We start from the raw sequence: 144,179 nt of genomic DNA, 5'->3' as shown, positions 1-144,179 counted from the left end.
TCTGAAGAAGTGGGTTTTGAGATGTTTCTTGAACGTAGGGAGGGAGAGTGAATGCCGAAGGTTCGGTGGAAGTAAGTTCCAGAGATATGGGGCAGCCAGAATGAAGTCTTGTAGACAGGAAAAGGAAGAGGTGATAAGTGAGGAGGAGAGCCTTAACCCATGGGAAGAACGTAAGGATCGCGTAGGGGAGTATTTGTTTACGAGGGCAGAAATGTATGGAGGAGCAGTGTTATGGAGGGCCTTATATGTTAGTACCAGGATTTTAAATTAAATTTGTAAGGTAATAGGGAGCCAGTGGAGGATTTCACAGGGTGGGGAAGCAGAAGAGCAGCAGCATGCAAGGAAGATAAGCCTAGCAGCAGCATTTAGGAAAGACTGCAGATGAGACAGTGGAACGACAACCAGAAGAGTGTTGCAGTAGTCAAGACGGAAAATAAGTGAATGAACCAGAGTTTTTGTGGATTCACGGGTAAGGAATGGGCGGATATGTTTTTAAGGTGCAAGCGGCACGATGTGGCGAGGGGCTGAATGTGAGGGATGAAGGAGAGGTTTGGGGGTCAAGGATGACCCCAAGGCATCGGGCCTGGTTAGTAGGAGAGATAGTGGTGATAGAGAATTCAGGGAGTGGAGATGGGAGGAGGGAAGGTAACAAGTTCAGTTATAGAAAGATTACGTTTCAGGTAGCGTTGTGACATCGATGAAAAATAGACAAGCAGTTGGTAATAAGAGATGGAGAGAGATCAGGAGAAGACAGGTAGATTTGGGTATCATCTGCATATAGATGATACTGGAGGCCAAATGAGTTGATTAGTTTGCCAAGAGATTAAGTATAGAGTAAAAGAACAGCAGAGGGCCAAGGACTGAACCTTGGGGGACACCAACCTAAAATGGAAGGGGTGATGATGTCTTGCCAAAGAAGCTGACAGAGAAGGAACAGTTAGACAGATCTGACGAGATCCAAGAGAGAGCTGAATCTCGAATCCCTGTAGGAGCAAGTGAGTCTAGAAGAAGGTGGTGATCAACAGTATCAAAAGCAGAAGAGAGATCCAGGAGTATTAAAAGGGAGACGTGACCTTTTGCTTGGGCAGAGAGCAAGTCATCGGAGACTTTTAGAGCTGTTTCAGTAGAGTGAAGGGGATTTGACACCAGAGTCTAGAGCAGGCGTCAGCAACCCCTGGCAGGTGTGCCACTCGTGGCATGTGGGGTGCAAATGAGCGTCACGCGGGGCTTCCGACTGCTCACCCAATTGAAATGCCGTTTTTTGGGGAGGGGGGGTTGCAGCCCGGAGGAAGGGCTTAACGCGGAGGAGAGAGCTGAAAACTCAGTAAGTTTTCAGCAACCAAATGGCGCCCCTCACTCTCCTCCGCAAGGCTTCTGTCTTCAGTGTCTTCGTCGGGAAGAGAGGGGGTAGATAATAAGAAGGAGGGGGAGAGAAGGGGGTAGATAGTAAGAAGGAGGGGGAGAAGCGGGAGATAGTAAGAAGGAGGGGGAGAAAAGAGGGTAATAAGAATATTGAAATAAAGTCAGAATGAGTGAGAGAATGAACAAATTAATTTGTGTATGAATTGTGTAAATGAGTTGGAGAATTAATTGTGTGGAAGAATTGTGTGAATGAGTGAAAGAACTAATGAATTTGTGAGAATGCATTCATAAATATATGTACCTAAATTGTGTGAAAGAGTGAGAGAATTAATGATTGTGTGAATTAGTGAGTGACTGTAAAAGCGTCTGTGTGTGTATTATAGATGTAATAATAATTGATTTTTGGAAAGGCAAAGATGGCATGGGCAGGATGTTTGTGGGATAAAAGGTGGCACAGGTAGCGTGTTTTTGGGACAAAGATGGCACAGGGTGGGCTGTTTGGGGACAAAGATTGCAAATCCTATGTGTGTTATCTGCGTGCTGGTCAGGTTCTATGTGGCCAGTGTGGAAGCCATGGCTGGCTTTGGGGTGTGCAACCTGTGATCTATGCCTGAAATTCAGGGAGTTTTATCTATACCTTTAATGCGGAGATTTTGTGTGAATTCCAATTGATCTATACCTGCAAAGCTGGGATTTTGTGTTATTCTGTTGATCTATATCGGCTATGCTATGTTTCCATACATTATTTATGTATATCTGCAAATACGGGGCATGTTTGTCTTATTCATTATTTTTTTTGAGGGGATAGGTAGGAGGTTGGTTCCAGTGTATATAAAGAAAAAATGCACCCAAACAGAATTTCCACCTTAGCAGTGTGGCGGTTTTCTGAGAAAGAAAAGCCGTTTTCATGATGTTCCTTTTTTGTTTAAGGAACATAATTTGTTTTCAAATATTTATTTTCTCAACCATTTGCTCCTCTTTGAAATTATTGCCGGCACACCAAAGGATTTGAAGGTTTTTGCCTACCCCTGCTCTAGAGAGTCAAGGAGGGAGGAGAGGAATTAGTAAGTCGATAGTACACAATACGTTCAAGCAACTTAGAGGTAAAAGGAAGCAGAGAGACGGTAGTTATTGCCATTAAGAATTAATTTAATCTAGTTTGACCAGGGAAAAACACATGACTGATAACAATGGCAGCCTCCAGGTCCAGTTCAATCAAAATTCCCTATCATCTATTATTAGATGAAAAATATAAATACAATTTTGTTTGCGTACCTGGTTGTATGTAAGTGATCTTGTTTTTTGACAGCTGTAGGTATATCAGGCTGGTCAGATTGTTGAATGCTCCATCCTCAAAGCTGCTTAACTGATTACTGTCCAGGTACAAATAGTGAATACTCGTCACCTCCACGAAGGCATCCGACTGTATGGTGCTAATGTTACAGTTGCTGAGATGGAGGCTTCTAAGCTGAGGCAAGTCCTGTATAAATCTGGGATGAAGTACCACAAAATGGTTGTGTTGGAGGTGAAGTTCAACTGTGTTGTTGTTCAGCTGAGATGGTGGTGATGTGAGGCTAGCATTGGAGCAAAAGATGTGTTGCTGGGGCAAGAGGCAGGTACAGCTGTCAGGGCACTGGGCCATAGTATTCACCTTTCTGGCGATCATCATCAGTAGCACCAGCATCAAGCATCCCATATTGAAATGCCTGAAAAAATTGTGCACTATATTTAAAGTGAATCATTTAACATGCTCACACAATAACAACATTCTTGGATATTGTTTAACTACTGAATTAATTTCATGGATTATGATTATAAAACATGTCTTTATGTACAAGAAGGCAGCAGGGCATCAGTAACACATTTTTGATCTTACAGGGAAACTAACTACAGCAATACATGACAGAGGCAAAAAAAGAACCTGATAAATAAAGAATGGTTTTCTTTAACAAATTGTACAATCCTACTATTGAAAAGCAGAAGTATCAATATTTTCCAGAAAGAAGTTAGTACTTATAGCACTTACCATTTCAGTATCACCATCTCTTACGTCTGGAAACCTAGCCTTGTGTGTTTTGTATCATGTGGGATCTGCAGATCACAGAACTCACTGATTTTTCCTTCCTGCCAAGCGCTTTCATAAACCCAAAGGAGGTGTGGAAAGGTCCAGATATATTTCCTGCTATTTCCTGCTATTGTTAATGGCCTCTTTAGTGAAGGGAAACGGCAGGAAAGAAATAGTTTGCTTAACTTATTTTCCTGTCCATCAGCCAAGTGTACTATTATGATTTGTCATTCCTTGAATATAACAAAACTTTTTAGAGTTTCCTACAATATTTGCATCAAAATTCCTAATTACTGTAATGCATTTTTCTACTTTTAAAATGTTTGCCAAATTTTACACCTTGAGCTTCTTCTGCAATATGGTTGGGTTTTATGATCCTATGTAGGCAGCAAAACATGGGGGCAATTTCCAGGCTAAGATAAATCTCACAGTACTTAGTTACCAGAAATGGGTTTGGCCCTCAGACTACCCCAACAAGACCACAGACTAGTAAATTATTGCGTCTATTGGCCTATATTTCTCCAAACAAAGTAAAGTCACCTCTCTTGCAAGGTAGACTATAAGTGTAATCAATTCTCTGTTTATTGCACAAGTAGGTAATAAGATACAGAAGTGTCTTACAAGATGTGTAAGACAAAAAAGTTGTAATAACAATCAATCCATGATAACAATAACAGCGTATTCATGTAAGTTACAGGAGGTATTTTCGCATATTACCAAAGGTAAGTGTGAGCCTTTTGTACATCACAGAGAGAGAACAATTCCACAATATAAGCAGGCCAAGGTATTTAATGTGTTTGTTGCACCATTTAAATGGCAACTTAGTCTGTATCTGCAGAATCATAACAGCCGGGAGGAAGAAAACCATGATCTCTGACTTTGATAAATTAATTTTGTAATTTAAGAAAGCGTGGAAACGGTCGAATTCAGCCATCACCTGGGAAATAGGCCGGAGGGGATTGGCAAGGGTCAGCAAAATGTCATCTGTGAGACTGCGAGCCAATTTTTATACCCATAATCTCTGGATTAGAGCGGATAGCATTCGCAAGAGGTTCTGTTACCAGAATGAATAATAAGGGAGATAAAGGGCATCCCTGCCTTGCGGTAGAATATAAGTGTAGTATTTTCATGTTGGCATAGAGTTTATTCCCAATTTGCCATTTCAAAGACAAGGCACCAGCTATTAATCTGTGTCCAGGACACTATGAATGTTCCATGCATGCTGAGGTTAATCTTAACGGTCTCGGAAAGGCAATGATGTTTACTCAAGAAAGTGGGGGTTTGTAGGAGGGTTGTACCTACAGCTTGCAGGACTCACTTTCCATTATGATGTACCAACATCATTGAGCTTCTTCTCCAAGAAGGACTTGATGAGCCCTGTATTATGTAATGTTAATCACTGACATTTCTTGAAAGCAGGCTTAGCAACTGAACTGTGTATCATGCAATAGACTAATTCAATGCATCTAGTCTGCCACTTTTTTCGAATGTACACTATTTTTTAATTTGCCATAAACTTCTGTTTACATATTAATTTCAATATATATCAAATATTAAAATAGAAATAATTGATTAAAGTGTAAAAATAAAGCAAAGCTGTCTCCCTGTGACCCAGCTATAGCTTAAAGCAAGGCCACTACTTCTACTGTAACTGCCTGCGACCTTCTTTGCTGGAGCACCGTGGAACAATGAGACTATATTTCATTTGTACCCGTCACAGGGAAAATGTGTTTTATTGTTCTAGCTGTTTTCCTTTGCAGAGCATACTTCCTGTACATGGTCATTTTAAAAATATAGAAAAATATATAATGCTGATTGATGCTGCTGCTTAACAAGGCACACAACACTATAGTGTGGCAGATTGCATTCATCTGAATTCTAGGGGTAGTTTGTCCAGTAATTTAGGTTTGATGAAAATTTGACTTTTATAGATCAAAATATATACCAAAGTTTAATAAATATAGATAATTGTAAGGTTGTTTGAGCAGGGCCCCCCTTACCTGTTGTTTTTGTAAGTGAAAATTGTTATGCTACGCATTATTTGTCATTACCCATTGTACAACCCTTCAGAGTATGATATAGCTTCATGAATCAATAAATAATAATCCTTAACTCTTTTAGATCTGATTAACACATAAATCACTCAGTCTTGTTGTCTGACATAAGGAAACGAAGAGCCCCAGAATTCCGCAGTTGCCAAGCGTTGTGGCAAACTCTTTTCATTGGGCTGGCAAGGGGAAAGACATCCACAAACATGAAAACTGTAACGTATATTTTAAGAAAAACAGCTCCTAGGCAAAAGGACAGCACAAGTTTGAGCTGTATTCATCTGGACCTGTCACGTTCATTAGGTCTATAGGTATACAGGTATTTTAGATCTGATTAACACATACACAGGTATACAGGTGTACATGAGCATATCAGCCATTGGCCAGTTCGGTCCTGGTTGAGGCTTAAGATGAAGGGTGATGAAGAACATGGAGGAATGAAGATAGGGTTGTTGTGCATTATACATAGAAAATAGTGAAGGGAGATGCATGTATGGAAACAGGTCATGGATTACCAATCAAGCGAGGCTACAAATTGTGTTATAACTACAGAATCACTCCATAAGGTTAGGTATGATACCTATGATTTCACAGTATATATTAAGACTTAAAATGTCCCACGCAAATCTATATGTATGAAAAAGATGACCATTTTACTCCTCTTTCTGTTGGATCTACTTCAGATTGAGTCCATTCCTCATCAGGCCAATCTAGCATGTTACTGTAACCAGACAGTTAAGTTATTGTTTAGTAATGGTGAATATAGTCTGGTAGGGCAATTTTGTGGAAACTAGGCGACATGGAAAAAAAACAAGTTCCTGAAATAAAGGTGTGAATTAAAGTGGTGGAATAAAAATGTCCCTTTTTGGCTTTGTCCTATGCTTAGAAAAATGTATGTGGAAGCAAAGTTTGGTCACCTTCAAGAACCGTTTGCAAGCGTTTTTCCCAGCAGACATCTGATTGCAACAATCTGGCTTAAATCATCAATGAGGAATGCCACGGGAGCGAGCAGAATTGTATTAAAATAGCATGTCAGCAAAAAAAGGAGGAAAACAAACAAAAGGAGGAAAGATGCAAAATGTTCAGTGTATTTCAGAAGAAAGTATAGTGACTCAGCAAATGAGATGAGAACAGAAAAACACTTTACTGTGCGACATGAACCACTAATCACCACAAAATGCAAAGCATTCACAATTAAACATCTGTCGAGTAATTGCAAAAGTAAATACGACTGTTATTCCCCACTTTGTGTTGTGAACACGTACAACAATACAAATGGTACGGTTTCACCTACACTCGTATACATTTAAAGCTTTCATAACTAAGCATTAGAACATCATTCCTTGTACTGTTGAATCCCCAAACTTTTCCAGAAATAATCATGTACATTTTGCTTCATTTATACTTTTTCAGAGACCGCCTAATTGCCATAAGACATATAAACATTTTATAGTCTCATATGTTTGTTAGAAGATAAATGCATTTTGGTAGATCTGGTTTCCACCCAAAACCTTGAGAATCCCCTCCATGACAAACTTTGGTTCTAAATTTGGTCTTCTGTTGAACATTGTATTTTATTCTAAAACAGACTAGGCACATTTTATAAAATCATAACACAAAATATCTTTGCATATTTGAAAGCAGAAGTTTGGAAGGGGATGGATCATTGTCCATCAATTAGAGACCCAAACCTAAATAAGATTATAGTTTCCATGGCCATTGGACATAATGACACTCAAGCAACATGTAAACTGTTCATGGGATCAAAAACAATATGGTTTACTGGTGTAGAGTATGGCATTGAGGCTCTATTTCATAGCACCAACACTAAACAAAATAATCAAGTCCCTGGTAGGGAGGCACAAGCAGAGTCATGCGACAGAATATTGTCAGATGGTGGGTTAATCTTTATTAAAAATATCCTGTATGGAATTTCAGAGAGCATTTAAATAAAAATATTGTGTAGTACCCTCACAAATCACAATATTTGAAACAATAATCCTTGACTAATATTCATCATATCATGCTATAGTATACTATAAGAAAATAGCCTGTTTAATGTGCTTACCCTGTATGTTCCCCAATCGCTGCTTGTTGTCCAAAGCCATTGTCCTGTCTTAGCCACTGTGAGAACCTATTTAAACATCTCTTAAAATGTCAAGCCACAACGGACTTCTTTATTCTTATTTTTATTTAAACCCAGTTAATCAACAGCCATGTATTGAGAACATGCCATAAAAGGCATTAAAGAACATCCCAGGATGGCTAAAAAGCCAGTCTTTTTTGGGAAAGGGCCTTCAGGATGTATAATTTTATCTGTTTGCTACGTTCTCCAAATGCTTTTGAGGCACTCATACAAAATTATCTTCAGAGAAGACCTAAACGGATTTTTAATATTTGCATTTTATTTTGATAGGACATTCAGTTGTTTATCTCCCTGTGTAACCAAAGCTGTAATGGTTAGGTAATAAAATCTAGAAGTAGAAATGAGTCATTTAAACAACAACATTATCATCAGAGACATATGCATACAGAAGGGGAATTGTCCTTTCAAGAGGTTTTGCTTTATTTACCCTGTTTGAAATAAAAATAATAGATTTCCCTTTTAGGCAGGTAATTTCTGGAGTGTTTCACAAATTTTTTGCCAAATACAATTTGAGTTCTCCATAGGGTTTCCCCACCATAATGCATGTTAAGGTCTATTAGAAGTAACATTGGATGTACAATGGACTAGGCCTGTAATCACGGGTGATTGTATAGCCACACTGATGCTGCAAAAAGCTAATATTTCTAGCTATAGATTGCTTTTTCCTTATCTGTAGATCACACCTTAATATTCCGTATACAGGGTTTTTTTTTTTTTTTTTTAAAGAAATACTGACTGATCTGCTTACGAACGAGGGAAAATATTTCACAGCCTTCTGGTCCTTGAATGTTCTGCTCACATAAGGTTATGGAAGAATGTGGCTAATGCAGCAAAGGCTGAGTCAATTCACATGCCTTCGATGACAGGCATTGCGTGATGTATTAAAAAGAAGAATGAGGAAAATTCACTTTAACAGCCCAAAAGGCATTGTGGTTCATTCGTGAAAGATATGTGCAGAGGAGGTAGGAAAAGTGTTAACCAAAACAAACTCTTCATAACTCTCTCAAAATATATACTATACATATATAATCTATTATATACACACACAGCTATAGTGTTTTCAGTAGGACTTTATGGTTATTAAACACCTATTCTTTTTTTTTGGGGGGGCGTGGCTTGGCAGCACACAAGATGGACGCATAAGTCCTGAGCTCCGGCGCATCGGGCCCTAAAATACGCTCCAGACTCGTTCTTTCACTCACCATGGGCAAGCACACCAAGGCTCCCAACACCCCGAGGCCATCGGGTTCCAAGGAGAAAGGATCTCTTACCTCTGTCCGCTCGTTTTTCCAGTCCTCTTCGGATCAGGACTCCCGGGATTCTTTTCAAAGGCCGCCATCTCCTTCGTTAAGCGTGGCGAGTGACGCGGCGGAGGACGTATCCCAGGCGCCTGGTCTGGTTTCTCCAGCCCCTGCTCCTCGCTCCTGGAAAGAGAAACTGGATTCGTTACCCACCAAGGCGGACATCGCGGATATCGTGGACAGGGCTACGCAGGGCATTCGCTCCAGCCTCGCGGACATTCAGTCTGATATCCGCCATATTGGAGACCGTGTGGCGGCTTTAGAGGATGACCAACCGCGGATCCACAATGCTGTGGATTCCCTGACTTCCCAACTTCGCCTCCAATCCCACTTGGTGACTCACTTGTCACGCAAACTTGAAGACCTAGACAACCGGGGGCGCAGAAATAACATTCGGGTTCGCGGCCTGCCTGAGTCAGTGGCGCACTCGGACCTTCCCGCCACTCTGCAATCAATTTTCAACAAGGTCCTGAGCAGGCCCCTAGATGATGTTATTCGCTTTGATCGTGCCCACAGGGCCCTCCGTCAGCGGCCTCCGGACAACTTACCTCCACGCGACGTGATTTGTTGCTTCCAGGATTTCCTCCTTAAGGAAGAGGTCTTACGGGCATTCAGGGATCGCCCTTCTTTCTCATGGGACTCCCACGTACTCTCTGTCTACCAAGACTTATCCCCGGTCACGTTACAGAACCGGCGCCTACTGCAGCCAGTCACGCACGCCCTCAGGGAGGCTCGCATCCCCTACCAGTGGGGATTCCCCTTCGCTTTGATTGTGCGCAGGGGCTCGGACACCCATATCATCCGGCAACACAGCGATGTACCTGGTTTTACAGAGGCGCTGGGCCTCCCGCGCTGTAAAGTTGCCGATTGGGAGCATTCCTTTACGCCGCCCGCCAGCCTCTTGGATCCCTCGAAGATGTGGTCACCCAGGCCGCAAAGAACCAAACGCCAGAAGATACGGATTGACCCCTCGGAGTGATGTTGTTTTTGACTTTTCCCCACGCCGTCCTGTCATGCTCGCCGCTTCCTTGTCGTCGCTGCCTCGAGACATCACTTGGGACCAGGGACGTTTTCATCGTTGCGGTGCTGTCTCTGCGACACCGGGTCTTCTCCTGTACCGCGCTACTGGTTGCCGGACTGCTGCGATCGTTGGACTTACCCTGTCCTGAGTTACCTCCTGATACCAGGACACCGGTATTTTCCTTATTTTCCGCTATTTCGTTTTTTCCTTTTTATTTTATTGTGGTCTCGCGTCAGGTACTTGTCGGTGGGGTTGCCCGTTTGCTTATCGCTACGGGCTGTGCCTACCCTAATTGCCTGCCACTGCGGTGTTTCTAGATGCACACATATCTCCACTTCATTTACACCGCGGTGAACATCGGTTCCCTAGCTTCTCAGCTGTTGGCGGGTTGCACCATTGTTCACGTTGCGGGGCCCCATGCCCTTATTTGCTCTTTTGCTTTTTCTTTCCCTTACCCCTTTTCTCCTCACATTAGGGCGCTCTATGGTTTTTGTGTATTGGTTACCATTGGGCCTGATGTACGCCGTGCTCGTCGTTTCATTTTTGATTCCTTTGTTAGTTTTTTTTTTCTTTTTTGCACACCACATACTACATTACTGTGTACACGGATGTCCTCTTGTGACTTCCCTTCCACATACACCCCCCGGAGCTTTCCGACCCTCTCCCTACCCGGGGGAACGGTATTGGTTCTGGACCTACGGTTAGGTCCCGTTGCTCACTATTTGATGCCTTGGCATCCAGGGTCCTCGGCGCTCCCACTCGAGTGCGCAGGGGCCTTTTTGTCTTTGTTTTTGTTTCTATTTTGTTCTTATTGTTGCCTTTGTTTTATAATGTTATTTACCTGCTGCTGCTCTGCTGTCGGTTCCGCGGGTCTCTCCAGACATCCTCTCGATGATACCTGACATAGTTAAGTTCACCTCTCTAAACGTGAGAGGTCTGAACAAACCCCAGAAGAGGTCTCAATTATTACATGTTCTAAACTCCTTTAAGACTCACGTTGCGTTCCTTCAAGAGACGCACTTTAAATTGCCAAAAGAATTTAAACTCACTAATCATCTTTACACCCAAGCATTTTTCTCTAGCTCCCCAGATTCCAAGACTAAAGGAGTGGCAATCCTTATTCATAAAATGCTTCCATTCCAAACGATGGAGGTCTGGAGGGACCCGGAGGGCAGGGCCATTTTTCTAAAGGGGTTTTTGTTTAATCAAAAGATTACACTCGCAAATGTTTATGCTCCCAACCATGGCCAGCCTCTCTTTCTCAGCCGCTTACTGTCTAGACTTGGGGACTTTCAGGAAGGTCTTACTATTTTTGGTGGAGATCTCAACATGACGCTAGATCCGCTCAGGGATTCTTCCGCCAGATACTCTCATATTCCATACGCCCATATTAAGAGAGTTAGGAGAGCGTTGCACCTTAATCAGCTGGTTGATGTTTGGAGGGCTCAGCACCCGACTGTCAATGACTATACCTTCTATTCCCCACCGCACGACCGTTACACTAGAATTGATGTGTTTTTTCTGTCCCATCACCACCTTTTGCAACTACACTCCTCTAGCATTGGCATTCAGTCACTGAGCGACCATGCACCCATACACTTTTCCCTCAGGATGTCGCAGCCCCAGCCCAGGCGTTGGAGCTGGCGCCTTAACGACAATCTCATTGACGATCCCGCTGCCCTCTCTGACCTGTCGGACCATTTGAAGAACTATTTTGCGGAAAATGTTTCCGATGACCTTCCCTTTCCCACTGTCTGGGAGGCTCACAAGGCTGTAATAAGGGGGCACTTGATTCGGTTGGGCTCTACTATTAAAAAGCTGAAAATGGCTACAATGTTATCGCTTACGAAGCAACTGTATCGTTTAGAACAATCCCATAAAGCATCATTAGACCCCTCCGTGCTGTCGCAATTGCAGACTCTACGGACCCAACTGGCCTCCCTCCTGGATGAGCGGGCAAAACGTTCCTTTCTCCTGGCCAGGAAACCCTTCTACGAGCTCGGAGACAAGCCGGGCAAACTTCTTGCCAGGGCGCTTCGTGCACGCAGATCCGCCGTTTATATCCCTAAGATTCGGGATCGTGCCGGTTCGCTCGTGCATGACTCCCCGGGGATTGCGAAATGTTTTCACGCTTATTACAGGTCCCTCTATAATCTCCCCTCCTTGGCGCAAACTGATCCCACGTATTTAGCTTCAATTAAAGCGTATATCGCGAAACACCTTTCTCGACGCCTGGGGGACACGGCTGTGGCGGCTTTACATGCCCCCATTACGTGTGATGAAATCAAGACAGCCCTGAAATTAACCCCTAAGGGTAAGTGCCCGGGTCCCGACGGGTTCACCACTCACTACTATGCCCGTTTCTTCCCGGTCCTCGGGCCCCACCTGGCCACGCTCTTCAACTCCTTTGCGACGGGTCTCGTTCCTGATCCCCAGACCAATCTGGCGCATATAACGGTCATCCCCAAACCGGGCAGGGATGTGGAGCTTTGCTCTAATTACCGCCCCATTTCATTAATCAACACAGACCTCAAACTCCTCGCTAAAGTAATGGCCCTCCGTCTGCAGCTTCACATTCCGTCTTTGATTCACGGGGATCAGGTTGGCTTCGTTCCTGGGAGGGAGGCCAGGGATAATACCATCCGGGTTCTTAGCTTGATGGCGTTTGCCCACGGTCGTTGCCTCCCCTACACCCTTCTCTCTCTCGACGCCGAGAAGGCGTTCGACAGGGTGGCCTGGCCCTTTCTTTTCCAGACGTTGGAGTCGCTGGGTATGGAAGGCAACTTCCTTAATCAAGTTCGAGCGCTGTATTCCAATCCCTCTGCCCAAATCAAAATCAATGGCATCCTTTCCGAGAATCTCGCCATCACCAATGGTACTCGGCAGGGTTGCCCCCTTTCACCCTTACTGTTTTTGCTGGTGATGGAACCCCTCGCGGCCGCTATTAGGTGTAATGCTCAGATTACAGGGCTTACCTTGGGAGGTCACACGCATAAAATCGCTGTTTACGCGGACGATATGCTCTGTCTGGTTACAGATCCTATGAGCTCTCTGCCGCATCTCGTAAATGAATTAGACTCCTTTAATGCCCTCTCAAACTATAAAATTAATCTTCAGAAATCTGAGATTTTAGGGGTCAATATCTCCCCTGCCCTTAAAACTGCTATAATGGGCTCCTTTCCCTTCAGGTGGTCTGAGTCGGCCATTAAATATCTGGGGGTCTGGATCCCGGCGGATCTTTCGCAACTTGCGCGTCTTAATTACGACGCTTTGCTCTCCGCAGTGGTCACGGATCTGCGTCGGTGGTCCACCCCCCACATTTCGTGGTTCGGCCGTGTGGGAGTGTTGAAGATGACTGTTTTGCCCAAATTTCTCTATTTATTGCAGTGCCTACCCATTTTCTTGCCCCGTTCTTATTTTAAATCCTGCCACAGGGCCTTTTTGAAGTTTATTTGGAATGAGCGCCATCCGCGATTGTCCTTCATGCATCTCACCAGACACAAGTCCAGAGGGGGTTTAGGGGTCCCTAATATTGAATGGTACTGGCAGGCGTCGCATATGCGTCGTGTGGTGGAGTGGTCGGTCGGATCCCCGAAATTATGGGTGGCTTTGGAGAACTCTTTTTTTGTGCATGACGTTTCGTCGGCTCCCTGGTTACCGGACCGTTATAGGGGCCTGACGTTGCGTGTGCACCCTACGATCCCCGCCACGTTGCGGGTCTTGAAACGATTGTCGGTTCGTGGCCTGCTTACCACGACCCCTAGCCCCTTACTGCCCCTCACACATAACCCCGATCTTGCCCCATCTATCCGTCAGGGGCTTCGGGATTTTCTTCAACCCATGAACATTACCCAGATGAGGTTTTATCATATCATGCAGGGCCCTGGGTTTAGGTCCTTGAAGGACCTTCTCCGGCAGGCCTCCCCCACTTTTTCTTTTTCCTTTTTATATCATCAAATTAAGCACTACGCCAATTCCCTTCTACCTGACGCTAACTTGACGAGAGACCTGACGGGTTTTGAACGTTTGTGTGTCATGTCTAGTGAGCCGGCCCATCTTCTGTCTCAGATTTATGCCCTTCTCCTTGCTGAGCACAGTCAATCCAAGCCGTTTTACTTTAGCCTCTGGGAGCGTGATCTGGGTCTCCAGCTCGTCGACTCGGACTGGGACAAGATCCTTTCCCTTACACATAAGGGTGTCATTTCCAGCAGGGCACAAGAATGCTCTTTTAAATTGCTGTCCAGGTGGTACAGGGTCCCACTGTCAGTGCACCACTACCTCCCCCAGGTGTCTCCGCTATGCTGGAGATGTGGCCTCGCTGATGGTTCTTACCTGCACTTGTGGTGGGAGTGTAGGGACGTGCGTCCCTTCTGGGATGTGGTTGTTAAGGTGATAAAGGAGGTCACAGATCCTGATTTTGAGGCTTCCCCTGGAGCCCTTTTATTACACCACACCCAATCCTCATATTCTTCATATAAGCGCTCTCTCACTATCCATATGGTCCAAGCCGCCAAAGCTGTCATACCGAGGTTTTGGAGAACTCGTGGTCCCCCCCCTATTACGGCTTGGTTGTCTCGAATGAACCTCATTTCCCATATGGAGGATCTAGTGGCCGCCTCGATGGGCCGCGAATATAAAAATGGCCTCAAATGGTTGCCCTGGTCGCTCTTTACGTCCTCGACACGTCTTCTTGACCTGTGTTTTCCACCGGCGGTTGGAGCCTCTCGGACTCCTTGACTTTGCCTTATGGGTTTCTGATGGGCTGTTCATGTGTGTATGATTCTCCCCTGCCTCCCCTCTGCCTTCCTTTCCTCCTCGTCGCCCCAGGTCTTTTGTCCTCCTCTGCCTCTTTTGGTTTTTTTATTGATGATGGCCCTGCGCAGCAGCACTTTTTTCGGTTTCAGTTATGTTTTCTGTTTTCCATAACATTGCACTGGTCTTCTCCTTCTCCCGACATTTCCTTATTTGCCGACACTATGTGGGATGTATGATACCTGTACAGGTGACTCTGTGATGTCAAATATGTATGGTCATGTGCTGTTTGGATAATATCTTGTATATTGCTCTGTTCTTGATCTACCTGTCACATTTGCCTACTACCATTGTACTTGCTGTTTCGTGCTGTGACGCACGATGTACTGTACTTCATCCCTGTACTCGCATTCTTTATTTTATGGAAATAAACGGAGATTTGATTAAACACCTATTCTTTTTTTGTTTTGTTTTTTTACAAAACTTCCCTTCAGATAAACTCCCTGTGGAACAAGACAACAAAGTAATGAAAAAAGTTGAATCCATGACAAAAAATGCTGTTATCTTCCTCCACTTGGTCCTCCATTTCTTGTATCACACCATTTTACATTCATATTGGAGTGTTACTCCAAAGCAAGGGCGTATTAATAGTAGACTAATTTTGGGAACTCTTGGCAGTAGAACATGGAATAGAAAAGTGCATTTTGGAGTTCAGTAAGGCTCTAGAAGTCAGTACGGCAAGACTTGGAGCACAAGGGTGACAACTGTCATCCATCAATGTCCCAGCTGAAAAGGTGATGTTTTACCAACATATCTTGTACCCCTTCCTTTAACGGTCTCTTCTCTTTGTCCTGGAAAAATACAAAACAGTTGTGGATGCAGCGATTAGTCATTCATAACCAAGTAAACAGGGAAATATTAAACCTGTATATCATTATGTGATCATATTATATCGTTCCATTTATATGCTAATTATAAGCATTACAATTTACAATTTATTTAGATGCCTAGCATTTCATCATCAATTAGTGTTTGATTTAATAACATCAAGGCACAACATTTTATAGTGAACATTCACCATACTGTATACTCTCTGAGGTTGATTTACTAAGTTAGGCTTATGGCAGATGAGGTGAAAAGTGCAGCTCTTATGAAGGGTCAATCTTTGTTTGGCTCTGTATGATGGGTAAATTGGGATTTCCTAAAAGTTGAATGACGTAGGGTCATTGCATTACATAGGGTCATCTCATCTATTCTTGGAGAAACTTGCCAGGGCCGACCCTTCATAATGCATAAAGAAGTCAGTGATTTGAAACTGCAACTCTCAAGCAAACTCATGCTTTAGTGACCATGTCTTACAATAGCCTAATCAGTTCCATTGACCTTTATTTACACATACCTCTTTTTTCACAGGAAGCTCCCAATCTGGAGATAAACTAAAGGCAAATTTTGAAAGAACCCTAGGGAAATAAGAAAATTATTAGTTTTACCCTTCACATAGATTTCACTTTTAGATAAAATTTGACTCACCTCCACTCTAAACAGTCAGAAGTTGTAATACATCCCTCCCCCCCATCACATTTAACATACTTCTCCTCCCATACCCCAAATATATTGACATTTATATAACAATTACCATGAAACACCACTCTTTACATATAAACATGGCAATGGTAAACAGACTCCCTACTGTTGCCGATCTCCCACATAAACGTGTAGACCTTACTACTGACCAGTGGTGGAACTACGGGGGTCGTGACTGCGACCGGGCCCTGGAGTTCTGCCAGTCAGGGGGGCCCAAGGGGTGCCGAGCGGTCGTTTTCAGCAACCGCTCGGCGCCCTTCTGTCTCCTCTGCTCCCTGCCACCGCCTGCCTCAGCGCTGCCCCGACTGCAGCGGTGGGAGCGTGAGGCGTTTGTCTCGGGTGCCGGCACTTCACGCTGAGCGCCGGCTTATGACGTCATATGAAGCTGTGTGCACCGCGGCAGAGCAGCGAGACAGAGGCCTCGCGCCCCCACCACAGGACTGCATGGTAAGTGACCTACAAAGGGGGGTAAGGGAGAGGGTAGATAGTGAGAAGGGGGGAAGGGAGAGGGTAGATAGTGAGAAGGGGGGGTAGGGAGAGGGTAGATAGTGAGAAGGGGGGGAGAGGGGGTAGATAGCCTGAGAATGGGGGGAGAGGGGGCCCTTAACAGATTCTCGCACCGGGGCCCTGAGGCTTCTAGTTAAGCCCCTGCTACTGACTGTATTTGCCTCTAAATATGTCTACTCCAGGACTCCAGATACTTTTGCCCGGGCCATATGGCACTGATGCCCACATAGAATGATGAGGCTTGCATACCTTAGCTCACACTTGATCTGAACCCAACCCGGACTCCTGAGGAAAGACCAGGGCTGGTACCACTTCTCCACCGTCTGTAAGCTGGAACATAGAACTTCAAGCCACAAGTGGATCACCTGTTCACTATATCAAGACAAAAGTTTTGACACTAAGAAGGTAAAAAAAATATATATATATAAAATGAAGAGCTGGATATGTGCTAAAACAACTAAAATACTGAACTTCCACTCCTCCACACTTCTTGAGCTGAGGCAAAAGTTATGCATTTCCAGCTATAGCAGAGCTGCTATTATGTGAAAACTTAGAGAGCCTTAGATTGTTCAGTGCTGAGTGAAAAGTAATGATATTATGGAGTGCACTTACTTGAGTCCAATGCAAATGAGCGAACGCAGTTTGACATCCATTTGTGCATGTGCGGTATCATGACTGACATTCACAGACTGAACCCCCTAACAAGGATAGAATTAGAAGAATCAAACAATGCAGCAAAGCATACATTAATAATAAAATAAAAAAGCAGCATCTGTATAATTGGGAAACCAAGTGATACTTATGATGTCATTATACAAGCCTTATTACTTCAAATGAAGGTCCATCAGGTCTGTTAACAAAAGAACATGGGTGTTCTCAGTAGCACTATATGAAGCCATACCCAAAGACTGCATTTTTGTTTTTCAGCGACCCAGCTCACCCTCTTTCCTGCTCCCTCCTCAGTTACCCCTGTAGTAGCTTCCTGTCCTACATCCATGACATCAAAGTAGGGACTACAAATGCTGACATATTGTTATGACATAGAAAGATTATCAAAGGCGAAAAACAAGTAAAAAGAGTGTTGTTTCTTTAACGATCAAAGACTGATAAAGGTATACCTACTCGATACAATAACTCCTCTGGAGTCAACACTTTGCCATCCTCATCTAACCTGCAAGAGACAAAATATAAAAGGTTTACAAGGCAGAGGCTCACCAGGAGTTCTTAGATGAGCTGTTGTAAAGGGTTAATTTCCTGTCCATTTTTTATGCTTTGCCACAGATGGATTAAATTACTTTTCAAGACATGTCCTAGAATATACAGACAAGACAGGGCAGCAATAAAGAATTTACAAGTTACTTCCTTATAATGCAGCATATAAAATATTGTTTCAATATATATAAAGATGTGCCAGCAAACGTGAACGAGAAGTTGGAATCCTACCAACCAGACCATGATTATTCCAGCCCTGCTTAAAGGATTCCACAGCCTCGGTTACAGGCTTCAATGAAAAGCCACAATGCACCTCAGTTTCCCTGTGTGTGCTACTGAAAGTGCAGACCAAGACAAAGGATCGCATTGTTGCTTTAAAAGCATAGCAGCTACTATTCAGGTAAAATGGCACGGCAGCTGGTCTCCATTGACCCTTTACGTTCTGGTTACTCTTATAGTCCTACATTCACACAGCAAGGTGATATTTGGTTTACCAAATAATGACGAAAAGAAAAAAATGGCAGCATATCATGTGAATAAGCCAAGACTTATTTGAGCATTTTCTTTATTTTTTTTTTATCTATAATCTTCTATAACCTACCCAGTGCTTGTTCATCATTTAACATGTTAATACATTTCCTAACTGCACTCCTTGATTTGGCCTAAATGCATTAAGTTACTGACAGATCGTGCCTTCTTGTTGTTCTAGGGCACACATTCTTCCTGATTTGAACAAAGACTGATAATCACTGTTTTGAAAGACCCTCTCACATGATCAAAAGCAACTCACTTACATAATACATTAAATATTTATCCACGTGTTTACTAAATTGCCATACTTAACATTGGTTAAATTAAAATGACTAAAGATGTTTCCACGCTTCTGCTTCGTTTGGGGGATATCTGGGTGAAAAAGGTATTCTGAATCCTGACTAACTAACCTCCAACTAACCTGCATCATGAAACTTCTATGCACTTCCACACTAAGCATGGACAAAATATCCAGACTGAACATTATGAAAACCGTCACGATAATGAGCCATTGGCAAGCAGCTAGTGGCCCACATGTGGAGGCTACCTTATAAAGTCTATGGCATTGCTCTCAGATCACAATAGAACTTTTGAAAAGTCCAGTCTCTACTCATTAACATTTTTATTATATATATTATATATATAGCAGCATCATATTCTGCAGCCCTGTACAATGGGTTCCATAGAGAAAAGGCTGTAAACTTTAGTTAAGTAACCCATAATTATTACTATTATAGGATGTAGAACACCTTGTCCAAATATCTGTAAGAAACATGTTTACATCCTGCTTACGGTTGCCAAAACATAATCCATTTGTAAGACATGTAAAACTTGTATGTGATACCTGTAGGTCTTGCACAAGACAAGGCGTGAATACACAGAGTCAAAGTCTCTCTCCACTTCACGACTAGCAGCCTACGAAAAAGAAAAGAAATAGTAAGAAGGGCTAATTTTCGGCAGAAGAATCTGCTATGCAGTTCACTGCACGGACATTAGTTAGGGCAAATTAGTTTATTTTTACACATACTACAGTGTTTAAAGTTCCTTTTCCACCTACTCTGCTGAATTTAATTTATTACTATTAAGGCAGCATAAGAAACATCAATTGATGGAACAGTCAAATTTTGTCATGTGAAATGTTGCTGTATTCATATTTTTGATAGGTTGTTACTATGGAAACTGATGATAAAGAAGTAAGATATGCAATGGCAGTATATTGTCTTTTTTGGCCTAAGGGTTATGATGGCATAGGCTGTTACTGCACATCTCCCATTCTGGGAAATATGTTGCAAGCAAAACACAAAAATAAAGGACCTGCATTACATAGGGAAAAAAAGGAAAAGGTAAAAAAAACACGGGTGGATGGAAAATAATATTTCATATATAAAAAAAAACCCCAAAACTAAACTTTTCTATTTTTGTTTTCAGGTATGGTATTGTCAAGCCGATGAATGTGTTAATCTCTCATGATCAAGATTGCTAAAGACCTTACAAATGACTCTAGCAATGTTCTCTGGAAACCTGGCCAGACCCATTACCAAAACGATTGCCCAAGCAGGATAGCTTTAAAGGGGGCCGGATATCCTGCCTCCGGGGCCATAGAGCTGCACAGAGGACACAGTGCGTTCACCGCTCTATCATAAACATGCTTATTTCATACTTATTTTCATACTATACATGCATACGTATAAAATAAACGCGTTTCTCGGGCTGACAGTGTGAGCTTCGTACAGCCACATACAATTAATAAACTTTATTGCCACATCTTAATATAAAATTAAGAAAGTAGTTTAGTAATGTGCATCTCCTTACCATATCAGGTATAGAAAAGGGTTTACAATGTAAATCATTAATGTGCCATCATTCCATCGGACGTTTTTTACTCAAATTAAATATCATTTAATAGGTTCTGTCTTTGGGCTCTAAACTGAGCTCACAGCAGTTTCTATACCGTGCTCACAACAGGGCTGCACAACTACCATCCTTGAGGAAACAAGTAGGCCCCAATTTTTGGATATCATGGCATATGGACAGGCCGCTCATTCAAAAGTTAATTAAACTGAGGAAAAGATTACACAGGGCCTGTTTGTGACCCCGTGGACTGGAGTTGTGGACCTCTGGCTTGCAGTTGACTTTTTATTATACTAATAGTCCAGGGGCTCCTAAACTCTCTTTTAGTGCATTAAAGACCCTGATGGTTGGTAGCCATAAACCCCTTCATAGCCACATCCTAGCCTGGAGACTGGCCACTCTCACATGGATGTTAAATTCTCTGAGAATTATGGATCTGATAAAGTTAAACTTAATGCAGAGACATGTCCCTATGTGTGCCTAATTTTTTTTTGTTTAAAGGCTGTGGGGTGTATTCACTCAATGTTTTTTCCCCATGTGAGCCAAGATGTTGCTGCATGAGCTATCTTGGAGAGTCCTGTTAGGGACTACATTTAAAAAGCATATTGCTTTAATAAGAAATGTTTAAAATAATAAAATGTTCACTTGCTGGTGGTTGAAGGAATACAAGAGTCCCCATTGTCCTTGTGAGAACAATTTGCTCTCTCAACCTTCCCTACTTATTACAAGTAACTGGGGAAAAGCAGTGAGGTAAAGAGGAGGAAGCACCAGATGTAGCCACTAGCTTATATGGTGCACACAAACATACATACACATTTATACAAAAAAACAAACCACATGCATGAAGGAGTCCATGCCTCTGATAGCATCCCTTCAGGCAGAACAAAAAAGCAACAAATAGAACTAAATAACTAAGGGTTTGCCACCAGATTTACAATGAGGTATCTGTCAATGCAAATGTTGGCACCAACACAAATCAGCGGCCCTTCTTCATCATAACAAATCAGTCTAGTTATCCTGCTTCGCAAACAGTTGCCCATCTAGTGAACCACAACTAACACAACTCAATGAAACTGGCATGCTACACGTTGGTTTAACATCAAGTATTACTTGGAGGTATATGGACAGAGATCTTACCTCCTCTATAAATAACCACGGGTGGCAAGGTCCTCCTAACAGGGATGGCTTCTTCAGGCCGTGTTCAAAGATTGCCTTGATGCTAGGACACAACGTTCCCCTGACCAGATCGGTAATACCTTCAGTAACTGAGTCATCCCCAGCAACTGAATACTGTTTAAAGAACATAGTCAACATTTAATGTCAAATATGTGGAATAATGACATTCTAAGCTTTTACAAGACCCTGACATTCATTAGGTTTACACAAAGTGAAACTTTCAGCTTTATGAACTGTTGGCATAATTAAATTTTTTCTGTCAATGGCTGGATGGCCTTCAAAGTTGTTTTACCACTGGAAGTACTGCATTTTTTTTTGTTAAAATGCTTTAAAACATATCTTACCTCTTTACTCCTTTCATCAAGAATCTCAACAAACTTAGCAGGAAACCAACCTGAAAAGCAAAACAAACACAGGACATGTATATTAAAAAAATAAAGGCATGTGTTATTTGGGACAAGGTAAGTTAGTCATAGATATCTAGTCTAAGACAAACTGCACATCTGATCATATGACAGAGGTAAAAATATCCCAAAGCCCCTAAAAACATTTGCTTTTTCAATATTTACCATTACGAAACAAATAGTAAAAATAAAGAAAAATTAATAATTTTCTAAAAGCCCCACCCCTATTTATTTAGCATATACATAGACTGCAAATGGAGCCAATGCCGGTCATACTACAATAACACCTGATTTTCTGCTTGGTAGTAGGGTCTGATCTCAGCAGATCAGCTGGAAGCACACTGGCACCTTCACTTCTCTCCCGTTTAATGGAATCTAGTGCATTTAATATTAAACATGCAGCTCAGGAACAAATTGGCAGGCTCCCCTATACTACAAAGATGTTTTTCTGGAGATGTATGAAAGTAATGGCTGGCTCCTGGGGTTTCGGTTTAATATTTTATTAGACTTTATAGTTGTACTCCTTCCTTGCTCTTCAAACAATCAAAAAAGGTCCTATCTGTCTGGCTCCCATGTTCTGCAAAGATTTTCATGCCCCAAGGCACACCCAAATAATACAATCACAGCAGAATGCATTGTTCCCATATTCTAAAGTGAAATGTGGAGGATTTGCGGGAGTAAACATGGACAAAGCAGTAGGTCGCTGCCAGCTATAGTTTATAAGAATAGTTTGCCACCTTGGCAGGAGAAACCAGAATTATTATTTTTTTGTTTGCCAGCTTGTATTTGATATGGTCTGTTTAATACATGACAAGTTAAACACAAAGCTGGGGTACTTCCTAATTGGTAGACTAATCTCCAGAGCAGGGTAACAGAAAGAGGACAGAGGAGGGAGACAAGATGAGCTCAGGAGCCAGAGAAAAAGAGTAGCAGAAGTAAATAAGTAGAAAATGACTCAGAGTATTTGTTCATCTCATTTCATGTCTTACCTCGGAGTCCATTCAGTTCCCCCACCCAGCAGTGTTCATCTTTCTGGGAAATGATCTAAAGGAAAACAAAGCAAAAAACAAAATTATGTTCAAGGGAAACTAACACCATTCTGTTATATAATTTTGTTATTTATCTATGTTTGTAAGGAATATGTAATTTGACCCAAAAAGTCAGAGAAATAGTAATTTTATAATGTATTTTATGTTTCTTGCAACAAATCGCCTATTTAAGAAGCTAGTTCTGGAGACTCTTGGAGATCGGAGCACAGCACATGATTGCATCACACGCAACACAGGGCGTGCCGTAATTGCGCAAACATTGACACACACACACAAATATATAAATCTGTATCAACTATCATTAAGCATATATTGTGGCAAAAATAGTAAAATGCGCCTCTTTGCTGCAGTATTCTGGCTTCAGGTATGGTATTGGAATGTCAGCTCAAGATAGTACTCAGTGTCTCAAGTCAGGCAAGGAAGGGCAACACAAAACTATAGCAAACAATGGATTTCCTGTAAATCGCTCTGGGAAAACAGAAACTAATGAACAAACTTGTGTACATGGACCAAAAACGATTTGGACACATTTTTTGTTTCCTGCCCTTCTGGTTCAGACATAATTCGGAGAATTTAAAAACGGAATTTGATGTCCCTCACTCTCATTCTTACTCTCCCACACTCACTCTCATGGCCTCTCCCAAACACTCCCTACCTTCTCCTCTGATTACATTTGTGTCCCGGTCTCCTTTTCCACAGCTCAGCTTCTTCTCCTGTCTATTTTCTTCATCCACTTCTTCCCAGTATCAGGAGTAACCAGGCCTCCCGAAACGCTTCCAGGAAAGGGCAGAGAAAGAGAGGTGCCGAAACGCCCCAGGAGGCCTGGTTAATGGAGCTCATACCGGGTAGAAGTGGATGAAGAAAGAAGACAGAAGAGCAAGAAGAGGCAAGACAAGAAGCAGAGCTTTGGAAAAGGAGACAGGTACACGGTTGGAGAAGGTAGCAAGACTTATGGACAATGTGAGAGTGAGAGCAACAGAATACAAATTAAAATTTGCAGCTCTCTGCTTTGTTTTCATTTGTTTCATTGGGGGGTCTCTCTTCTTTTTTTAGACATTTGTACAAATAAACATGGAGTTTTCCCGTTTGGGAAGGCTGCATTCAGTTACTGGCCTCATGAAAAACTACCGTCCTCAAACGTATAGCTAGATGTTACCGTTATTATATCATTCTTTCGGAATCCAAGCTCATCGTCATCGTGCCGCTCGAAGTCCAGCAATGCTTTAGCCCTTCGGCGCCTGCTTCTAGAGCAGGAAACATAGTTCTCATGGTCTCGTTGATGGCTCTCCATAGAGTAATCAGGAGTCATGTCCTGAAAGTAAAGATAAAGATTCAAAAAATCTACATGCGTAAAGCTATGACAACAACAGTTAACCTTTAAAATTAAGGAAAAACTAGATTGTATGAGTGAGAAATTGTTGTAATTTATTGCACTGGCCTGAACAGAGGCCCCTTCAACTGAGAAATAAAGCTATGATTTGCAGTTTGTGAAAACCTTATAATTACAACAGTTTCATTCAAAAGTGATATGTTTGAGAACAGTGGGTCTTATAGTCAGACCAATGCAGCAACTGAGGGATCTACCACACAAAAGACAAATAGAAGGGTTTTATTCCGACTCACGATGCTGCAGTTCTTGGGGTCGGTGCACTGAAAATGTCGAGCAACCTGCAGGATGGCCTCACGCAGATCTGCTACCAGTGCGGTCTGCTTGATGTTCTTGGACTTCAGGGCCTCAAACTCATCATCACCTGCAAAAGACAAGCATGTTTAAGAACATTCACAGTTGGAAGTAATGAGATAATCCCATGAAGTCAGATAATGTGAATAACACCCTTTACTGCTGTTCAACTGCCCCTCTCTCTCTCTTGCTCAAACATGGCCAGAGACGTGTATTTCTGGCTTTGACTACACCATGTTTTAGAGCATGACCCAAGACAGTGGCAGCATATCTCGGGGGGGGGGCAGTGGCAGCATATCTCGGGGGGGGACAGTGGCAGCATATCTCGAGGGGGGGGGAGGACAGTGGTAGCATATCTCGGGGAGGGAGGACAGTGGCAGCATATCTCGGGGGGGGGGGACAGAGTGGCAGCATGTTTTTTTTTGGTGCTTTTTTAAAGAAAAAAACTTTCTTTCAAAAAGCACCAAACGTTTAGGGTGCGGCCTATATACGGGGGCGGCCTATATCTGAGCCAATACGGTATTATTGTGTATAAAAAGATCCTCAAACATTGGTGAGTCAATCATTTCAAGAATGAACCATCACTTACCAAATAATAACGTGGTGATCCCAGATTTCCTGCGCTGACTCTGTCTCCTCATAATCTAATAAACAAAATAATAAAAAAAGCGTTTTTTTCCCCTGGCACACAAAAGAGCAATATTAAGCGCTTTAACATAAGATTAGGTACTATTAAAAATAAGAATTATTTGTTGGTAAGCAGTATTGTTTTCCAAAAAGACTAGATACATTGCATTTTATCCAACTGATGTAGCACTCAGACAATCTTGTCTTACTGGTTCTGCATTGAAAGACAAGTGAATGGAGGTGCTCTAATTAAGATACCCTCTATCAATTTAGGCCAAAATCGAGCTCATCAAAACAGGAGCTGTGTCTGCCAACATTCTCCAGACAAGCAGTGACGCTCACTCAATGGTAGCAACTGGTAACTTCTAACCAAAATACTCTCACAATTAGTGGTGCTTCTTAAAAATATATTTTTTTTTATTCTTTATGGTAGCACTTTGAATTAGATGTAGCATCTGGAATGGAAGAGAAAACTATTTCTAATTCTTTTTAAAGCAATAAGTGTTTTTGGCATGGCACATCAATGACAAATAACTGGTCAAACAGAACAACATGTGTTCCAGAGATATACTATATGTATACATCCCTAATTTTATGTTGGCACACATTTATCTATTTTAATATTGAACATGGGAAGAATTGTCCAAGGTACACGTGCATAAATTCTTAACAAATCTGCACATTTCCACAACATTGTTTTCTAAATAATACATGCAGAACCCAAACATGGCTTATACTGTTGAAAGAGTCCGATGGAAACTCCTAAAGTTTAAAAATCCCAACCACCCCATGCAAGCAAGAAAGCATCAATAAACCATACAATCCTCAAACAAGCAAGGGAATCCAAAACTAGTTTCTATGCATTTGTATGGTAAAAAACCATCAACAATCCGCTACAAATGTGCACTTCCCCAAAAAAACTGAATTAAAATACAACTAAATTGTTATTCTCCAGCTAACATCATCCAATCTGCCCTGAGACAGGCAATTACACAAGTCACAAATATAGCTGAACTGCTTGCCCTGGGCAAATGGATACTATATACGCGCGGATGCGCATATCCGACTCATGTCCCTATGTTAGGATGCTTGTGACTACAGTCTCTGGTATAGGCCTGACAATGTAGGGATAACACAGTATGACGAACAACCTGTCCCATTGTACCGCCTGTTTGTTCTGTTTCTGTCTTTGTCTTTAAAAGACCAGTGCCGAACAAGTTATCTGGGTTGCAACCTTTTAAGTGCAAACATCTTTGGGGAACAAATATGTATTCATTTCACTTTGTTTTAACAGTGTAAACATACATCCTACATTTACTGTGTGATTAATGGTGTTGCGTAAGAAAAGAGAATGCAGGCTTAGAAATCTTAGCAAGAGAATTAAAAAAAGGAAAAAAACATTAATCGTACCGGTTAGCTATGAGACGGAACATTCTAACACACTCGCCGTGGAGTATTACTCACCTTTGAAAGATTAGTTACAGCAGCAGTCGTGTTTAGCAGCTGCCCCTGATCTGCAATGAGGTACGCCAGGTGTTTGCGTCTCTGGGCCTCAATCATGACCTCTGTAAGAGTCCCCGATATCATCATGGCCTCTCTCAGGAGAATATCTGGCTCTTCTATCTGAGATGGGATGTCTGAGAGAGTGTTAAAGATAGAAGCAGAGTTCTCAGACTGAATTAGCTCTTCCTCCTGCAGGGAAGAAAATAGGGTAAAATTACAAACATTGCCAAGATGAACAGTTCTACCTGCATTGGTCTTATTCTAAAAGTTTTCTGAAACCTTTATGATAGTGAGTTACTGTTAGACATTATTATTAGAGGGTAATGGTCACTTAGCACTACTGCTCACATAGGGATATAAACGGAGATCCCCTTAGGCATGTGTATCAAGTTGAAAATACTACAGTCTTTGGGGATGTCCCGATTACCTTCATTTTCAGCATGCCCAGGGTGGTTTGGAAGAGGACCAGAGAGCCTTGATAGAAGAACACATCCCAGATCCTTAACAGGAGCTTAATATGAACAACACTGGCAAATGCAGTGAGGAACCAGTGTAGCGTTATGAGAGACAGTTCTACATGTATGGGAGACAGAAAACCTCATAAGTGACCAATGAGATGCAGAAAGCAGAAACAAAATGGCAAAAGAATCATGGTGGGAATATGACAATAATGCAAATAAATGCAACTTCTGCACAAGCCAAATGCCAGAGGTGACCAATCTGTTTTATGGAACAGGTGCTGAATACATAAAGGAGAATCTCACCAATATCATGTTCTTGTAGTAGCTTATCCAGACGTGGGAGATACTGTACAATAAGGTGCCTCAATACCCGCTGGTCTGTTTGCACACCAAGTAGTGTGGTGCTAAAGTAAGAGGCTGGCACCAAGTCCTCTACAATGGCACTCATCATCCAGAATGCATCCTCTTCTTCTAAGAAGAGCAGCAAGCAAGCAGCCACCTGCCAAAGGGGCAACAGAAAAACAGGCTGAGAAACAGAACAAAATGAATAACCAAAAGATGCTCGGTGATCGCTCATTCATTTTGACAGACTTACCATGCCAGTGCCTTGGCAATACCCAATATCTGGATACAACCATGCCAGTCCACGCAAGACTCTCCTGAGTCTAGGAACACCTACACTTTGTAGGTTAGAGAAACAGGCATTGCTGGGCATAGTCCGAAGCAAATCCTTCTCAATCTTGAAGCAAAAGATATGTTAAATTAAAAACAAAACAAAAAAACACCTTAGCGGCCATTGGCCCCAATCACAATATGACTGAATCAACTATGTATTTTAGAGACAGTAGCAGGTTACAGCCTCTAAGAGCAAGAGTACCTGTTTAGCTGCCAGAGTCTCATCGTTGGAACTGTTCCTCACAATGTCTCTGTACGTCATTTCAGAATTCCTCTTTTTCTGCAGGGCACCTGAAAGTCTCATCCACAGCTGTGAAAGAAATTGGAGCAATTACCAAAGTAAGGTTTTCTTTTGTTTCTCTAAGTAAAATGCAGTAAATCAAACATGCATGATGTGGCTGTGGGCAGCTGAATTCCATCACCCTCTTAATGGCGGATCAATTTTCAGCATCATCGTACAAGTAAAAAGTAAAAGGATATTTTCTCATCTTGGAGAACAACGTCTAAGTATCTCATCTCTGGGTCCAGCATATTTTTATTCACAACATTAACATGGGCATTAAAAAATGTGTACTTAAAGTATGCTGAGTACAGAAAATACTAGGAATTTACAGAATATATACCTGTGGCCTCATACTGTGGGGGATTCCTGCCAGGACAAGTAATCGCAGCTTGTCCGAATGTGGGAGTGTGACATCAATCTTGTCCCAAGTTAGGTCTCCCACATCGTGATTGTGCGTGAACTCCAAGTGGGCCTGCCACTTCAGCCTTTGTTGAGGATCCTCAGTGAGTGGAATACCCAACAGCTTACTGGAATTAGGCTCTGCACCATCTATAACAATGAGTTAAAACACTTTAGAAGTACTATAACTGATGGATGAAGAGAGTGGGTAATGAAGTGAGGAAGAAAGGGGGGTGTAGTAGTGAACGTTTTTAAGAAGAACTACCAAAAAACCCGATATCCATTATGCTTACCTTCCTTATCCACTCGGAAGCCAAACTCGTCATATCGGAATTCAGGCTGTTCCACGGTTTTCTCCTTCTGCAAAAATGAATTAGAAGTTTGCGAGGACTCTCTGCACAGATGGATACTTTACATATAAGCTGTAAGAAGTCTAACTTTCTATCTCAAAACAGTTGAAGTTTATTCAATTAAGGCAAGTGAATCTGTAGTAAAGTGTGACAGGAGGCCATTGATGGGTTTACATCTCAAGAGCACCTACGCATAACTATGACAGGGGCCACCAGCCATCCCATTCAAAAGTGAAATATTGTATGTACATGGAAAAAGGAAGACTGGGATGGCAATCCATAAACATACGGTGATGCATAGGTGTGGGGGCATCCCTGGCAGCATAATAACTGCTTCAAATCAACAAAGAGAAATCAAAACAGTCTCCAACACGATGCAGTGCAAGTACCAGAAGTTTTTGTGCAGGTTATTACCTGGGTGTACTTGGCAAGTATGTCCTGTGGCCACATACTGGCCGTGAGGGCAGAGAATGGACCTCCAGGAGATGGAGTATAGCTCCCTGAATAGAAGGGGGAAGAAAAAGCAAAAAGGTTTTAAAAAACACAGGTAAAATTTGAACTGCTCATGCAAATGCAAATGGTTTTAGGTCATATTAATTATTTTTAAAAGTAAAGGCTGTGTCAACAGCCACCGAGCGCATGTAATCGCATAACATACACCTACTTCCACCACTGGCAACTGGCCACCATGGCCTTTGAAACAAAAACGTTATATATCTTGTTTGTAGCACACTAATGAACACACGATACTGATATGCCACTTCCAGAATTAATGCATTAATCTTTAGATTTAGTCAGTTTGTAAAAAGTTGGTTCTCTTTCATATTTATTGATCACATTACATACAATGGTGCCTTTAATAATTACTAACACATACACCACACATACATATGGTGATAAACAGAGATAGAGAATTGACTCTACATCGTGTTTAATGGTAGCAGGAGAAGAACTGAAATTATATTTGACATTTCCCTTCTAATCTTTCGAATTTGATCTTAACACAGTTCTCTGGCAAACATTGACTCCCTCTGTGCTCCTGATGAACTCTCATGGTGCTTAGTCTGAGGCTCCACACCAGCCTCACAGGATAGCTTCATCTCAGCCCTGAAACCCCATGGTGCGCATTGCTTCTCTCATTAAGGCTCAAACTGTTACAGATGAACTATATGTGCAAACTTAACACGTAACAAGAGCCTTACCAGACATGGTGCCAGTCGGAACGCTGATAGCTCAGGATGAATATCTCTTGGTGTGATCAGCAAGCAGTACAGGTGAGCGTTTCAGGAGGCTGTCCCAACCTCAGGAGAAATACTGGAGGTGAACATGAGGCGTGGAGCTGGCATGAATATCTATCAAACAGTTGTACATAGAAGCAGGACCTGTGGGGGAACACAAACCTTTTAACGTTGATGAATGCTCATAAATTTGCAATCCTACCAGCTCTGTTGTGGTTTTATTGTATATCACCCTTAGGACTGTTTCTCTTGGGAGAGCTCGCTCATTGCAATGCGGCTCTACGTTAAGAACTGCTCGGTAATACAGTACCTGGAAAACATCGCCTCATACAGCTGAAATTAATCTTGACAATGATCTTTACAATTTTATTCAAGCTTACATTTCAATAAAAAACTCAATTATCCAAGTCAGCTGCAGGCATTACACTGCTAGAATGTGAGCTTTAATGGCAAGGATGGACAGTTTTAAAGCTTTACATACATTCGGGGTGATTTACTAAAGTGATTCTGGCACAAAATTTAAAAGCTATCTTGTCATAGCAACCAAGAGAAACTGCTCCTTAGTTTTTATGGTGCGAAGGCCTCAGATCACATCTAAGATAAAACCAGAACTGACTACTAAAATGTACCCATCACGTGTTACTATTTTTGTTTTTAAGTAATTTTGCCAGGTCTGGAATCACATTTGCCTTCAACAAATGCACAAACAAGCATTGTATTTTCCCCGGATCCCTTTTTGACGACTTTGTCTAAACAACAGTTTAGGGTAAATCAAATTTTATTGTCTTTAACATTTTCAGGGAATGGTACAGAAAGGAAAAAATGGGGGGGGGTAATCACAGTAAATTACAGAAGTAGCTTGCAACATATCAGTGTGCAGGAGAAAAGGCAATGATAATCCATGAGAATAAACATTCGGTAAAAACGGATCATGGGGCTAGGCATAGGTCCGACAGATAAAAAAAACGTGTGGTAAATGAGGAATCCTAAGGTACATAGGAGAGAAAATATACACACGAAAACAGCAGATCTTGTCGATACCATGTAGCAGTTTAACCTGATAAACAACAGTTTATGTTTGATAGTTTGGTCTAATCAGTGCAGACATGGTTACATTTCCACCACACTCCCAGAAAAGGAGAAAGTCTAAGAAACACAACACAGTCACCGTGGTATGGCCAACAGTAAAGACACACATCATGTTTACATGATAGGATCAATTCTGATTGGGTGATGTTCAGCTGCCTCGCATATCTATTATAGGCAAACGGCTACTTTGCCACAAAAAAATCCCCTGGTATCATCCTACCTCCTTTCTGCAGAGAGAACATTACACTCCAATTTTCTAATAAATTACCTAGCATTTGTTCCGTATTTAAACAATTCGGCTCAAGTGAGATTTTGCTTCATACACCCCCCCGAAGGGTGAGGTTTAAGAAAAGTGGGCTGATTATTTTAAGCCACTACCAAAGTAAGCTGATCTGGTCTCTTACACGAACAGGTACAGCCGGTTCATACCTAATCTCAGTCAAGATGCCACTAAAGCCTGCAGCATGAACCTTCTCCCAGGTGCAGGACCCTGAAGCCGTCTTGGGGGAATGGACAGGCTGACATAACGGCAAAATCTCAAACCTCGTTTGGTTTTTGATCAGTGTGCATAAAGGGAAATGCCTCTTTGCTGTAGAAAGTAAAGTACATCTTTGTAGATACCTAGTTGATATACACACGGTATAGACGTAAAACTGATCATTACAATATTTAAGGGGCACCCCAGCCATCATATGCACTTTAATGCACGTGATAGCTGCGTGGTCCCTTTAAATATTTTCTCTCTCTAAATGCATAGGGAGGAGTTCTACAGATTCCTCTCAAACGCATTTACCCCTTTTCCATCTAAATGCAAGCAGGCGATGCATTCGGCTGAATGCTTTGATCCCACTGCGCATGTGTAAAAATCTCCTATGGATCCCAATGGGAGCACTTTCCTGCTGCTGATTGACAGCTTCATTTAGTGGCAAGATTTGTCATGGAGAAAGAAAGCTTTTGCAGCATAGATGCATGTTGTGTTTCAGTTAAGCTCTTTATTTTCTTTTTTTCAGTTTGGAAGAATACATATTAAAGTACTCACATAGTACTTTAATATACATTCTTCTAAAATGGACTACCCCTTTAATTTAGGGAGATCAGTGAAATTAACTCACATCATCAGTGACAATAAGTAAAGCAAGTTAGCCAAAGCGAAACAATGTATGTTTACTTAAAAATCACAAAAAAGCAAGGTCAGTTCCATTTTCCCAAGACAAGACGTCCTCGTTATTTTTGTAGCGTGTTCCCTGCATTACTTTACTCTGTACAAAGAGTGTCTGCACTATGATATGCATTAGGCAGAGATCCTCACTTGAACAAGCCAAGCCGGCCTTGCGTATTTCATTTTGAACGACGGTATCGTTTTATTTTACTTCAGCTGCTACCTTCATGTATTTTCACATAAAACCGAACCTTTTTAATCAGTAACTTACTTCTTAAAAAGTATTTCACAATAATGTAAAAACCGATTCCATGTCCTCCTTAGAACAAGACTTGACTGATCCCAGGATCAGCAGCTTTGTATTCTTCTGCTGTACATTGATCTCTAAGAGAGTTTCTCTGTTGCTCTTTCCTCCCTCTATTCAGACCCCAGTGCCCATGCACAGCGCTCCCATGGATTTTAGTTTGGGATGCTTTCCTGCCACCGACTATGGCAACTGCAAGGCTGCAGCTTCTACCTCAGGCAGGCATTAAGATTTCCTTTGAAGTTGCAGCCTAAAAGGCGGAAATGGTGATGGCCAAGCACTACCATACAAAAGAGCTTGGTATTTAATGCTTCCCCCATACGATTTTAAGAAGCTTCATAGTAGTAGAGCAAATAGAAAGTGTACCATGGCTGCTTATTATATCTCACTTTCTAGGTGCCTATTTACATAGAAAGCCTGTAGCATTTTAACCCACGTAATGGACATTCTCTAAGCTGCTGAGTAAAGAGTGGCTCATCCATGCCAGTATACGTTGGTTCAATCTGTGCTGAAGAATATGATGGTTCTTTATGGACTAGTAGTGTATTATGGCACGTGTGTAACAGACTCTGCTTCCCAGCTTTACTTGCTTGCGCACACTGCAGCAGAGATCATATGCCATTAAAAACCCTCCGGGAATCGCAGACATAAAGGCGCTCTGAATAATGTTTCTATAGTTCATAGTACTTTTGGCAACAATGGAGGTTTTGTGCTCCTTCTGTAACCTATTGTAGACTTAATAACAGTATTATAGACTGCATTATTACTAGAATAACACAGAAGGGGAGTAAAACTACACGCTGCATGTTATCCTGTGTGTACTATTGGGGCAATTCATTCTTCACTTTGCAATGTACCACAAAAAGTGTAATCGCTTTGGTTGGCTTTAGAACACCTATCTTTCAGTAACACAATGTTCTGAGGCAGCTTGGGTTGAAAATCCGGGACAGTTGGGAGATATGAAAAAGGGGCCAGGAGCATCCCGTACATTGTCTATTTCTGGAACCTAAAAAATAATAGCAGCTGCTGAACCGGCCCCATAAAGAGGTAAAATAGGAGAGCTAAAGTACTTATTGCAAAATAGAGTGTTTGGTAGGGAATGGGTTAAAAAACAATACAATAAAGCTAGAAAACCCAGCTATGAAGGGGTCAAACTGGTTTTTCTTGATGGCCCGCAATCTCCTTAGAAACATGCTTGTAAGCAGACAGGGAAGGAGGTGTAGGAGATATAAACCAGAAGCTAATCAGCCCACGTTTATCTCCTGTCCTGTGGCTTGTACCAGCGAAGCTTTAGCCATGATTACAAACAAGAAAAATATACCATGGTAGCTCATAGCGGAACAAATCAACAACAGGGGGGGGGGTACAAAATATTTTTCAGGATGATATAATGTTAAAAAAGGCAAAAAAAAACCAAAAGCAGCGCAGTAACTTTTTGAAAATCCCCAAAGCCCACTCAAATAAATCTCCCAAATATGTATGTTTTTACATACATGGTACACAACATATGAAGGGGTAGGCACACAAAGGGTTTATTTGCCACAATATTACCAAAAAAAAACCAAACAATCTGAAAGCCATTTCCTTATGCCTTATTAGTGTGCCTCCTTTGGAGGATTACAACCTGGTGATCGTCAACATCATTCTGGCCAAGAGCTCAGGTGCCTTTTTTCTTAAAAGTATATATTTATAAAAGTTGTGTTTGCCTAGAGATAGATCACCGACTGGGATACAGGCACTCTTTTAAAGTAACCATAGAAACCAAACGTACCATTAATAAGAACAGTTATTAATCTAAATTAGCAGCGGTCTCTGTTAATAATGATGTCAATAGATGGCCCTCTACAACGGGCACACAATAAGTAATTCATTGTACGCATTTAGACAGGAGAACAAAAGGTTATGTGGGTCTTGTTCACATAAGCTTACAATCTAAAAGACAAACTTACGGTGTAAAATGATAAAGAACAAATTAAGCATGCAAAGTCAGGTTGCTAGTAATATGTGAGCGATGGGACATTGACTGGTTATGCTTTGCAGCACTTTTCAGAATACAGGACACAGGAGGGGAGAATAGGTTATAATATTATATATAATTACTAAATATATTTTTTCAGAGAGAGAGCTGTATTTTTGGAATTACCATACTAATATTAAAACAATATATCAAAAGAGATCGTTCTATAAAACCAGGATCACCAGTAATGTGGTTCTGCCAATACATGTAATTAGTATGATCAGTGACATGTAAGAGTAAGGCAGGGCTGAGTGGCGCTGCGTCCCTGCCTCTGCTAGCACACGCAGATGAACCATCCAAGTGTAAAGCAGGTGACGTGTCACTAGAACTCATTCGGAAACTCAGACGTGAAACAGCGCAGCCAAGTAGTACCCAAGAAGAGTGCCGGACTGTGGCTGCCATTTGCCCAGCTGTCCTGGGTCACACTGGCCTCCTTGTTACCATCTTCTGGACTGACTTTATCTAACAGCTGTCACAATGCGTTTTTATTACCAAGTAACTACACGTCTGGTCAGCTGTCAAATCAGACGAAAATCACAAAGCAGCAGCAGATGGGAACACTTTGCCCACAGAGCTAGCAATCTAATCTCTGTTAGAAGACGACACAGAAAGAGCAACGAACATGCCACAGGAGCACATGAACACACGGCTCAAAATCTTTCACAGACTTGACAAAGCCCTTAATTGTATGGAAGGTGCTGAAAGAGGGTCTCTCCATGCTCACCTTTGGAGGGTAATCTCCTAGAAGGATGCTTCCTGTTGGGTAGTCCGAGCCCACTTTCCCCTCCGCAGTTCAATAACACAGGATCGCATTCCCTTAGCTGCACATCCTGCTGCGGGAGCTCCTAATATTTACTCTCCTCCCCCTTCTTGCCTTACAGAAAACCGGCAGCTCTTCGTCAAACCCTTTGAGTGCTAGACCAGCATGTTCCAAACACGCTATCTCCAGAACGCAACGGCCAATGCTCTAGAACGTACCGATTCATTGCGGAGCTTGTACAGCTAAAGCCCCTTATTTCAATGTACTTGCTTATTCCAACTAACCAGCATTTAATCTTTTCTTACGCGTTGATATCATTTTTATATTCATATAACCCAATTTATGTCATCTGATTAGAGCACCTGACGATATCACCTGTGGGAAAGCATGCCACCGACGATCCGGAAAGACCTAGCCATAAGTTAACCAGATATAAAGAACCACGAGGTATGTTTTTGAACACAATACACTACTATGTGTTGCGTTAAAAGGAATTATGGTCCAATTGAGATAAGGCGTTAAAGGCTGAACAGGTGCTGGAAAAACTGTCAAAGACCTGCGAACTTTCTGACAGCAAATAGACACACAAAAGGAAGGAAATTAAATTCTGTTCAAACACCACCTGTCAGGACCAGCATGTCCCTCCTTCTCACACCCCTCCCTGAGGCAACTTATTTGTAGTTTAACCAGTCCGCAGCAAAAGCCGCCTTTGGCAAACCTCAAAAAGTTATAGTATTGCTTTACAGATCATTTCCAAGACCTGCCCTGCTTGAAACGTGTTGCTTTGTATTCTCAATCCAGCCCATACTAGCTATACCCGAGTAAAATTAAGCAAAACAGGTAAATACAGAGAGGAATGTGAGGAAGACAGGGTAAGAGTGACGGTTACAAAGGATTTTATTTTCTTAGGTAGAAGTGCCTGGCACATTATGGCTGTTCTAAGTAAGCGAAAAGGAATATTTTATTGAAAATATATATATAGATTTTTTTTATTATTATTATTATTATTTTAAATGGCAACTTTGTGAAAGTTTTTTTCTGGCTGTTTTTTTCACGTACTCTTGTAAAGCATAGCGGGCACTATTATGTTAACATTACATTTATTTATATAGCACAAGCAGATTCTGTAAAACAATTTAAAATTACACACAACTGGTACAAAAGGAGAAGAGGACCCTGCTCTGGAGAGCTTACAATCTAGTCGATTCTAGGGATAGGAGGGATATTCTAAAAAGATAAAATTAGAGCACTTAACACAACAATTAAAAATGTTAAGTAATATTCCAAAAGTTTGGTTAATAATATTCAGCTACTATAAGAACTAGCCACAAAAACGGCTTATTTTTGCTATGGAGTGGCCTTTTTGTCATTTTAAAAGAAGGAGCCTACTTGCCATTCAGGGTACCGAGGCTTGGAGTCGCTCCTATTGCTTGTGAACATTTGTTCTTGCCAAAAATATAAGAGCTAAATTAACACAATTCTTCCTTTCTGTGTATAAATACGACCATGACATCATCACAATGCAGTAGATCAGTAGATGTTGTAAACCCCCAAATTCCTTTACCGTTTCTCAAAAGGTATTTCCCAACCCTGCACCTCGAAGGCTTTTTTGGTGTTAAACGTCATGTATTGTAAATGTTATGGACTAAAAATGTGCTCCCATATAAAAGCCTCGCGGCAGCGCAAAACTTTCCACTGTTCCTATACTACACAAAAAAGCACTAGAACATTCTAGAACATTACATTGTAGCTTTACTTCACTTCTATGGAAATAGTGGGGCTGTTCCTTTAGCACACTAGATGGTGCGTACACGGCGTCACAATTAAGTTGAGGAAACCAAGAACATTCTAAGCAGCTGTTCAAAAGCCTTGCTCCTCCGTCCGGCAGGGTCAAACAAACACATTGAATAGATATGAAGTGAGTACATGGTCTTCTCGTTTAATACGCAGAAAAAGACACGTTTAAATGGAAACTGCAATTCAAGATTGTTACTTTCCTGTTTAATTAAGACAAACATCGTTAAGGGGTTTATATGAGAGTTAAAAGACTGGTGGAGTCTTCTTAAAAATAGTTGCATCCTCGCAAAGAAGGTGGGTTAGGGATCTAAATATCCGATACTGGATACGAAACATTTCTGATTCCACTAATAAAAGAAAGAATAACGAAGGGTTGTGGTGATATATCTATGAATTGAGAATTATCAAGGACATTCTCGGTACAATGGGGGTATAGATACCAAGTCACAGATCGGGTAACAACATAGTCAGAAACCCACATTTTGGGCCATTATAGACCTGCAACATACATATATACATACATATATATACATATATATATATATATATATATATATATATATATATATATATATATATATATATACACACATGCATGCATACATACACACACACACACCTCTCCCAGTGGAACTATTTAAGCCTCTAGTTATTGCTGCTTTTTTGTTGTTTTAGCATTTTACCGAAACTTAAAACCTGCAGGGTTATTTCTTGATATCATTTACATGATCTAAACCTATGATCCATGAACTTCCATTCATACTTTCACAAAGCATGTATTCTTCATCTGGACTCCGCTGTACAGCTGAATTCAGTTGCTAGAACTTGTCCATAGCAGTCCATAGCGACTGTTTTTGTTATATATATGAAGAGTCCTCAAATTGGATTTCATTGAATAAACCTTATTGTCACTTGTACTTTTATACAGCATTGAATGTCGTATTTTGTTTCTCTGGTTGTTAACAGTAATAACTATACTCCACTCAAGCGGCGGTGGGGGATGCCTTCAGCCAGATCAGGCTTCCCCAAAACAGAGAGAAACGGATCAGCAGCTTCAGAAATGATTAGAAAAATATTAAAATATAAGCATATGGGAGCAAGGCATGGCTAGAACTAGATCATCAGACACTGCTACCAAGCCACCTGCCCACCTAATACTAGATGTAAAAAATCCACAAACACATTAAAATGTATATTCATGCTCATAAAAACATAAAAATAGCAGATTATGTTCTGTGGAGAAAGCCCATCACCCTCAGCCAGACTGATGAGGGTAATGGGAGTTTTAGTCCATGAAAATAGGTGCACCAGATGAGCAAAGGATGCATACACGAGAAGATGTGTTTTTTTTGTAATTTGTTTTTTTACTTAAACGTTTTTCTTTGGCATATTTTGGCATTTCACTATATATTTTATGAGCACCTACCCTGGCCTGCGGACTGTCCTGTTGGGAGATGAGCGCGTGATGCAATGTGTCCTATAGCTTCCAGAAAAAAAGCTAACCAAAGTGAAAATAATAACCACAGAAAATTGATATTATGGCTGATTCTGGCAGAGATTGGCAGTCAAATGGCTGCATTTCAAGTGCCTTAATGTTCCTGGTATATATACTTTGTGGGGTATTTATTGGGGGTTTTTTATGTTCATGAATACTGTTAAAAGCAGGAATACAAACTATACAGCAATGTATATCTTCTAATATGGGAATTCTCTAGGCATAAGGTACGGGATTAAACAATTATTTGTGAGTAGGGTTTGGCCATTCAGCAGTACCAAGAATGATCTCTACTGCTGCATTACTAAGCGTTCAATTCAGGAAAGGAAGTGGAACAGCAGCTTTAATAGTAAAACCTATGAATAAATCATCTCATTGTGCAGCGCTGCCTCATACGATCACAATATATCAAAATAATAATAATAATAATAACTACTTGGGTCAAAAATCTTTCCACGCTCCACCTATTATCTTCATTTTGTTAAATGTAAAGACACAGCTACCGAACACATAGAAACTCATGCAAAAAAAACCAAAACAATACAAACTAATACACAAACTGTTTATATTTGGTGTAAAGAAACGTATTTCTGTGCTGCCGCATTGTTGCAATATCCTTGTTTCCTCCTAACGCTAAAGATTTTGGACAGGATATCCCTTTGTGGAATCGCAGGATTATCAGCCGTAACCGCTGGCCAGACCTGTCGCCCCACTGATCAGAGATCGCACCTGTTTGTTTTTAGAACAGATTTAATTTATCCCCCCCCTCCGCCGCTCCACTACTTAGCAATTCATCCTGAAAAAATAACGGAGCAATCACCATAGCAACTAAACAAATGCCCCTACTCATTGCTCCATTTGTGAAACTTTGCACTGTATTCTTGTGCATTTCAAAAAAAAAAAATAGAAAAAAGAAATGTCGGACATAAATATTTCTTTATCTTCTGTCCGCTGATCCTAACAGTAGCTTCGCGGGTTTTCGGAATGGGCTCAACGGTGGATCTTTGAAATAAATGAACCCCAAACTTTTTATCCAACCTTTGTTCCGATTCGCTACAAAAAGAGGCAAAAGACTTGGTAACAGCGCTAGCTGTGCAGGTTAGCGGGTGCGCGGGTTATATTTAGGGCATTTACATAACATTTCTCCGGCCGCGCATTAACATGAAGCGATCTACGCGGTAAGTTTATGCGGTAATAAGGAAAGAAAAAAATCATCTTATGAATGCTTTTGGAATTTTTTTAAAATAAAATAAAAAAATTAAATGGAATGTCGGCAGGAAATGAAATTCTAATTAAATTCAATGCGTTCCAGCTTCCAGGTAACAGCGTGGATCTGAAGATTCAATCGCATGATGACTCCTTATAATATATGACGGATCGGTGCGGCTTTGAAAGGGTTTCCATAAACCAGGGACAGACGGCATTAGATGTGAGTCACAGTCGCACGTCAAGAGGAGACCGTTCCTGCGTCACACGTCAGAGAGAGAGAGAGGTCCTATGAACACAATGTGCAGGAGCAGATGCTGCTTTCCTTAATGGGGGGGGGGGGCATTAATCCTGTCAATGGCCTGCAACACATCACTAGGCAACTGCAGCCCTGCTGAATCCATTAGGAAAGGTATTCGTAGTTAGCTGGCCGTGTGTGACACGGTAATGTCAGACATACCACAGATGAGCAAAACCCGTCTCAGAAGGCAGGTAAACCTCCCACCTCGCAAAAGGTTTTAACGGGAAATTACGACTCGCAGCAGAAGGACTCGTACTTAATATTAATACTTAATATAACAAGCGGCTTTCAGTTGCCATCATTTGCCGTCTGCCTCATCCGGCCTTTCACAGGAGACCCCCCATACAGGCTGTCCACATCAGGCCCTCCACACACAGCCTGTCCACGTCAGACCCTCCATACACAGCCTGTTTATGTGGGCAAACCAACATCAGTCACTATCAGCTCTCTCACTCACATGCCACGAGAGCGCCACTATCAGCTCTCTTACTCAGATGCCACGAGAGCGCCACTATCAGCTCTCTTACTAACATCCTACGAGGGCCACTATCAGCTCTCTTACTAACATCCTACGAGGGCCACTATCAGCTCTCTTACTAACATCCTATAAGCGCCACTATCAGCTCTCTTACCAACATGCCACGAAAGCGCCACTATCAGCTGGGTCACTGGCAGCATGTGTGACTCTGTGATGCCATGATTTATTTATACAATTACCAAAAGGGGGAAAAAACTTTTCTGTAGATCTCTGTCTGTACAGAATAACATTTCCCCAGACAGGAGGACAACACCTTCCATAACAACCCCCCAATGCCCAGCAATGCACTGATCACAATGCACACCCTTCTGGCACTGAATGGGTTACGCACAATGCCCCCAGCTGAATGCAGATGCAGCCCTCTCTGCCTGTCTCTCTGTCTGTCTGTCTGTCTGTATCTCTCTCGGTGTCCACATAGCGCTCTAACTAGCTTCTACATATATCACCGCTATGGATTTATCCCTCCACCATCGGCCAGCACAGTATTACCTGTCATCTCGCCGTGCCCGCCATTCATTCAGGTTGGAAGCATCTCTCCGCACCTCTTACTCGTGCATGTCTAATGCCCCGGATGTTTGCACGAGACCCCCTGGCAGTACCCGTCTCTCTAACAGCTGAGTCGTTCTCCCAGTCGATCGCAGTCTCTCCACTAGCACCAGACAGGCGCTTCGTGCGTCATCAGTGCGCATGCGCGGAACACATTAGCCGGCTGTACCGGCATCATCGCCAAGGCCTCCGCCAGGCATGCAAAGCATTGTGGGACTAAAGATGCTGTTGTCTTTTTAACTCTTGTACCTAATCAAAATTCTAGCAACAATAGGTAATTAACAAGCAGATACAAACACAGATGTCAAAACCATACATGTTGGATAAGCTTTGGATTACTTTTATTGAGGGAATATGGCAATCTAGATAATTCTAATTAGTGGTCATGAGGGTATTATGAGAAAACACAGTCTGCTTAGCCAGGGGCATACCTAGAGTATGTGGCACCCCCTTAAAAATGTAAAGACACCTCTGCCCCTGAAACAGCCTGTACCACCTTTTCTCCTGAAACAGTCTGCCTGTGCCACCTCTGCCCCTTAACAGCCTGCCTGTCCTATTTCTGCCCCTAAATGCATTCATTCATTCACTCATTCCTTCATTCACCCTGCTGCACCCCTTACATCATCTGCGTATTTCACTGATCCGGGGTCATGCACATGTCTATACACACTGTGTGAAGAAACCAGGGGAAGTAGTAACATTGGTGGGAAAATAGAGTTTTTTCACAAAGTGCGCTGGTGCCACAGAGGTAAGCAGCAGGCCTGTGTTAGGCGGCAGGGCAAGTCCCAGACAGCATTACCTGGACTGGCAGTGGGAAAGAAGTGAAAGTGGCTAAACACTGTTCAATTTATAGCGCTATGTTTTATTAATAGAATCAGATTAAAAACACATTTTCAAAGAGCTGTATATTATGTATGTGTACTAGCTCTGTTACCTTAGCTTAACCTACTAGACAAACACCCTGACTCCTTATCATATTGCGTGTGGGAAACAAAACAACTGTTCATTGTTAACCCCTTAAGGACCGGGCTGTTTTTTATTTTTTGTATCCTTCGTGACCAAAGCTGTTTTAACACTTTTGCGGTGCTCATGTTTTGCTGTAATTTTCTCCTCTCCTATTTAGTGAACCCACATAAGATATATATTGTTGGTTTTTTTTTCAGGACAAGAAGTGCTTTGTTCAGATACCATTTTTTGATCATATCTAATTTCCTATAAAAACAATAAAATATAAGAAAATTTAAAAAGCACTTTTTCTCAATTTTATTTGAAAAATCTTTTACTCATCTACAAAAGCTAATGAAAAAGCCTGCTAAATAGATTCTACTATTTGTCTTGAGTTTAGAAATACCCAATGTTTTTATCCAAGTTATAGGGCAATAAGTACAAGTAGCGTTTTGCTATTTCAACACCGTTTTTCCCCCCGAATCTGGTCATTCTGCCCCATGTGCTATTTGGGGCATCTTTGTAGCCGGCCAATGCAATTTACCCCATCAAACCATATATTTTTGAAAACCAGACACCGTAAGGTATTTCAAATGCTGGTATTTTAACTCTTTCCATGCACTAATGAACTCTTTCCATAACACAATTGTACTTCAGGTATGAATTTATAGCTCTTGATATATGTCAAGTGCACAATTTTTCACTTGGAACTTTGACATCTCGTCCTTCTGCCACCATGTCCTATTTGAGACATCGTTGAAGCTGGCTTCAATTTACCCAATTTATTTTTGAAAACTCCAGGGTATTTCAAATGGTGGTAATTTACCTCTTTATATGCACTAATTCTACCATCAGCCTTTGTCAAAGTTTGCGGTAGTACATTTTTGTGTGTTTTTTTTTCACACATTGTACTTTAGGTACAATTTTTGTTGGAACTGGATGGCTCCCCTGATGGTGACATCACTGCATAATTATTTTTAAATGTAATTTTTTTTCCAGCTATTTTTGTTTTTTAATATTTTACTAATCACATTATGATTAGAAAGCTGGCCTACATTGACTTACATGGTTGAATACAGTACCTGTATTGAAACTGCAGGGGGAGACCAGCGTTCTCTAGAGGGTCTGGAGAAACTCTTGGAAACCTGTTTCCCTGTTTCTTTTTTTTTTTTTTTAAGGACACCGCCATTTTGCCAAAGGCAAAATCCGGGGAGGGGCCTGCTGCCGGATCCCTCAACATCAAGGCATTACAGCAACACCTTTTAAGTAAATCTTAGATGGCTTCCTAAAGTTGTTTAATGCCATGCAGACATGTCATTGGTCGTTAACTGGCTGTTTTTGCATGACATGCCTGGCACGTCACTGGTCATTAAGGGGGAAATAACCCTATGGGACACTTAATGCTAACGAACTCTGTCCCTCCATAGACTTTTATTAGTCTATCATAAATGGTTGTATTAGCAGGGAAAGTTACCAAAAATATCACGATTGACAACAATGGCAGCCTCCAGGTCTGCAGATAAATGAACTTTATTGAAACAAAGAGATAAAACCAAGTTTTTGTCAATGCATCACTGTATACAGGTCAATGATCCCCCCTCCCCTAAATAGCATGTTTATGTATGTGTGTGTTTATATTTTTCCATCATAGACCTGATATAGTTAGATTATCTGGAATAAAGCTTCCTATTTCCTGAGAACCGTTTGACCCCTACCCTTCTCTTACTGAGTTCACTACAGGGTCACTATGATAAAGCAGCACTTTTTCTAATGCCATTCAGCACAGTGCATAGACAAAAAAAGTAGGCCTAATCTGAGTGTCTTAGTTAAGACTTAATAACGTGTAATAAAGTTTGCTTTGTCTACCCTTTTGGCTTTGACGTTCCATGGAGCTTTCTAATAAGGGACATAACTTAGTTAGACAGTTTAAAGAGAGTGAGAACAATTCACAAGCTTGGTGAATGAGGTTCCATGCAGTACAAACTGCACAACATACAGAAAGGTGGCGTGATGCTATAGATCGGGGCCTTTATATGTACGTCCTCAATTTCATGTGGAGACTTCACACTTTCTGTTGATTTAAAAATCCCAGACTATGTTTCCAAATGGCTGGGCTATCCTCACTTAACACTAGGACACTTCTGCTAGAGTTCACATGTGTACATGAGATACTTAGAATTAACCTTATGGTAAAGAACAGGAGGTATAGGGAGTGCTCATCTATGTCAATTCTCACCCCCTAATAAGTTGCTGATTGGTGGTTCAGGAAGCCCTTGTCTGGTTAAGGTGAACAAAACAATGAGCACAGCACAGCAACTTAAGTAATGCTAGGTCTGCCACTCAGACATAGACCTCAACTTCAATAATGTTAAATAGCTCAAAATCCCCTTTATGTATGGTGTACACACACACTTAGCATATCAGCTTAAACCTGCGTGTAATGATCCTGAGTCCATCTTATTTAAATGTGATATTTACATATGTAGGGTCAAGACTAAGTACAAACACCTCCGACCAAGTAAAAAATTGCCATTATGAAAACTGTCCTTAATTACCCACTACCATTCTTTACCTTGGTATTAACATTTTGTGCTCAAAGTGATATCTGTATATCCTGATGACTGTTTAGTTATAACACTTGTTTCCCAGAATAGTGCCACAAAAAGTGTACCCACTAAAGACACACACAAACAAATTTAAGTCCCCCCCTTTTGATTTGGCACATCAATATTACTGTAACAACAGCAGGCATAGCTGAATTATAAGCATATTCCCTGAACAAAGAAGTGAAATCCACTGGTTTATTTGCAAAATAAATATTTTTAAATGAGACATTTCACAGGTCCAATTCAATCTTCACATCCATCTTGCTCTGGTAGGGGGATAACAGTGGAATCACTTCTTCCTTCACAAACTTCACGACCTGTTAAAACGAAGCAGACAACCAGAGGAGGTCTTTGAATGAGCCTGGGCTGGATTATTTCTCTATTACATATGCACATTAACCGACATAAAAGCAGACTAGCTGTAAATGTCATTTTTTTGGTTTTTCTCACCTGCTGTGGTGCTCGACCAGTAAAGGACTTTGGGTCCAGCAGCTGTTCCAACTGAGAATGTATGGGGGCAAAGTAAGGATCAGAGCGGATTCTTAATATAAGATCATTGTCTCCTCCATCCTGTTTTACAACAGCAGCAGCTTGTTGTGAAAGTACTCTGATGCGTTCATGACAGTCCTGTAGGAGACAAGAGAAAGGACCATCACAACAGTTTGTTGGTCTAAAGTACACAGATACATTTTGTATATGGATGTACAAAGAAACAGTTGAACAATTCTTCATCGAGGACTCATCCAATCTTTCTTTCCTATAGGGGTGGTTGCAAATTATAACAGTCCAACAAAAGTTGGACTCCTGCCTATTCCTGGTATAAACAACATGGATGTCCCAAATTTTGTAAACTTAAATATGTATTAATTCTGCATTGCAATATACATTTTCTTTGAGTGTTAAACACATTGCTGTACACAGTAAGAAGTAATTAGTATTAACCCCTTCACGACAAAGCCTGTACATGTACGGGCTCACACTGCATTACCATTGATAGGTTTTAGGACAACCCGTTGTCTTTAAGGGGTTAAAGAATAGTGTGGTTGATATTTTGGGTCTCCAAAGCAGAGGACATAGGAGGGTGTAGGTTATCGGGGGATAATTAAGCATGAACTTTTGAAACGAATAGCTAAGTTTAAATTAACATTAATAGTCGGGGGCAGAAGACGAGATGCCAGGGTGGGTCAAAACACTTGAAGGCTTATTGGAGAATGATGTACATTAGAAAACACACTTGCCATGAACCCACCTGTCTGTTCCCTCCACTCTTCACCATCGCCATGATCACATTCTCGGTTGCCATGAAAGGCAGTTCCTGACGGATTCGCCTCTCAATTACCTGTCAATAGAATTACCAGTTTTTGAACTTATAAAAGATTAAAACTATTAAATGTACTGCACAATGCATGCTACGCCAACCTGCACCAAGAGATTTATCAGATTAAGTTCATCGACATACGCAACTGAATCCGGTTGCTGCTTTTCTCGGTTTTCTACGTTCTGTACATTTTTTACGTTGTAGTCTTGCTATTCGGTTATGTTCAGGATAATTTGCCCTTGTATTAAAGACACTGCTCGACTTAAACTAACAACTGAGCTTCCAGTATGTTAAATCACTAAACCTAATCATATCTGCCGTTTTATTATTTTACCAAGATTCCTCCCATAAGAACACAAGGGGAAACAGATTTTTCTCATAATGTTTCTATGGCAACAATCTACCAACGGCTGCTTTTGTGAACATGGCAATTTAAGTTACTGGGAAAGACTGACGCAATCAGCAGTACTTAATGTTTCGGTTTTGTTTTAATATTTTTTATTGTACCAGGGTGTTTGAATGTTGCATTTCCCCTGGAACATTATTCAACTTCTCAAACACCTATTCAGTGAAGAAACCAATTTATTCACATATATTATATATATCTAAGCCTCTACAACAGCATCTCTTTGAATCTTCCCTCCTGCTTCTATCTCTTTCTGTCTATCCACCACGTTGAGATCCATATGTCTTATCTATAACTGCGCAATGCGGTACTATTCTGTATTGACTGCTCTCCTAACAATTTCACAGCAAGTAAAAAAGAAAAAAAAAGCTATTTTTGTCTACTTATCAATACAATACAGCAATACCATTCATATTTTATACCCATCACTATGTAAAAGGGCATTACTAGCTAATAACGGGAAAAAAACCACTGCATTGGACTGTTCAATAAGCTTTTCTTCCAAAGCGCCTACACCATATATTGAAGCACTGCAGGAATGACTCACCGCTTTGTGCCGGAATCAACGGAAATGGCACTCAAGAGAACAAAATCGACACATTTGTCTTCCTTGTACATAGGCACAGTAACAAAAGCAACAATCTGTACCCAAACACCTTATGTTGCCAACCAAATTGAGACGTGTAAAGGTAACTTAGACCCTTATGCAGCCACTACTCCTTCACAGGGCCAGCAACTAACCGTTGGGATAGCAGCAGAACAATTACCAGGATGCTAATCCTAGAGTAAGAACACAGACCAGTATGATTACCTTTACAACACCATACCCTGCTCTCAAATACCAACCAGATCGAAGCCTGCAAAGGGACAGTCATCTGAATTGTTTCTTTATGAATTTACCCGACTGAATCCCCCCCTTGTCCAAAGCAAAGCATAGCGCTGCAATCAAGGTGCTAAGCTTTATTTCCATTCCCCAACTCGACGCAGGCACAGCACTGTGCATTCACTGCAGAACCCAACTGCAAGGGGGCAAAGACTGCTTTTATACCTAATCACTGCAAAGAATATTTTAGGCATGTCTGCCCCTTCAAAATAATCTAGCATATAATAATAGTATTTATAACTGTTATATCATCCACCTCCCAAGGATCCATATCACACTCATCCATGCTCTGCCTCTTGGAACCCACACAAAAATAAATAAAAACACAATAAAATTGTTCCTATGATGTAGTCTGATAGTTCTAGAAATCCACATGGGTATTGGTGACAGCTTTTTCTTTGTTCAGCTACCTTCTTTTTTTATATTTATTTACTTTACAGATGAACTTACTTTTGGATATACCACAAGCCCTTCGGAAATATTCTGCAAAGTACTGAGAACAATGTCAGCTGTCAGAAAAGCTTCAGCCAAACAAATGCGCCTGTTAAACAGAAAAGAATCGGTCATATATAAGAAATCAAGGTGACCAGTGACAGCAGCATGGTACATGAGACCGACATCTCAGAAGGTACAGTGTGTAAGCCCCCCGAAGGCTTATAACTACCTATTGGCGCTGTCATCCAGGGTGCGCTCAAACCACTGCACAGCGGCAGTCTGCAATGGGTTCATAATCAGAGTCATGAGGTGCCGGGCCAGACTGCAGCAACGTTCAGAACGCATGGGATTCCTCTTGTATGGCATTGCACTCGACCCTGGAAAGAAGGAAAATAAAGCGCTGCAAGATTAAGAAAATCTCAAAAGTATCACCCACAGTATTTAAAAACACTGTGCTGAGTACAACTATGACGTAATCACACAGAAGCTGGCAGTAAGACAACATACTAGAAAAAAATGTTCGCTTCCAGTGAGGAGAAAAAATTATACTGGCCAACAAAATGGGCCACTAGCTATTATTTTGAGGGAAAAAAAGCTAAATTGGTATTTTCTGTCACACATTACAAATACAAAAACAAAGCCTTACCAGTTCACCTATTCCCTTACCTTATTTGTTTTCATTCCGTAATATTCTAGGTTTTATAGAATGGACATAAGGGACTATGTGCTGCCTGCCGCCAACATGATCCACAAATTACATGAAAATAGTATTATTCCTAACGTATGTTCTTCGTACAGATTCACATTATAGTTTTAAGGTTATATGAGAACACCAGTAGGTTTCTGAATTGCACTCACCAATCTGCTCCTTCTCGAAAGGTTCCTCTACTTCTTTCAGGTTGGCCAGCAAACGGATATCAGTGCAAATCTAATGTAGAAACAAGGTAATGAATTTCTGTGTAGAAAGCACACAACTGTCCATAGGACCAACTAACCAGGAAAACAATATATATTTAAATATTATGCTCCTGTTTGTGTTCACTTTAATAAGCTTCCGCTTCTCATCCTGTCTACACGATGAGGCCTCTACCTTTTCTATCCATTATAATGACCACTGCTGTCCGCACCACTCCCTGCGAAACGCGTGATCCACCTTCCTCTGTCTAGGGTCATACCAGTGTCCTTCTCCACTACACTACTCTCCTTAAAGGACATTTGTTCCATTGCCGCATAGCACTTTTCTTAGATCACTTTTGTAGCCCTGAGGGATCCCAAACTATTTACAAGTATATATGATAATTACAAGTATAATGAATGTAAGATGTTAAACATGACATTAATAATGAAAACCAAGATCTCCAACAAGCATGGACTGCTAAACAGCCTTTGCTCGTGGTTTCTGTAAAGACATTAAGGGCTTATTTCTCATACACAGCCATAACCATGGTTACTAAGAAGGTTTTGATTTTTGAAAAAAAAAATGCATTTCACTTTTTCCAAATCACCTACTGGGCTTTCAAATAGCACTCAGAACAACAGGAGACAGAGTAAATGCTAACACGTTACAGAAGAAAAAAAAAAGAAGAAAAAATTCCTTCCAAATCTAGCTTATGTGGAGCCTTCCACATTGACAGGTGACCAGAATTCAGTTGTCATTTTCTGTATCCATAGCAAACATGAGCCAGCTTTAAAGCAGGCTCTGGGTGGAATATGTTACAGAAAAGAACAGAGAATTGCCAGTGTCCAGCGCTGGGAACAGATAGATAAATGAAGGCTGAGAGCAAATTGAGTGCGATGATGGTAACTATTAATAAAGATCTCATAGTTAATTACTAAGACATTAAAAAGAACATTATACTTGCATTTTCTGATACAGCAGATTATTTACCTTTTATTATGACAATCTGAGTTTATGTAAGGATTAAGTATGACTTCACCCACCTTGTGGACTGTGGCACCTAAACTGGCCAAAACAGACAGCACTTCCACATCCACTTTGCGACTGTAGGTTTGCCCCGTCACTATATACGCTCTAAAATAAATACAGATAATTTAATGGAGAGATCCTGAGAACAGGAAGCTAAGATAGATTCTTACATAGTATACATATAAAGTAGGTTTCTTATGGGACAGCTTTGTGATAAAAGGTGGATCTGAGCAATTGGTTCTGAAAAGACTTGCATCTGCATGCCAAGTAAACTGATCTGCACGGGATTTTATGACACAGTCCTATAGCTGAAATCCTTAAAATACATAAGAGGTCATGTGCTACAGTATTTCATATTGAGTTGTTACCTTTTGAAACCTGCCATGCAAGTCACCAATCTGTCCAACTCTTCCACCTGTTGAGCGAGAAACATAATCAAGGACATACCCAACCAGAATAAGAAACAGCCCAATGAAGAGTACTTCTGCAAAAGCTTGAATGCCCTTACCTTTTCATGGTCACCCTCAAAGAGCTGAAGGAAGCTGGCCTGTGTCCCAGTAGTACCCTTCACCCCTCGGAATCTGAGGTCATTGCGGGCTCGCTCCAGATTATGCAGGTCCATACACAAGTCCTGCAACCAGAGACAGGTTCGTTTTCCAACAGTGGTCAGCTGGGCAGGCCTGCAAAGAGACAATGTAATATAAACAAGCAGCAAGTAAAGGGGAAATCCTGAGGTGTGTGTGCGATATGTATATATTTTATTTAATTTTTAATTTTACAATATTCTATTTAACAATTATTAATGGCTTTAGGACAGTACAGTTTAAAGCTTGCAACATGAAGTTGTCTGAATGTACTGCCACAGAATTTTTCCTAAAGTCAGAACACAAGTGTTCCATCCTCAGCTGCAAGTTTTTGCTGCGTAACAAGACAACTGCTGTGTTTACTTTTCTCTTCCCGAATTACCCGAGACTAAAGTCACATGAAAATTGCCATGTGCGCTTTTTAATGCATGTTAAAGCGGTGTTTCTTTAATGTTTTTCCCAGTGCCAATACATAACGAGAATACTTTGGTATGCATGGCATGATCTTGAAGAATAGGGAAAGCTCCTGGACAAGTCCTTAAGGCAATGCAAGGCTATCATATATATCGCTGACAGATCTCCTTTGATGTCAAGCAAGACAAGGCAGAGTAAAAGAGCTACACGAAACAGGCCTCATACTCACTGGTAGTGGGTGAACCCTAGTGTTGGAAGGTCAGAATATCTTTCTGCAAAGTCAGCCAAGCGATTTATAACCCGAGCAAGCTGCAATGGCAAGAAGACAGGTGTCACTATGTATCACACTGGCACCAAGAGCACATATCCTATTCCAAATGTTTGTTTCATAGCAAAAGTAAAAGATTCCTTCCTCACCTTTGGAATCAGCAAATCAAAACCATCCCGCAGTACAATAAGGTCCTGTGGAACAAAGAAAGAATGGTAAATATCATGAACCCTTAGAACAAGCAGCAGAGTGTGATATTGCTAGCACCTTCACTTTAAAGAAGTGTTGCATGACATATTTGTTGGAGCTGCTACCATTTATCACCAGACTACAACGTCAAGGGGTTAGCCAAGCTGCCATATTCAGAAATTCTAAAGCAGATTAATGGCAGACTCACTGTGTTGTCGCCCACGTAGCAAGAGGTTGCTCCCAGGTGAATAATGGGTGCTGCTTTGGGGCAGCAGTGGGCAAACGTGTGAACATGAGCCATGACATCATGGCGCAGACGCTTCTCTTCCTCGGCAGCCATCTTGAAGTCTATATTCTCTAAGTTAGCCTCCATTTCTTGAATCTGCTCCTCAGTAATAGGCAGACCCAAGTTCTGCAAAATAAACATATATTTATTTCTTCAAAATCAGTTTATACCACAGTGAACGTTTTTTCTCCTTCTGCAATATTTACTAAATACTGATACACAGAGAATGAATATAAAAGGGGAGACGCCAAAAGCACTGTTTCCCTCAGACGAAACATTAGCAAATCTCTCCAGCATGTAATGCAGCTATATAAATAAACATTAGTAGAGCTGTCAGTTTATGTTTTCTCTGAAGGTAAACATTACAAAATCTAACACAGACACTTAAGAAGCCTTTCTGGGTCATAAATCCATCAGAGCCTGCTTTCATGTCACAATCAGGTAGCAGCACACTATTCTCTATGGGACACAAGGATCAGTCAGCTTGGCTTACATGTTGTGAGCCAGCTGGGTTGCCCATGTGTACATAACAGGTAGTATCATAGTAAAACTGGAAAAAGTACTGATTTCAACAAGATGGGCTGTGGCACTAAAACATACACTACATTAGGGCTGCAACTAACGATTATTTTCATAATCGATTAGTTTTTTTCAATTAATCGGATTAAAAAAAATGTAAATTTTTCATTTATTTAAAATAATTTAATAAAGTAATGTAGGATGTTAAAAACAAACAGCAGAATAAAAAAAACTTTGATAAAAACGCATTTCTTGTTTTTATTTCCCAACCTGCCCCCCAGTTATGCACATTTGAGCCCAGGCTTGCCACACTGCCTCCAGACATGCCACACTGCCTCCCAGACATGCCACAATGCCCTCCCCACGTATGCCTTATATACCCTATATGCCTTATACCCCCAGATATGTCACTCCGCCCTCCCCAGGTATGCAGTATACCCCCCTGATATGCCATAGTGCACTCATAGATTTGCAGACTCGTTCACAGACAATACTTTTATAAATAAAGGGTTAATCTTCACTGCCCCCAGGATTTATATTCCCCTCAGTTTGCCACCCTTTACCTCTAACTGCACCTTAAGTTAACTTTATTAAATTGATTAAATTAACCCTCAGTCCTCAGCGTTAAATTAACCCTGAAGAGAAGACCCAATCAACCACAACTGCCCCTACATTAACCCTAAACCCCCCACCAACCACAACTGCCCCTAAATTAACCCTAAACCCCCCACCAACTACAACTGCCCCTAAATTAACCCTAAACCCCCCACCAACTACAACTGCCCCTAAATTAACCCTAAACCCCTCACCAACGACAACTGCCCCTAAATTAACCCTAAACCCCCCACCAACTACAACTGCCCCTAAATTAACCCTAAACCCCCCACCAACCACAACTGCCCCTAAATTAACCCTAAACACCCCCACCAACCACAACTGCCCCTAAATTAACCCTAAACACCCCCACCAACCACAACTGCCCCTAAATTAACCCTAAACACCCCACCAACCACAACTGCCCCTAAATTAACCCTAAACACCCCACCAACCACAACTGCCCCTAAATTAACCCTAAACACCCCATCAACCACAACTGCCGCTAAATTAACCCTAAACACCCCACCAACCACAACTGCCCCTAAATTAACCCTAAACACCCCATCAACCACAACTGCCCCTAAATTAACCCTAAACACCCCATCAACCACAACTGCCCCTAAATTAACCCTAAACACCCCACCAACCACAACTGCCCCTAAATTAACCCTAAACACCCCATCAACCACAACTTCCCCTAAATTAACCCTAAACACCCCATCAACCACAATTAACCCTAAATTAACCCTGAAGACCCCATCAACCACAATTAACCCTAAACACCCCACTAACTATAACTGCCCCTAAATTAACCCTAAACACCCCATTAACTATAACTGCCCCTAACTCCAAGCAGCCCAAATATTAATTTTATACTCACAGTTAGATAAGTTCTTGAGCCATGTGGACGCTATAGGAAATGGGCGGGGCCAATCATTTCTCCCTGCAGTCACTGCTGATTGGCCCCGCCCCTTTCTCCCTGTCCCTCCTTGCAGCCAATCGGCAGTGACTGCAGGGAGGGACTGGAAGAAGGAAGTGGGTGGGCTAATCGGCAGTGACTGCAGGGAGGAACTGAAAGTAGTAACTGCTGTTGTGAGTCACACTTAATCGGATTATAAAACGAGGGGTATTTTTCAGAGCATTATAGTTCACGACTAGCATTATCATTCCTTGATTATGTTTCCTTATTTGATCATTTTCTTTCTAATGAGACACATTTGGATGCTAATTTCCCAATATAAAGATCAGATAAGCACAAGGCATCCAACTATGTAATGCGGATATTAGTAGGCACTTATACCCTATCGGGCATCGTGAACATTAATGTGTAGCTTATTCCTAACACCACTGTAACAGTTCATATATATAGCCTTGCCACCGTTGGAATTGTCAGTCATGCTGGGCATGGCTTAAAGTGAAGTTCACTATTATTAAACATTATTCTCCTCAAACACAACTGAGAATTTACACCAAGGCGATGTCTGACAATGTTGTATGCAGGGAGAGGGGCTGCCGCATAGTGCTTAGTACATTGAGCAGGTGTGTAAAGGGCAAACAAACAATGAAAAGGAAGAGGGGAGAAGAGGAAAAAGAGCAAGAGGAAATGAGACAAGAGAGAACATACTTTTAACAGTATGATAAGATTTATTTTTTTAAGCTTGTAGTACAGCATCAAGCTTTTTGTTTTCTTTTCATACATTATGACTTATTCATAATTCACAAGGCCACAATGAAAGCAACTCAACTTGTGGCAATCTCGTCAACAACTACTGAAATGAGTGTTCAAGAGTGGAGCTGAGAAGGACTACACACAAAGCAAGAAATGGGGCAGAATGACTGGAATAATATAAGATGCTCCTGTTAATGTCAATGGGGGGGGTATTGTTACGCCTATTGACATCAGCAGCCTCTAATTTAGATAACAGTTATCTGTCCTTTCTACAACACTTCAAGAGGTCAACCAGAAGCTTCTCAGACTCTACCAACTTAAATATAAATCTTGAGTGCTTTAAAGGGTAAATTAAATGGAGGAAAAAAAAGTATTTAATATAAAATGCATTGCTGTATACCGTTATGCAGATCTAGTGGCTACTATTGTTGTCAGTGATGTGATATTTTGACGTCCCCTGCTCGGACATTACACTAAGATGATTTTTATGGCAATCCTAATGAAGTCCATTAATCCATACAGACTTTCATTAGCTGGGAGTGACTGATGGGTGATTAATAATGAGCCATTCTATTGTTTACCACAGCCATTATAAGGAGTCACTGTGCTTGTCAGGTAGATCAGCCTAAGATAACAGAACTAGAACACATACAAATGGCTAATATGCAGCTAGAACTTTGTTTTTTTAAAGCACATTATTTTTGAAAATGTATGGTTTACACGTGAATTATATAATCCAGTCCCAAACTGAAAAAAATATATAATGGCTGTATTTTAATTCTGATATTAGCTGGAGCTATTATAATGCATTCACAGGTTTCTTTAGCAGAGGGAAAAAACTAGCACAGAACATCGGAAAAGAGAATAGGAAAAAGAGGGGTTCATCTGCACCGCGGATAGGCCAGCAGCACTAGAGTTAAGTGGGTTGGAGAAACCCTTGTGGAGACTAAACATAGCATACAGCTAATGCCACCCCCAGCGTGTCTAAAAATAAAAGGTATCTGTGCCGTTACCATTTAGATTGCCTGCATGATCTATTCCTCTCTACCCACTATCTGGTTATAGAAAATCCAGTAGCGCATGCACTTTTCTGCCTGGTGTCACAACCTTTTCACCAGAACATCAGATCATGCGGAGGGAGGGGGCAATGCAACGCATGTCACATGATATAAATCAATTAAAAAAAGTATATAATGGGAAGGGCATGACAGACATTAGGAATCACAGTCTTTAAAAGATAATAAAAAAAAAACATGTGCATGATTTAGAATTAAAAGTGTTTTTGTCGCTCTACCCTGCTCCGCTGGGAGGTCTGTCTGTAGGGACTCGGACCCTGGATAATACCACTTGCCTTGTCAGGGTTGTTATATTTATAATAGTTTTCAAGCTCTACTCCGGTTACTGTTAATCTTTTTCCCACTAGCCCATTTCCCAATCCTCACCATTGAACTCATGCAGACAGATCTTGCTGATTGAAGTTTATTTTACGCTGTAGAAAATGCAGATATAGAGAGACATAAAATCTCAGAGAAATGTATTTTTAAAGGTTCCCAGCACCTTGCAGCTGGTATGAGCAATGAACCACAGGGTGCCCACTGACTCACTAGCATGTTCAGGCACACATCATAAGGTTTTCACATAAAGCCATTGCTATAGTAAAGGATAGGGCTGATGTTTTTAATTAAAATGTATGAAGTGTCCCTTTAAGATGAGAAGATTGCAAGAACCAGAGGCAACTGCAGCCATGTCCGATTGCCGGTCCTCTCCTGCGTAGCATACAGACCGAACAGAACATAATTTAATGGACGTTATTAACAGAGTTACTATAACACTGGTAACATCGTACACTAAATTATTGTAACAAACCGTGAATTTACAAGAATAGCACTTGGCAAATCTATGCCCTCGGGTGAACACGAATGACGGTTTTATCAGTTCTTTCCATCTGCCCAAAGCTCCCATCATTTCCAACGTGGAAGTGGAGAAAACAGGAGATCAAGGTGCCTGAGAACCCTGTACACGCGACCCCAGTCCTGTATTTATTTATTTATTTAAAGAGGCCCTCCAGGTATGATAGCCCCATTTCAATCGGTTTTGGAAATGCATGGGGGATTCAGCAGATTCCTTCCATACGCATACCCTTCCCTTCCCCTGCATACCCTCTCAACGAATGCAGTGCAGCGGGGACCCCATGTGCAGCAAGCATTCCTGCTGAGTTCAATGGGATCGCTTTCCGGCCACTGATTGGCTGCTTTAAGCTGCCAATTTGTGGCAATAAATGTCAGACCAAGGAGAAAGAGGGCAGCTGTGGCAGCAGGGCTGCAACTTCTGGGGTGTCAGGGACATTACACCGTCTCTTTAACCATTCAGCCCGTCTAGTCTGTAGAACTTATGCCCAGCAAACATTGCCAGTCACAATAAGAGGGCCAAAAGTATTCTGATCATTAAATAGGGACACTTGCTTTCCCTCATCATTTTAACCATGGTATCTGCACTCCTACTCCATCCTCCCTACAATGCATAGTTCCACTGCCAATCACAGAAAACCCATATATATATATATATATATATATATATATATATACTTCATCCACACACGTGTTGCATATGCATGCATGCATGCATGCATGCATGTGTAGCAGAGCTCGGCCCGCACGCTAGGTGGACACTCGCTCCTGCAGGTACCCGATACACACGAAGCCCCAGCCTCCTGCTCCATTACCCTCTGTGCCTGCGCCAGGAACAGCCAGAGTCGCCTCCAGGTCTGGAATTTCTTGCTGTCACTGAAGTTGAAGGCCATCTCCTTGCTGGCATACCGGGAAACGAGCGGGGAACGGTACCGCAGCACTTCCTCAGGCCCAGGAGCAAGTGGCGAAGCGCTGCCAGTTACTCTGCTCCCCGGGTCACAGCTCAATCCGCTGCTTGCGTCCATTTCACAGCCGCTCTGGTATGATAGTGTAACGAGAAATCAAACTTCCACGTCCAAGATGGCCGTCACAACATGTGGTTCGTCACATGTGGGTGCTGAAGTCGGCCATCTAGGTAGTGGCATAGATAGACCGGAGGCGTGAGAGAAAGAGAGACATTACAGAATGTGACATTTTATTAAGAAACGCTCTAATTATGTATGGTCTTGGGAAATAGACGGCTTGCTGAAACTCTAAAAGCCTCACTCAGTTATGCAAATATCACCATGAAGCCCTCATGGGCACTTTTTTCACAAACCCACTATTTTTTCACCAAAACAGTGGCTAACCTGAGGCGCTTCAGAGCCCCCAGAGAAGGTTCAGTCTGGACGTGTGTCACATGATGGTATTGGCTATAGGTACAACTTTTTGTTATTACATTGCAGTCCTGGCATTTAGCAGGGGGGGGGTAAATATAAAATGGCTAGTGTGCTACCCATCTATCAGCTGACAGTAACTACTCTTTGACCATTTAGTTGGCAGTGTGGCACTCCTTGGGCCTTGGCTGGTCAGATCACCCTCACGACGAGTGAGTGTCAGTCACAGACTCACAGCACAGCAGGGAAGAAACTCAGACCACCCCAACTGCATTGCGGCGCTCAGCCAATCCTCTAGGCAGAGCAATGTGACATCAGGTAAGTATAACCCATGACCAGCCTCCCAGGACTGCAATATGGGAATAACGAGATGGCCGCCTTTCAAAATGAAAGACGGCCAAAACTAGTTATGGAATTTTTTTTGTTTTTGCCAATTACAGTTTGGATGGCCCAACTGAGCGCCACAATCGTGGATGTGATCTAAAGTCTGGGTTTCCTCCCTACAGTGCTATGGGTTACAGCAGGGAGAAAACTCAGACCTCAGACCAGCCCAATTGAGCCTGCCACATATGCAATTGCGGCACTCATTTGGGCCAGCCGAGCTCTAATTGGCAAAAAAAAATCCAGAACGAGTTTTGGCCCAGCATTGCAGGGAGGAAACTCAGACCTCAGACCAGCCCAACTGAGCCTGTCACATGGCGCTCAGCCAATCCTCTAGGTCAGGCATGTCCAAACTTTTTTCGAAGAGTGCCAGATTTGATGAAGTGAACATGTGCGAGGGCCGATCATTTTGCCTGACATTTTCTGAACCATTAAAATTAAATGCAAATTAACTATTTTATGCAAAGTTTATTGAAAACGGCATACCACTTCTATCCCTTTCTCACTATCTCCCCTCCCTACCCCCTTCTCACAATCTCCCCTCTCCCTCCCCTTCTCACAATCTCCCCTCTCCCTCCCTACCCCCCTTCTCACAATCTCCCCTCTCCCTCCCTACCCCCTTCTCACAATCTCCCCTCTTCCTCCCTACCCCTCCTTCTCACAATCTCCCCTCTTCCTCCCTACCCCTCCTTCTCACAATCTCCCCTCTTCCTCCCTACCCCTCCTTCTCACAATCTCCCCTCTTCCTCCCTACCCCTCCTTCTCACAATCTCCCCTCTTCCTCCCTACCCCTCCTTCTCACAATCTCCCCTCTTTCTCCCTACCCCTCCTTCTCACAATCTCCCCTCTTCCTCCCTACCCCTCCTTCTCACAATCACCCGTCTCCCTCCCTACCCCCTTCTCACAATTTCCCCTCTCCCTCCCTACCCTTCTCACGATCTACCCTCTCCCTCCCTACCCCCTTCTAACGATCTACCCTCTCCCTCCCTACCCCCCTTCTCACGATCTACCCTCTCCCTCCCTCCCCCCTTCTCACGATCTACCCCCCCTTCTCACGATCTACCCACTCCCTCCCTACTCCCCTTTGTAGGTCACTTACTGTCAACTCCTGTGTTGGGAGCGTGAGGCGTTTGTCTCGGGTGCCGGCGCTTCACTGCTGAGTGCCGGCATATGACGTCATATGCCGGCGCTCAGCGTGAAGCACCGGCACTCGAGACAAACACCTCACGCTTCCAACACTGCACTCTGGGCAGCACAGAGGCAGGCGACGGCGAGCAGAGGAGTCCTGGATTTCTGTCAGTCAGGGGGGCCCAAGAGGTGCTGAGCGGTCGTTTTCAGCAACCGCTCGGCACCCCTTGGGCCCCACTGACTGGCAGAACTCCAGGGCCCGGTCGCAGTCGTGACCCCGGTAGTTCCGCCACTGCCTACAAATTCTTCATCAGATGCCCTTGTGGCTGTGTGTGCCGGCGCAGGGAGAAGGAAAGCCCAAATCTAGCGACGTCCGAGATCGCAAGATTTGGGCTTTCCTTCTCCCTGCGCCGGCACACACAGCCACAAGGGCATCTGATGAAGAAATTGTGTAGGGGAGGGCAGGGGCGTACCTAGAGTATTTGGCACCCGGGGCGGATCCTGTATGTGGCACCCCCCCCACACACACACTTTAAAACTACCTGGCCGAAACTGAATATGACCCCCTCCACACACCATAAAAAAATCTAACACTTTTATTTAAAGTAAGTAACACACCAAAATAGGACAAAACAATTAAATAACAATATATATATATATATATATATATATATAATTGTTAACAGCAATCACATTCCTATCATGCCCAGGCATACCCAGATTCCAGGAGGCACTCGCAGACTTGGCATGATAGGAGTATGATTGCCTTATCTACCCCTTCTCGCTCCCTTCTGCCCTATCTACCCCTTCTCACTCCCTTCTCCCTATCTACCCCTCCTAACTATCTACCCTCTCCCTCTTTGAAGTTCACTTACCTTTCAGGAGTCCTGCGGTGGGGGTGCAAGGCCTCGGTCTCCCAGCTCTGCCACTGTATGGAACAGTATAGAGTGATGGGAGTTATGATGTACTTTAGAGCATAATTATATAATGAAAAATACATTGGAAATGGTACAGCATAACACCCATCACTCTCACACATTTACCAATCCACACGCATACCAATCCACACGCACATACCAATCCACACGCACATACCAATCCACACACACATACCAATCCACACACACATACTAATCCACACACATACACCAATCCACACACACATACATCAATCCACACACACATACCAATCCACACACATACACCAATCCACACACACATACACCAATCCACACACATACACCAATCCACACACATACACCAATCCACACACATACCAATCCACACACATACACCAATCCACTCTTACTGTATGCTTTCCTACCTTTCCTCTTTTCTCCTTACAGCTCCTTTTCCTGCTCTTCGCTCCTCTTCTTCTTCAGTTCTTCCTTCTTCTCCCGAGGGCACGGGGTTCAGAGGGCACGGACAGCGGTGGGCGCGGCTTCAGTGTTGTGCGCCGGGATCTGACAACAAACCCCGGCGCACAACAGCTGTTGCCGCGCAGATCGCAAGGGAGCGGTATCGGAGGTCTTTAACAGACCTCCGGCTCCCTTGAGTGATTTTAAGCCAGGTTCAAGGGAAATCCTTGAACCGACTTAAAATCACTCAAGGGAGCCGGTGGTCTGTTAAAGACCTCCGATTTTGGTGGGCCTTTTTTTAGAAATAAATTAAATAGACAGAATCTTAACTCCTCGACATCCATGTGTACTGGATAAAGAGAACATCAGTGCTCGACAGATAGTATAAGATATAATCTTATGTGATGGGAGTGGGAATACATCAGTACGTAAAAAAAAAGTCATCATGGACCCCTGAAGCCACAATTTAGCGCGACTAATCCTTTTTAATAAGATATGCAGGTTGAAATAGAGTAAATAACACAATACCTTTACTTATGCTCTCACTCATTTCTGGGCCTAGAATGTTTGTCCTCTGATGTGACTACAAGTTCAGTAGGGCGTTTTATCTCTGGATAAGTAAAAATTAAATAGTTCAATTTATTCCTAGAGTATTCGCAACAGTACGAGACAGGGTTGCCCCTGTCTCCGCTGTTGTTCATTCTAACCATGGAGCCCTTGGCCTGCACCCTTAGGGACAACGCCAACATCACTGGGCTAACCATCGCCCAGCATACCCACAAACTCGCCATTTATGCTGATGACATGCTTTGCATGATCACGCAGCCACATACTTCCCTCACGCATATCATCGCGGAGCTCAACGCCTTCCAGGTTCTCTCGAACTACAAAATAAATTTACAGAAGTCTGAGATTCTGGGTATCTATGTCCCTGACCCGCTTAGGGAGATGCTCACGCGATCCTTCCCCTTTAAGTGGCAGCCCTCTGCGATTAAGTACCTAGGTTTGTGGTTACCCTCAGATTTATCCCGACTCTGTCAGCTGAACTACGACACCTTGCTTTCTTCGGTTATTACTGACCTTCGTAGATGGTCGGTCCCACACATATCGTGGTTCGGCCGGATAGGGGTCCTGAAAATGAATATACTCCCTGGATTCCTCTACTTGCTACAATGCTTACCGATTTCTCTTCCCAGGGCGTACTTTAAGGCTTGCCAGGGGGTGTTCCGTAAATATATCTGGGGGAACTCAAATCCCCGTCTGTCTTTCACTCATTTGATTAGCCCCAAAACCAGGGGTGGCTTAGGGGTCCCATGTGTGGAGTGGTAGTGGATGGCAGCTCACCTTCGCCGCATTGTGGAGTGGTCGTTGGAGGTCCCGAAGCTCTGGGTCCCCTTGGAAAATTCCTTCCTGCTGCATCACATTGCGGCAGTGCCGTGGCTTCCGGACCGTTTTCAGCGTCTGACGACACCTAATCATCCCACTATATCGGCCTCGTTGTGTGTTCTCAAGCGGCTGACCTCCCGGTGCCTTCTATCGACGTCCCCTAGCCCCCTACTCCCCCTTTCACACAACCCTGCCCTCGACCCCGCTATTCAAGTGGGCCTCGGGAGTCTCTGTGCACAGCTCGGTACTAAACACCTCCGCCTCCACCAACTTCTCCAGGGTTCTACATTCCGCCCCCTTCGAGATCTGCTTCGACAGGCTTCTCCTTCTTTCCAATGCGTTTTTCTGCACCATTAACTCAAACACTACATATCCTCGCTCTTGCCGGATGCCCATCTCACTAGGCCACTCTCTAATTTTGAAAACCTTTGCGTCTCTCCTCGCGAACCCTCCCACCTCCTCTCTCAAATTTACACCCTTTTGATTGATGAATACTGCAAGACCAAGCCGTTTTTCTTGAGTCTGTGGGAAATGGATCTTTCTCTCCCAGCCCCGCTATCTGAATCGGAATGGGATAAGATTCTGTTGCTCACCCATAAGGGCTCCATTTCTAGCAAGGTTCAAGAGTGCTCCTTTAAATTGCTCTCCCGCTGATATAAGGTCCCGCAAGACCTACATCACTACTTACCACTTGTCTCCCCCTTGTGCTGGAGGTGTGGAGCTGCCGCTGGCTCCTACATACATCTTTGGTGGGACCGCGCAGACATTCGGCCGTTTTGGGAATCGGTGGGCGCGGTGGTCAAGGAAATAGCTGACCCCGATTTCGTACCCTCTCCTGCGGCGTGCCTCTTTCATCACACTCAATCCTCCTATGGCTCTTACAAGAGGTCACTAACCTTTCACCTTATCCAGGCTGCTAAGTCGATTATCCCCCGATTCTGGAAACCGCCAGGCCCTCCACCCATTGGCGCCTGGGTCTCAAGGGTGAATGCAATCTCCCATATGGAGGATTTAGTCGCAGCGTCTAAGGGGGAGGAGTACAGGAACACCCTTCGATGGCTCCCTTGGCCGTCCTTCCTTTCCTCCCCGCGTATGCGGGACTTGGGTGTGGTAACCCCCCCCTCAGGTTTAGACCAACATCCTCCCTCCCCGTATTGTCGTCGCCGCTTGCTGGGTGACCTTTGGCTATGTATGCTATCTCTTGGAAATTAGTTCTTTTTTGCGCACTCATCATGGGTTGACTCCCGTCAGGTCGGCCGTGCAGTGTACCTCCTCGTTGTATTATGTTTTTGTTATTGTTTCCTTGATTTGTATTGATGTTTTCTGTCCACCTCTATTGTAAATGGCACCCCCCAATACTTACCTGCGGTGGTCTCTATCGACCGTGTTGTTGGAGACTCTGGTGTGCCGCTTGTATTTTTTGTGACCCTATTAAATACTCTTATGTAACATCCGCGGTATGCTGTTTTTCAGGGTCGTTTATCGCGAGTATCCTGTTTGTGTCATATCTCATGCATATTATCTTTGTGTCTTCAATATATGCTTCTGTATTTCCATTATGCATGTTTTCAATAAAGGTGAATTGAACAATTTATTCCTAGAGAAAGTAAAGGGCCAGACAACAGATGACTGAATACACACCAGGACAGGCTCTGCCACACCGACACCCAGACACACACACCAGGACAGGCTCTGCCACACTGACACCCAGACACACACACACACACACACACACACACCAGGACAGGCTCTGCCACACCGACACACACACCAGGACAGTTTCTGCCACACCGACACCCAAACACACACACAACAGGACTGGCCCTCTTGTGTATTGATGCCGCCAGCCCCCACGTGTATTTGTGCACTCCAGAGAGCCCCCCATCGTGTATTTATACCCCCAGCCAGCCCCACATTGTATATTTATCCCACCAGACAGCCCCACTTTAGTATTGATTTATGTGATGCCCCAGCCAGCACCCGCTTGTGAGTTTATGCCCCCACACCCTTGCATATTGTCCCCAGCAAGCCCCACATTGTGTATTTATGCCAGACACCCCCCCTTTAATATGAAATCAGATCTGGCATATCTGTGTATAAATATATATATATTTATATACATATAACGATCATCCAGAACTTTATGACCACCTGCCAAATATTGTGTAGGTTCCCCTTTTGCCAATTTGACAACATGGGCCAGCCTTCATTTCCCACGTGCATTAATGAGCCCTGGTCGACCATGCCCCTATCACCGGTACACAGATTTTTGGACTACTTTTGATAGGTACTGACCACTCCAAACCATGAACATAAGGAACGGAGAAAGGTGAGAGGTAGTGTGGTGGTTGTATCAGTGACGGGGAAGTTCTAGCAGCTTAGACGGTATGATTCTCTGAAGAAGTAGGCTTTGAGATGTTTCTTGAGTGTTGGGAGGGAGGGTGACAGCTGAAGGTTCGGTGGAAGTAGGTTCCAGAGGTATGGGGCAGCACGAGTGAAATCTTGTAGATGGGGAAAGGAAGAGTTGATAAGTGAGGAGGAGAGACTTAGCCCATGAGAAGAACATAAAGATCGAGTAGGGGAGTATTTCTTTATGAGTACAGAAATGCATGGAGGAAAAGTGTTATGGAGAGCCTTATATATGTTAGTACCAGGAATTTAATTTAATTTTAAAGGTCACAACACATTTTAAACACATCTAAATCAACATTGAGGACAAAATGTTCACTTGCTCCCTAGATCCCATCCACTGATGTGTCATGAAAACAAGATTATCAGTGTTATTCGCTTCACCTGTCTGTAGTCATAATGTTACGGCTGATCGGTGAAAAAAAAATTATATATATATATATATATATACACAAGATGTTACTGTTTCAACAATAGAACTTTTCTAAAACAATTAAGAGTCTATAATGTTTGACAAAAGTAAGGACCAAACAGCTACTCTATCATAGGTGTCGCTACGGTGGCAAGGGGAGGCAATTGTTCCCCCAGTTTATTCCTTGCCACCACCCCTCCGCCAAATTTGGAACCGGACACCAGGGGCGGACTGACCAGGGCTGCCCTTATACTGGGGATAGATTTGTGGTAAAGGAGAAGCATTTCTACATCTCTCCTTCTCCACAAATGTATCTGAACCAACAGCAAGAAAGCTCCCTAGTGTCCTACTGCACAATTCGTAGAGTTAACCCCTTTATCACTGGTTTACCAGCTATCCCATCCCAGCCATTGGCACCTTCAGGGACAGGTTTAATGTTTTGCTTGTTCCCCAGCCCGACCCTACTCTGATGCGTGGGAGAGATTGTGCAGTGTTAGTCTATGAGGGGGTTAACATTTGTTTCTTCAGCCCCCACAGGCCTGTGGGAACCCAGTTACAATCAATGCTGTGCTCCTAAGGAAAAAAAAAGTAATTTGCTGTCAGGGCCAATCAGGAGGGTGCTGGATCGCTTATGCCACTGCATGAACCCTCCCCCTCACATAAGGGACAGTCATCAGGGAAAGGGGAGGATCACCAAAATACACAACACACATTAATAAAAAAAGCATATTTTATATTTTATTACATAACTAAATACTTAATGATCACTGAAAAAGGAAAAGACACCGAAATGTAGAATTGATCTTGCTATGTACAAAAAATATGAAGATATAGAAGAAGAAAAAACTCATATCCTGTGTTCCCATTAGGGTAGTGGTAGTCCACCTATAAAAGTAGCTTGTACATGAGGTCCTCGGGTCAATATTTCAGGGAATATACCATATTTGCTCAAACATAAGACAAGGTTTTTTTTTCAGAAAAATGGAAAATACTCCTTGTCTTATATTCAGGATTGTCTTATAATCCGACCTCAAATAGAGCTCTGAGTATAAGACTAAGATCCAGATCCCCCGCAGTGCTGTAGGGGACCTGGATCCTCCTGTTCGGCACCTGGTGGACATCCGCGCGATGCGCACAAACTCCGCTACTGTCCGGCACTTCCGCCGGGACTTCTATGATAGAGCACCAGCGTGACATAACCTTGCGGTGCTCCATCATAGAAGCCCTGGCGGAAGTGCTGGCAGAAGTTGTCCACAGGCTGCCCCCACTTGACACCAGGGAGTCTGGAGCACGGGGGGGGGGCAAGTCTGGGGATGCATTGGTAAGTCTGGGTGGGCAGAGCGGCATATTGGGAGGCATATCTAGGGGCCAGAGTGGAAAACCTGGGGGCAGATGTGCAAAACTGGGGTAAGATGTGTATAACGGGGGGGCAGGTTGGCAAATAAAATAAAATCAAGAAATGGATTTTTTTTATAGTTTTTATTAAATATGAAAAAATAGTTTACATGTGAAAAAATATTTACTAGTAAAGCTTTTTTCCTATAGGGTTCTCTTATAATCAGGGTGCTGATTAAAATTGAGCAAATATGGTATAATTGATGAGGTTATTTTGATGTTTAGTGTAGGTCTCCCTGCCTTCTCTGACAACCACTTCCATGCCTCACAGCTTGCTTCAGTGTCTTGCATCTTTTTGTCATCTCTTCTTTCTTTCGACATTACCTCCTTGGGAAAATTCCACTAAAATGGCAAAGCTTCCCGCTGAATGGGGGATCAGGGGGAGTTCGTCACCGGAAAAACCCCTAAGATAACCTTGTGTGAACTTCTGCCAAAATGGCTGAGCTTCTGGTGATGCCCTCTACCCTGACTGGAGGGTCTGGGTAGAGGAGGTCACTGGAAGCTCTGCAACTTTGCGCTACAATAACCTCCTGTGAACTTCCCCATAATGGTAATGATTCTGGTGAACTGCAACGCCCTCCCCCTCAATTGGATGATCAGAGGGAGAGGACATCACCAGAAGCTTTGGTGGAAGTTCCTCAGGAGGTCATATCTGCGGAGATGTGGATGGAGAGAAAAATCCAGGAGTTGGAACTCCCCTGCTCCCTCCGGGGGCCTAACCCTGGTGAGTCAGGAAACAGTGCTCATATCATTGACATTAGACTTGGGCGCTGGCCAACTCTTCGTGTTCGTCTTCGTGGGGAAAAAATCTTGGTATTCCACGAATATATATCATAAGAACAACTTTATTGGTCGCCCCTGCCGTGACCAATAGAGTCGCTCGCATGGCCCTTTAACTCCTGGACAGGGAACTTGGCTCCAAGAGTTAAATGTCTGTGCGAGCGACTCTATTGGTGGCCGGCAGGTCTCCTCTGCAATTGGTTGATGGCAGACGAGCCCCCTGCCGGTAACTGTACGAGGACTGTACGGAGTTGCTCGCACAGTCCTTTAAAATCCTGGTGCTGCAACTTGGCCGGGGGAGACCACTGGTCTCCCCGCTCCAAGAGTTAAAGGTCCGTACGAATGACCAATAGAGTCCTCGTACGGACCACTAACTCTTGGAGCAGGTCTCCACAGGCCAAGTTCTGCAGTCAGGAGTTAAAGGGCTGTGCGACTCTATTGGGCGCCTGCAGGGGCCTCCTCTGGCATCAACAAATTGGCTGGCAGGAATAAAAGATAATGCTATAATTTCACCAGCTCACAAAAATTGGTGCCTGGCAAGAAAACAGCTCGGTCTCACAATTAAAAACTCTCCTTTCCTCCCCTTAATTGCCAATTCTTTGTTTCAACGAGGTATGCTCGACCATGTTTTCCGCCTGCTAAAAGGAAATGGGAGGATGTTATTTGTATGACTTCCTTAGCTAACTTTCGTAGATCTGTATTCCACAATCTCTCTTATCAGGACAAGAACAATCCACTTGATTTTACATGTCTTCATATTCCACAAAACCATTTTCCATAGCGTTCCTACCTAAAGTTAGTACGAGTACTGATAGATATGAACACGCATACACAGGGCTTGGCAGAGGGCATCCTTAATATTGAGATACCCTGATCGATTGCTCTAACCGAGCCTCAAGAATTCTGGTATCACAGTCATACATCGAAATGTGTTTTAAGAATTTACACCGGGTGTACTTGTCCCCTAAGTTACATGATAAAATTGATCTGAGGTTTCTGGATATCTTTTGCAGACATTCCGCATTGACTATGGCAGGGGCGTCCAACATGCGGCCTGCGGGCCAAATGCGGCCCGCGAGACCTCGAGGTGCGGCCCGCGTAAGATCGGCAGCCAGGGCAACTGATCTTACGCGGGCCGTACCTCGAGCCCTGCTACAACAAGAGCCCTGCTACTTACCAGTGGGAGGATCTTGCAAAGAGGAAGCGGAACCCAGCAGAGTTCACGTGACATCACATGACTCTGCTCTAGTCCTGCTTTCTTTGTGCAGTACCAGAGAACGCAGAGGGAGGCCGCGCCCTCTGCTGAAGTCTGTGAGCGGCATCGAGGAGCTGCAGTGCAGGTAAGGGGGTGGCGAGGGTGTTTGAATGAGTATGCGTGATTGAGGGAATGAATCTGTGAATGAATGAGTATATGAATGAATGATTGTGTGTGTGATAGCATGGATGTGTAAGTGCTGGAACCTAGGCATGATGGGACTGTGATTGCTGTTAGCAATCACACTCCTATCATGCCAAGTCAGCCAGTACATGCTGAAACCTAGCTAGCTGCCCCCCTTGTGTATTGATGCTGCCAGCAGTATGGGGTCTGCACATCACCTACAGCCACCCTGTGCCAGCATGTACTGGCTGACTTGGCATGATAGGCATGTGATTGCTAACAACAATCACAGCAAGCACAGTCCCATCATGCCTAGGTACCAGCATTTACTTGTTGTCTGGGTATGATAGGAGTGTGATTGCTGTTAACAATCACACTCCTATCATGCCAAGTCATTTGCTAATTTTTTTTTGTCCAATTGTGGTGTGTTAAACCACAACCTACTTTTATTAAAAATGTGAGTTTTTATTAATATAGTTAAAGGTGGCTAAGTGAATGTTTTGGTCCAGAAGTTTCATGTTGGTGTATCCCTAGAATAAATAGAACTATTTCATTTTTAATTATCCTTAATTTGTAGTCAAAACACTTTCTAGGCCCAGAAATCAGTGAGGGTAAAGGTTTTGTGTCTTTTACTTTATTTTAATCTGCATAATTTATTAAAGGCCATATTTTCTCAGTGAAAAATGAGTGCGGCCTGCACACGTATACAATTCTGGCCCACTGCAGAAAAAAAAACTTGGACACCCCTGGTCTATGGGGTTGGTCTCTGTTCACATTTTTGGTCCCAGGTACATCGGTTTAAGTTGAAGCTTAAATTAAATCTTTTTGGGCCCTATTTGGCTGCTTGATGCAGGAGGAACCTAGGTATACCCAAGCCACAGAGTAAGCATTGCTTAATACCCCTTTCCATTTGACATAGCTCTCACTAGATTTTATTATATATTTAAAATGGACTGGGCAGAGGCTACCATGCATAGTGAAACAAAACTTTTTTTTTTTCACCAGATGGCAACCTTATTAAACTACACTGGATAACCCAATACAGAATTTGTTTGTTCAATCCACAGAATGGCTTTTCTTCCAGTTGGCAGGTGTACACCCCTTACCGGGTGTATTGGGTTTACAAACGCTGCTCTGTATGTGACAGGTTTCCGATTCTAGCCATTTCCTTAATGTAGCTCAGCGGTTGCCTTTGATAGTGGTCTCTTATCCTCTGAGCGAGGTGGGTTTTGTGGTGAGCCTGTGCACCATTTGGGGGATTTTTCACTTCCCAAAGGTCACCTATATATCCATTGTTGGGACTTTGGGTTACCTGGCTGGTATGTACCTCTTAGGCTTTTACAAAAAAAATAACTCCTATGGTCCAATGTTGGACTGTGTGCACTCTTTTCTCACAACCTTTCCGACCACAAACCAAACTGGCTTTCCTTTGTTGGTTAATTGATTTGTTTCTGTCTGCATGACAATGCTTTAAAACAGTGTGTTAAGTGGTAGTAGCCAGATTGACATTAAATTTGATGGCAAATTTGGCCCATCTATATTGGCAGCCAGTGACCTCCTTACTTGAATATCTGTGTTTTGGGATGCTACCCTGTCCAGGATTTATACGCATCCCTCAGCATGCATCAGCATTTGCTGTGCTTCAGACATCAGTACATCAGTTGATTAGACAAACTACAGAACAAGTACAGTTCCATAGCCTTTGTCTTAGGAAATAAGCAATGGAGTGGTGTGATAGCACCGGTCAAACTGGCAAAAAAAACTCTACATGTTCCTGTGGCAGTTAGTTGCAAATTTTTTTTTTTTTTTTTAGCAAGGTTATCACCCAGATTGCCGACAACGTCTTAAAGTCTTACCTGCGCAAGATTGTAACATAAGAAAAACACCAGAAATTGATCAAAAACCTTGGTTGTTCAGGAAAAATAAATGTTCACGCGAAAGATGTAAAAAGATGCAGAACTCACAGCCAAACCGTTTAGATCGGATTTGGTCCTTCCTTCCCATTTTTCTTTTTAATAAAACCAGTACCAGCGAAGGGTGTGTGAGGCACAGATTGGAGCTTGAAAAGGTTACAAATTGTTAAAAATATCCCTAACAAAAATACTTTGGGTTGTCAACTTTCCAAATATACATACTTTTTTGTTCAGCAGTTTTGCTTTTTCTAGCCACTATTGGGGCCCAAATACCAGCATATCACATTTTTAAAAAATCTAGTTTGGAAACAGCGATGCACATCATTCACATTTAACCCCATAACTACCAAAACGAATGAGAATATCTAGCATGTGAGGAGTTTACAAAATCAGGACAAATAACTACATTTTGTGTTTTCCATTCGCACTGGCTACATATATTCGAACATGCACTTCAGTAATATATATAAGGCAACTACCTGATTTGTTAAACTTACTTTATCATATAAACAGAGAAATAAATCAGACAGGAGCCAAGTTAATTAATGCTTTAGCAGCCAAACACATTTTAATAGACTTTGTATTCCAAGAACCCCAAAAAAATAACTTTTTCGTAGTTATAATGTGAAGCAACAGAGTTGCACATAATACAATCAAATGTTTTCTAAAACAAAAGAATAAGCTTGTTAAAAGCTCCCACCCTCTTCCCCTCCCACATTGAAAAAAAAAAATAAACTCCATTTTCAGAAGACTCCACATTTAAATCCCGTTTCCTTGAAGGAGACCTCAGCCATAGGCTCCAATATAGAAAAGGGATCATATATACCTATAAAATGTATAGCTATATATTTATGTATAACATCTGACAGGTATTTTGGAGAAGTTTGAGATGTTTTAACCAGAGCATCCAGTGAGTCCTGATGCCCCCCATCCCACTTCCCAATTAGCTAGGCCTTTGCCTCTGAGTCATAGGTAAAGATACAGTACCAGCTGCTGCAAAACAGAAAAAGAACAGATTGTAAAACGAAGACTACAGTCTCAGCTTATACACAACTTAATAGAGTTTAAACATTTTAGTCTGCATGAATCAGCCAAACAGCATTCTCCTTCTAAGTACCACAATACTATTAATTACTATTAAACGTATAGGTGAAAACACAAAAGGTGAAAGGGCGTAGGGGAATGGGAGCATTGTGGTGGATGGATATGTTGAAATGTGCTTGTTTGTTTTAATAGGCCAAGGCAGAGAGAGCATTCACTAGAGCAGGTTAAACCTACGCGAGACTCGACATTTATGCCTGAGTAAAATGGCGGTGTTTACGGAAGTTTGTTAAGTGTATATCTGGGCAAACTAAGTTGCAACCAAGTCAATACGGCATTCAGGACTTATCACGGTTAAGATCCCTTTCATACTGGACTTTTACAAAAACCTGAAGGGCCTGATTGGTTAGCAACTGTTTGCCAGTTTTGGTCTCAAGCTGCAGCTTATCACTTTTGGTGGACAGACATCACAGATTCCAGAAAAGCAGGCCGCTAAGTTCTCAGAGTATCGGGTGACTGGTCAGGACACTAGTTTTAGGGCGATTTTTACGTGACAATCTGATCCCAACATGCAGGGATGTTTTTTTACCACCTGCCTCTCTCTACCTCACCACTTTGGAAGCAAACTATACCATTGGATGATTTTTGCAAAGTGCTACACTAAGGCGCCTAATCTAAGGGCTAGAAGGAATCTCTGTTCTTGCCATCTCATAAAAGTGGCCCATAATTATTTGCTAGATAAAAGCAAAACAAACTCAAGTATAACTTGAAACAAAAAAACACTGAATTCTGATTAATGTTTTGAAGCGATTCAGCCATTACATATTTAGACCTTTAATAAACTTACCACTGCCCTGTCAACCATCTACATATTTGTGCCCTATGTCTTCCCTTTGCTGATAGCAAACATTTCTGGACAGCATTATAATCAGTTTAAAGGGAGTCAAGCCTAGTGGTAAGACCACTTACAGCATGTGGGTGCAAATCCATCTATCGGCAAAAGACTAATCTGACTTGCTTATTTCCGGGATGCATGTGAGACCTTAACTTGCTCCGATCTCATCAATGCGATCTGTGCAGCAATCTAACACCTAATTCTTAGTCTTGACAGTTTTAAGACTCTGATATTCTGCACGGGATGTCAACAAAACTTGCAGCCATTCCTAGAAAATGGAGAGTAAACTAATGTGAGGCTATGCCCTTGAAGCACATTTACCTGAAAGCAGATTAAAAAACACACTGGGTATTGGAAAGGGGTCTTTTAAACCCTGTGTTAGAATTGGGAACTATTAAGCAACTGAATTAAAATATATAAAAATGCTGAAGCACGAATTTGACTTTTTGAGTAAAATAAAAGCTTTTCTGCTTGTCCAGTTTTTATGCAACTTGTTTTTAAACTATATTTGGTTCGAAAACCATAGACTTGGGCAGTAAAATACATATTTGGACAGTCCTGAAAAAAGAGAAATATTTAACAGAGGTTTGTAACACATTTGGCAGCGATGTAAAAATATGATATTACACTTGAGGAAGGAGATTGGGATAGGGTGGTGCTGACTTGATGCACATTTTTGGATTGTAAACAATGAACAGTCAGTAAAACCCTGTCCCCATTGTTTTTAAGTGGAATATACTTTCCCCCTTTATGTAATTGGATCCTCTAACTACACACGTTAATTAAGGACATAAATCAACAATTTAAGCATTCCTTATAATGCACTCAAAAGTGATGGACACTTAAAAAAACATATATACATTTTAAAGACTTCCTTCCATGTGCTGCAGGTGGAAAATTATATATATATATATTTAAATATATATATAAAATCATTGATCATGGGTGCACAGATATTCAAAAGAAAGAACATTTCTTCAGCCTTAACTTCAACCCTGATAAATTGCAACCTAAGTGGTATACAGTAACAATATAATACGTAACCTATATTATTTTTGCTTGTTTCTGTTAGTCGAGGGATTAAATCCAGATAATACAAAGACAGGAACATATTTTTTGTAATAAGTGCAGAGGGAACCAGAGTTTTATTTCCCTTCCTTGTCATTCCAAAAGTTTGAGTTTTCCTGTTTTTTTTTTTCCAATAGATGCTTTCTTACAAAATAGGTGTTTAGTGCATTTTAAAAAGAGAAGGCTTATTCTGTCAAAGTTCAGGGTTGCTGTATCACAGACTCATTAGTAGACAAAGCTAAACATTGACAATTAAGTAGCAAATACCTATCTTTAGCGACAAGTTGACATAAGGCGACTTATACAAAAACATATTGACAGATGTACACCGCAGACTTTGAAAAGTCAATGTTCTGTTTTAGAAATCTGGACTAACAACTTCCGCTTTTCACAGTAGTAGCATATGACAAAATCATTTCAAGGTGATCAAAATGTCCTCTTTTGCTCAATTTAAAAAGGCCATGTATTTGTGTTGTTATAATGCATCCATAGTCTGTGTGTATAGCTTTCCAAACATGCAAATGTTCAATAAATAAAAAAAAAAATACCAAGGATACAATACAGTTCGAGGCACAATAAACCCCTGGCCACCAGCAGGGACTGTTGTCATCGTTTAGCCGGCCTCTAGAGCGGTTGGTTCGGGTAACTGACCACTGGCTATTGAATAAAAGGCATCCCATACATTTTTTTTGGATCAAAAAACATTTGGAAGAGAGGAGACAGGAGCTACTATTCGACTACACATTTACTGAAGCATATTGAAGTGCTAACGCACAATATATTTTTTCTAGATTTGTGAAACTTAAACAAATAAGCCTGTTTTCGCCTATATCTCGAGATATTGCATTCTTTAAGTGAAAATGGAATATCTCTTAACATAGACCATCGTGAAACTCCTTCGTTAGGCAGAAATGCTTTTTTATGTTGCGGATTACATGTTAAAAATAGTTGAGCTCTGTATTACACATTAAGCACTTAAAATGACTGAAAGCTGAAAACCAATAACGATCCAAATAACGCTCGTCACAAAACCCTCTTGATTCAGAATTTACAGGTGTAAACAGTCTGTCACGTGAGTTGTGATTTCACTTGAACTTATAAAAAAAAAAAAAAAAAAAATTAACATTCAGGGGGGAAACACATAGAAAACTAGAAGGTGCAGATATTCCTGAGTTTGAGGGAGAGAAAAGTTATGCGGTTTTAAGCAAAATGAATAGAAAGCAGCAATCGTGCACAATATATAGCTTCCTGTAGTGCTTTTCAGGACCTTAGCTGTACAACAGATCTTGTAGAAATAAAAAGCATTTTATATACATTGTTTCTATCTTTACCAGTTGGGTTCTTAATCCCAAAGGGGCATTTCAACAATTCCAAAGGGACAAGCATTTATATATTCTTTCCAGCGACCATCTTATATGTGATTTACCAAAACAGGAGACCCAACATATTGCAAGGGATACCAGTCACTTTATGACATTGACCATCTATATCAACCCCAACATGAGAACACTGCATTTCTGGAACTGACAGACCCATGAATATTTGCATACAATTTACATTTTTATGGGGATGGTAGATCTTTTGGTGGAAACCCATTTTTTAAACGTCTTGCTCTCATGGGCATCTAAAGCATTGTTTCAGATTCTGCCTCCACGCTCTATTTGATTTCACACAGCCTCAAATAATTTCCGTGTCTTTAATTCCTATCATTCCATCGAGGTACCAAAATGGACGTGGTATCAGTAACTTCATGTTATAATTTATGATTGTCTAATTCACACAAATGGGACAAAAAGTCAAACATTTAAAGGAGTACAGAAATTGGAGAAAGGTGTTCTTTTAGGCCAAATCACATTTTGTTCCAGACAAAAGACAATTTAAAGTTAAATGCAGAAGTCCAGCAGCCCTACCGTTTAAAAATGGAATAAGCAATCTGTTACGGTAACATTCCTGCCTAATACAATATCGATAAGCTTGAAGACGCAGACTTTACAAGGGTCAACAAGCAATATTATGAGATCCTCGAACATACAGCTAAAGCTTTTCCAGCAACTTTCTTCACCAATGGTCTAACGTGACTAATAAAAGAACCACCCAGAGAGGAACAATAGCAACACCTTGCAAACGTTTTTCAGTTTAGATAACTTGTAATAGTTCCACACTTCCCAAACCCAATTCTCATTCTGGAAGGTAAGTCGGTTATTAAGACAAAAAACAAGAAATGAAGAACTTCGGAGTAAAGAAACTGCAAATGTGATTTTAGTCAATGAATCAAACGTCAGTTTGCCAGAAATGTCTGGTGGCTCTGTAGGCTTCTTAAGTGGCAGAAGGCCCAGCTATGCTTTGTTCTAGCTCCAGAATTAAAACAAAACGTCAATGAAGCTGAGGGGGTGAATAGAATCAGATCCCTATTTTGGTCAAGGGAGCAGGTGCCATACTACACCAACATGAAATGTATACTCTCCCAGGAGAGCACTAGTAGTAAGGGAAGAATCCTGACGGCAAAGGTAAATCCCGTTTCATGGACAACGCATTTGTAGCCTGAGCTTTATGCATATTGGAGAGAAAACTTTAAATGTAAACAACAATGTAATTGCAATCACTTTAGACAATTCCAAAATATAACATAACGGTGGGGAGTGATACAAGCACCACCTGGGCTGTAGACCCACAAATATAACAATATGACAATATACCAGTGAGATCATGCAGAAGTCAGACAAGCATGATAGCGTTCCCTGCCTCCTGAATGATAATTCAATGGCCATGCACTCCTTCCCCCACATAATGGTTACTTTAACGTATCTGGATTGGTTTTTTAAATGCTAAACACCATATCTGCCCTCTGACGTGCATTACTACTAGGCTCAGCTTGGTGTTAAGTAGCAGATTTTTCTATCACTAGGGACCTGAAAAATCTCAGTGCTTTCATTGTATACAACATCCATCTACAGATTGTGAGACAGGGGGGGGGGAGGACAAAATAGCCGTTTAAGCCTCACAAACCTGTACCAAATTAGCATATGTTTAAGTAGTAAGTGCTAACCTGCATACAAATCATTTAAAAGCAACAAAAACAAAAAACTTAGTTTTAAAATGCCAACTCTGTAGGCCGATAACCACTGTCTATTTCCAGTACGGGTTATCATGCATTTTACTGCTTTGACGTGAGGAGATCCAGTTTCTTGCTGTGTCTGATAGCATTTTGCCCTATTTGAGAAAGTAAATTTAGGGGAAACAAATACACGATGCATCTGAGCCAAAGCATTTTAAAGAAAGGCAGATAAGGTCTCAAACTTTTCTACACATCACACCTTCTTAGCGATTAAGTGTTGGGAACGGCATTTAACTCAAGTGTATAGGAATCTTTCCTGAGCTATAATTACAATTTCATATTTAGACCAGTCTACTAAATGTACACAAAGCAAGTCAACTCTACACCTAGAATATACCGAGAACTACAATTATTCCAAAAAATGAGAAGGTGAAAAATTAGCAGCACGTTCACTTCTCCAATATTGTCCCTGCCATGTAACAAGCGGCCATTTCTACAGCAATGTGTTGTGTGAACAGCTGAAAATACATGATTTGAGTGCCACTTTATCTCAATCAGAGCTATAGCAACGCAGTGCTCATTTATTTTGTCCCAAATGGATAAAATGTATATAATGTTAATAGTGAGGGGGGTTTTACTTGTTTCTATTTGGAAATATTAAAAAATTATATGGATTCCATAATGCAGCTTTTCACATTGAAATCCTTGACTGCATTCCGTGTAACGGAAGGGGTTACTTGCCTTAAAACGAAAGGTTATGATACTAAAGTCTGCTTTTCAAATCTTCTCTGCCCTGTTTTCTGTTTAGCATTCATGGACAACTGTAACATATCTTACCATGCCAGCACAAAACCGAAGCAATGCATGAAGAATTGCCCTGCACATCTTCATTAACTGACACTGGTTATGAAACGTATAGAAAGCGTTATCAGTAACAATTTGAGCCACAGTAATATAGTCTATTCTCATCGGTTCTGCCCCTTGGAGGTAGCGTGGTCCTGGCTATGATTGGGAAAACATGGATGGCATCAAACACTGGTGATGAGGTGACTTGGTTTACATTACTACAGACAGCATTGGCACTTGAGTAGAGGTAAAGTAGGGAAGGTGCCACGTTACATTTTGCACGATGTCATACGTTAAGCTATGGACCAGCACTAATTTTCAGAACCCATGGTATCTTAGGATCTCTTAACTGCCCAACCTGTTTCCATGTGAACTGGATAGTCTTCAGTTTTTGGGGTTGCAAACAATAACTGAACCCCCCCTGCTAGCAAGAAGGCAACGCGCGATGCTTTCCTCGGGTTGTAGACTTTCAACACAACTGAACAATGTATGCAAGCACTTAATAGCAGATTGTGTTATTGTTCGAAATGATCTGAAATGTTACAGATCCTAAGGGAAAGCCAGAGGCAGAAAGGCTATAAACTCTGAGCCTCTTCCAGATAAAGACTAGCAGAGAATTACTGGATTACATGACTACCTCTTCCTTAAACAATTAAGGCTTGCCTAAAGAAATATGTTGGTATATCTCATGTGGCCTAAACCCTAATCGGCTGTTAAGGCTTAAAACCCCATTATATTGTTCTGCAAATATTGTGTACCATTGCAAATCTGCCCTTAACCTTGTAACACATTCCCTGTGCTCTGCAGCTACCAACACTGTCACGTCTCAAAACAGAATATTGTTCAAATAGTTATTCGCCACGCTTTATCAGATCTCAGAACCTTACACTACACCGACAAACAAGATATGACAATAAAGTAAATCAGTATTCTCAGGCATGTATTCTAGTCCCATTGGCAGACCTGACCTTTACTCTTAAAGTACTGACTAATGCAGGGGAAACTCTGGGACCAGCGTTTTGAAGACATCACAGCCCCTGCCGTTTGGAATGTTAACTTTATACAGAAAGCCATAAAATTGGCTGGAATAGTAAATTGACAGGCTAGTAAAGAGACTTCCGTGTAGAGAAATAAAAGGGTGCGAGGTGTAAAGACAGGGGCACAGAACAAGGCAGAGATGGGCAAACATTGAGCACGCTATGTAGAAAGGCAGATGGATGCCTGGGAATTAGTTTACAGCCAAGTGCATCAAGATTACGTGCGTTAGTATTCAATTCCCGTGGGGGAAAAATGTGATGTCATAAAAAAATATGCCCTGCCACTGATGCTTTCCATTCAACATAGTCAAACGTTATAAAAAATGATCTTCAATGTACGCATTTTCTGCTCTGGCAGCCGGTGTCCATTACCTAAACATTTTGTGAATACAGGTGGTATCCCCCCCCCATAGTTCGACATTCATGTTGTGCCCCCTTTTCCAGGACCGCTTCGGCAGATCTGTAGTACTTCTATCAGGAGGAGCTACATTGTCCTCAACGTGGGGTGAGAATATACGGCAGGAAAACACGACATTTATACAACCATCTCAGCCAAGAGGCACTAAAGAAATACGCATTTTTCTCCAGAATTTAGAGGGATCTAGAGACGGATATTAACTTCTATAAAGGAATGAAATTTTTTTTTGTTAAAACCATAACCATGAATTTAAAAAAGATATAGAAGCAGTCCATGTTCTAAGTACACCAAGTCTTGAACTTCTTGCAAAGAAACACCAATGGATAGACTTCAGAAGGACACTATAGCTAGAAACCATTTTATCAAGCCTGTCTAGATTTAAAGACATCCCAGAGTCACAACAATTGAGGTTTAGGAATTCCTACTCTTCGTGTAGGAGAATATATTATGGATTTCTGTTACTTTTAAATATATAGAACAGGCTAACAATGGAAGGGGGGGGGTTCCAGAGTCCTGCATCCAATGAAAAGAAAGGAATTCTGGGGAATGAAAGTGGGAAAAAATACCGCCTTATTAAAAAAAAATATGCATTTAAGAACACATAGCATGGATGCTGCACTGTATATATTTAAAAAAAAGCACTGAACACAATACAGCATTCTGCTTAATTAAATTCAAGCTTCTGCTTCGGTTATGCAAGTCTCATTTTCTGAAATGAATTTATCGTTAACACTGATAATATACAAGTACCTCTGTCTTCAGACAGTCCGCAATTCTTCATTAGCAAAGACAGTCTGACAGTTCCATGCAAATAAAATGTGAATATATATATATATTACATATATATGTATCCTTTTTATTTATTTATTTTTTTATTTATGGGCTTGTTAAACATCCAAAGGACAATTATCTGAATTTCACTTGAGCAGACATCATCAAGCACCACTAATCTGTTTGTCAATAACACTACAAAGACACAAAAAACTCACAAACGTTTGAGATGCCTCTGTCAAAAAGCTGTATGTCAACGTATTGTATAGCTTTGGGACCACAAAAAACACAAAACAAAAAATATATATAACAAACAAAAAAACAGGCAGATGAGAACATTTAACATTCTGGGATTATACAAATATCCTTTTCAAATGTACCCACTATTAAAAACTTTTAAAAAAAAAAAAAAAAAAAAACATAATAAAACCTGCCTGGAACACTACAAAACTTTAGCCAATGACACACACACACAGTTTAATTATTAACACAAACACTGGATGCCAAACAGCTCAATAACATTCCAAGCAGATATTTAAGAGCCCACAAAACACATAGATATGAGCTGTACTGACCAAGCTGTGTTCCTCCATAAAGATACAGCGCAGTACCTTCATTTTACAAGCCTGTAAGGTGCCCCTCCGGTAACAGAATATGCCTCATGAGAGAAGACTGTTTAGTAGATATGGGCCACATCTGTTCAATGTCAGGGGTGTTAAAAGCAGTGCGAATTGGGCTTTGGAGAAACACGTTTTAATAGGGTATAGCGTTTTGTTTTGATTATGTGTCAGTTTTGGGGGCTTTACCCCCTGGATGCTGAAGGGTTTAATTTGCTTTGGTAAACAGACCAAAAGTATTAACAGCCGGACTTGAGCTCATGGCACAACGCTGGATTTATTAACAGCCCCAAAACCTCTTTTATACACCTGTAAAACTGCACCCCTGCATCATCACACCCTTTCATTCTATACCGGAAGCGGGAACCCTGTGGATCTCTAGCTGGAACCGTCCTAAAATTCACTTAGGTGCTCAAAGGATTCTGGATGATGGAAGTTGGAGTTCAAGAAATGCCCATCTCTGGAGTGTATCCAAAGCACAGTGTGGGAATCGTCATTGTCCCCCCGCTTGTACTGCAACTCCCAAAACCCTCACAACATACCCGAAGGGTATTTCAAATAACAGAACTTAACTCCTGGAACAAATACAAACTGGCTTTAACAAATAATTCTGTAGGCACCAAAACAAAGCATAACAAAATAATTACCACCAACATGGGCATAACCACCTCATTAAACTGCCAGCATATCATATACACATCATTCACATCACAAGTATAGTATAGTGCAGGACATTTTCATGGAAAACCGAAGGATTTTATTATAGGAATTCTTTCCACTGAATGGATCTACCACGGGAGAACATTATAAACTGTAGGCCCTTTGGTAGTAAATGGGTTAAGGCAGCAGGGACACAAATCATTTTGGGGTATGACGGCAGGAAGTTATCACATTTGCCCAAAGAAGCCTCGGGCTACACGAACACAAAGGGTTAAAGCATCATCTGCAAGTGGATGGCGCTGTTATACGGTTGTCTAGGATTTGAATCCCCCGGTATACAGAGTGTCTACATGGATTGCCCCCTTTTTCGGTCTTCCACTTCTAACTATTCCTTCAATTTTCTAAGCAGCCATTAATGGGTCTTGAAAGATGTAAGGCAGATATCAAAATAATGAATTCAGGTGAAATAGGTTAGTATGAAAGACTTTACAGTTTGGTCAGTAAACCGAAGACTGCAAGCAAGTTACATTTCAACTTGTGGTATGTCAAACTGGTGAGAGGAAATTTCAGATTAGGGCTTATTATATAATTCACGGAGGGCCACTCTGGCCCTTCTTCCAAGAGGTCACCAAGTAGACTGTTTCAATTCATGATTGTATATTTATGTGGGGATTATGGAAGGACAAACGCCCAAGAGCTTCCCCCTGTGATAGGGGCCGAGCCGGCCCTATGGTTAAACCGGTGACGAGCGTTGTAAGACATCTCCCACATTACCCAGTAGTTCTTCTTGCAGACAATGCTCAATGGGGTTTTTCCTTCTTAACGCATAGTGGAGTCAGGGAGTCGAATACTCCTGCAATCTTCCTCTTTAGTGAATAGACCCCTTTAGTAAATAGGTCTACTCCTTAGCGAAAGACACGTAAAGGATATTCTTTCACGTAATTAGCATCCCTTAAATCCCCTCCTAGCAACAGCCAATAATAAACAGGTCTGATACATTAGGTAGCAGTTCCAAATCTTTCACCTAAATGTGTGTGTTTGTGCTGAATGAGTGCCACACACGTGCATGTGCCAATACAATACATTTAAGCCTCTGTTTTCTACCTATAAGCATAAAATATTTAAAGTTTTTGTACTAATGAATCTTCAAAATGGTACCTGAAAGACTTCCAGCCCAAAAGCTGCACCGCTGACACAGAAGCGCGGACAGGCAGTGCCCGAGGCGGCCAGAGACGTTTTGCAAAAGGGCATAGCTTATAGTTTGGTTTAATACAATGCATATTGTACACTAATAAAAATCCTAACTGCACACACATCCAAAGTGCCATGACGGCAGTCCGTACAGGGTAAGTTAAGCAGGCGACAATATCTTATAGGGGATTCTCAACAGGCTTTCTCAAGCACAAATAGGGTTAGCACAAGTGCAAACTTAGATTCGTAACAAATCCAGGGATTAATGAATGTTCAACATAAAAACATAAAACCTATTAAGACTCTTATTCTAGTGATAAAACTTTTGAAAAGTACTCTGGATGATAAATTATAATAGGCGCACTAAAAATTGCAAGGGTTAAGATGAAAATGATTGTTTTCTCTAATTTGCGCTTAATTTTTCTATGCCTGCAGGAAATACCCCCTGCTGCATAGTGTCTGTTTAACAGGGTCTGCTGCATAGTTCATCAGAAATCATACACACATTTTTGCGTCAAGATGAGCATTAAACAGCGAAGAGAAAGAACATGGAAAAAAAAAGCTAAATCCTTAGCACATGCAAGTCCTGTATGCTCCTGTGACTCCCCCCCCAGGCCGGTTATCAACAAAACATTTTTAAAACGCAGCCGTCCCAAACAGCCAAGCAGCGAGTATGACATTCAAACCTGTTATTAAGTGCCACAAAATGATAGGAAGCCCAGCCATTTACAAGAAATTAAAATGTTTGCCGTCATACAAACACAGGTCCGGGCAGCAGCTCGCAGAACCTGCATGCGATGCCAGAGGATGCGTGAAACTAAAAAGCATGTTCTGGAACCGAGTGCGGAGGGGCCGTAATCGCTGCTTAATATAGTTAGTTGAATCTCACGCTTCACCCGTCGCAGGTTGTTATGCAATGAAGTCAGCAGATGGTTAAAAAACCATCCCCCGAGTTTTGCGTATGGATGTCTCCACACCGGCCACTCATACTCATAAAGCCAGCCAACCTGAAACTCAGACCAGCGCGGCAAAAAGGCTCTGCAGGATAAGTTTGGGAAAGTGGGGTCATCGTGTGCCAACCTCGCCTGTTACCCTGACCTCCCCAGAACAACAGGAGGTGTTGTGTTGCTGGTCTCTTGCTATGAAATGTCTAATTAACTGCACAACAGAGATGCATTTACCCTGAATATGTACAGCGGCAACCATGTTTTAACCGTTTTGCTGCCAGGGAGAGATGAGGAAACAACCTGGGACAGCAAAAGGGTTAATGTGCAAACAACCCTTTCTCCTGCATTTGTATTATCTCCTTGCATCAACTTCAGCAATTTTCTAACTTTCCAAAACGCAATGTGAAAAAAATAAAGCCCGACATTGTCCCCCAGCACAAAATGACAAGTTGTATATTTTTTAAATTCACATTGTCTCTCAACATTGGCTTTCATTATTCAAGTATTTCAAGACTGATATGTGTATTTTGTCCATTTTTTCCTCCCCTATTTTCTACATTTACCCAACCACATTTCGGTTTTTCAATATTTCCCCCCCCATTTCCTTATCACTCTCTCCCCCTTCTCTTCTCATCTGTAATGGGGAGGAGGGAGGAATGAATCCGCAAGCACAAAAAAGAAAACAAAAATTAAACCAACCACTTTAAAAGAGACCGCAGGGTTTGTTTTGTAACGTTGGCGATCAGGAGTCTTAGTTTGCACCCACCTGATTCTCTCTATTCATTTTTTTTTTTGTTTTTCCTTTTTTTGTTAAAAAAAAGTATTTATTGCAAGTTTGAAAAAAAAAAAACACAAAAAATGTCAAGTTAGTGCTGCTGCTCTGAAAGGTCACGAGGTCAGAGTTGAAAGTTCAAAGTTTATATTGAGTCGGCCCCTCCTCCTAGAAGGTCACCGGGTAGTAACGGGGCAGGGCTGCCCATCCTATGAGCATCCTCTGTGCTGGGCACCCCCCACAAGCTAGATGTGTAGTTGGGAGTTCCCCAGAGGGACACTCCGGCCAGGTCACTACCACCACCGCCGCTGCTCCATTGTCCCAGCCCCGTGGTCCCTCCAAAAAGGTTTAGGGCTGGCCCTACAGGTTCAGCCTGGTGATTCTGTCCCACTTCCAAGGGTTGCCAGCCTGCGCCCGGAGCAGAGGGAGTTGGGGGCTGAGCTTGTGCAAGGTAACGGCTCACCTCTTCATCTGTTGCAAACTCCGCCAGGATAGTCGTGTTGCCCAGAACACACCTAAATTTGGCACAAAAATGCAGAGTGAATAGGTGAACCTATGCATGGTTCCAGGAAGTTAAAAGACCTCCCCATTCATCACACTATCAAAAGGTCTTACAACATTAAAGACATTTAAACACCCTTAAAAATCTATGTAAGCTGGTAATGATTTCACGCTTTCAAGGCCCTAGGCGCATGAGTACAAGCGCTCCCAATGAACCCAGTAGGGCACAGATCATGGTTTTGCATACAAGCCTTTTAACAAAAGCAAATTTATAAATAGAAACAGAATTTGACGGGAGATTAGATTCAGTCAGTCAATCTAGTCTGCCCATTGTTCCCGATGTAAAGACCTTGATGTCTTAGATTCAGGATAAATGTGCTTTACTAAATCATTTTCAGATGTCTGCCCCTGCTTGTTGACCAAGGACAACATAAATATATCTGAGACCTGTAATACAAAGGGAAAAAAAATACTTCACGCTGACCAATGTCATCAAAAATGTTATCCGTCTTATGTACAAATATGGATCAGGAATATATGCGCCGTGACAAACAAGTTCCCTTTCATGTTCAATTCTGTTTGCAACACTAAACAATTCAGAAGAAAATATAAGGCTTAAGTGCTTTACTCTCCACAACTCACATGTGCAGGGCGCTTTGGGCCTTGGCTGCCTCCTGTTTGGTGCTGTATCGGATCAGGGCCGTGCCCTGGGTGAGGTTGAGATGGAATGTCAGCAGGGGACCATGCTGCATGCAGATCGTCCTCAGGGTGGATCCATCAATCTGGAGGATGGAAAAATTACACACTGCTTTGATCGGTTGATACGCAGGCGATTGCGCTACCTCCAGATGACGCAATCAAACAAGTGGCTAATTAAATGCTTGGCCAATTCACTGGTGGCCCATTTTGAGGGTGGCCAACTAGAGGTGATTCTGCATGAAAACCACTGACCACAGCAACCAACAAAATGTTTTTGATTGGACCATTCCACATTGGTTGCTATAGCGACAAGGCCATTTTTTTTCAAACTTGGTACTAGAATTGCTTTTTATGCATACCCCCAAAGTTTAGCTCAACCTTAATATTAATTAATATTTAAAGAAGGATGTTTAGAAAGTAAAAGTAGCTTGGTAACTAAACCTGTATATATTTTACAGTAAAAGATTACAAGGGTGACTATAAAATAAGATCTTACCTTAGTAAGATACTTTGTATAGTTTGACAAGCCTCAAGTAGAAAGTGGTGAGCTTTCATATCACCTCAGTGCTCACAGTCAGTATATGAATACAGAGTTCAAGCTTACATTTCACATAAAGTGGTGTCACAAACAGAGTGCTCTTTCTGTGATATGAGAGCAATGTTACCGCAAAAGATTAGATATATATACAAATCAGTGTGTATGCACCTGTGGTGTAAGATTAAGAAGGATGAGCCAGTGGCTGGGACGCACGGATCCACCATCGCTCCAGGTAGATGCTGCAAAGAGAACACGTAATAATGGCGAGAGAGTCCTGGAACAGGTTGTAAAATACTAGATGCAAGTTAACTAGCCACAACACAGCATGAGCCACACCCTATGACAGTTCACAAAACAAATGGTCACCCAACCATATGACATATACATAGACTTTTCATTCATTCACTCATTCAATTACTGGCAAATTACCCCTGCTAGAAGAGGTCACACAGATTTAAATGCATTACAGCAACACTCACAGTGACAGGCCCTTTGTAATGGATGACACAAAATATTTGACACTTCAATTTAATTACCAGATGCAATTCTGGTGTCCTGTCCCCCCCAGCCCCTGACAGAACGGGGAGCTGTGCTGTTCCAGGGGGAATTGGTGGCTTTGGGGTTGTTGGTTAGCCCTGGAGGGGGGCGAGGCAGCCCAGGGCTGTTCCTGGACATCGGGTTCTTCCACGTTTTGTTAGAATGATGCGACGGGTTGTGTCCTATGGGGTCTGGTGACCAGGTGGATTTGTAGTCGCCAAACTTTGCTGAGAGTGCTGAAAGTCAGGCAAAACACGCAGACAATTACTTTGGGGTAGGTGAACCTGCCACGTGTCATATGGTAAGGCATAATACACAACAGACAAAAAACATTGCACATAAAGTCTAGTCCTACACCAGAGTACAACACGGTTTCCTTTTGATACCAAAAACATCCTTTAGGATATCAACCCAAAGTAGAACACTGAGCAATTAAACCAAATAAAACCAGAACATAGCAATGACTGAATGCAAAGCCGTAAAGAGGGGGTATGCTTATTTTGTGCGTCCTCTTTTTCCGTGCTTAATCCTGAAACCATTGACAGGCGAATCACAGTTCGAAAACCTCAAACATAACATGAACCTGCATGCTGTAAAACAGCTAATTCAGTACAGCATGGGCCAAATAGTTTCTAGTTGTTGTCATAACTGTTAAATACAGAGATGTATTTACTTGTTACTTAGTAAGATATAAGGTTATATCCCTAGCCACTCCCTCCTTGGTCAGTTTCTTCCTTGCGTTAAAAAGATGTTTTTTGCCTTTAAGACAATGCGCCGATATGACATATCTCTGTGACTTAAAGGTGCGCAGCACCTTCTAATGCAGTCCACGGGCTGTGCCGAGTCCCCATAGGTTAAATGGGCCAGATCTCCTGTGTACGCGGCCCATTGAGCAGCGGGACACCAGAGGGCTGACCACCCAAGGGCAATCTGCTCTGGCATCGCAGGTCCCTGGACCAAGCTCAGGATACGTCACTGCAGGTGTAAATATCAGGCGGCCTCTATGCAGACCCATTCTGTGCAAACACAGGTTTATGATTAAATATATATGCTATATAGGCAAACACTTCAGGGAACAAGTATACAACAGGGAAGATGCAGTTTTAGCAGTCAGTCTATTTCTTCTGCTTGGCTGACATTAAATGATGTCCCAATTACCTGAAGTGCTGTGGATATTCTCAGAGGCACTGTAGGGCCAGGCACCAGGTGAAGGCAGCGAGGTGTTGAGGGAAGAATTGGACCCTACAGAATATGCAGGAAAATCATTACATAACATTACACAAATCTAAATTAGCCTCACTTAACTTTAATTGTTGACACTTAAGAGAACTTACACTTACCTGTGGGGGTGTCCTGCAGTAGCTGGTGGTCAGTATCTACGATGGGAGATGGGGCTGGGCCCCCCAGCACACTGCCGGGGGTAACATACGGGTCTGATTCTGGATCAATATTCTGAATCCCTTTCCACGGCACACCAGGCTGGAATTCTACGATAGAGACACGGACACAATAACGCACACAGTTTAGAAATACTTCGAGATGATGGAAGGAGATATAGTCTACTACTAGTCGTTGCTACTCATTTCAATACCGTTAACTGGTATTTAAGTTAACCGGAAATTAATGGGAATGCTTTCCACACATGTTCAGCCGCAGCATTTGCAAAGCCAGTGCTGGAGCAGACTAGATGTAAGTATATCATATGTGCACGGAGGTGGCAGAACCTAATACAGCAGGAGAGTTTAAATAGGGATGGGGTAGGCATAAAGCTGTGCTGAAGACAGGACTAAAGACTGATTAATGTCAATTCTGTGTTTATGTGACCAAGCTGTCTGCAAGGACATAAGGATATCCAAGATCCATAACACGAGGAAAACGGTGGCGGCCAGAGATGCAACCCAGAACTAAATGTTTCTTGGCACATTTACCAACCACGATTTTCTCTTTCTTTGGACAGCGATGTGATGGCAGGTAGGCAATTTCATGAGCACTATAATTTTGCAGCAGGGTTTTCTGTGCTAGTCAGAACTCACCTGGAGGCCAACTAGCATTCATTGATTTACTTCCAATTTTGCTTGAAGGTGGGGACTTGGAAGGTAACCAGCTCTCTCCAGCTGGCCCACCGTGCATTCCCACTGGCTCCCCAGACATCATGTCAAACTGGTTGTAAGGTGAACCCCCACGGTTTTTCACAGGAGGGGGAATGGAGCCTAAGACAGAAGGGCTTGTTTACAAAATCATGCTTAAAAGCTGGAAAATATTGTATATACATTTTAGCTGTTCTAGGATACACCAAGAAAGCTTAAATATTTACAAGGCTAATCAACCTCCCTTCAAACCCCTGAAACATTGTAAAGGTCACTGTAACTTACAAAATAACTGCTCACCATTCTTCTGCAAGCCTGCATCTTGGGACATGGATGAGGGCATTCCATCCATCATGGATGTCCATTGTTTGAAACGAGACTCTGCACCAGCTTCTTTACCCACAATCCCATAATCCATTCCACTGGAGCCGAAGCCTAATACGCAAAGAAACACAGCATTGCATTTCATACAAAACAATGTCTTCAACAAAGGCAAGCACTATATCATACGTGCCAACCATCAGCTTCACTGTTTAAGAATACACAGACAGTATATTTACACATATACACATAGCATGCATTTACATGATGCCAAAATGTACAATCAGAATATATTACCACTGAGAATAAATAATGAATTTAAATATAGATACAACAGACAAGGACTGGCCTGTGCTCATACTAACCTGATCCATAGCCAGGGATATGCCCCTTGCCTTGCATGTCTGAAAGCCCCACAGAATCCATGTGACTCTTGGGTCCAGCAGGATGAGAAGGAGAATGTTTCATTCCTGGCTGCCTCTGCTGTTGTTGCTGGAGGGCACTTACCATTCGTGCAAGCTGCTGAGAAACAAAATTAAAGATAAAAAATGATCACACTATAAAGCTGACTGTGCCACTGTAGTATGAAGTTATGAGGTTGGGCCTAATGTTGCCAGTTACTGGGAGGAAAACTAAGAAAAACGACAAATACATACAGATGCGGGGTCAGAATACAGTAAATTGAGATAATGGAGCATTTAATACATCAGAATATTTGCATTTAATAATAAGCTTATTTATGCTTATCAATACTTGGACCCGCTCTGTTTTCTTTGGGCTAGGTGCTGCAAAACACCACCCTAACAAAATGTAATTTCACTGTAAACTTAGAAAAGGAAAAGTTGTTTTTACTTACGCAAGCCTCACTACAATAGGAGTAGTAACTAGGAAAAGCATTAAAATACCTGCTGCTCCTGCTGCTGCCGGACTGCTTGCGAGATCTTCCTCTGGTTCTGAAGCAACTGCTGCTGTTGCTGCTGCTGCTGCTGCTGCAGGAGAAGCTGGCATGCCTGAGGGTGGCAAAATACATTAAAATTACAATACCAACAATTGCACTGAAGTCATGAATGTTTACAGAATAAGTCACATGTCCAAGGATTTGATAAGGACGTTCTCAAGGATTAGATTAAATGTTTCAGGGGAACCCAGTAAGTTACCTCATGTCCAGCATGTTGTGTAATTCAAAGAATAGATAATCGTCTGTCAGGAAATGTACTTTAAGATAATAGTCATAAGCTTCCACCTATGCACTTTGTGCCATTAACACACTGCTTTATTTAATACTAGAATCTCCAGACAATCACACAGTACGAGCAGAATGGACATACCAACTGGAACTGCTGGATCTGGGGGAGCTGGCTCAGCATAGCAATCTGCTGAGGGGAAAGTTGGGGTCCCATGTTAAACAGCCCTGGGTTCATGTTACTGTTAGGGAACTGCTTCAGCATGGAGGCCGACACCTGATGGGCAAACAAGCAATAACTTTGGCAACGTAAAATGACAGAGTAATTACACAAAGCAAACCGTTCATTATAAGCAGAGATATGCACTGAAGCTGACAAACCCTAGAGTCTAAGTGAAGGTAAAAAATATTACATATTGATTTATATAGCGACATCGTATTCAACTGCACTGTACAATGGAGGACATCACAAGCAATGCAAAGAATTTTGACTTTAATTACAAAATAAGGGGATGACCCTGATCAGATCAGCCTACAATCTAGATAGAGAGATATGGTATGTTACACAAAAGTCCTGCCATACAAGTCGTTTTCAGGATGAACATTTAGTTAAATAAATAGCTGCATATGACTAAAGGGAAAAAAAAAAAAAAAAAAAAATCAAGGGAACAAGCCTTACCTGGGGAGAAAGGAACTGGGGAGGCACTTGCGCCCGGAGGTTGGGAGAGGAGTTGAGCGATGGCACAGGGTTGTGCATGCCTCGTGATTGTGCACCGCTGTTCCCAAATAGACCGTGATTGCCACCCTATGAAACCAGAAAAATAGTGGCGATAAAACTATCAGGCTTATAGAATCCAAGTATACACTAGAATAGATCAACATTGCTCAACCTCCAGGTTGGAGGGGATAGCACAGCTCAGGCTCCAGGGACTCATCACACATTGCATGAAACATTGAAAGAGTGCTCAGCCGTGTCAACATGGCGATGTCTGCAATACCTGCACTGCTCCATGTCATATTTTTAATCTTTATTTTATTGAACATATGCTTCTCCGGTGCATGTCTCAGATCTCCAGGAAACAAGCAAGCAAACAGAAAACCAAAGCAAAAAGAACAGAGTGGATTATCAGATTATCCGATGAAGAAATGTATAAAGGTTATAACTCTGACGCAAAGCAGTGAAGAAAAAACAGCAGTACATCGTGACTCTTTACAGTTTCAGACAGGACGGAAAGCCTGTCAGTATTCTAACGCAATGAGGAACGGCCATAATGGCTTCTGGGTCCTAAACATAGATGCGATATAAAAAAAAAAATCAGCAGGTTACTATGAAATAGACAGGTTCCCATACAAGTTTATACAACATCCAAGAATAGCAGATCCGCAGGCAATATCTGAATGTGTCACGTTAACATCATACCAACCTGGGACGGCTGCCCTACTGGGTACACTCATAGAAATCAGTTGCTGCTCACCTGCATACAGTTTATCAATCGTGTTTCTAAGTGATAATTATTCAACATGAATTACCTCTTTAATTGAATAAACACAGGCTACGTGAAGAGCCTCACTTTGTGTTTAAACTATTGTGACATTTTTTTTTACTTCTGACATCTATTTGCTGTAAGAGGTGGTTAGAACTAAAAATTTAACATGTCAGCCGAATTAGCTGGAGGACACTAGGACTCTTACTTGTCTAGCAGCGAAGGTTTGGGGGTTGAGGCCCGAACCGATAGCCCCCAGGCCCATGGAGGGGATCGAGGAGCCGGAGGGAGATAGCTTGTAGCTGGGGGAGGGAGAAAAGGGGGAGCACGGAGCCTCGTCCCCAAGGCACCCGTCTTGATTGGAGAAAGGCAAAGTCAGCTAAAGCCAGCCAGTGGGTGATGGTTAGTGAGGCAGCAGAATGCAAAAGGGAAAAGGAGAAAGACACAGAAAAAATATTCTATTCAGTATAAAACAGCATTTCCACCAGCAATTACAGCTGGCTCAGGAGATCAGTTTATTAAAAATACAAAACGTAAACGCGTGTGTGTATTAAATCTGCCCCTCGACTTCTTCCTAGCAAGTCCGTTTCGTGGAAGACTAACGCCAAACAGGTTAACAATCAATATATCGAGCCTTCTGAATTCATTCACAAACGTACCCGCGTGGAACCGAGTTTGGCAAAAAGACAGACACTGCTCTTTCCACACTGCATTCAGTTCATCAGCTAAGGTACATTTGGAAATGTTTGTCTTAAATGTGGGTAAATCAGGTCAAAGTGCACACAGAACTCACCAAAACGTGGCCTCGGAACAACCCCCCCCCCTTAACAGTACATAAATATGACAATTACTACCGAGTAACTTAGCATTTTGTAAAATGATCTTTAGGAAGCTTGGGTTATTTTTAGAAACCTCCTTGAAACTATTAACCACCATAGCTTGCACTCCATAAACAGTAGCCATGTGGCTTATTAATTGCTAGTTAGTATTTACATATATAACATTGTAAAGTTTTTTTTTATTTTTTGCTATGTTAGCTTGAATGCCATGTATGTGGGTTTTATACCTACATACATGATGTGTAAAATGTATATACTCTATTACCTCGCGTAAGTGCAGGCCCCAACCCAGTTGTTATATTGCCTGAATAGCACATAATACAGGGGGGGGGGGCTTGTTATGGACACTGGCAAAGCCCAGTGAGCAACAGAGCAAGCAAACACGCTTTATGTACCTTCTCAAAGTAAGGCCCGCTGTCTGAGGCTCCCATCTCTTTGGAATTTGGCAGACGGAAGTTAGAACGGTCCTTCCGCATCATCTCATTGAAATCCCCGAGATTCACACCCCGTTTGTCTGCCTCAAACTTCTTTTCTGGAAGCCCACCTACACAGGTGAAAGTATAGAAATTCTACTACTGGTCTGAGTAAAACGCCATTGCCAAACGCACCTCGCATATGTGAAGTACTCACCAACAGGGTGGTCCATCTTACTAGCAGAGGGGTCATCTACTTGGCTCTGCAAATACAAGAATGAACACAGTTAACACTAATTGTCAGTGACAGGATCTGAAACCCATTTAAACCTAAAACAGTCATAAAAATTTACATTGCAATGACAATCATTAATTTAGTCAAGCAAAATATGCTAATTTCTTGCAACTTCACAAAGCATTACTTTCCATTTGACAGAAGGGCAGAGGAGTGGCGGCCCAGTGACGTGAAGTCAAAAGCATTGTTTACTTTGGCAAGCAGACATTATTTCCGGTGCATTTGGCAACAAGACCTAAGAGGAAGTCAGTTTCACAAAAAGCCCCAAAAAGCTAAAATAAGACATTGCAGAAATCTGCAGTTTTCAGTCAAGCAATTAAGTCCACGGAGAGTCCGATGTGGCAGCGCAGCAGGTCGCCAGGCCTCACACCCAACATTGTACTGTATAGAGAACTCTCATACCTTCTGCCTGGAAAATCTGGCAGGTTGGGCAAGACACCAGAACATCAAGGTGCCTGGCTACCAAAGCGACTTCAAAACTAATATGACAGAAGGAGATTTTTCTATCCTTAACAAGAGGTTAAAGACTGTGCTGATGTCATTAGATTATTGCCAGTAACAGGAGCCTCTGCAGCTATGGATGGATCCAGCCAAATCAGAGGATTGATATAAAGGGTGTTTATCTGAGGAGATAACCCTCTGTCGTCTCACTCTTAAAAAGGTACAGTTTTAGTCACATAGCAGGTTATTAAGTACAATTGTGGCGCAGAGTTTTATATGCATTAACATATCAACTAAATTACATTTCATGCCCACAAGGGATCATACGCATACATGAGAAGTCAAAGGGTTTGACCCGGAGTCCCAGGGTCTTTGCACCAATCTCAGGCTGAATGGGCAAAATCTCAGGGTCACACAGTCTTTGGTTAACACATTTGATGAGTTGCTACGTTTAATCTGTATTCCGGGCCATTAACCCCTTCAGTCCCAGGAGTATTTGGTACCTCAAAGCCCAGAACAATTTTGCCATGTTTTGCGATTCAGCGATTATTCTCTGTTCCTGTGAATAGTGTACCCATGTACACTACCGTATTTGCTTGATTATAAGACGAGGGTTTTTCTGGAGGCAGAGTGGCATATAGGGGGTCAAAAGGCATATCATGGGGCACAGTGGCATTTAGAGGGTTGAAAGCGTATCATGGGGCACAGTGGCATATAAGGGGTATAAGGCATTTCTGGGGCAGAGTGGCAAGCCTGGGGGCAGATGTGCATAACTGGGGGGGGGCAGGTTGAAAAAAAGGAAATAAAATTTTTTTTTTCTCAATCATAGCTTTTATTAAACAATTGTTCACATAGTTTACATGAATTAACATTTACTGGTAAAACTTTTTTCCTATAGACTCGTCTTATATTCAGGCTTTTTTTCATAAATTAATATTCAGATTTTGGGGGGTCGTCTTATAATCAAGCAAATACGGTATATAATGTTTTTACAAGGAGAGATAGAGCTCTCTTGATTCCATAGTTAGATAATTAGCTGAAAATCTGGGATGAGAAATTTAATAAAAACTATTGAAAGTTAGTAAAAACAATTTATATATATATTTTCCCCTCTGAATCCTCACAAAAGTAGGTAACGTGACAGAAAATCCTCCTCCAAGTTTATCAATTCAGGTGTCCTGATTTCAGAAATACCTAATTCATATAGATTTTACATACTATCCCAGCACTTATAGGAAACATACTATTAAGTGTACATTATTCGTAGAATTTTTATGCTTATGGCTTAACGGGTGTGGGGGTTGTGAACGGGGGCGGGAGGGTTATACTGGATAGGTTTTTTTTTTATTGCACTGTTATCAGTGCAGTATGGTTAGAGGGCCTCTTAGGGACCTCTTGAACATGTTATTAATGCCAGTGATGTCACAATAACATGACTTAGCTCACTTTGTTTTTCTTTTATTGTATCATTTTTTTATTGTTAAAAAACTTTGTTTTGTTTTTCAGCATGTGAGAAGAGCTGCGATCCCCCTGCACTGACCACACTGATCTCTATGCAAGTCCCCACAGACTTGCATAGAGAACACAGTGTCTGTGATCAATGCCTCATCGGAGTGATTGGATACCCTGTCCTCCGGTGAACTTCCGGGTGACGTCAGAAGTGATGCGACCCGGAAGGGAATGCGATCGGGCATTTAAAACTAACAGTTTTCTGGCGTTCGTGCCATAAGCTGTTACAGGAGATCAGGCAGCAGAAAGCCAGCGATGTGTCCCTGCTGCTGCAAGGGGTTTCTTGGGATGTGTTTTCTGGATGTACCAGCAGGGGCCCCGGTGCGAGAATCTGTTAAGCCCCCCCAACCATAACTATCTCAAAGTAACTATCTACACCCTCTCACCCTCTTCTCACACTCTCTATCCCCTCTTCTCACGCTCCCACCACTGTAGTCGGGGCAGCGCTGGGGCAGCGCTGAGGCAGGGAGCAGGAGACAGGACGCCGAGAGGTTGATGAAAACGACCGCTCAGCACCCCTTGGCCCCCCCGATTGGCAGAACTCCAGGGCCCGGTCGCAGTCGCGACCCCTGCGACCCTGGATGCAATTGCTAGTCACCATGAATTTTGTCAAGCTAAACTAACAGTATGAAAGGACAGCTGTGCACTCTAATTAAAAAAAATGCATTTTGATGCAAAATTGATCCAGTCAATACACATCACTCTGGCAGAACCTCCTTTAGACAGTTACATAACAAACCCAAGTAAAGGATGCATTTTATGTCATCCTAAATCCAGCTCTGAAGTTATCTAGTCATTTAATTTATGTCCTAGAACTGGTGCTAACAGATTAAGTAATACCCTGTATGCCCCTGGATCAAAGACTAGTCACAGCTAGCTTCCTTAGCACATTTCTGCTTATGGCATATGCAAGACATGAGTTGGCCTGCCCAGGCTTCAGGCAAGCAAAGTGTTGAGCTCAGTATTTATATTTTATTGAATCTTTGAGGCAGGAGAGCACCAGCCCTAGGCTATAAACGAATGAGTAGATAAAATAACCAGAGCTGGACTTAGGGGGGGACATAAGATGTACTGGGACATCTGCACATTAGGTAGTATCAGGTAGCACGTTACAAAAGGGTTAACTATTTATGTCTAATTATTAAGGTGATTACTTTATACTGTAGTTCTGTTGTGCTTGGGGTAACCCAAGACACCCTGATATTAAGTCTTGGTGGTGGCAGTGAATTGTAGTACAAGGGTGGATTTCAGGGGTTGATTTGGTGGTTGCTAGGAATTGTAACAGGTACTCAGAAATCTGGTGTTAACCCTTTCACTCCCACACGTCTCCACTCAGCCAGGCCCAAACCCGTCGCCAGAGTTAATTGCAGGATACCACATTTAACTGAAAGCCTGTAATGCTGCTGCATATCAAAATGAATCATTTTATTAGTATAGTTATATAATGCCCATATTTTTCAGTTTAAAGCATGTAAATATGCTAAACGGGTTAAACCACAGTAAATTGCATCAGTTTAAGAACTCGCCTCGGATGAAACAATATACATAACTATTCAAGGTCAAATGGGTTTCCACACAAACATCATAAACACTGCCATAAAGCAATCTGTGGTTTGGTAGAAGGTGCATAAACTATAGTAAATAAGTCAATGAAAAGGGTGGACTCACCAGCAATCCCATGTTTGAGAACTGCTTGGACAATGGGTTTATCCAGGAATCATTGTTGCCTCCTTTTAACGAACCCTGCAAAAAGTGTCAAGCAAACCGGTTATGTTTAAATCTGTGTAAGGAATCATGCAAAGGTATACAAAGGGCTCCACCATCAATAAAAAAAGTACAAAGATTAAAAGGAACACTTCAGTATCCCATGCAGCCTCACCAACACATTATGCAAATTAAAGTACTTTGTAAGTGACTTAATATGCATCCTTTGGGAGAAACTGCAGAGGCCCCTCTGTGGTCCTGTTTCCACATCACTGATTGGCAATTATAAACATCTTTAGCACTTTCTGCATATATGCACATGGGTCTCACTTGAAAGCGTTAAGTGCATAAAGTGGCGATATCTGCAGGACTAGTAATTGGTTTTTTTTCAGCTACAGTGTGTAATGTACAGGTCTCACCTTGATCTGTGGTTTCTTTCCTCCTTGGCCCCAACCTGCTGAGTTGTGAGAGGAGCCACTTCCCTGAGATCCTGCACTGTTCCACACTCCACCTTCCTCCTCATCGTCCCAGCTGCTGTGACGCGTCCCTGTCACTGGTCCTTCATTTTCGCCCCAGCTGTCTTGCATAGATTTTGTACCTGCGGAGGTTGAAATAGAGAATTATTCTGTAGATTATGATTTAGCATCATGTCTCCTTGATCACCAAATCACCACAAGACAAGTGACTACACAGATACTGCACAGTTCTGAATTCTGTCACACAAATCCACACATTACCAAGGAGGGGACCTGGTTTGCTGCTCAATATACATTTACACCTATTTACAAGTGCCATACAAGCACAATGTAATTCAGTTTATTAGCAAGGACACTGAAATGTTCCAATCTCACCTGCAAGTTTCCTTCTTGATTAACATTTTGTAAGTACACATCAGTAAAAACCATTAAAATCATTCGGAAGCACAGACCACTGCGCTATTGCAGTACATGCTACTCACCAGTTTTCATGGCACTGGGAGCTACAGGTGGTGCATTTCCCCATCCTGGGGTTGGGGGTCCACCTTCTTCTCCTTCTCCCCAACCTGAAGCAGGTTCAGTTGGCTCACCCCAGGCTGATGTCCCGTTGTCGGCTGGGGGACCTTTGTTTTTGCTCCACACTTAAAAAACAGATGAAACAGATCTTACACATGTATGCACAGGGTAAAAGTTAGAATACAGACATATAAAACAACGATAAAAGTAAACACCTTATCTGATGAACAAAATGTATCTACAAATGGCCAAAACAGCAGTTGTCTAAAGGCAGCAGATGGAATATCTTAAGTGCCCTATACCTAAATGAAGGATGACAATATACAGAAGTGGCAGCGGCAAAACGGTAGGGAAGTCTAATCCAATACAAACTCTTAAGATAATTAAGACAAAGGTTTGCGTTTTGCCTATGCTCTGCTGTGCTTACGGTCCAGCCGCACTAATGTGTAAACAGGTGGCAATGCCCTCAAGCTGAAAGCTTGTAGTGTATATCTAAAAAAATTTACACTTATAGAATAGCTTAGAGCAGGGGTGTCCAAGTTCTGCAGTGGGTCAATTCAAAGTATGATGAGCATGGGCCATTTTTTCATTGAGAGAACACATATAGCATAGTTCCGATCACATAGCAAGTCAGACAGTGGTACAGCATGACTCCTGTTATACAATGAGCCAGACACAGATTATGGTACAGCGCGACTCCTATCAATATATACTGAACCAGACACTTTGCACCTTCTCCACCCACTGCTTCCAAGTATCTGTCTCCTTTCCAACAGTTCTGCTTCTTCTCTTGCCTCTTTTTTCATCTGCTTTTCCACATACCAGGCCTCCCTGAGTATTTCCACAAAAAGGCAGAGATTTTGGGCACATTTTCTCCCTGATTGGACGAATGGGGGGAGAGACTGTCCTTGTGGCTCTGCCTTTTTGCAGAAGTACTCCAACGAGCCTGGTTCATGAAAAAGAGGACGAAGAAAGAAAACACAAGGACAAAAAGCCAAAGTTAGAAAACTGAAAAAAAAAACAAAAAAACAAAATGAGCAAGAGAAGAAGAGGAGCTGCTGAAAAAGGAGGCAGATACGCAGAGAAGGTAGGGAAACCCAGCTGGCACAAACTTTACCCCTCATGCTGCGCTGTCTGACTGGTGCACTCCTGCTATTCAGAGCACCCGGCTGTGGTGCACCCCTTGCACGGTTTGAGGTACCATTACCATGGCAGATCTGTATTCCTGTATTAAGTATTTTAATAGGTACAGGAGGGAAGCTTATTTCACATGATGAGAATTAGATATAAAACTAGTCAAGTAAGAGGTTTAAGTGTAATGCAAGGAAGTTTTACTTTACTGAGAAGCTGGTAGATTACACATCATATCTTAATACAGGGAGGGGGTTTCAACAAGTATGGTTCTTATGTGCCACCTAATCCTATGTTTCCATATAGTTACACACATTATATATTACATATAAGTTTTGGGAAACATTTAATTACCTCTTAATTATAAAATACCAGTGTTTTAATCAGAGCCATTGCAACAGGTGTATAAAATCAATACCTAGCCATGCAGGCGCGGTACTGAGATAGAATGTACCTTTTCAATAAGTCAGTTTGTGAAATTTTATCCCTGCTACATATTCCGCGTTCAACTGTAAGTGGTATTATTGGAAAGCGGAAACATTTAGGAGCAGCAGCAAGGGGAAGACGGTCACAGAGCGGGGGACACCGAGTACTGAGGCGTATGGTGCGTAGAAGCCACTTTAGCTCACTACAAAGTTTTAAACATTTTATAAAAAATATTTGTCCTGTTGTGTGTGGTTGTTCTCGAAACTACTGCATTGGTCCGATTATTGGGGTTTGACAGTTTGACAAGGTGTCTGGAAGACGGGACCAGAAGAGCGATTTCGGTAGTGCGGTCCCCCAGCAATGTGAGCAAAAACTTTTGTTCCGCCCTGATTCTTGATCCTGAACGTTGATGTAGATGGGGCAGACTGGTGCAGGAAGTGGAGGTCACGTCTGCCGCATCTACATCAACGTTGCAAAACAAAGTTTAGATAAGGAGGGTGGGAGCCTCCTACCATATATTAAATGTAAAAAAAAAATTAAAAAAAAAATATCACCAAACTATGCAGAAAACTGTTCACAGAATGTTTTCTGCAGTGGTCTGCAATACTTTCAAGCTGCAGACACGCAGGGATAAAGTTGAACACAAGAGCTTGAATGATGTTTAGCCAATATTGTCGGAAGGTATATTCCCCCAATGAGACAGTTGTTTTTTTTTTTATTAGAATGCCCATCAGCAGGGTACAGGCTACAAAAAAAACTAACTTCCACTGGATCAGTGGGGTGCTGAAAATATAAAATGAGTATAGGGCTGCTTCCATATAGTGATTTACATACAAAACGACTGATGAACTAAAAGCTCAAACAAGCTGTGAGCCACAATTGTTGTTCTTAACTAACGGCACTGTGGCTACTGACGCAAGCTGTGATTAAGTGAAAACACGATACCTTAGGCTTTACAATTAAGTTATATGGAGAAGAGGTGATGACTGTGCTCCTTGCAAGGCCACAGATGACACCAGGGACCAGACTTTCTTTTCTGAAGCTACACTACCAAGGCATTTGTAGTCACTTCCTTCACTTATTGGAGCACCAGGCCTTCTATGCCCCCCCCACACACACACAAAAGAGGGAGATGCCTGAAGCTTTCAAGGGGATGTAGGAGTCAAAATGTCAACCCAAACTCTCCACCAAAATGTGGAGTCTTCAGGGACCTGGCTCCACTGTGGCATTCCAAAAACTAAAAATGACACATGCACAAAGAAAAAAGGTGCCATTAAGGCATTAAGTTTTTGACTGGTAAACCTGTTTCCCACCACAGGCCAGTGAATATAAAAGGTCCGAGTGCTCATAGTGCACTTAGCAGGCCTACCAAAGTGTGCATCAAAAGTGTAACCTCACCTATAACACTACATGTGGTGATCACACAAGCGGGCCTAACCTGGAGGCTCCATTAAGACACCTTGGGCTTCCTTGCATTCTCAGCCTTTAGGCCAGAGCATCAAGCTTTCCTTCTCTCACAGGTACTCACTTGACCTCAGCCAAAGTAGCGACTGATGCTGGAAGTTACCGTAAATGGGTACAAGCCAGGTGCTACCATGTCCACAGGCACCCAGGTGTCAAGCTGCTGTTGTGGGCCGAGTCAGCTGAGGGTGCCATTATAAGCATTCACCTCCACAGAATATACTTGGGATTACTTTTACCCTAATAAAGTAGTTAAACATTATTTCTTCCTAACAACTATATCGACTCTTAATTCTTAAATAATCATGGGAAAAAGGGAGGTGTTAGATTGAGGCATAGTGACAACTGTCATGTGATCACTCATAAGAATCACAACTACCTTAGACATTGCTGGGTGCCGATTGGTTCCTCGACTGCGAGGCAGTTCCCCTGGATTAGGAACCACTGGGTAGTGGCTCAGTGCCCCCTGCTAATATTGGCACCCTTGGTAATTATGAGCAAAGAAGGCTGTGAAAATTGGTCTACTGTTTAAACTTTTCTTCAAAAATACACAAAATACTCAACACTGAGATATCAAACAACTGCAAGCACAACACGGGTGTCTAGGTGCCATGTACATACTTTTTTAAACACACACTGAGTGCCTGCTATATATGCCCACACAACAGCAGATGTCAGGGGATGTGTGCATACATAAAAACAATTTGATGGCAAATAGGAAGCATCTGGCACATCTAATCTGCCCCATTTTTCCTGCTTTAAAGACTCAAACCCAAAGTCCTTGGTCTCATCTTACATTCAGGAAAGCCATATGCCCAACCTATGCACGTTTAGGTATCGACCATAAAGCAGTGTTGATATTAGTATTGTCTGTTCTCTTCAAAGTCTGTGAAAATGTTACACAGTGAATAGTATTAAGAGATTGGAATAGGCAGCTCCTTTCATATAAACAGGAAAGGGGAAAGCAGATTTCATTTGTTGCTGTATGGTCTGATGTGAAACTATGACACAGGGCTACAAAATCCATTCGAAAAGAGAAAATCCAATTATGTCCTAAATTCTCAGTTTGGAGGATCATCCCCTGGTGTAGCATGAGATTGTTTTCCTCACAGTGGCTAAAATTATGCGTGATCATGTTTGATGTATAATTCTATATAAAAATAATTTGAAATGCTTGCTTATTTACTATAGATTTGTTTAAGTTGACAGTTTACTATCCCTAACAGCACAGCTAAAGAAGAATGCAGGTGAAATGTGACCAGCTTAATATTCATTCTTCAAAACCAAAAATAAAATGAACCTGAGGAACAATGGTAACCTTTTGAGGGTTGCCGACAAGTAACACTGCTACCAGCAGCACTCCCATTAATATTTTACTCCTTGTTTTTTTTGGGGGCACAAAGGAGCAAAAAAAAAAAAAAACATGAAGGGGGATTGTGCAGAGTGTGTGTCCCCCCCCCCATGCATTTTATAAACCTAAAAGAATATATTCGTTGCAATTACTTAAAATTCTGTATGGACTACACATTAAAATAAATAAAAAGGTAAATAGATTTTTAACCTTTTTATCCACAGAAAAAAGTTGTTACACATTTTCCACGATGAATCGCTTTGGTAGAAGCTGTGTTTTGCATTATGATGCTAGAAAGTCCAATAATTATGTACTGGCTTTAATTAATCCAACAGTACAATTATTTTTCAACATTTCCCCATTCACGCTGTATGTAAAGGTGCATTAGCACTCTACAGAACACAATGAATATGCAGAACATTAAAACATCCAAGCCAAAAGCATTAATCATACCTGATGGTGCTGCCTTGCTGGCTAAAGATCCTGGCATTCCCTGTTCCCTTGGCATCTGTGCAGGGTTTGCTTGTGAGTTTTTGTCCCACAGGCTAACGTTCTTATAGTTGTAGCTATTAGGGTCACCCCAAGCAGCTGTTCCATCATCAATGTCCATTTTACGGCCCATGGATTGTGGCGATGGCTCCTCCCACCCACTTGCCTCCTCATCCTTGGATACTGCAGGCTGTGGACCACCCTTCCATCCTGGGGTAGGAGGCGGCCTACCATTTCCAGGAGGTGGTGGTGCCTGAGTGCCCCAAGAACCAGGAGATCCTGCGGCTGGTGTTGCTTCATGCTGCTTATTCCATGGAAGCTGAGGTCTAGCTGCCTCGCCCCAACTTCCACCACTTTGGGGCCTTTTATTTTCCTCCCAGCCATTTCGGGGAGCTGGATTGGGGCTAGGTCCATTACCCCAAGATCCAACATCATTCTGACCTACCTCCCCCCAGCCAGAGGAAGGTTTATTTGCTGAACCATCCCAGCCCCCAGGTCCTTTGGGAGGCTCAATTTCATCATTCCCTCCTCCCCCCCAGCCATTCTTCCCAGAAGACCACCCACTTCCAGAATTAGGAGGCCGAGTACCCCATCCTTGTTCGGTATTCCCTCCATTGTCATTGTTCCACCCAGGACCTGCCTTTTCCTCTTGTCGTACACCAATTGCTCCCCCTCCACCAGTTCCCCCTCCACCAGTTCCACCTCCACCAGCACCCCCCCAACCAGTTGGGCTACTTTTATAGTCACTCCAGCCAGTTGCTTTGGCATCCTTCCATTCTTGGGCAGGAGGGGCTGGGGTAGGGGGCTCTCCCCAGCCAGACTTGCTTTGATTACTTTGGCTGGGGGCATCGCCCCAGCCCCCTGAGCTCTTGGCTTGGGACATGTTCTCCCAACCCTCAGTCCCACGGTCCGCTTTGCCCTCAGGGCGAGATATCACCTCTTCTGTTTCCCAGGCTGCATCCTGTTTAATCTGGGTTTGGCCCCAGCCAGAGTTTGAGAGAACCCGGGGATCCAGGTCAGTTCTGTTTAGCAGTGTCTGCAGGACGACCTGACTATCTGGGAGGGCAGTTCTGTGCGAACGTCTATTGCAAGAGTTCAGACTGTCTCCACTGCCGCTAGCCTTGGGGTTGCTTCCAGTGCTTTGCCCCCCAGCCTCACTTCCTGCTGAGCTGGGGGCACGGCCCCAGCAGGCCGCTGATGGCGTGTTGCCCTGGTTCTCTGATAGAGAGTGACCCTTCTGATTGTCCCATGCTCCAGTGCTAGAATTTCCTTGGCTCGAACCTCCCCACTCTCCCACCTTTAAGTCCTCATGCCCAGTCGGCTGCTTCCATTCTCCCTGAGACGTTCCACCAGCCCCAGATTTGTTCCCTTCACCCCACTTCACTTCGCTGGGGTCTCCTTGTAGGCCATAGCCCCAAGAACCATTCCCACCACCACTTTTATTATCCCAAGATTCCCCTCTGGACCCGTTGGGTCTGTGAGATGAAGACGCCTTCCTTGCATCCTCCCTGTCTCGTCCATTATTACTGGAGTTTCCATGCCCACAGACGGTATCCCCTGAAGCAGACGGACCCCTTGATGGCCCCCATGAACCCAGACCCCCATTCTTTCTATCTCCAGTGCTTTGAGCAGAGGGGTCAGAGCCCCGGCAGGTATCCCCAGACCCAAAGGCTGTTCCCTTGTTTTCAGAGGGGTTTGCAGTATTTGAGTTTGTTGAGTTAGTGTTTCCATTTTTTGGTCCGTCAGTGTGATGGGTTGTTGCCGGCTCCCTGCATGAGGCTGGGAAACCGGCACCCGCATTTTCCATCTTTGACTGCTGCTCCCGAGAAGTTGGACCCGTTGGCCCTAGCTGTGTGCTGGAGAATCCACTATCTGGCTCCGGGTTCCCTTTCCTGCTGCCTTCCTGGACCAAGGCTGGCCAGGCTGATGGGTTGGTATTTGGGTTAAAGTTACTGAAACCAGAGGCAGGCCCTGTTCTCTCAGGCCCACCCACGCTCCTCCAGTTTCCCAGTCTATTAACACCCTCTGCAGCAGGGCTGGAAGACGGGACGGGCTTAGCCTTAGGGTCTGATTTCCACACACCCTGGGTACATTCACTGCCAGGCTGCGGCGGCTGCTGCTGCTGTTGTTGTTGTTGTTGTTGTTGACCCTGGCCCCCCCTCCCTTTATGGTTAGTGGCAATTCCTTGCGGGGGACCCTTCTCAGAGGCTGGGTTCGAGGCACTGTTGTTGTCTGTGGCGTTTTCGGAAGGGGGTTCGGCGTCCACACCAGCTATGCAAGGCCACTCTTCCATGTCCGACCCGTCTACAATCACTTTGTCCCAGGCGTGGGATGGGGTTGCGGTTGGGCCACTGCTGGAGGGGGCTCCTGAGCCCCAAGTGGAATTTGCATAATTTGAAGTAGCAGCTGCTCCTGACAACGTATCTAAAACATTAAAAACAAGTACATTAGTATGTCGGTACTGAATAAGAATAAGTGTTAACCATAGAACAAAGGGTTGCCTGCAAAACATCAAAGTAGTAAAATCTTGGAAAATAAACGACATGCAGAGAATATAATCATTAATGTAACTATAGATTAAAACCATCAACTGTGTGGTCTGTGTCCCTAAAGGTTTTTCTCTGACAGCATCACAGTTGTCTGTATTGTAGCACCCAGCCTATCAAAAAGACCCAATGTCTCCTCCTAAACAACCACCCCATTCAAAACATTGAACAATGCCTTAAGACTATATGACCTTAGAAAAAAGGTTTAAAGAGACAGTAAGTCCCATCCAGCCATGCTACTCATTCTTACCACCTCCTGGCTGCCTCAAGACAGGAGGTCTATTATGTGAAAATTGTCACAAAAAAAAAAGCCAACAGGACTAAATAAAACCCCCCAAAAAACAAAAAGTTAGTCCCCCTTAAAGCTCTTTTCCAACAATACAGCCTTTTTCATGGATTTAAAATATAATTTGACTGCACAAAAACATACTACACTTGATACAAAGAAAACAAGAATTTGGTTAATAGTAGTAGAAATACTAAGTAAATAGCTATAGACATATCGCGGACACAGACAAAACCTTGACTTCAAACCTATCTTTGAGCAGAACGTGATCACCACCAAGTATTTCCCGTTTTTTTACCCTGCAGAATTAAAGCCAAATTTGTAGACCTACATAAGAGCGTACAGATGTCTGGATTGGAGCCTTGGACATTACAAGAGACTGCCCCTTCAAGAGGCCTCAAGACGTGAAAGAGATTCTTACAGTCTGAAAAGCTACTCCAGAACAACATGTACACTGCCTGCTAGCAACAGAAAGGAGCCATTGTGTTGTAGAGCGGCTTTGCCACAAGCAGAGAAGGGTGCACTGCTATGTCCAACTTCTTCATTGGTTTAGGGCTTCCAACAACATGACCTCACGCAAACGTTTTAACAGAAGGGAAGCTTGAGAAGATTTTTTTTACCATTTATCAGCTACATTTAAAAACACACAAAGGCACTCTAAGTGTATAATACGTTTTCAAGGATATAGTATTTATTTTCTTTTTAAAATAAAGGTGATTTCCTTTTGAAACTGCATTCTATCCTATAGGATGTCAAGTTAAATCTGCTTTCAAAAGGACATCGAGATTAAAATTGTTATTTAACAGAGGATTTAGTGCTATGTCTGGTCAGCTTCAGAGAGAAACTGAAATTGTAAAGAAGCTTTCTCCCTTTCTGGCAAATTGTGTAATTCTGTTCTGTGGTAGGCTTTACACCGTAGAACAATCCACTGGGACTCCTGAGATAGAAATCATGTTGTTCTATATCCGTTTTGAAATAGAGGGTTCCACCACACAATAAAATCTAAGGCTGCCCAAGTAAAGGAATAAACTTCCAAAAATCTGTAACCGTTAAAACATAATATATCCTACTTTGCTCCAGGTGTAAAAGGCGGCCACAGAGGATAACACATTATAAGCATTATGTATAAAGAGGCACAGTCACCATAGCAACAGATAATATACCTAATAGCACAATTTCTCGCACTTTCCTTTTTTTTAATACATAACCCCAAATATCCCTAAAACAAGTTTTTATGCTAAGATAGTAACTTGATAAAATAGCAATTTAATAACCTTAAGTTAGTGAATTAAAATGTTGTTGGTAAGCAATTATGTCCTCTAACGATGTGACTAAAGTATGTTTTAGTCTATGACCATCAGAATCATACAAAACTGTAGATAACTTTGAGCTGTGTGCCTGTTTCAACTGTGCAAGCTTTTGTTTTTATGTATCATATATCTCCAAATACACCTCTAGATCAGTGGTAATTACATATCTAAAGCTGCTGGAGCTGAATTGTGACTTCCACGTTCGTCAGTCCACAGCTGGGGGTATATCAACTGAACACATCTTCTTTAAACTGAAAGCTTACTCTGCGCTTTCAAAGCCAGTGGAGAGAAAGTTTAAACATGGTTTCCCCTGAAAGGCCCTCAACATCCAGCTTTTAACTGACCAGTTTCATTTAAGTGATCAATAAATAGTGTATGTTTTCACTTTGCAACAGAAAAATTAGTAGCAATAGCCAAGACGTTTGAGGACCCAGAAGGGAAACTTTTTTATTACAGGGAAAATTAAATCATAATGAAAAAATTCCTTCTAAGCTATATATTATTCAGTCATTGCTCTGACCATGTCTTTACATACACATGCATACAAGTATATACCCACTATATGTTACACAAACACTGCAGAAGAGCCTTTAATACCCAAAAGCAAAGACAGCTTTTCTATCAATGGCATAATCCAAGTGGATGGATCTTTTTCTCTCCTCACCTGTTGCAGGCCCACTCTCCCCTGGCAGCAGCGTTCCCACCCCTGGCTGTGCGTTGCCTGGGCCGGTCCCTGGTGCAGAGGACGAGGGGGGAGTCCCTGCTCCTCCCCCCAGCAGCATACAGGATGCCGGAGGGGGCTGTCCACGCTTCAGTAACACTTTGTGGTCCTGCTGGCAGCGGAATCTCGGTGGCACCTCCCGAGGCATGTAGCGGGCGGTGCTGGGCGGTTGTCCGTTCGGCACTGCCACCCTTTTGGCATTGTTGCCACCATTGACTGGTGGCGAGGGGGAGCTGCCAGGAAGGCTGGCGGCCGTCGCTTGGCTTGAACTTGGTTTCGTCACTTCGGGCACTTTAGAGAAAAATGTAAAAAACAAAGGTATCAGAGAGCTAAAGAAATATATGACAATCTGAAAGCAAAAAACGTGACATGTTCCGAGGACAATTACCAATACAATTCACAGACGTAGATGACCACTTAACCACCTTGGACTATTTGTTTTTTGCAATTAAAAGGTCAAAACGGTCAAAATGGGGGGGGGGGGGTTTGTCTCCCTTACCCTCCTAGAAAGTTTGCATTTACAGTAACCTGAATTAAAGCGGGTAACTAGCACCTTCCTTATATGTCTAAGTGAGAGCGTGATCTCAGTGCTACGTTAGACTCTGGGTAAGCCTTAGACAGACTTAGATCCCCCTTAGACCCATTGTTATACTTACTGTCAAGACCGACCTCCCTCACTAAAAATTAGAACAAAACTAGCTCTTGCTACCAGAAGAGCAATAGGAGAAAAATAGAACACAGTATATCCCATCTGACTCTATAGTTAAGGGGAGAATTTCAGAAGTGATAGAAATGGACAGAGTGACAGCCTAGGCCCACGATACACCTAGATCTCTCCATATTGTCTGGGACCTGTGGTTGGGATGACCGGAACCATTTGGCTTAGGGGAAAAGTGGTACATATCGGATGGCCCAAGATTCATATTTATACTTTGATGAATGACGATAATTGGTCCTATGAGTTATGACACCTGTAGCTTTTTGCTGAACTTTTTTGTGAACTTCACTATATCTGCCTATGTTTACCGTTGAGGCGGAGAAAGGCAGAGAGAGAGAGAGAAAAAAGGCTGGCTGATATGTCTAAACCTCTGCATGACAGCAGGGATCAGTTTTTATTTTAGTGCACCAGCGAGTTGATCCAACTATACATCTAGCAATCTGTTGGGCATACATTCAAAAAAGAAGTCTCTGTCGATCGCAGCATGATTTTATATTAGTGCAATCATATTCCACAGCGCTGTATAATTGGTTGACAGGACATAAGTGGTATATAAAATAAAAATGCCATACAGAAAAAAACAGGAGCTTAAAGTGAGTTAGGGTGTTTAGGAAGGAGCAACTATACTAGTATAAGTATTGCAGGAGAGAGACTGGCAAAGAAGGGCTAAAGGAATATGGGGGGGGTGTTAGAGTGTAATGTTGTAAGCATCCTTAAAGAAGTGGGATTTTCCGAAGGACCGAGGGCAGGGGGAAAGACAGATGGGCAAGGGGACGGCATTCAGGAGGATAGGGACAACCCTGCAGAAATCATGAGAGCTAGAAATCAGAGGAGAGGACAGCAGGAATGTATTTAGAGATGAGATGTAAGCAGGGGAAAGCACTATGAAGGGTTTTAAAAGCAAGATTTAGGATTTTGATATTAATTCTAAAGTGCACGGTAAACTAAAGTAAACAGAGTGACAGAGGGGAGAGTCGCCAATAAGGGGATGGGAGAAGACGATAAATTTTGCAGCAGCATTCATGGTGGATTGTAGAAAGGCGAGACGGGTAAGAGGAGCAAAGAGAGTTACAATAGCCAGGGCAGGAGATAATGAGGTCATGGACAAGAACCTCGGTGGCATCTTGGGTTAGGAAGGGACGAATGCGGACAATGTTTTTAGGATAGAGACTGGAGTTTTTGAGACAGACTTAATATGAGGGATGAACAAAAGGTCAGAGTCAAGGTTGGCAGCGAGCATGAGGGGACGAGGGATGATTACACCATTAATATTAAGGGAAGCTGATGAGGGAACAGACTAAAGTCCCCAAATCTCCTCTAAAGAATAAAGCATGTTAAACTACTTTGAGTACTTTAATATGCATTCTTCCAAAAAACAAAAAAAAAGAGCTGCCACCCTCTTCCATGATTGGACATTGCAGCAGCGAATCAGTGGTAGGGAAGTATGTGCAGAGGTCAGACCCCCTGACACAGCGGTTGCCAAGCCAGTGCTAACGGCAAGAGAGAGCATCAGATGTAGGGAGGTGTGATCGAACACATCAACTAGCCTGGGGGTGGGGGATGGGCACGTGCATACAGGGAATTCTGCAGAACCCCCCCATTTATTTGCAAAATGGAGAAAACAGCTATTATATGAATTAAAGTGCGTGTGTCTTTACATATACGTAATCTATAGTCTATTGTTTAATGTATATTTATGGCAATATTTCAAGGGGTAAAACCATAGTTTATCCTGTGAACATCTACAGAGTAATTATTTGTATTTCATCTCTGAAATGTCACTCTTTTGCTCAAAGAAAAACACAATGTGTACGTGTCGAGCTGCGATTATACAATCTGCCTGCATACAGTTCAATCTTACCTTTGGTTTTTTGTTCTGTGACCTGTGAAAGGAAAAACAAAAAGTCATAATGCCATCTGTAACACAATGCAGCAAATACTTTGTTCGGAAATATCCCAAAAGAGATCCAGAAGTGTTACAAAATTATGCACAGTATTAAACAGAATGATTTGCATAACATTTAAACATAAATATATGAACACATGATTTATATTCAGGTATATAACACAGAATGCTTTGCAAAGCTGGGTGCGAGTCACCCTTCTGGCTCAATGAGTGATAATGACCACATTAAAAACCGTCTGCACTATGCTTACCTGCTATTGGACCTAAACGGCAATTTAAATTAAGTTATTACTTACTATATGTATAGTAAAAGGGACAGACAATGTAGGCCGATCTAGAAACCTCCACTACCTTCTAAACAGGTATTGTTTGTTTGACTCCAAGTAGAAGTGGTATACGACATGCTTAACACGTTTTTGTAAGTTCTCAATCTGCATATAGACAAATATGTTGCTTAAAAGGGTGAACCGGGCCCCTGCTGAGTAAGTGGTAGGACGCTAGCCGTTCGTGCGGAGTCAGGGAAAGGTCCTCATTGCATGCTCTGTTGTAATGGCAGATTGCTGGGTGGGCATTTCTAGTGTCACAGGTTCAATAGATCTCCAGTGCAGGCACAATCTTTTTGACATGGTGATTTAAGGTGGGGGTTGGGAGTTTTGCAGGGGGTCCTGACTGCCCCTGTGATCTCTATCCTATCAGAAACACAGACTGCTCGGGAACTTAATGGTTATTTTTTGTTGATTTCTGAGACATTGTATGCAGTGCTGGAATTAGTTGTGGTTTAACTCAGTGTGCTAAAAAATATATCCGAGCTGCACGGATGACCTGGCACAAGAAAAACGCATTGCTGGTCTGTGTACTGGCAAACTCCCAACACATATTCAGACACTCAACGTTTTCCCTTCCAGCAGTATACCATTATCTTTTTGTTTGACAGCCTCAGTACAAAAAATTAATTGCTCAGGTATAATATATAGCCATCTTTAATATGCACAATAAAATTAGAACTGAACATCCATGAAACATTGATGCATACGTAATGTATAATACTGCATGTACCCCTAAGTGTCCTAAAGGAAGGAAACTGTACACAAACGTTTTTTCTTGACATGGCAGAGGTTAATCTTTCACACCAATTCTAGACTGCAGTATCAACAAACAGTTCAGATTTGGAATTATTGCGGAAAATAAAACAAGAGGAAAGCGGAATCTGCAGATTGGTAGAGATTACTAAGTGTAATTGCCTTTTTTTGTTCCCGTTTTCTCTGAAACACTAAAAACCTCAATACAATGAAAGGGCACTAAAGAAAGAAAGTTTGCATAGCTACCCAAAACAGGTGACTGACAGCATGTCTCTTTAATCCTATGGCTTGTGAAGAAAACTCAATATAAAGGGGTAATAGCAAACCGGACAGCCTACGCAGAGGAGCAATTTGTACGTCAGCTCTTATAACAGTTATAGCCATGCCGGTTTATAGCAGACTGGATGCAGGACATGGTTAACATGGCAGGCTGAAAAGGAGTGAAAAGGGACGGGATGTGAAGAAGAAGAGGTAACAATCACTTAGGGGGAACAGCTCACAGCTCAAGACCAAAGCGGATGTGAATTCACCATTAATTGTTGCCAGGGAAATGCCTGAAAGACGGGGCTTGTGTATCAATGAATTTGTTGGCCTTGAAGCCAAAGTGCTTTCACAGAGGCCTGTAATTGCTTGTCCCAATGAGGAGAATGGTAGGAGAGAGAGGAAGCAATCTTACAAAAGAGAACAGGAAAGAAAAGCCAGTACTTTTACACAAAATTCAATATAAAAGACTTCTGAGAATCATCTGTAACATGCAGGTTAACTCCTTCAATGATAAAATGCAGTTTGACAGTATGTTTAGAACTCACAGGGTCAACACGACCTTGGGCTGGATTTACTAACCGATACAGAGCCTAAAGGAAGCTTATAGCAGTCTGAAATGCAAGGACCATATGGAGCAGAAGATACTTAACAGCTTAGGAAATGGGGTCTGTTTATGGCTGATCCTAAATAATATGCAACTTGCGCAGGAAAAAAATGTTAACCTCTTAATAATAATAATAAAAAAAAAAAACTTTTGCAGAAAGAAGGCATCCGGATTGGAATATATAAAAAAGAAAAATAAAAAACCAAAAAAACAAAAAAAAAAACAAAACACCAATGCAACACAAAATACATACCTTTGCAATCACACAAAAATCCAATGTAATTACACCGTTAGAGGTAAGTTTTGTACACATTTGCTTAAGTTACAATTTGGCTACAAAATGTTTTGCCTCTGGGTGTTTATTCTTTTGTCTCTATGCTGGTGCGGAACAACTTTCTTGCACATCGGCATTACAATTTATTTGCCTGTATGTTTTTAAGTCCTATCCTTTCAGATTCAGCTAGAGATACTAAACAGGATATAGACATCTCCTACTATAATATTAGTTATAGGTTTGAGAATGGTTTAATATATAGGGTTTTTTTCCAAACTATCTGTTAAATCATATTGCCGTGGCAACGATTTTAGTACGAAGCAAACAGGTTAGATGTAAAGCAGCTTAAACACAGGAGGACACAATCTTAGAAAGACTAAGATTGTGGAAAGAGACACTTTTGTACATAAAGATGATAAAGTCTAACATATTTATAATAAACACACCTTCTGGGCAGCTTCTTTCTTCTTTTTATCCTCTTTCTTCCTTTTCTTGTCTTCCATTAACTGTTCTTCCCTTTCTTGCTCCTTCTCTCTGATGAAGAAAAATACAAACAACTTTAGAACAAAAAGCAGAGACAAGACAAAAAATACCACTTATTTCTTATACACGACTCAATTTGGTCTATATTTCACAATAAAATATAACTTGGCCTGAAGTCCCCAGAGTGGCTTCCAGAAGAATGGGTGATTCTGCTATTAGACACTTTGCACTAATTCTGCATAATCAAAATGGTATTTCTGGTCTAGTTAACCACTACATAATTAAAAAAACAAACAGACCTATCATTGAGAAACTGCTGGCTAAATGCTGGACACAGCCAACCCGCTGCATTCACTTGGTCATCCATTAGGGATTGTCCTTTATTTAGGACTGCCACAAATCTACAAAGTCCATCTCCAGAGCACCTTGCGGATACTGCTGGGGATATGCGCTTTTGTTAATGCGTTTTGCAACTGACATGTTTGTTTACATAATTTGCCATGGATTAGGGGGCCAGGAAAAGCATAGGGAGTTCTGTGTAAAAGGGATTCCGGGGCAAAGTCTGAAAAGCGGTCTTATCACTAGAGTAACCAACAGCATGCATCTGCTGACTGGGCCGTTCCACCGAGTGCTATGGTGAGGAGACCACTTTGTGCTACAAAATGATACAGCGATAGATCCCCTTTAACAAATACTATGATTTGTAGAACAAAATGTTATTTGTGAGTATTGTTAAACAGATTTGTACATATTAGCAGGTTCCCTCTAAAAACCCAGGATCTATATCGCTTATAGGAGCCGGTCTTCACATTCTCTCTAACCATGAGTGCTATCCAGAACGATGTATCACAACACAGACTACTTTGAAACTCATTTTTATTTTTGCTTAACCCCTTAATGACAAAGCCTGTACATGTACGGGCTCAAAATGCATTGTTTTTAATGGGTTTAGGGATCGCCCATTGTCCTTAAGGGGTTAAAAATTGACAATGCCATTTATAAGGGACAGGGTCAGCATCATGTTCTGAGAATCAATCTCTACTACTTGTTCAAAGACATATAACCAAATCCGTCCCGGTCTTTAATATATTTAAAACAAAATACAAGATTATCCAGTGGACGTTCACGCATACATTTCCATAAACACTTAGCAGCCTCCACAGCAAACTTGCCACATATGAGACTGAAATCCTACAATGGTTTCCTACAAATACGCCACTTCAGATGCCTTTCCAGCATAATCCTGGGGAACTATTTCTGCAAACGCAGCTTGTTATAATCTGCTTAAGCACCTCGGCAGAAATAGGTTGAGAAAAGTGCCCCAGTATAGAGACTTGCAGGATTTTGGAAGACATTTTATGTTATCTAGTTCTCTGCAGGGCAGTCTGTGCAGAGTAGATCTTTAACAGAATAGTCTCTTCAGTGTCTGCGTGAAGCAGATAGCGCAGGAAAAAAGCACATCCCGCTCACTCTGCTCACCATCACCCGAGGTCACCCCGTGAACAGAGACCTACGAAAGCGTCCGCGCACGCACGTTCACAAACGTTTAAAGAACGCGACAGCTGGAAATCCCCCAAAAAACGTTAAAAAGTTAAAATGACCAACAACTTCAAGTTTATTAGTGCCAGGTAGAATGACAAAGCAGTGTTTGGACATTGAACTGGGCAACACATCTGGACTGAATACTATTGCAGAATTCGAAATCCAGCAAAACACAAGGTATTGATCACTCAAGTACAAAACTGTGAGCTCTTTTAAAAATGTTATGTCTCAAAACGGCATATAAATGTAAAGAATTAGAAGTAAAACATAAGGCATTGGGTGCTCTTGGTAGCCAAGCCCCAGGTTGATTTAAGAATAAAAGTTATGTCAAGTTCTATTCAGGTGCTTAGCAATTCTTACAATGTCTTTACAAACGTCTGGTTTGAACACTGCTAATCGAACATCAAGAACCATGGGTTTCAAAAGTTGGTTAGTGGTCAGTTTTGTGTTATTTCTATCTATTTGCCACGTGATACGCCATATTTTTCAACTATATACCTTGTGTGGAGTAACTTGCCTTCTTCATCCCTTTTATATCCCGACTGTATGTAGTGAACAGATGGCACACATCACATATATCTCTTCAGTGGGGACCAGAGAGCCCAGCCCTTTGAGGGGTGAAATTAATGAAGGACACAGAGCTCAATCATAGCTCAAACGCGGCCAAACCCAAGTACTGAAGCAGACCACCGTAATATGATGTCATATGCCATTCCATGCACACACCAATCTGTGTATTTATTATTCACACGCCTCTGATATAAACATGCACAAATAAGATTATGAAGGCCACCTCCTCTAGTCAGTCCATAAAATAATCCTTCAGCAGGCTGTGGAAGAGCCTGTGGCAATCATGGACTGTGACCTACTCCCTCCTCAACACCAAGCGATCCCTGGCAAAGCATAGGGATGGCTTGATAAAGACCTCTAGTAAATGTCCTTAGGGGGAGGGCTCCCTGAATGACCATCCATGCAATGTCCGTATGTCTATTGATGCCACATTGGTCCGTGCAGTTGTGGCAGTGGGAGCAAAGAGCCTGAGATGCTCTTATCAGTGGCCTTGGTTCTGATGAGCGAGTGAATCACACACGGTGCCCACAGGTCTGGTTTAACTCCCTTCAGTTTCTGCTCCTTTACAAATTTGCTCACATCCAAATAAAACCAAGGCAGATGCCAACTATAATGGATGGAGCCGGCCCCGGGTAATAATCAGCCCAACACACAACAAAGCACAACATACAAAATGGAAAACTGCAGCTTCAGAAATGCAGTGTAACATCTCCTCTATTACCTGGTTTCAGAGCTTCTCGCTACGTGCAGGAAAGCACTCGCGTGGACAGCACACTTATAAGAACTTACAGGCATTTAGTATGCATACAAATTCATCTTCTTAAATGCAAATAGCAGGGCGGCAGAGAGAGACAGCAAATGCATAAATGAATGCCTGTTTTTGCATGCAAAAAAATGTTAAAAATGACACTTCATGCATATGATGGCTGGAGTGTGCCTTTAAGATGCTTACAACAATAAATTCATTTACTAAATAGTTGATATCTTGAAGAAGCTTCTAAAGATCAGAAAGCAGTTACATAGTTAAAGTTGGAATACAACCTGCCTCCATTTGCAGCCCCCATTTTGCATTTCCCCCCCCCGCCTTTGATATAATTTAGATAAAGCGTTTTCATCAGAATTGTGCTGACAATCATCCCTGCTAAATTAGCCCTTTTTTAATAAATTCATTTTAACACAAAATCATCCATAGAGACTCTGTTTATCCCATGCATGTTTAAATCAATTCGCTGTATTAGCCTCTACCACCTCTGATGGGTGGCTGGTCCATTTATCATCCTCTGTAAAAAGTAAAAAATTTATGACACCTGAAAACACTGACCTTTTGGTTTTAGATAATTTTTACTCCTAGGAAACAAAACATTTATCACATGTGCTCTACAAGCTATACCTGTTGAGACCCCGTAGTCTTTCCTGGCCATTGCTATCCTGCATATCATTCACCATTTTAGTAGCCCTTCACCGGACTCTGTCCAGTATGCCAATATCCTCCCGGAGACGGGGTCTGCAGAACTGCACATAATATTTTATAAAGGCTACTATAATATTTTATATAGTGCTACTATAATATTTTATAAAGGCTACTATAATATTTTATATAGTGCTACTATAAATTGACACCTTATCTTCTGGAACTACTCCTGTCCATAGCAACTGGCTGAATAAGCTTTTAGTAACTTTGGGTATATCCCACAGATTATCTGTTAGCTTCCTATGTCAACACTACAGAGGTACTTTGGCAGTCATCTAGTTGTTTATCCTCATTTATATAACTCCCACCACTTTTACTTTAATAATTCTTTACTTTTTTTTTTTTTTTTAATTCACTTCTCAAAAAAAAAACCAAACAAAAAAACCAAACATATTTTGTTAACCTGTCAATGTTCCTCTTCCTAAGTGTTGGTGCATTTAATAAAGCACTTTGAAGCTTATCTTTATATTCACCCTGATCTTCCTCATTCTGATTATAGATCTTAAATGCTACCTTCTCCATTATAATTATATATATATTCCACAGTGGTTTCCCTTTTAGTCTTACTAACAAGGTTAATGCAATGTTTTGCTGCTTTTAACAGAACACCTATTAAATAAGAATTTCTCCTGGCCCCCCCGCTTCATTTGTCCAGATCGTCACACTCGCCTACATTTAGTTTCCGTTTCAGAAAAATCAGCATTCCTAAAATCCAAAAGCTTAGTTTAAGTGCGGTGCAACACAAGCTCTTGTGGTAAACCACACCGATTGAAGATACGCTCTCCTACGATGACATCCAAAATAAAGTCTTGATTCGTAGATATGAAATCTAGCACAGCCTTCTTCCTTCCCTACCGGTAATGTAAAAAGCCTTGAAAAATGCCTTGAAAAATGAATGTGAGATTGTTGGATTTGGAGTAGGGCATAGTCAGGGCAAATCCAAATGAGAACAGGGTTAATAGCTAAGGAATTAAGATGCCCAGATGGCTGAGACAGGCCTGAAATGACAGCATTTTATTACCAGACGATCGCCAGCGTTCCCAGTTGAGGAACTGTTCTTGGAAATGCACTTTTTTTTTTTTTTTTTTTTTTAAGCGGTATGCCTGCCATTTTTCTGCAGAATCCCCCCCTTTATATGCCACCCCAGGTATCTTTCCAAAGAGCTTCATTTTTATGTTCAGCTTCAAACTTCCAATGTCCATATAGAATAATATAGTAGGACGTTCTTAGCCTTGGCGGTGGGATAGTGAATCTCCTCCATGAGGACTGTTTTGCGATAGAATATATCAAAATGTATGTCATTTCATAAGGAGAATCATGCTTCCGGCCCTTTAGATTAAAAAAACCCCACAAATTCTCAATTTGTTTTACTACACAACCAAGTTCATTCAGTAAACAGAGATCCAGACCATATTAAAACGTTCGTCTGACTAATCCAACGATCCATTATGAAGTCAAGTTTGGTGGGTTTCTTGGCTGAATAATCACATTTATGAACATCTTGCGGATTTCACCATGTAAAGTCCAGTTTACACCTTCAACCAAATAAGTGCATCCCCTGGAAGAATAAAAGAGCTGGCCCTGGATAATGCATAGTGATAACAGGAAGATAGTAAAGACTTTTGTGTTGAGATTTAATTTTTTCCCTCTTATCTCATGGGTAACCGAGTTATGAATCTTTTGGATGAAATGTAAGACATACTTTACCGCAAATGACAAGAAAGTATGCCACTAATCACAGCAAGGAGACTTATGGGGCAGAACCAAACTTTCAAGAGTATAGAACTCATAATTTGATTGCACACACAACAAATTCTAGTTTACTTCTATCGAGAGGAGGCTTTACAAGACAGCCTCCGCTAACATGACAAGAAGCTTCTTCGATGCCGTAGGCGGGTGTAGTACATAATACTATTGTAACACCATGTACTTGAATGTGAATTTATATTAGAATAGTCTAAGCAATTCTATTATACTAAAAATAATCTTGCCCACTGTGCCAAATGCCAGGAGGCAACTTTGCATTTTCATTTTTACTTCCACAATCCAATTAAAGCCATTATGATTGACTAAAAAAAGTTTACTTAGGAAAGCTGACAATGTAAGATGTGATAAGGTGATATCGGTAATATTGGTATATGACCCCCGGCTGGCCTGTCTAGTCTGCTCCTAAAATGCTTAAACACAAAGGTGTGGGACTCTACGCCCAAGGAAGGATGCAGAACGGAGCCAAGTGCGCGTCTCGCAGGTTTTAAACCCAAATTCAAAGGCTGGTCCCGACATCCCTACTATAGAAAAACGATATTCAGATAATCTAAAACAAAAAAAGGAAAAAAAAAAGTTTACAGCCATGGTACAAAACCTATTTTCATCCTCCACGATCCCAAATGTCTTGCCACTGATTGGTTCTGCAAGCCATCAATAAGTGGCAGTAGAATTCTTCCAAGGAAGTCAATGGGATGGCTTTACACGAGTATGCAGTGCGCAGAGCCAGCGCTCATTTTCTAGGAAGTGAAACACATGGCAATTGTACACCTTGCTTTTTGGCATGATGGCCTCGTAAGTAGATTCTCTAGAGTCCCTAACCTTCTCTTTGGAAGACCAATCTTCTTTGGTCATTATGGCTTTGATAGTTGCTATGAAACCATCTCTAGACTGATTTGGATCAATAGCTGTTACCCAGAGATGGGTCTGGTGGCAAGAACCAGCATTAGTTGGGTTTACATTGGGTGACTGGCCCAAATCAGGACAGATTGTTTACCAAGCCTAGTAATTGCCTTTGGGGACACTTGCTCGCTGACTCCCTCTATATAGTCCAAAACCTATAAAACGATCTCACCAAAACCAATGGAAAAATCTGCAACAGTGCATAGAACCAGTTCTGCCAGGCAAAGCACATTAAAACCAATAGCAACCAACTGTCCTTAACGCTGGTTAAAAAAAGTTTAGCATCTTTGAATTAAGTTACTGGGAACGGCCATGGCCTACCATGGATTAGAACACGGTTCTGTTAATATAGCAAATATTACTACTATGTTCACAAGTTCCTTACTTAAGCTTTGTAAAAACTAGGCAAAAAAAAAACCTAAACAAGAAATGGTTAACTACAAAGACAAAATTAGCAAAAATACACAATATATTTGATATGTTTTGATTGCCTCTTATTGACTTTTTTATATTATAATATAATGTCCATAAGAGGCAATCAAAACATCCCAAGAACGCGCCTGGACCCCCTTTTTGGTCTTATTCACATACTTGCTTAATATTAATTCCACTTAACTACGCATAAGTATTTTGAACATATATTCATACAAATGTTACTAGCCAATGCAACAGGTGACTGCTTAGGAGGTGAAACGCTGACAGCCCACCCACAGCGTTGGGTGCTGCAACTGCATTTTCCTACCCATCACAGATGGACTTGTTCCATAAAATCTACTGAATTTTACACAATTGTAACTAAAAGCAGCATTAAAAACATAATTCCAAGTAGTTATAAATGACCAAATCATTCTCAGAATAAAATACATTTAGAAGTTGGAGTTGGAGAGAGCAAGGCATTGTCCAAATGATACACAAACGCCAATGGAGCACTCAGGCTCAGAGAACACTCTCAAACAAAAAGGAACATTAACATAACAAACATGAGGGAATCCCACAAATGGCACAGCAGGGAGTAGAAGACCAGCCGCGTCACTGCTTGTTTACAGGCTATGCAATGACATAACACCCCTAGCCATAGCCCTGCATAGGCCTCTTTGGTTTGAGGGCACATTGCCCTACCTACCACAGCATCACACAGCATTCCAAACCAACAGTAACCATGGCAATAAAGGTACTTGGCCCAGATAATACCCCCGAGGCCAGCAACGGTAGGATATTACTAGCCCTTACAGACAGGTCCAGTGTTCCAGAATCTATTGACTAAAATGGTGGAATCATGGCCATCAATATATAAATTGAGCAAAAAACACGGGATAGCATTTAAACTTAACTGCATTAAAGTAGATCTCTAAAAAGGACAACACTTAAGTGATGGTAAGATAAATTATCTGTATGTAGAGTGCTACATATCACATTTGTTATGAATTGTATCTTTTTTTTTTTTTTTTACCATTCTAGTTTTTACATAATATGATTTCAGGCATCAGTATTAGACATTTGTTCTACTTCTGTTGTTTCTGCCCCACTAGACAAACAAAAGTATTTCACAGGGTTAAGTGGCCAGACACCGGGGGAATGGACTTCATTAGCATTGCCATATAGCATGAGCTCACCAAGGGGCGAGTAGGGAAAGTCACCTAAAAGATCACAATTACCTACAGTGGCAGCTTCTAGGTCTGCACATAAAAGGAATCTTAAAATGAAAGCAAGCCAACTTTTTGCCAGCGCTCCATTCCTGTACACAGCACTGTACGAATGCAAAAAACAAAAAAACTAACGCAACGTGCTTTCCCATAGGATTTATTCTCTTTAAATGACCGACTAACCCTTTGTGGATAATTCCAGTCTGTCCATTTAGCTGCATCCTTTCTGAATAGTCAGTTTTATACAAGACATTTGAAGGGTACGACAAAAGTAGAACTGACAGACTAAGAAAGTGTAAGCTTGTGAGCAGGGCCCTCTTTACCTAATGTATCAATCCAGAGGATCAGAAACTAAACCGTTTTACAAGCAGGAATAACAGAGGGAAATGTTGAGCACACAAAGTGGAAGCTTAATTTAAACTGTTTAAGCAAAAATGGCTGAAGTTAGTTGAGAAGTCAATATAAATTGTGCGTCCCAACGGGTACAAAAAGAAATGAAACACACTGAATAAGCCAAAAGGGTGAAAGGACATATGGAGAAAGTACTGGTGACTCTTGAAAGCGGATTCTACAGCTTACGCCCTCGATTGAGCAGGGCCCTCCTCACCTGTTGTCTCTGTTAGTCAATCTGTTATGTTACCTACTACTTGTTATGTCCTGTCCACCCATTGTACAGCGCTACGGAATTTGATGGCACTATATAAAACAATAAATAATAATAATACTCCATTGATAACTATCATTGTGTTGAGTGCAAAAGGCAAAGCAGCCAAATGAGCTGCTTGCTTTTTCCTGTAGAATCGTATGTACCACAATACAATTACTACGTGCATACACAAGTATCTTTGCATAGTATAAGAAAAAGTATGACGGAAACGGTACGGACAAAGGGGGAAAAAGGACATTTATGCATTTGCTTGGCACTGGGCATTTAGCATTTCCAATCGCAATAACAATGCATACAGACCCTTGGTATGAAAGTACTCCTAAGCAGCTAAGCTATTAAAATGTAGATGAATTATGACACATCTGAAAGCACAACACAAACAAGACAGTTATACAACAGAGAGGAGAGCCAGGACCGTCCCACCCCCCGCATTGAATCTTTAATTGACCGTGCAGTAAGGAATTTATGCGCGGATCTTTGCTCGCATGCGAATGGATCACTACAAACAGGTAGGAAAACAGAAGCAGTTGTATCAGATCACTGCCCGCAGATTCCGTGGGTTCGTCTAGAGAGATTATATCGGGAGATGCATTATGACAGAAAGGAGTAACATTCATGGGAGCGCAGCAGGGTAAAACCCCTCAACATGTAGGCGTTCCAGCAATCCACAGGATAAATACCCATTAAAGGAGGCAGCTGCTCTAACATTCGCAATACATGTCTTCGTTCAGATAGGTTGAGCTAATCATACAGACAGGACAACAAACACAGACGGACCCAAAACGTAGCGTCTTACACTATTTTCTTTTTAAATTGCACTAAACAGGTAATCCTTTCTTTCAAGGTTCAGAAGATATTGGCGATTGACCTACTGTTTGCCGGCGCACATAAAAACCATTCTGTCAAACCTACCAACAAGTTGTTTTCCAAACCACAAACGCGTCTATAAACGGCCCGCCAAGAGACGACACGCAAATATATTTCTGTTAAATAGAAAGGAGGTAAACTGCGTATGTAGAAGACACGTCTAATCCTACGGCTCGCTGCTCTCAGCGATTAGCACCTCTTTTGAAGCCTGCAGAACCCTTTAGCTTTTGAGAATATCTAGTCCAGATGCAGATCAAAACACTGCAGATCCAGCAGTTTTGGTGTATATACAGTAGCTGTACGCATTCAGCTCTGAGAGAGAGAGAATTATACACCCCAACCCCCACCATCCCCTCCCCTCCTCCCCCTCCTCCCTCCCTTCCTTCCTTCTCTCTCTCTCTCCTCCTGTTAGGCCTCGGTGGTTTTGAAAATGCAAATCCGTTGATATTTACGCAAAACTCACCAGCGCAGATTTCAGAATTAAAAAATCTAAATGAATTACAGTGTCATTTTTCTTCATCCGAGACAAGAAAACGGAGGCTTCGATTTTTTTTATTTACGAAAAATGATGAAAATAGAAAAATAGCTTGATTTAATAATGCAACATAGAACACGGAGCTGCAGAGAATCTTGGCATCGCAAGACCCAAAAATGCATAAAATGCACAAATGTGCGGTAGTTAAGCGTACATGGAAATAAATAAATAAAACATGGGTAATATGCCTCCACGAGTTCATTTAGACTCGCATATGTGTCAAAACATTACACTGCAGCAAATACACAAGTGCTTTACAACCCCACATCTGCTGTATACATGACACTGTCTACAACAGAGAATATACACACACACGCTATAATATATACATATATATATACACACACATATATATATAATATATATATAATATATATTATACATACACACATATATACATACACAGAAAAGCACGGATCATAACACAATCTAAATCCCCTTTGCGCTACACAGAAACGAATTGCAGACCGCAGGAAAAAAGCTAATTGAAACACGAGACGCCGCAGAGAGATGTGTAGCAGTACTGACCTTATAAAGTGCAACTGTGCTATATTCCAGCGATTTGAGGCATACAAGGTAAATCCAGTACAAAAAACATTAACGAAAATACACTAAATAAAAATAGGACGTAAATGCAAAACACAACAGCAAAAAAACTCCAAACACACGGCTTCTATGTTTTTTTCTTTAAAGGGAAATGTGCATAAACCAGAGACTGGCAGCCATTTTGCATTGATCGTTCTCTCTGCTCTCTCCTCCTCCTAGCTCTCTCTCCCTCTCTGAAGGAAGCTGCTTTTTTGTGACCTTCAAATAGAGGCAGGTCATGTGATCAGGGCTGGAGCTGTCAATCAGGAAAGCTGGTGAAGAAGGGGGTGGAGCCTTAAAGGGCCAGTGTAACTTGCTAAACAGCAGCGTCGATGCAGCTCTACAATGCTTGTAAAAACCGACCCAGCAAATATCCAAACAAACATTTCACTCCAGATTAAAATGATTCATAGTCTTAAATGAGGAAACATGGCAAATGGCATACCACATAAACACATGTATACAGTGTATTTACTTTGCCTGCCAGGCTCAGGATTTAATCCCGATATAAGCTATCCTGCTAACTAGCAACAGAGAAAGCAGCGAGGCATTGGCTTCCTGTAAAGTGTTTTACGTACGGCCCGGGAGGAGGAGACTCGGATATTTCACAAAAACTGTTACATCGCTTGTTTACATTTTAGAATCCAGTATTAAATGTTGCAGTCCAGATGTGTAACTAAAGAAAACAGATCTCTGGAAGGAAGCAAGTACCACAATTGGTTATTGAGCCTTATGATAAACTGGGTGTTATATAAACAACCTGTATTTAATGATCTCTAAATAGGGCATATCATCATACGGTGATTCACTAAGCACTCAATGTGTACACACAGTCTCCATGGTTTACCCAGCTGGGCCGCTCAGGTGCACTTCAGGGAAACTGGCTGCAGGAAATCAATTTAAAGGGACAGGTTCTGCAGACAAGCCCCCCCCCCATGCATTTGCAAGGGGGCACCATAAAACGATAAACGGGTCACATCTTTGACATGCGTTAAAGTGGATATGGTGCCTGGAGTGCCCATAAGATTTCCACATAACTCCCACCATACTCATCTCTTTTGCCACACAGATGAAGACTCAAGCACGTTGGCCACTCAAACATACTTCGTGCCATGAACCGAGTGCAGCTGGACTTTCCTTACTTCTGTGGTAGGATTAAGGCCATAATAGTGAAATTCCCTCCATTATGACTCCAATATCAGACCCTGATTGCTGATGTTAGGTAGAAGATAATTCATATGGTCTGCAGAATTGTACAAGACACTGAATATTTTGGATCTAAAGATTGAAACAGTGAATACAGATCATTCTGCAGCAGCGAAGCCATCTCGTAAAATAGAGGTCATTTCTTTAATCAGTGAGCTCTTTGCTTCATATTTCTTGACAAGCTAAATAATAGCTTTTTTCTGTTTTTTTTTATAGCAGGAAACAAGAGAAGCCTAGATGGGCCAAATGGTTCCTCTCTGCCATCGCAGTCTATGTTTTCTATTCTTACATCTGCACATTGACATACATTCGGCCACCTTTGCTAAGCATTGTTACATGAAACTCTCTGCAGAGAAGTCTTTAGAATGCCCAACAAAACGGAAACCGGACACCACTGTCAACTGAAACAATGCGTTATAAAATGTGTTGGCCATAGCGTGGTGCTTCAATACAGTAATATTGTAATCTTTTTACAATTTATTAACCATGCAGTACAACCCGCCATCCGTGATCATTTATGTGTAACATTCAATTTCCCAAATACAAACAAATTCTATACAGGCTAGCAGAAGAAAACAAAAACCCAAACCTACATTGGAGCAGCTATGTATATTAAATCATCACATCAGCTACAACGTACACGCAGAACAATACTGTGGTGGCTCTGGATCCCATGATTCATAAAATGCCGTGTGAACACTAGCTTACCTATATAAGCTAGATACGTAGCAAAACATTTCAAGCTGGAAAATTCAGGAATTTTTGACCATCTGCTGCTTAAAAGCAGTTTTCTCTCAGTGGCAGCAAACATTTGTGAACTTCCCATTAGCCGAGCTCATATCTCAGAGATTTACTTCCGCCAATCCTCAAATCGCGAATAACTGAATAAATGGGGTTTCCACATAAACGCGAGGTTGACAGGATCTGTTATAAGTAACACCAAAACATAACTGTCCCTGAACAAGACATACTTTGGGGGACTATTCAGTACTATTTTCTTTAGCATTAATTACTGCCTAACATTTTTGTCGATTGCTCGAAAACAAAGAATTTACCCACAACCCACCGAATTGCCCCAAGGAACCACGAAGTGTCAACCGCACTTAGCCTATAAGACACAGCAGGTCACCATTAAGACCCACACAGCATTAATACAAAGTCAAGTTTTGGCCCTTAAACACCACAAATACTCCGGTCAAAATAGGTATATCACGCAACAGAAAATGGGCGAGAAAACGTATTCTCACGAATAGTTACATGCTGGCTGTCAGTTTATTTTGCCCTTCACTTTTCCATGCATCTCGTGCACTTTATTTTCTTTATTCCCTACCGACAGGTTTCTCCATGATACTGCCCTAGTTTTTCTTTTGTGCTCTCAAACACATCATCGCCTCACCCATTTTTAGCATTCTCTTTATTTTAAGTAGTTTAAGCGCCTCCTACACACTACACAGTAACTAAAAACTATGAATAGTTAATGTGTTGCGCCCAGAATTAGAATGGCATCAAAATGATGTAGACACGCGGTGTCCTTAATTATCTGTAAGGTAGCCGGCGATCACTTTTCTGTTTAATGATGCATGCTTTTTTTTTTTTTTGTGTATAGAAAGTGGTCAGATTTACCTCAATTGCCTCTTGTAACAATAATATAAAATCACAAAAGCAAGTTGCAGCTTGTTGGCACTTTATTACATTGACCTAGATTAGAATGCTGAAATAAAGAAAGGGACATGGAATCATGCATGCTTTCAAGGTAATTAAGTGGCAGTTATTTTTAAGGGCATCACCAAGATTAATATCAGGGGGAAACGGTCAGATTTTTTAATTGACATAGATAAAGAAAACCAAAAAACATGTCCTTCAATCGAAGTTGAAATTGTGGTTAACTCTGAACAGTTTTCCTTCTGAATTTTCTTGCGAGTTGGTTAGTCAGCAATCCGATTTAGGTTCATCGAATGAGCAAAATAAAGTTGCTAACATCAACCACTGAACTTGTCTAGGTCTAGTAAAGAAAAGCAAAGGTACCTTGATGCAAATCCAAGCAGCGAGTGCCGCACTATCTTGGCTCTTTACTAATAAAATGAAGGAAAACAAGAACTCGTTCACAGATGCTTCAGAAAACGACTACATTACCGAACGTACACAGTTCATTAAGCGTAAATATACAGAAGCACCATTAAGTGCAAGGCATGCAAAGTAGTCGTATATGATGCATCACATTTAAGAGGGACACTCCAGACATCCGATGCATTTTAATACACATGACAGCTTATTCTATTTTGTCCATGAGAATCCATCGAGATTTGTTAGATTAATTCGCCATCTTTCCACACCCCTAGATCCTTTACTTACAGATGCGTTGTGCCAAGCACACCTCCGGCTTACCAGTGCCTACAAGTGTTATACGCTTTTGTTTAGGGCTGCAACAACTAATCGATAAAATAGATAATGAAAATCGTTGACAACGAATTTCATTATCGATTAGTTGCAGCAGCTCCTACTTACAGTCCCTCCCTGCAGTCACTGCCGATTGGCTGCAAGGAGGGACAGAGAGAAAGGGGCAGTGCCTATCGGCAGTGACTGCAGGGAGGGACAGGGAGGTGGAAAGGGGCGGGACCAAATTGCCAATTGGCCCCACCCATTTCCTATACCATCCTAATGGCTCAAGAACTCATCTAACTGGTATAAAATTAATATTTGGGCTACTGAAAGTTAGGGGTAGTTATAGTTAATGGGGTGTTTAGGGTTAATTTAGGGGCAGTTGTGGTTGATTGGGTCTTCAGGATTAATTTAGGGGCAGTTATGGTTAATGGGGTCTTCTCTTCAGGGTTAATTTAATGATGAGGACTGAGGGTTAATTTAATTAAAGTTAACTTAAGGTGCAGTTAGAGGTAAAGGGGGGCAAACTGAGGGGAATCTAAATCCTGGGGGCAGTGAAGATTAACCCTGTATTTATTTATAAAAGTATTGTGTCTGTGAACGAGTCTGCAAATATATGAATGCACTATGGGATATCAGGGGGGTATACGGCATACCTGGGGAAGATGGAGTGACATATCTGGGGGTATAAGGCATATAGGGTATGTAAGGCATATTTGGGGAGCGGAGTGGCATATCTGGGGGTATGTGGCATATCTGGGAGGCAGCGTGGCATATCTGGGAGGCAGCGTGGCATATCTGGGAGGCAGCGTGGCATATCTGGGAGGCAGCGTGGCATATCTGGGCTCAAATGTGCATAACGGGGGGGGCAGGTTGGGAAATAAAAACAAGAAATGTATTTTTATCAAAGTTTTTTTATTCTGCTGTTTGTTTTTTACATCCTACGTTACTTTATATAAATAAAATTTTTTATCCTATTAATCGATAAAATAATCGGCCAACTAATCGATTATGAAAATAATAGTTAGTTGCAGCCCTACTTTTGTTTTACCCATAGTTTTTTTTGTTCTACTTTTCTGAGGCTACTGACCAGTCTGACCGATCAGCAGCCCTCACTACGAATGGAGCACTGCATTCATTGTAAATGCGAGGCTTCTATTCATAAAGAAAGTGTCATGGTATCACGGCATCTGAGACTTCTTGAGGACTGCCTCGGGTGTTCTATGCAGTCTATATACGTTTTGGGTACAATTTTTCACAATGGCATAGATTGTAATGAAGGTTTAAAAGTAGCCGTAAAGTACTTCCAAGAAACTCAATGGGAAGACTTTACACGTGAGCCCTGCATGCGGCATTCAGCAGAGCCATTCCTTGACTGGGGAGGAGTACATCGCATGCACGAAGATGCAGTCGGCTAAATCTACTCCAGGACATTTGCAAAATGTATAACGTGAAAATTGAAAGGTGCCAGACACCTATCACATGCATCAAAGTGCATATGAAGGACTGTCCGTTTAAAGTGGCCACACTGCTATCGTATGCATTAAAGTGATGGCCGGACAGCAATAACGGAAGAGGTTAACATACTCCGTTCACTCAGAGCAGAGTATCTACCTGGCTCTCCGCAATAAATCACAAGCTGCTGCTGACGTAAGAACAAAAACTACACATTGCAGGTTTTGTTTTATTTCAGTAACCCAAATCCCACTTGTGACTGTATTGGTATTAAGACAGTCTGGTTACTGAACCTAAGAACTAGAAATAAATGTGCAATCCAGCCAGGTGACAAAACCGATTTTTTTTTTTAGTATTGTCTGCACACATTCATTCATCTTGTGTCCAAAGTAACACTGAACTAGAAGCGAATTACATTTTGTACATAACAGCACTGTACAGGCAGATGCAGACTCAAGTGATCCGTAATATGTCAGACACAGGCCACCCATTCCCTGTAGGCACATCACATATTAACACGGATTGTTAATAGTGTAAGAGGGCCGAGCGAAGCATTAGCCGCATCACACGGATGCCTCTTAGAGGATTAATTAAAATGGCTCTGTGGCAGGGAAGGTCTTTTTAGGAGACAAGCATTTTGTTTCAGTTATTGTAAACCTGAAATAAGTAGTACATTGATAGTTTCGTCACCACTATAGCCCCACAGAGCACAGCTGACAGTAAAAGGGTTAAGCCTATTGGGAACATGTTTAAGTTCCTGAGAAATATGTCAGCCAAACAAGATTACATGCCTGAATGCTCTCCAATCTGCCAGGGATGGGAAATGCCCAATGCTCCCAGGAAAGCCACTAATTACAATATATAAAGACACAATCACGTGTTCTCTGAACAACATACAACCCACCATCCACTGGTGATAAATTCAGATCTCCACACTAAACAAATGAAAACATTAAAGGGGGACTCCCACTATAGCTTATCTTTTATCATCTATACTAGTGTAGAATGCCCTGTGCATACAATTTAAAGACATTTCATTAGACCTCCCCTTAAAGAGTGTAATAACAGTGATAAGCTGTGAAAGGCTGGAGATTTAGAATGATTTTCACAAAAAATGAACATTTTAACTCCCTCATTCACACTGGTATTAAGAACGGGCAACTAGTGAAGTTTTTTTGTGTGTTGACCCCGCATTATAATTCATTACGCTGCCAGCAAATTTCACAATGCTGCTCAATGGATAAACAGGACATTTTTTAGGTTAGGTGGACCAACCACATTACTATGTTTAAACATTGTATAAATAAATGACTAGGTATATGTACAGAATGATTGAAAAGAAAGCATACAGTGAGACAGGCTGCATAATAAACAGTTTAACCCCTTCGTGACAAAGGCTGATTTTACTTTTTGTACCCTTCGTGACAATGGCCGTTTTAACATTTCTGCGCTGCTCGTGTTTAGCTGTAATTTTCTTCTTTCCCGTTTACTGAACCCACACACATTAGATATTGTTTTTTTTCAGGACAAGAAGGGCTTTCTTTAGATGACATTGTTTTGATTGTATCTTATTATTTACTATTAAAAAAAGTATAAAATATGGTGAAAAATTTAGAAAAAAATGACTAACTTTTAGTTGAAAAATCTTTTACTCATCTATAAAAGGTAATGAAAAAACCTGCTAAATAGATTCTACTATTTGTCCTGAGTTTAGAAATACCCAATGTTTTTATGTTTTTTGCTTTTTTCTACACATTATGGGGCAATAAGTACAGGTAGCATTTTGCTATTTCAAAGCCATTTTTTCCAAATCTGGTAATTCTTCCCCCCATGTGCCATTTTGGGTATCTTTGAAGCCGGCCAATGCAATTTACCCCATCAAGTCATATATTTTTGAAAACTAGACAGCCCAGGGTATTCCAAATGCTAGTATTTTAATCCTTTCCAAACACTTATTCTACCATCAGCCTTTGACATACTTTATGGTAGTAATTTTTTTTTGCATTTGTTTTTTCACACACATTTTATTTCAGCTATGAATAAACAGGTTCTGGTATATGTCACTATCACAAAACACCCCAATATGTGTTTAGCAACATCTCCTGAGTACAGTGATACCTCTTAGTACTCAGGAGATGTTGCTAAACACTTTTCAATGTTGAACTTTGGCGTTTGGCGATCAACTGCCCATGCCCTATTTGGTACATCTTTGAGCCGGGCCATTTCAGTATGCCCAATAAAGCCATATATTTTTGAAAACTAGACACCCCAGGGTATTTCAAATGCTAGTATTTTAACTCTTTCCATGCACCATATCTACCACCAGTCTTTGTCAAACTTTGTGGTAGTAATTTTTTTGCATTTGTTTTTTCACACACATTTTACTTCAGGTATGAATAAACAGGTTCTGGTATATGTCACTATCATAAAACACCCCAATATGTGTTCAGCAACATCTCCTGAGTACAGCGATACCCCACATGAATGATTTTGCCTGGCTGTTTGGGGGCAAAAGGGCCACATTTGGGGCATGCGCTTTTTTCAATGTTGAACTTTGGCATTTGGGGATCCACTGCCCATGCCCTATTTGGTACATCTTTGAGCCGGGCCATTTCAGTGTGCCCAACAAAACCATATATTTTTGAAAACTAGACACACCAGGGCATTTTAAATGCTGGTATTTTAACTCTTTGCATGCACACATTTTACCACCAGAATTTTTTCAAAGTCTGCAGTAGTATTCTTTTGTGTGTATTTTTCCCCCACACACCTATGTTATGTATGAATTTACAGCTCCTGGTATATGCTGCTGTCACACAACACCCCAATATGTGTTCAGCAACATCTCCTGAGTACAGTGATACCCCATATGCATGGGTTTGTCATTTTTGGGGGGAACTAAAAGGCCACATTTGGTACCTGTGCATTTTTCTAATTGGAAATTAGATGTGTGGCCATCCTTCCCCCCATGTTAATTGGGACATTGTTGAAACCGGCCAATTCAATTTACCCCATCAAATCATACATTTTTTTAAAAGTAGACACCCCATGGGCATTTAATATGGCAGTATTTTAACTCTTTCCATGCGAGAATTTTTTTAAGCTAATGTGCTAATTTTAGGACTTGCTCACAAAAATATGTTTTTTTTATATATATATATATATATATATATATATATATATATATATATATATATATATATATATATATTTATTTTTTTTTTCGCCTTTTTAAAAAAAAAAAATGTAAAAATTTTTTTTCAACTTGAAGGTTCCCCTGATAGTGACATCAGTGGGAAATTTATACATTTTACTGTTTTTTTTTACTATTTTTTTCTAATTATTATTAATTTTATATTTTAATTTATTTTTACTTATCACACTGTGATTAGAAAGCTGGGCTCCATTAACTTGCATGGTTGAATGCAGTACCATCCAGAGGTAAACGTTTGGTGTCGCTGGATGCCTCCTGATCGAGGCGTTCCAGCGACACCATTTAAGTTTAGGAGGTGATCGTTGATCACCTCCTAAACGCTTTTAAAACGGGCGTCCGGGGTTGTTGACGCCCCGGGGAGGGGCCAGACATGGCCCCTGGTGCCGATCGTGGCGTAGCTGAATGCCTCGAGGTCGAGGCATTACAGCAATGCCGTTTGGGTACAGAAAGCGAACGTAGATCGCTTTCTGCACCCGTTTAAAGACGTGCCAGTTCTGGCACGTCATTTGTCGTAAACAACTTGTTTTTCCGTGCCGTGCCAGAACTGGCAATTGTCATTAAGGGGTTAATCTATAACATGACTTTCAAACAATCAAGCGTCTTCACATTACCTATTCTTTAGGCAGCATTAGCTTATGGAAAGCTCCCTGGTTAGCCCATTGTAATGCATAGGGCAGACAGTAAGTTGAGTTGTTTAACTCTCTAGCAAATTCCCAATTTTATATATACACCACTGAGAGATACTACATGTCCTTCATGGTGTCCCATACATGCTTAACTGGCCCCATACATCTCCTCTCAACGCATAGAATAAGTGCTGATACAAATATTTTGTTTACCTGTGCTCAACTTTTACAGATCTTGCTCACCGTCAGACGTTTTAACATTTTTACAGATTTTAAACTGTAAACATTCAAGCCATGTCCTTTTGTAACTTAACTATTGCTTTGCCCATAAGCCAAGCCACCCCACCCCTCCCCATCACATCACTTGCTCTGGGGCAGGGTCCATTTGCTGTTTTGCCACCGCCTTTCTGGTTGATGGCATTATACAGAAAATTAAAGGTACACACTAGAGCCCTGCGCGGGACTGCTTTTTTAACCCTGCTCCCGCTGATTTTTTGTCCAATCCCGCCCACTCCCGCAATGTGGGTGTTCCAGTCCCGCAACATGTGTGCCCAATCCTGCCCAATCCCGCCACATTTTTGGTCAATCCCGCCCACCCCCTTACCTGAACTGCAGATTTCCTGCGCAGTCCCGCAAGGCTGCCTTTGAGTTGCTCCCTCACAGCGTCTCTTCTCTTGCTCCGCACAGGAACACAGCAGAGTCATGGGAAGTGACGTCACTTCCCATGACTCCGCTGTGTTCCTGGGCGGAGCAAGAGAAGAGACACTGTGAGGGAGCAGCGTGAAGGCAGCCTTGCGGGACTGCACGGGATTGCCGGGACCCGCAGGAACAGTGCCTGACCGCCCGCAACAACAGCAAGACCGCCCGCAGTCCTCTAGTACACACCTTTATATGCACTGTATGTTCCTTAGAAGGAGAGTCTAGTTACCATATGCCCTTTAATGCATATGATAGCTGCATCCCCCACAGCTTGTCGCAGAATATGGACAGATGCCCGGAGCAGCACCCCCCTCCATAGCCACTACCCTTACAGTCGAGCGCTGAGCTACGATGTAACACACTAGGGAAAAAGATCACTTTTGTTACCAGCCCATTGAGCAGTGGAACACTGGGGAAACTGATCGTCCAACAATGCGATCTGCTCACATGTAAGGAATTGATTTCAATAGAAAGGCTTCTTTGCCATCTTCTGGTTGGTTGTAGCATGAACATTGTACAACTGAGGGAACGGTGCACTGCAGCATCTCCTACACTTAAGAACCAGGGCCTGAATCCAGTCTCTAACTAAATGCAGCGTTTGAAGCAGCCTCCTACTAACGTTGGATGTCCAAAACCTTCCCAACGTTAACTATTTCATTAAGTAAAGTTTTACAAAAACATGATACACAAAAGTAGATCCTCACATACTACATTTTTTTTTAAAGTTATTTTCCTTTGCAGACAGACACAAAAGAAACTTGAGGTATAACATTTTCTTCTGGGATGTTTCCATGATTAAGCCTTCAGGAGAAATACTAAAAAGCTTTTGTTTGCTTAAGGAGCTACAGAGTTTCATGTTTCCTCTATGCAGAACAGCACCTATAGGTAAATGCCTGTAGCAAAGCATGGAAATGAATGTCACAACAGAAATGTCTGCTAATTAAACTACTGGCTTAATGCTTAAAGTCTGCTACAACATTACATTACAACACAAATGTATGATGGGTTGATTGAACTGTAGTTGAAACGGGTTGCACACATATTACATAAACATTGCTGAATGTCTTTTTGCGATGCCACAACTACATCTCAGATGGAATTTGCCAGGAGATGGGAGCGGTAATACTAGCAATAACCATAGTCATGAGCAAAATTACAGAATATATTTGTTCTTTTTATTCATTATGCTGTAAGACAAGCTGTTCATCTAACGATTGTTTGAAGTTATGTATCAAAAAGGATTCCAGAACATTCAATAAAGTGATCCTCTTGCAATATAATATTTAAAGTATGGCCTAATTAGCAGACCCATTCCATTGGTTTCTATAGCCATAACAAAACATTTCAGACTTGGCACAAAAATCTTTTTTTTTTTTTAATACACAATCGCTATTTCACTTGAGGTTGTCTATGCTAAACCTATACACTTAAAGGATCGCTCTTCAGAGGTAACTTCAGAGACAATCACATTTATAGCCTTCGCTACATGGAAAGGAAAGATTATTAAATCAAATACCTATTCCAATCAAAAACGGCAAGCCCGTGCAGCTTAATCTGCCAACATAACTGTTCTCACAACTGCACTGACCTTGGGACAGCCTTCTTTAAGTGTTTCTCCCTCATTCGTCTGCATGGGAAAGAAAACTGTGTGCAAAATGGTGCAGAATCACACTCAGGTACTGTCTGAAATAAAGAGTAAGAAAATGTACTCTTAACTAATACAGGAAACTTGCAGGCTTTCGTTTTACAAGAAATTTAAAATTATCCATACTAAGTATTTGATGTAAGCAAGTAAACATTTAACAATTAGAGCTCACCGCTATATGGGTTCTCTCTCAGCCAGGTGAAAGTTATGTTACACACCTCAAAGTGTCTTGGGTACGACAGGGCTTTTAGTTAATTTAGTTAACAAGAGAAACAAAGCAAATGTACCTCACTGCAACTCAAAAACTGGCATTTTCCAGAAAAAAAAAAGTGCTTTGAAATAAAAAGCTGTTTCCAGAATACATTTTTCTCAATGAAAATGCAAATAATGAATGAATAGAGCTGAATGGATTTGCTGATTTGCTCTGAACTGAAAGGAGTGCGTGATCATACCTTTCACCAGCTCCGTGTGTGACTACAGCCAGCAAGGTGGGGAATCCTGGCTATGATCGGCATACAAAGTCAAAAAACAAAATCCCTGTGTAAAGAACAAAAAAAGAGCTAATTAAGCATTTAAATAAAATGTCATCATCTAAATGATGATGAACAAAAACATACCTAGAAGCATAAAAATCTCATTTCACACAGCAACACTGCAACCTCAGTCTTACGTAATAGGAGTGTAATGTTTCATAGAAACACAGAATCTGACAACACAACATTATAACAGAGTAGCTACGGCAAACAAACTTCCCATTAAAAACAAGCCATGTTTAATAAAACAATGTATCCTGGTAATGGGCATATCCAACCTTAAAATACACACATACCATATTGTAAAGCAAAGCGACCATATGCATTTTAACTTAAATTTCTCAGCATAGCCAATCATTTTCGTCATTTACTACCTGAATGAAACGTGTTTAGATAACAAAATAGCCAAAATGACAGGCCTAGCTGTGCTCCAGTGACTGCAAATCACTCCCCAATACAGTTAAAAATAGCAGCATCACAGTATACACAAAACTAGGCCTCTAAGCAGGGGTGAGCGCGCAGAGTGCAGCTTAAAAAGAAGGATGTGAGGTAAATTAAGCTATTTAAAGAGACGAGCCGTGGCTCGGGCCCTTAAATTAGTCTATGACCGAGCAGACAGCTGCATTCCAAGCACAGGCTCGCAAATAAATGGGAGTTATTTAATAGCCTTGCCGGACTTCCCACTGTAAGCACACAGGCCCCGCACAGCACGCATATAATTGCCCGGCAAAGTCATTGTGTGAATAAGCTGCTCGCGGCCGCACACCCCGTCTCTCTTACTTGCCCGGTGCAGGCAGTCAAGGGGCTCGCGGAGACGGGTAAGGTTTCTGACCGGCCGGATCCCTTCTTTCACCTGCTGCGCACGCGCACAGAGTCTCCACTACGTCAGTGACGGTGAGGGACGCGGCGAGACGGGGTTTGAGACGTCATCACGTGACCCCTCCTGCCATAGGCTCCCGCGTTAGGAGTAGGGCTGTTTCAGCCATGTTGGTGTAGGGTAGCAGGGAAGCTGTGTGTGGATGATCAATAGCTTGGGGGTATTTGCTAAGGACCGAGGTGGATGGAGGATATTTATAATGTTTATTAATAACTTACAAAGGAATTTAATGTGGGTTAACTAACCCCCGAGAGATAAATAATTAAAATTAGAATTAAAATTAAAAAGCGGAGTGCCCTCAGATCGATCAGAAAAAAGAATCAAACATTGCAATACAGTAAGTAGATATACACTATATGGACACATTTATTGGGACACCCCTCTTAATGATTGAATTCAGGTGTCAGGCTAAGGTTTCAATCAGACCCATTGCCACAGGTGTATAAAATCAAGCACATGCAGTCTGCATTTACAAACGTGTGGGGAAAGCCAAAAATGGGTCGTTCTGAAGGAATTGAAGCATGGTACTGAGATAGGATGCCAACTCTAAAGTCAGTTTGTGAAATTTCACCCCTGCTAGATATTCCACGGTCAGCTGTACATGGTACCACATTGAGGCACAAAGTGCTCAGGCGTGTGCTGTGTAAAAGTCGCTGGCACTCTGCTGATTCCAAAGGTAAAGCGTTCCCGACTTCCGCGGGGCATTAATATCAGCAAAAAAACTGTTGTGGTGGGAGCTTCGTGGAATGGGTTTCCGTGGGTGAGCAGCTGCATGTAAGCCTCACATCACCAAGTGTAATGCCAGGTGTCGGATGACGTGATGTAAAGCACGTCACCACTGGGCTCTAAAGTAGAGGACTGCACTGGGAGGCGGGACCCGCCAAAAAACTTGCGGGCGGTCTTGCTGGGGCTGCGGGCGGTCAGGCACTGTACCTGCGGGTCACGGTAATCCCGCGCAGTCCCGCAAGGCTGCCGTCTTGCTGCTCCCTTACAGTGTCTCCTAGCTTGCTCCGCCCAGGAACAAAACAGAGTCACGTGATGTGACGTCACTTCCTGTGACTCCGCCTTGTTCCTGGGCGGAGCAAGAGAAGAGACGCCGTAAGGGAACAACTCGAGGGCAGCCGCGCAGGACTGTGCGGGAAATCAGGTAAGGAGGCGGGCATGATTGGCCACAAATGTGGCGGGAGCGGGCGGGATTGGCCACAAATGTGGCGGGAGCGGGGTTAAAAAAGTAGTCCTGCGCAGGGCTCTACTCTAAAGCATTGGAAACGTGTTCTGTGGAGTGACATATTACGCTTCTCTGGCAGTCTGATGAGTGAGTCTGCGGATACCTGCCTGACTGCATTGTGCCAACTGTTTGGTGGAGGAGAGATAATGGTATGGGGCTTTTTTTCAGGAGTTAGGGAAATCTTAATGCTTCAGCATATAAATACATTTTGGGCAATGATATGCTTCCAACTTTGTGGGAGCAGTTTAGGGAAGGTCCTTTTTCTATTCCAACATGACTGTGCCCCAGTGCATAAAGCAAGGTCTATAAAGACATGGTTGGATGAGTTTGGTGTGGAAGAACTTGAGCGGCATGCACAGAGCCCTAACATCAACCCTGTTAAGCACCTTTAAGATGAACTGGAATGGAGACTGTGAGCCAGTCCTTCTAGTCCAACATCAGTGCCTAACCTTACAAATGTACTGGATGAACGTGCCAAAATCACTCCAAAATCTTGTAAAAAGCCTTCCCAGAAGAGTGGAAGACTGTTATAACTGCCAAAGCGGGTCCAAGTGCATACTAATATCCATATGTTTAGCATGCAATGTCATCAAAGTCCCTCTTGGTGTGATGGTCAGGTGCCCCAATGGGTTTGTCCATATAGCATATATTGTAATGTTGTATTTAATTGAACTATAAGGTAATCACATAATCGCTTTATTAGGAAGTTAATATAAGTAACCCATAGAGATATGACTTAAGTTCTTAATTTTGATCATGCAAATGAACTCAATTCTGCTGAGTGAATCATGGTATATAGATATAATAATAATAAATAACTGGGAGTGTTAGTGGGAAAAGTCACATCGTCCTCCAATATGTTGAAAACATCAATATAGTTCTCCTTCATGATGTGTGTCGTCTATTGATGCTGAGCACTGGTATATGATGTTGTATCTTGGAGCTCAACTCTGACATTGCTGTACCGTATTTATTTTTTTGACTGTGTAAAAGTTGTTGATATTTCCTATCTAGATTTCAGTACTGTAATCAACGCTGTCCCCCGTAGAAAACATAAGTCTTTTTGCAGATGATACAAATGTCTGCAACAGAGTTGACCTCCAGGTGGAGCAAATCAAATAGCTAATGATTTAAGTAAATTAGAAGACTTTGAGAGTGTGGCAGCTATATTTTAATGTTGATAAAGAGAAAATAATGCACTTGGACATAAAAATCCAGTGGCAGCATATGGCATTGGGACACTGTTCTGTCAGTGACAATGGAAAAGGAGGACTTAGGAGTAATTATTTAAGCCTTCTCATTGCTATTTCTGTTTTGGGCCTAAAGGAATCATATTTTTAAACCCAGTGACCTATTTGCAGGGCCAGATTAACGTAGGGGCTGATGGAGCTGCAGCCCCAGGCCCCTACCTGAATATAGGACCACTCAGGGCCAGACTGACTGGGCCTATGTGTGGCCGTCTTTAACGCTGGGCAAAAGGGGGGACCCATTACTAACCCGTGCACAGTATGTGAATGATGTCTTTTGTACCGACAAGGGAATGTAGGAATCCAGTGGAGTCACGTCACATATGTCACGCAACCCTGCTACTCATCTGCTTCCCCTGGACAGCAGTTGTGCGCACAGAGTGCAAGCAACACAGGAGGGAGCTGCGGGCCCCTGCGGAAGTCTGCAAGCAGCACAGAGACATCTGCCGTTCAGGGGTAGGCTGTATGAATGAGTATGTGAGATTGAGTGAATGGATGAGTGACTTAATGAGTATCTGAATGAATGAGTGAATGAAAATGTGTGTGATGGCATAGATGTGTAAGTTGGTGGGCGTGGCACAGGGGGGCTGCTGGGGTAATACCCAAGGGTGTGGGTGCATTCATTCACAAGGGGGTGCTGGCTGGGGGCATCACATAGATCAATACTAAAGAGGGGGGGCTTTATGGTGGAATTAATATACAATGTGGGGCTGGCTGGAGGCATAAATACACAATGGGGGTCTCGCTGGAGTGCACAAATACATGTGCGGGCTGACGGCATCACATAAATCAATACCAAAAGGGGGGCAGGCTGGGGGCAATACACAAAGGGGCAAAAAAAACCACAAAAGACATAAGCAGTGTGGAAAATAATAAATAAATAAATATATATATATATATATATATATATATATATATATATAGATTAGCTTAGCCCGTCCTGATGCTAGTGTCAGTGTAACAGAGCCTGTCTTGAGGTGTGGGTGTGTTTGGGTGTTGATGTGGCAGAGCGTGTCCTGGTGTGCATGGGTTTAGGTGTTGGTGTGGCAGAGCGTGTCCTGGAGTGTTTGTGTTTGGGTGTCGGAGTGGCAGAGCGTGTCCTGGAGTGTTCCACCAAAAAAGACTATGGACATAGACGAACCTGTCTGAACCAACGGCGGGATTCTTGGCACAGCCGCTCACCCGCTCCGGGAGGAAGGTCCTGCGCCGCGTCTGTCCCTTCTTCCTCCACTGCCCGCATGGTCTCCTCTGGGCGCCCTCAACTAACCATATGTGTTCCCTGACACAGTCGGTGGGGAACACGCGTGAGTGACGTCACGTCTATGAGCGTGGCGGCCACTAGCGGAATTTTAAAAACTGAGCACTGAGATACATTCAGTGCTCAGTTCTTGTGCCGTTCAGACCCATTACCCTTGTATTGCTTGCTATCCTTTACATGTACCAGACCCTGGCCATCCTTGGCGTGACCTCTCCGTTTACCAGACCCTGGCTATCTTTGACGGGTCCTCTCCGTGTACCAGACCCCGGCTATCCTTGGCGTGTCCTCTTCGTGTACCAGACCCCAGCTATCCTTGGCGTGTCCTCTCCGTGTACCAGACCTCGGCTATCCTTGGTGTTTTTGCTACATGTTCCTATCCTCAGCTGTTTGTTACTGCAATTTGCCTGCTTTTGGGGTTTCCACCTGTGTTTTCTGGTGCCCGTATCTGCCGCCTCACAGAACCAAAACTGAAAATAGGCTTGGGTATTTAAAGGCATCAGCCAGGGGCGTAACTAGAAACATCAGGGCCCTGGTGCGAGAATCTGTTAAGGGGGCCCCCCCAACCCATCTATCCCTTTCTCGCTATCTACCCTCTCCCTCCCTACCCCCCTTCTCACGATCTACCCTCTCCCTCCCTACCCCCCTTCTCACGATCTACCCCCCCCTCACGATCTACCCACTCCCTCCCTACCCCCCTTTGTAGGTCACTTACCGTCAACTCCTGTGTTGGGAACGTGAGGCGTTTGTCTCACTCGAGACAAACGCCTCACGCTCCCAACGCTGCGCTCTGGGCAGTGCTGAGGCAGGCGGCAGGGAGCAGAGGAGTCCTGGACCCAAGAGGTGCCGAGTGGTCGTTTTCAGCAACCGCTCGGCACCCCTTGGGCCCCCCTGACTGGCAGAACTGCAGGGCCCGGTCGCAGTCACGTAGACATGGCCAAGACAACCTTCTGAAGTTCAAACTGAGAATCAAAATGGGGAAGAAAGGCAATTTAAGTGACTTTGAACATGGCATGGCTGTTGGTACTAGACGGGTCGGTCTGAGTATTTCAGAAATTGCTGATCTACTGGGATTTTCATGCACAACCATCTCTAGGGTTTACAGAGAATGGTCCGAAAAAGAGAAAATATCCAGTGAGTGGCAGATGTGTGGATGAAAATGCCTTGTTGAAGTCAGAGGGGAATGGGCAGACTGGTTTAAGATGACAGAAAGGCAACAGTAACTCAAATAACCACTCGTTACAAACAAGGTATGCGGAATACCATTTCTGAACGCACAACATGTTGAACCTTGAAGCAGATGGGCTACAGCAGCAGAAGACCACACCGGGTGCCACTCCTGTCAGCTAAGAACAGGAAATTCAGGCTACAATTCGCACAGACTCACCAAAATTGGACAATGGAAGAATATTGCCTGATCTGAAGAGTCTTGATTCCAGCTGCAACATTCAGAGGGCAGGGTCAGACTTTAGCGTAAACAACGTGGTGGTGGTGTAATGGTTTGGGGGGAATTGAGCATTGTTTAAATGCGACAGCCTACCTGAATATTGTTGCTGACCATATCCATAATTTTGGGACCACAGTGTACCCATCTTCTGATGGCTACTTTCAGCAGGATAATGCACCATGTTACAAAGCTCACATCATCTCAAAATGGTTCTTTGAACATGACAATGAGTTCACTGTACTCCAATGGCCTCCACAGTCACCAGATCTCAATCCAATAGAGCACCTTCGGGATGTGGAGGAACGGGAGATTCACATCATCAGCCGACAAATCTGCAGCAACTGCGTGATGTCATCATATCCATGGCCCAAAATCTCTGAGGAATGTTTCCAGCACCTTGAGGAAAGTATGCCAAGAATGAAGGGAAAAGGGAGTCCATACTAGCAAGGTGTACCTAATAAAGTGGCCAGTGAGTGTCTATGCATATGTATAACTGAGTTCCCAATTTTACATGCTGGTTAGCAACATCATTTTTTTTACAGTTGCAGGAAAATGTATGTTATCTGGATTTCTGCACGTATTGGCCATTCAATTTGATCTGATCTTTAACTTTAACTTTAGCCAACCTGGAGTTCAATCAAGTAGATGGTATTGGAGGTGTTTGTTAGAGCTGCCTTGTCCTACAAGTTTGGGTTTTCTTTCCACAAGAAGCACTGCCGAATGTGAACTATCCCCCGAACAAACGAGATCTCAGATTGGTAAGGGTTAAAAAAGTACGTCTAAATGCTTTAATGTTACTCTTCCTAGGTGTGGATTTAAAGAATGCCTGAAAAAGCACAGAGCAAAATGCAAAGTTAAGAGTTTTTCTGATAATCTGACACTTCTATATTGCACAAATGTTGAAAGGCAGAATTATAGATGCCCATTTATGCCGCCCCCACTTAATCAATGAATCAATTGGGTTTTGCGGTGGCCTATGAACACAATCAGAAAATGAATGTACATTCTTGCCACTAAACAGCAGGTGGCAGCAAAGGGCTAGTTAGGGAGGTAAAGATATCTCCCTCACACTAGTCTATAATACCGTATTTGCTCGATTATAAGACAATATTTTTTTCAGAGCAAATCAGACCTCAAATAGTTCTGACTATGAGACTAAGATCTAGCACTGCAGGGGACCTGGATCCTTCTGTCTTATGCCCCCCATTTAACCTCTCCCCAAACTTACCGGTGCTTCTGGCTCCCCGGCAGGGGTGTACCTAGAGTATTTGGCACCTGGGGCGGATCCTGCATGTGGCACCCCCCCACACACATACTTTAAAACTGCATAGCTGCTATCGTTATATACTAGCACAGACATTGAAGGTGGTACAGCATAACACCTATCACTATATACTGAGGCAGACATTGACGGGGGTACAGCATTACACCTATCATTATATACTGAGGCAGACATTGACGAGGGTACAGCATAACCCCTATCACTATACACTGAGGCAGACATTGACGGGTACAGCATTACACCTATCACTATATACTGAGGCATACATTCATGGGGTGGAGCATAACACCTATCACTATATACTGAGGCAAACATTGACAGTGGTACAGCGTAATCCCTATCACTATACGCTGAGCCAGACATTGACAATAATGCAGAATAACCCCTATCACTATATACTAAGCCAAACATTGATGTGGTATAGGCCTACCACTTCAGTGTCTGGCTTAGTAGGGATGCACCAAAATGAAAATTCTGGACCGAAACCAAAAATTCAGCATTTACTTGGCCAAAACCGAAAATGACCCCCCCACACCATAAAAAAAAATCTCACACTTTTATTAAAAGTAAGTAACACATCAAAATTGGTAAAAAAAATAAAATAGCAATATATATATATATAATTGCTAACAGCTATCGTCACATTCTCACAAATTCATTAATTCTCTCACTCATTCACACAATTAATCCACACATTAATCCATTAATTTTCTCTCTTTCATTCTGACTCTTTATTTCAATATTCTTGTTACCCTCCTTTCTCACCCCCTTCTGGACTGCCCCCCGCTAGGTACGCTACTGCTCCCCGGTCATGTAGCCTAGGCAGCGTGTAGACGTCTACGCGATTCGCGTAGACAACTTCTGCTGCAGCCGGAATGAGGTGCGGTTAGCAGCTGGGGTTGTCTGCGTACATCGCGCAGACCTTCCCCGACTGTCAGAGATCAGAGTTCCCTGCACCGGTGTGGGGACATAATGGGGGCATAAGGGATTTCTGTAGACAGAGTGCTCTATGAAATGCCCTTTAACACCCTTAATGCCACTCTGCCTCCAGAAATGCCTTTTAGCCCTCTATATGCCACTCTGCCTCCTGAAATACCTTATACCTCCCTATGTGCCACTCTGCCCCATAATATGCCTTTTAACCCCCTAAATGCCAGAGTGGCATATAGGGGTATAAGGCATTTCTGGAGGCAGAGTGGCACATAGGGGGTCAAAAGGCATATCATGGGGCACAGTGGCATATAAAGGGTTAAAAGGCATATCATGGGGCACAGTGGCATATAGGGGGTATAAGGCATTTCTGGGGCAGATGTGCATAACTGGGGGGCAGGTTGGAAAATAAAAGGAAATAAAAACAAAATATTTTTCTCAATCATAGCATTTATTAAAAAAATAGTTTACATGAATTAACATTTACTGGTAAAACTTTTTTCCTATAGGGTCATCTTATATTGAGGTTTTTTTATTTTTTTCCTAAATTAATATTCAGATTTTGGGGGTCGTCTTATAATCAGTGTCGTCTTATAAGCAAATACGGTAATATATAGTCCTTCTCTACCCTTATAAAAAAATTACTGCAGTTTTTCTGAAGTAATACTGCAGTTTTTTGGACATGAAAAAACTGCAATACTGCACTTTTACTGCAGTATTACTGCACATTTACTGCAGTTTTACTGCATTTGTACTTCACTGTACTGCAGTTTTACTGCACATTTACTGCACTTTTTTTTTTTAATATTGCAAACCTACAGTTGTACTTCAATGTACTGCAGCTTTATTGCATTTGTACTTCCGTACAAAACTAACTGCAGTACAACTGCAGTACAGTGAAGTACAAATGCAGTAAATGTGCAGTAATACTGCAGTAAAAGTGCAGTATTGCAGTTTTTTCATGTCCAAAAAACTGCAGTATTACGTCAGAAAAACTGCAGTAATTTTTTTGTAAGGGATAATACAGCTCTCTTTACTTTTTTCACCCTCCAAAGGGGAAGGGCAAGCATTCTGTAGATACACAAGCTGGATGATGTAATTTCAACACAATAGCCGCCAGAAATAAGCGAGTGTTAGAATGTCGGAGATGTGGATATGTTACAAATGGAGATCAAAACACTGATCGGGAAGGGAAGCTGACAGGTCGCATGCAAGCCATCATGAACAGCCCACAGTACATGTTTGCCGCCTTCTTTATCCCAAGGGTAAATGTGAGTTGGCCCTTTAAAAATAATAGTTTTGAAACGTGAAGGGACACGCTTCTCCTTGGGGTGTGTGACAAGCAGTACAAAAAGAGCATGCTCAGCAAAAGAGATAACACAGCTCTCCCCG

At 42.0% G+C, this 144,179-nt stretch overlaps 4 protein-coding genes across 7 annotated transcripts in view; all 4 read right to left on the bottom strand.

The window, feature by feature from the left end:
* LOC128500601 (chondroadherin-like) overlaps positions 1–3,639 on the bottom strand; it is a 5,990-nt gene extending 2,351 nt beyond the window's left edge. Inside the window, exons 1-2 of the mRNA XM_053469797.1 lie at positions 3,389–3,639; positions 2,638–3,068 (exon numbers count right to left, since the gene is read on the bottom strand). Coding sequence (XP_053325772.1) covers positions 2,638–3,068; positions 3,389–3,405 — 448 coding nt within the window. The 5' untranslated portion in view covers positions 3,406–3,639. The remainder of the gene's footprint in view (positions 1–2,637; positions 3,069–3,388) is intronic.
* Positions 3,640–15,179: 11,540 nt separating this feature from the next.
* SGSM3 (small G protein signaling modulator 3) lies at positions 15,180–41,521 on the bottom strand. Of its 2 annotated transcripts, none has more exons than XM_053469792.1 (22): positions 41,382–41,521; positions 30,191–30,370; positions 29,403–29,488; positions 28,932–28,998; positions 28,580–28,788; positions 28,159–28,266; positions 27,877–28,020; positions 27,585–27,780; positions 27,248–27,393; positions 26,782–27,009; positions 25,280–25,334; positions 24,633–24,760; positions 24,166–24,321; positions 22,950–23,004; positions 21,901–21,950; positions 21,518–21,670; positions 19,374–19,444; positions 17,909–17,957; positions 17,399–17,484; positions 17,036–17,158; positions 16,095–16,155; positions 15,180–15,546 (listed from the first exon to the last, which is right to left on the bottom strand). In XM_053469792.1, the coding sequence occupies exons 2-22, from the start codon at positions 30,195–30,197 to the stop codon at positions 15,463–15,465; spliced, it is 2,262 nt and encodes a 753-aa protein (XP_053325767.1). In that variant the 5' UTR covers positions 30,198–30,370; positions 41,382–41,521; the 3' UTR covers positions 15,180–15,462. The 2 variants fall into 2 exon arrangements, with proteins under 2 accessions (XP_053325767.1, XP_053325766.1); XM_053469791.1 differs by lacking the exon at positions 41,382–41,521 and adding an exon at positions 35,520–35,648.
* A 3,632-nt stretch (positions 41,522–45,153) lies between these two features.
* ADSL (adenylosuccinate lyase) lies at positions 45,154–57,444 on the bottom strand. Its single transcript, XM_053469755.1, has 13 exons — positions 57,207–57,444; positions 51,622–51,825; positions 51,374–51,418; positions 51,186–51,265; positions 50,467–50,638; positions 50,327–50,373; positions 49,973–50,063; positions 48,890–48,959; positions 48,261–48,408; positions 48,047–48,137; positions 46,239–46,328; positions 45,440–45,616; positions 45,154–45,306 (listed from the first exon to the last, which is right to left on the bottom strand). Exons 1-13 carry the CDS (start codon positions 57,414–57,416, stop codon positions 45,220–45,222), a joined length of 1,512 nt encoding a protein of 503 aa, XP_053325730.1. The 5' UTR covers positions 57,417–57,444; the 3' UTR covers positions 45,154–45,219.
* A 25,726-nt stretch (positions 57,445–83,170) lies between these two features.
* Positions 83,171–135,407, bottom strand: TNRC6B (trinucleotide repeat containing adaptor 6B). 3 transcript variants are annotated; one of them, XM_053468656.1, is made up of 25 exons: positions 135,302–135,407; positions 134,441–134,525; positions 133,932–134,026; positions 112,181–112,268; positions 109,469–109,490; positions 106,833–107,180; positions 101,991–104,450; positions 97,135–97,293; positions 96,596–96,774; positions 96,141–96,215; positions 92,445–92,490; positions 92,210–92,358; positions 91,184–91,354; positions 90,171–90,296; positions 89,637–89,768; positions 89,214–89,318; positions 88,674–88,830; positions 88,273–88,422; positions 87,934–88,110; positions 87,241–87,387; positions 87,059–87,142; positions 85,900–86,136; positions 85,532–85,602; positions 84,769–84,908; positions 83,171–84,140 (listed from the first exon to the last, which is right to left on the bottom strand). In XM_053468656.1, the coding sequence occupies exons 3-25, from the start codon at positions 133,964–133,966 to the stop codon at positions 83,771–83,773; spliced, it is 5,628 nt and encodes a 1,875-aa protein (XP_053324631.1). In that variant the 5' UTR covers positions 133,967–134,026; positions 134,441–134,525; positions 135,302–135,407; the 3' UTR covers positions 83,171–83,770. The 3 variants fall into 3 exon arrangements, with proteins under 3 accessions (XP_053324631.1, XP_053324632.1, XP_053324633.1); XM_053468657.1 differs by lacking the exons at positions 133,932–134,026; positions 134,441–134,525; positions 135,302–135,407 and adding an exon at positions 122,708–123,245; XM_053468658.1 differs by lacking the exons at positions 133,932–134,026; positions 134,441–134,525; positions 135,302–135,407 and adding an exon at positions 121,690–121,834.
* Positions 135,408–144,179: the final 8,772 nt, after the last annotated feature.

Source organism: Spea bombifrons, chromosome 6 (assembly GCF_027358695.1).
Source record: "Spea bombifrons isolate aSpeBom1 chromosome 6, aSpeBom1.2.pri, whole genome shotgun sequence".
Classification (NCBI taxonomy): Eukaryota; Metazoa; Chordata; class Amphibia; order Anura; family Pelobatidae; genus Spea; species Spea bombifrons.
This window is presented reverse-complemented; position numbering and strand designations above follow the sequence as displayed.

Coding starts and splice junctions, on each gene's coding strand:
- ADSL (XM_053469755.1), bottom strand. CDS start 57,416: ATGGACGCAAGCAGCGGATTGAGCTGTGACCCGGGGAGCAGAGTAACT. Junction 51,826..57,206: donor TCCTGGCGCAGGCACAGAGG/GTAATGGAGCAG, acceptor TTTATTTTGCAG/AACTTGGGTCTGCCTATTAC. Junction 50,374..50,466: donor TTGAGGGTGACCATGAAAAG/GTAAGGGCATTC, acceptor CTCGCTCAACAG/GTGGAAGAGTTGGACAGATT.
- SGSM3 (XM_053469792.1), bottom strand. Junction 27,010..27,247: donor TGGGCATGCTGAAAATGAAG/GTAATCGGGACA, acceptor TCTTCCCTGCAG/GAGGAAGAGCTAATTCAGTC. Junction 21,671..21,900: donor TTGATGAAAGGAGTAAAGAG/GTAAGATATGTT, acceptor TTCTTTAAACAG/TATTCAGTTGCTGGGGATGA.
- TNRC6B (XM_053468656.1), bottom strand. CDS start 133,966: ATGAGGGAGAAACACTTAAAGAAGGCTGTCCCAAG. Junction 90,297..91,183: donor AAACCTTCGCTGCTAGACAA/GTAAGAGTCCTA, acceptor CTGGTTTCATAG/GGTGGCAATCACGGTCTATT. Junction 89,319..89,636: donor AGATCCAGCAGTTCCAGTTG/GTATGTCCATTC, acceptor TGCCACCCTCAG/GCATGCCAGCTTCTCCTGCA.